Source organism: Misgurnus anguillicaudatus, chromosome 4, assembly GCF_027580225.2.
Source record: "Misgurnus anguillicaudatus chromosome 4, ASM2758022v2, whole genome shotgun sequence".
Classification (NCBI taxonomy): domain Eukaryota; kingdom Metazoa; phylum Chordata; class Actinopteri; order Cypriniformes; family Cobitidae; genus Misgurnus; species Misgurnus anguillicaudatus.
In genome coordinates, this window is record NC_073340.2 from 25295952 (window position 1) to 25440130 (window position 144179).

The 144179-nt window shown below is 38.8% G+C and overlaps 2 protein-coding genes across 45 annotated transcripts in view; both read right to left on the bottom strand.

Annotated features, from left to right (window-relative positions):
* Positions 1-2926: 2926 nt before the first annotated feature.
* tcf7l2 (transcription factor 7 like 2) lies at positions 2927-91388 on the bottom strand. Of its 41 annotated transcripts, none has more exons than XR_008636850.2 (16): positions 90630-91383; positions 90414-90480; positions 90134-90258; positions 66292-66393; positions 60163-60222; positions 26646-26778; positions 23349-23451; positions 20498-20584; positions 13716-13856; positions 13436-13598; positions 12762-12870; positions 11840-11902; positions 11212-11262; positions 10164-10236; positions 9577-9649; positions 5109-5248 (listed from the first exon to the last, which is right to left on the bottom strand). XR_008636850.2 is itself a non-coding variant. In XM_055175392.2 (16 exons), the coding sequence occupies exons 1-15, from the start codon at positions 90816-90818 to the stop codon at positions 9034-9036; spliced, it is 1509 nt and encodes a 502-aa protein (XP_055031367.1). In that variant the 5' UTR covers positions 90819-91374; the 3' UTR covers positions 5125-5248; positions 9016-9033. The 41 variants fall into 41 exon arrangements, 39 of the variants coding, with proteins under 39 accessions (XP_055031349.1, XP_055031351.1, XP_055031352.1 ...); XM_055175392.2 differs by lacking the exon at positions 9577-9649 and adding an exon at positions 9016-9076 and having other exon boundaries at positions 5125-5248; positions 90630-91374; XM_055175396.2 differs by lacking the exon at positions 9577-9649 and adding an exon at positions 9016-9040 and having other exon boundaries at positions 5137-5248; positions 90630-91379.
* A 42371-nt stretch (positions 91389-133759) lies between these two features.
* The window catches only part of vti1a (vesicle transport through interaction with t-SNAREs 1A), a 164111-nt gene continuing 153691 nt past the window's right edge, over positions 133760-144179 (bottom strand). For all 4 annotated transcript variants that reach the window (XM_055176519.2, XM_055176520.2, XM_055176517.2 and 1 more), the window contains one exon: positions 133760-134660. Coding sequence is in view for 2 of the 4 variants with exons in the window: in XM_055176517.2 (XP_055032492.1) it covers positions 134567-134660 (94 nt within the window). In the remaining 2 variants the exon portion in view is untranslated. The remainder of the gene's footprint in view (positions 134661-144179) is intronic.

Genomic DNA, 144179 nt, shown 5'->3' on the forward strand with positions numbered 1-144179 from the left:
AATGCTGGGTACACACCAAAAGATACTCAAGCAGATTTTGGGCCGATTATTGGGTCCTTCCACAACCCTAGCTATATCCCGATTATCTTGATGGTTCTACAGATTATTTTATCAGATTTTCCCTTGGTGTGAGGTGTGTAAAGAGTGTCCAAACCTGATTGGAAGAACGTCGCCCAATTGCAAATCGTAAATATTATATGATCAGAAATCCCAGAGGACAAACGCACACTCTTGAGATTATCACGTGAAACAAAACAATATCAAATCAGAAAGCGAGATGATGGAAGACAGAAGCAGTCATGGCACATCACAAAGTGAAGTTGATGCAAAGTTAACTTGTACAGACCATGTTCCCGGGTCATTCTACAGAAAAGGTGGAATTCGGGTGATGAAAATGTGCTTAAATTAACTTCTTTCAACATACCCAAAACTTCTTTAATAGCATTAATTAACTTGTCAAATCTATGAATCCGCAAACTGGGAGCTTAATCTATGTTTAACTTTTTAATAAATTTTAATAAAGAATCCATGATGTTGTATCTTCAATACCTGACAAAATGAGAATATAATAATAGATAATGAATATGATAAAACCTATAAACTTAAACATTTTTCCATCTTGTTTTGTTTTTTATGCTTTTATGTTGGTCAGTTAAAGAAATAGTGCTTAGGAAGTACTCATTAGAGAAGTAACACCAATGATGGTAACACCAATGAAAATTTACAGGAAAAAAACTAACATTTTAACAAAATGGCTGCCATTAGCCATGTACTATTTAATCAGAGATGTAACAATCACATACTTATTCAGTATAATGTATTTTTATGTAAAGATCTTAACACTCCCAGCTATAAAAAAAAAAGAGTAACACTAATGACATCCAAAAAATCTTATCTCAAAATTCTTAGATATATCATGATATTTTAGACAAATAAAGTAAGACATCTCACAAACCTTTTGCCTTCCTCCACTGCACTTCTTCCACTGACCTCTTGACCCAGGAAAAACTTCAAAGAGCTGATGCATTGTTTCAAAATAAAAGTGCTTTGGGTAGGGTAACACCAATGACATACATTTGGGGGACAAATCTTTATTAGATTATTAATATTAATAGTGTATTTTTACCATTTCAGTGTTGTAGTTAATTCATGGTTAACGGTAAATGTAAATTAGATTTGTTTTATAAAAAACATGGTTTTAAGTAATAAGTACATAGTTCAACTTCCACGTATGATCAAAAAGACAGGGCAATTTTCAGGACCAGACATTTAAAAATAAGTTTAAAAAAAGGAAAAAAAGAAAATTAAATAAATAAACTCTCATCATTTTAAGGACAGTCTATGTTTATTAAATATATATAATTATGGGATTATTGGGTCAAATTAAATGATTAAGGGGTTTGCAAAAGCAAGAGACAAGCATTTCCACCTTTTTTGTAGAATGACCCTCCCGCTTCACCCAAACCCTTTTTTTTCCTGAAATTTTCTTTGAAAATCATTCCAAACACCACCATTGAAATTTATTGCTGCATATCGTCCGCCATGCTTTTTCTGAAGTCTCGCGAGATTTTGCGAGATTTCCTGCACAGTCAAGACTCTGGTTGAAAATCTGTTTGTGTGTGGTGTGCTGTCTTTGACACATTATGGCACACCTCACACTATGGGCAAAACGGTTAAATCTTGGATTTTTTTATACTCATGTTTGTGGTCTATCGTATTTTGATAATATTATAAGATGTAAAAAATCTTTTGATGTGTACCCAGCATAGCTGTAAAACTACTAAACCATCTTTTGTCCTGTCATGAAGCATTGAACATGTACACAATAAGAAAGAATGTGTACACATTATGTGTAATTTTTTGTTGATTGTGTTGAAGTTGTGTTAATAACAAGAAAAAATGTGTTGTTCCAATAATAACGGAGATGTGTGTATTCTGGGACAACGCATTTAGTGTGTTGTCCTTAAACTAACACTGATTGTGTTGTTTTTAAAGAACACATATTATGAAAATCTGACTTTTTCCATGTTTAATTGCTATAATTGGGTCCCCAGTAATTCAGTTTTGGTAAACACGTGAAAGCATGTGAAAAAATAGGTAATTGAAATTTGGTTCCCATTGTGATGTCAAAAGGGGATAATACCACCCCTTAATCTGCACTATCCAACCACGACACTGCAATTTAGTGCAGAGATCAGCTCATTTGCATTTTAAAAGACATACCCAAGACGGCACATTTTTGCTCACATCTACAAAGTGTCAATTTTAACATGTTATAATAAATTATCTATGGGGTATTTGGAGCTAAAACTTCACTTACGTACGCTGGGGACACCAAAAATGTATTTGACACCTTTAAAAAGTCTTGTGAAATGTCCGCTTTAACACATCCGTTTTAAGAGCCTACGTGCAAGAACACAGAAAAAATACATTAATTTAGAGATGTGTTTAAATGATTGAAACACATAATAGAAGAAAAAGTCAAATTTTCCATTTCCAAAAGCAGTTGTGTCAGTTTAGAATCCAGAAACATAAAAATAGCCAAATTACTCGCCCTTGTAGGTAGCCAGATGCTGCCAAGGAAGATTCTGGAGTATTCCGCCCTAAGTGAAACCAGCTGAAGACAGCGATGTGTAAGATTTATGTTGCCCAACATAAACCAGTTTGATTTGACACGGTTTCATTATCATCAATCATTATTACCACCGACATTAACTCCTCAAAAACAGATACAAACTGTTTCTTTAGATTACACCCTTTGAGACACCAGGACGTGCCCTGGATATATATGGTGCCACGTTTTGTTTCACACAGAACCACAGGTGGGAGGCTTCTAAATCTGAACATTTACATACAACCACATATTATGCAAGTGAAAATTCAGTCTGCTCGTGTATGAATGGCAGAAAAAACAGAGATGGCAAGCTCACATACTAACTTGTTTTTATTAATACAGAACTGCATGCTACAGAGACTGTACAGCATTAACATTTATTCATTACAAAAACATGGTTTTTGGGAACCATTTCAAATAAATGGAAAAGAAAACGGAAAATAAAAAAACGGAAAAAAAATCAAACGAAAATAAAAAGATAAGAGCATAAAATATAACAGGAACATCACAGCCGTTAAGGAAACATTCAAACTATTCATCATTAGCATCTTAATAAACCAGAGAAGAAATCGACGGGTTACAGTTGCGTCATGTCAACTACAATGGCACCGAATGAATGATTCTCTTGCGGGTTTTTTACAGCTTCTTGCAACATCAACATGCCTATTTTTTCTATCTACCTATATGTAGTTGTGTACTTAAAAGTGGCAGTTTGTGTTTTTTTGCATTATTTAATAGTTTTTTACGAACCTCCTAATATACATAATTTGGCCCTTGAGGGTTTATACAGTATGACGTCCGTCTTTTATTAAGTTTAAATTTTATTATTTGACAATCTGCTACCAAACACGTTTGTTATAGCAACATTTAAACTACATACATAGCAATCTATGTAACGTCACAGCAAATTATGGTTGAAAATGAACGAAAAGAAAAACAAACATTTGACAACGAAAGAACCTACAGCGTCAGAAGAGGTGGCGAGGAAATTATCACAAATTTTGGCACGGGAAATCTGTACACGATTCTACAGTCTGGCAAAGATGAGACTGTACAATAGAAAAGAAGGACTTCAGACTGTACTACTGAAGACATGGAACCCACTGTGCCCGTTTCAAGTTTCCTTTTCACCTATTGTAAAATGGCTTATAGATATGTTTCTAGAAATTAAGTTGTGCATACCTCTGTTCATATTTTTTTGAGTTTTTGCTTTTTTAAAGTTTTTTTTCTGAGAATCTACACTGTAATTTCGGTTTAGGTGGAATCCTGGTTTTCAGCAAAATAAAGAATAAAGAAATTCATGTCAAAACAATAAAACATTTTAACTTCAAAACCTCCTTGTAAAAATGGATCATTTATATATTTATATATATATATAAGTTGCTTACGTTAAGAAAAAGAATATTTATACAATGTATTAAGAAAACAAAAACGTTTCAAAAAGGGACAACATACAAGATACGACAAGCAATCTCTAAAGCAATAAATACTACTGGTCCTAGCGTTGTGACAGTTTGTACTGAATATGCCAAACCCAACCCCAAAACATCCCTCCAATTGAGTCCACCCACCCCGACCCCGGGTCGACCACCCTCCCATGGTAAACAACGACAAAAAAGATAAAACAGACAACGCAATGGAACAATGCATATTAACACAATATCCCCCCCTCCCCATATTTCTGTACATTTGAACAAGAACAAGTAACATCACAATTAAAGTTGTTCCTCAGTCGGAGAGGTGTCTCCACGGTCCTTGTGCCCTCTGAGTTTTGGACAGCTGTAAAATGATTGGTTCACAAGCTCGTATTTAATACAAATAATGAAGAAGAACCAACTCTTTGAGAAAAGGGCTCACTGATTCCTCACCTACTTTGTATATATGTCTATAACGATTATGTACTTTTGTGTCGTACAGCTGAAAACAAACAAACCAACAAAAAATTTCAATTCATAAAAAATTTGGCAGATTCACAAAGCTATACTCTACAACTTAGTGTATTTTATTATCAATATTTAATCATAATAATTTCATCGTTTTAGATAATGACAGGTCAAATATTGACCAATGAACTTCGATAAAACTAATTTTCAAAGCCATTTCACACAGAAAAACAGAATTAACACGAAACAGAAAAAAACGACTTAAGACACGACAGAAAGACGGAGAAAGTTGTTTAAAAAAACAAAACAAAACTAGTCTATCGACTTGGTTACGAGCGAAAGGGGTTGTGACGAAGAGCTGGGTAGCAAAGAGTGGGAATGCAACGCCGATGTGGGCCTAGAGGAGGCGGAGCCTGTGGGTCGAGACGACGACATGTCCGAGGGATCCAAAGAGCCGTTGTGTGCCGGCCCGGATGTTTTGCCCACCCCAGAGTTGTCCAACAGAGATAATGGTGGGGGCGGAGCCATGGAGAGGTGTTGGTGTTGAGAGTGCGAGATCAAGGGGGGTGGTTTCATAGTCAGTGATAGAGGTTGCATTTGTTCAGTTTGTGGCTTGGACTCTTTTGAGGGCAGGGGTGGAGAAATCATGGAGGGAGAGGATGGGGGAGACTCTAGTAAGCTTCCGTCCGAAGAGGGAGGACTGGCACAGCTGCCTTCACCTTGAATGTAGCGAATGCACTTCTTTTTTCTCCTAAAAAGGGTAAAAAGAGTCGTTTAGCCTCTGAGACACAACAGTTTGCGCAACAGAGCTCCAACATCCATTTAAATGCACAAATAAACTACTCCCGTTATGAAGTTTTCGGGTACCACTTTTAGAATGTGCTTAAAATGGATGCTAGAGCTTTATGAGAAAAACCATTGGACAGATAAGAATGTCACACATAATCATCACACATGCAGAGGACAGTACATTGGAAACGCGTGAAGGAAAAGAGGAAAATGAGATGACGGAAAGAACCGAAATGAGAGGAAGAAGGTGACAAGGTGGACGACCACTGGAGGAAGTCTATCTAACCCCTAAGGACGCATTCAAAGAGGTGAGGCCTACAAATCTCCCTTTGTTTATCTTCAGCGGAATAGCCGAACTCCGAACAAAGAACTCCACCCAGGTTTTTGCAAACCGCGAGGGGATCCATCCGGTTTAGACATCAGCTTGAATTACTACACTCCTCTTTCTGCTTCTTTTTCCTGTCTTTTTCTTTGCCTTCCTCGAGGGGAAGTTCAGATGGTGGGGTAAGAGGTTACAGAACAAGCGCTACTCTCAGCTTGCCCCTAAGACATGTGTGTGAATGCTCTGCACAGAGGTCGCGGTGCCATGTTTGCATTTCTGCTCGGGTCAGGACCCTCCCTCGTCTGCTACGCCTACGGCCAGCCATTCCAGCCAGCCACGACGGCAAAATCTCACCAGCGCCAAAGCCGGCGCGCCGTGAGGTAGGGGTAGAGAGAGGGAGAGACCGATAGGGTGAGAGAACAAGAGAGGAGGAGAGAGAGAGGAAAACCTCAGTGTACCTTACCCTACCTGACCTGATCGACCTCCCCACAAACTCCCCCCTTCCCAAAAACTCTCTCTATCCTGCCTAAAGGGCAAGTTCAGAAATGCAGCCGAAGCTCGAACAACAAAAATGCAGAGGATGTAATAAAAAGATTTTTTATCAAAGACAGGGGGAGCTATAGAGTTGTGGGACATAAACTTGGTTAATTAAGCAGTAACTTTGGTTACTACTAAAGGTTTCATTTTAAAACAAAATCCAGGTAAGGATTGTTTCTTAAGTTATACCCCTGCCTGGTCGTATGCCGTGTAGGCTTCAAACGAAAGTGCGGGTGAAGGAGAAGACATTGAGCGACACAGTCAAGGAAGCAGGTACAGACTATGATGAAAGAAAAATGACCAGATTCAAAAACGAAACAAGGGGCATTTTAAAGGGCTGGATTTACTTCTTATATTATTGAGTCCCTAAGATATTGTTGTCGGTTTTGCTAAATGCTTAAATGTAAGGTAAGCGTAACCCACTCTTTGTGCAACTTAAGAAATGCCGATGAATAGATGGCAAGGCCAGGAAATGTGTATACTTGATTTTTCTGATACTGGTGGTATAGCTACAAAATGATCTGCTTGCATTTAAAAGTGATTGAGGAATTCGTTCACTGTGCCAACTGGTGCTAACTGCCTGTCAAACAGCGGCAAATAAGCTAATATCCATTTTTTAACAGCCATATTGATTCTTAGTATCTTCCCGTGTTTCTTATCGATTCTTAGGTCTCGGAGGGAATTATCTTTCAGGAAACATAGCTGAGTGGAGTCTTTTAACCTCCCAGCTCTCTAAATCAAGGTGCAATTACCAGCATTTCTCTCACTTTGCACAGGCTGTTACTGTGAGTGAGAAGAGGTGCTGATGATTGGTAAAAATTTGGGCTACACACATCCAGTCAAAGACCAAATAAACACTAGTTGAATGGGAATAAAATGGGTTTGGCGAGTACAAATTTATGGGCTATTTTGATGATAATTTCATTTGTGAATATAAAAGCAAGGTGTCAACTGAGCACTCAAAACATTTTTAAGGGATAGCTCACCCAAAAATAAAAAATAAATGTCATAATTTACTCACTCTCATGTTGTAACAAACCTGTTTAAAATTCTTTGTTCTGATGAACACAAAGGAGATATTGTGAGAAACAAACTGATCACAGGCCCCATTGACTTCCATAGTGTGAATAAAGAATAATATGGTCAATGGTGCCAATGATCTGTTTAGTTACAAACTTTCCATCAAATTAACTTAATTTGTGTTCATTAGAACAAAGAAATGTATACAGGTTCGGCTAAATCTTTTCGGGTGAACTATCCCTTTAACAGTCTTATTGTTGGACGTAAGGTAAGGACACGTTCCTGCTCTTGAGCTCACTAAACTAAAAATGCAACAACTTTTGAGTTAAACAATGCCAATTATAAAAGAGAAAAAAAAATACATTTTTAAATTATTATCATTGCGTCAGAACAATACCATCATCACAATTGTTATTTTGTTTTTGTTGTCTGTTTTATTTTGTTGTTTAGGTGTATATATATATATATATATATATATATATATATATATATATTATATAATTGAAACACTTAAAAGTGCAATGTGTTACTTTTAGAAGGATCTTTTGACAGAAATGCAATATAATATACGTAACCATATTATTAGTGGTGTATACCAGTGGTTTTCAAACTGGGGGCCGCGAGATGATGCCAGGGAGGCCCCAGTTTTATGACATTTTATGAAATACATTAATTTATCATGAATTCTGTGTAATTAAACCTAAAAAAACAAGGCTACTAACCAAAAGCACTACTTTTTGTATAATTTTATGTTTTTTTTATTAAAATGTTGAGTTTTAGAACAGTTTTTTGTCAAAAATTTTCTTTGGGGGGCCGTGAAGGAATGCAACGTACACAAGGGGGGCCGCACGCTGAAAAAGGGAACCACTGGTGTATACAAACCTTACACAATGAACTGCATTGTTTTTATTACCTTAGAATGAGCCGTTTTTATCTACATACACCGTTGGTCCTTTTACATGAAAGTCGCCGGCACATTTCTACAGTAACCCTAAACGGACAACCTGCTCTACAGAGCGCATTTCGTCCCTACGCTGTCTCATGCTGGGTTCAGACCAGCCGCGTTAGAGGTATCAAGCGCGAGTGATTTCGATGTTAACTCAATGTGAAGATGCATTGACGCGTGTCTGGCGGTAGACACGATTCCGCCTCTTCGCACGTCTAGTTCGCACGAATGGCGCGAATTGAGCTTTGCCGCGGCAAACGCGCAAGTTGAAAAATTTGAACTTTGCCAGAAAAACTCGCCGCATTAAGCTTGCTCTAGAAGTGACGTGATTACAGAAAGCGAGCGGAGTCGCAGAAGCCCCTTTCGCGTGAATGTCTCAATGACTGGAATTTCACGTGCGAATGAAGCGAGTACACTATAAATGTTCAAGCGGCAAACTAGACGCGATTTTGACGTCTCAAACGCGGCTGGTGTGAACCCACGTTCAGACGACGACATGTTTGTCCTGTGGGAGCTACCGTAGCTTCTCACTGCATTTCGAAATTGAGGTTGTTTACAATTTGTGATCTCACCACTAGATTACACAACTAGAAGACTTTTCTCGATTCACCCGCCACTGGCTAATATGGCTTAACTTTGTACCCAGCACCCATTAACATGCTGGATTCACATAGACTTTAAGATGGGACTAGAATAAGGGTGCGACTTTCAGGAAATCAGGATTTCTACACTAGCAAAGATAATGAAAAAGGTAGGTAAATATAGTGGGGCAGATAGAAATGGAGCAAGTGTAAAGAGACAATATCAACAGAGAGCAGCACGACATCTGATGTCCATGATGAAGTAAGGTTGAAGACAAGCATGACACAGAAAAGGGTATTACTTAGCAGAAACAAATACCTACCATCAACATATTCCCAATTCAAAGACTGCTTGTATTAGAACAGAAAGACAAGAGGTTGGGACTGAATAAAGGGTTATAAGAGAGAAGTGGAGAAGGAAGGAAGGAGAAGGGGAAGAAAAAAGAGAGGGCGGATGAGACGACATTAACCCAACCTTGCCCTCGACAAATCAAGTGGCCACATTACACAATTCTTTCAGAAGGGAAGAAGCAGCAAAGTAAAAAGCAAGAAAAAGACTGTTCCTTGGGCAGAAAAACGTTAATAATTAAATATACTTACTAAGCGCTGTAATTTTAAACAAATACTCCATAAAATATTTCAATGCTTTATATTAAAGTGTATTTTTGAATTTGCAGTGCCTTTTTACATTTTCTGCCCCAGGATTTTTGCAACAAGATGCATTTCTCAGGTCATAAGGCGACAGATCAAATTTTGTAAACATATAAACTGAAAAAGTCTTCAAGGATTGGAGGAAAACAGTGCATGTCGAGAGAGAAAATACGATTTTTATATTCATCATCGTCATTTTTACGCTCTCCCCAAAACTGGGGCTGGGAATATACCTGCAGGGTTTGCACCATAAACCCAGCTGGTCAAGCCCGAACAAGGCACGACACTTCTTAGGGGTATTTGCATCTGTTATCCATAGAGGAACATAAAAACACAACAAAAAAGAAAAAAAGCACGTCATTGGACACAAACAGGCATGGAGCTAGAGCAAAGGATTCAGCCGTGGACATTGGTACCTTGCCTCTCCCAAAAACTTACCGTGACCAGCCCATCTCAACCCTCCAGGCCACACCCCTGCCCATATCGAGAGGGAGCATAACCCCGCCTCTTACTCGTTATCTCTGCCTCTTTCAATTATCCTCAATATATATTCTTGAATGAACGATTGCATTGACTGCACACTTGGGTATCATTTCTCCATGCACACTCACACTCACACAAAAAAAAATCTTAAATTGGTCTGGTAAAGAAAATCCCCAATCCCCTAGATTTGCAGATAAGCATTTGATTGGCAGAGGAAGGCGTGGTGTGGAGAGGTAGCAAGGTTGAGAGAGCCAAAGAAACAGGAAGAAGGTACCAATGAGAGGATTCCCCAGCTGTCATCTGCTCTAGCACACCTGCCGGCACACCAGATACACACCTGCATGGCCCACACCAGTTATTCTGCTGGTCGAGCCCGAAGCGTGCGCGACACTTCTTTGGGGCGCTCAGATCTGATGCGACGAAGAGAGGAAGAGGAAGCCAGCAAATTTAGAAAAGAGAGCGAAAAGAAAGATCAATTGAATCCAATGAAACTGAAGGGCTCTATAAAGTCTATTACTATCATTTGATTAAAAAACGTCAAAATAATGGCAATCGTTTGTGCAGTATGCCTTTACAATAACGACTGCCATATTTGTTAGTAAAACAAACATTTGAAATCAAAACCAAACAGATGAATAGAAAAGCACATAATGCATGCCTTTAATAACCGAGGCTTGTAATGATAAATGCTTGATTGTTAAAAGTAAAGCGAGATGAAGCAGATATGGGTACATTATCTGCTATTCTAGGCTACAGGAGGGGATAAGGACAGGTTGTTGAGGTAGCAGTATCTGGGAGGAGCTACAGCAAGGAGGCGGAGCATTCATTCAAGCCAGGCTCACATTCATCCACCTCTCAACAAGCATCCACCTTAGTCAGTATTCACATGAACGCGCACAGCAGGTGGGATGGGTGTTGAGGTGGGTGAAGGTGGGCCAGAAGCGAAGAAGACCAAGCTGTGAGCAGACAGTCTCATGCTGGGGGCGAGCAGGTACAGGGGCAGTAGATTAAGGAGGTTTACCCTGATACCAAAATAGTCTCTGGTTATTCTTAGCATGAAGTCTTTATTATAAATAGACTGCAGCTGCATGCTTGCTGTTGATATTTGTACACATCAGGGGATGACTTTTAAAACAGAAGCATCTTTTGATGAAACTGTAATGTATAATGAAAAATGGAGCAAAGGAAACTGAAAAGGAGCTGGAATATAAAGCGAAATGAAGCAATTTATTCTTGAATTGAATTACTTAAAGATGTAAAAAAGCAAGTAAACACGTTCATTATATAATTATGTATTTGATATACTGCACAAACACATAAATAAATACATAAAGAAGGGGAATAAAAGCAAGTTAGTAATTTAAGACTCAAAATGACATTAGCACCTGTAATCGGTGGAAGTGAAAGGCAAGGGTTTGGAAAATATTCTCTGTGTTCTGGAAAAAAAAGAACAAGATACAAAAGCCTTCATAAGGGTTTCCATAATGGAGAGAAACCGCCAAAACAATCTGCATTCGTCCTGGACAATATCTCACAATGTATAATCATAAAACAATCAAATCAATGTAACAAGCAAACCTCCTTAATTTTCAAATTACTACATTCAAACACATGAAAAGCATGCAGCAGGCACAGCCCAAAGTTACGGCCACTTTGGAGACAAATCAAGCACAGACGCACACTTCTTGCAGTGAGTCACAAGGGTGATTAACCCGCACTCACAAAACATACATATCACAGTCCTATAAATGCTGGAGGGGGGCTGGGTTGCTGGTGGGAGGGGGGGTCATGCATATTCAATGTTATTAATGCTCAACATGGGGCATGGGGAGGGCAGGGGGATAACAAGCAGTCTGTCGTGTAAATATTGCATTGGCTAGCATAGCTATATACAAAATGAGGCAGGCACAAAAAAAAGATGAGAAAAAAGACTGGACTTTCATCTTTGAGATGTCACATGTGTGACAGATGATGGGTCTGCTCTAATATGAGATATAATTGCAGCTCACTTACCAGTGCCCTCTCCCGCCTGCTTTTCCCTTTTTCTCTTCTTCTTTTTCCCCTGATGGTTATCCGCCAAAAAGAGAGAAACAGACAGGAACCTTAGTTATTATATTGCAGAAGAGGCCGATACATGAAAAAACCTCAACATTTTCACTGATTTATTTATTGGCGCTGGAGCCTGAAGGTTTCGATTGTCACAGCCGAACTTATTTTTCTCTTCGTCCTGTTTCGTTCCATCGGTTTATTTCTGCATTTTCTCTTCGCGGCTTTTGTTTCTTTTCATTGCAAAATGATTGGAAGCTCTCGAGGTTGCTTTGAGTGGGTTTGTTTACTTGAGGGGAAAAGCGAGTTGTCCTTCTCGAAAACGCTGCGTTCTTATAGCTACGGCATTCTCGATTGTGGTGAGTTCGAGGTTGAAACGTTAAGGGGTTTCCTTTCTGCGGTGCAGAACTGGATAAAAAACCTCTTCGCCCCCGTGTCTGCACCGGCGGTCAGGCTGCAAGGAGAGCTGACAGGCTGGGCGGCGGAGCGGTTTGTCAAAACCCTCTGCTCGGGCGAAACGGTAAACGGCACGCTCGTATCCCATTTCTGGCGGAGGAGAGAGATGTCCTCTTTCATCAAAGCTGCAAGACGTTTAGGCCCTGTGGTTATTTAATTACCCTGATCTGAGCTCGCCTTTCTCTTTTTAGGTGAACCGGTGGAATACTAATGAAAGAAGTGGAAGTTCCCAACAGATCTGACTACGCTGAAGCCGTTCAAAGAAGATCTAAGCTATGCAACCCTGCAGAAAATGGTTTTAGGAATTTGGGGGCACTGGTCAGCTGGTAAGGTTTCTGAGATCCATCAGAGCCACACATTTCATCCAGAGGTACATGTGTAACCCTTGGGGAAGGAATTAAAAAACGTTACTTATTGAAAACTTAAAAACTTACATAGTTATCTCGTGCCGACCAGCCGGGGTAGAGCTGCATGTGAAGCTGTCGTTCTTTCCTGGCAAGCTCGTAGTATTTGGCCTGTTCCTCTCGGGACAGAGCGTGCCACTGCGCACACAAACACAAGCATACACATGAAAACAGCGGCCATTACTGAAGAACAAGCCACTGATATTTTAGGCTCTAAGAGCGGTCAAACCGCCATGTTTAAGTTTCCCCTTCCCCTCGCTGTTTTACTACAGAACATTTTTGCAAAATTACAATTATACAAAAATAGAAAAGTGAATAAGCAGTGTTTGTCCACCGCTGACAACACTGCAATCTGTGGTTTCAGACGTTTAGACGGGCTACTGATGCTATGCATCATGCTGTGGCCTTGCAGTGTGTGTGTCTATACAGTGAGTGCCAAATCTTAAAATATGCATTTAAAGACATCTAATAATATCAAGAAGTGTAGTAATCATCTCATCTCATTACGAAAACCAACATGTCTATTAGAAGTTCTCACTAATATAGCATCAAAGGTTTGTGTGTATACACATTTATTTGTAAAGTCTACTTTTTAACACAAATAGTGAGACTTCTGAAAATCTCCTTACAGTTTTTAAAGGCCCATAAATCTGACAAATCATCATTTTTTGTTTCCACAAAAGTTACAACGAGAATTACTCACCCGTCGGCCCAGGATCTGATTTATAGCCGCGCTCTCTTTCAGTGTGCATTCTGCTACGACTTTAGCTCTCATCTCCTTCATATATAACATAAATGCATTTAGAGGTTTCTTTATGTGGGGCTGTTTCTTCTTCTCTTCCTCCTTTTTCGCATCTTGATGTTTCCTGCCAACAAGAAAAGGAAACCGATGTTAGCTAAACAGGTACACGTCTTGCTTTATCTGGTCACTAAGACATCCATCTTACATTCACAAATGGATTTTTAAGTAAAGCCAGACTTACGAGCTATTGAGGGATCCGATGTCACTGTGAGAGGACTCCTGCTTGACGTTGGGCGTGACGATGGCCGGGTGAGGGATCCCTGTGGTGTGCAAACTGTGGTGGGGTGGCACCATGTGTGGAGGAAACCTGGAGGACAGAAGACTGTGTAAATCGTCAGAGTGGACACGGTGAAATGATGGATGGAAACACACATATAAAAGCAGAACAATGAATTTGAGCTACAGACTTTTAAAGTACAGTATCATCACAGTGGCTATATGCATAAAGCAATAGCAAGCTAATACAAAACTGTCAAAAAGCTGTCAGTGGGACAGTAGTACCCTTTTGAAAGGTCCTTATAAGTACATTAAGGTATAGATATGTATACATTTATGCACCTCTGAGGTACTAATATGAACTCATTAGATGAATAGGAGGATGTTTTGAAAGGGCACCGCCCCATTGACAGCTAGGGGCCATATTTTGACAATTTTTCTGACAGTGAAGAACACAGAAAAAACTGTACATGACAAATCTAGGGAAAACATACAGGGGTTATCAAAGGCATTCCCAATTTTACTTGCATAATGTGACATTTACAAATAAAATATTCACTAGTAATCTTTTTTTTGTGTAGATGTGCATAGATGATTTGTACACTTAAACCAGAAATATTTAGTCAATTTAGTTCTATTTAGATTTTATGCTGTCTTTAAAGGGATTTTTCACCCAGAAATTCTGTCATAATTTTTTCACCCTCATGTTGATACAAACCTGTAAACATTTGTTTGTTCTGATGAACACGAATGAAGATATTTTGAGAAATATTGTAACCAAACCGATCATGAACCCCATTAACTCATTCGCCAATCGCCGCCAGCATTTTTTTTGTTTGTTTTTGTCAGCAATTTTCAACAAAATGCATTCCAGAAAAAAATGTCTTATAAAAATAAATAAACATACAAATATATCAAATGAAAGAACAGACCCTCTGCTTTCAAACAAACACAAACAAAACTAGAAAAAAGTTTTATCCTATCTATATATTTTTTCTCTGCTTATAAACTCTTACCTATGGGTATTTTTTTCTTTAATTTTTTTTAGCAAAACGCTGAAATAATAGCATTTTGTGAAGGAATTTTGTTAGGGATCAGATTCAGAACGATTATCAAAACATGCACAGAGTTCAAAATTAGAAAAAATGTATCTTCAGTTTTTTTTATAAATTGGATAATCTAGTGCATCTAGTGGATACACGCGGTATTACAGATTAACATAAAACCTCATCAGGAACACTTTTTTATGCAAATGTTTTGTCTTAGTTGACGAGATAACTCATCAATAATTGACATAAAAAATAATTGAGTAAAAAAATAATTGAGTAAAATAAGTATTTTCAGTTTTTTATTATAAATAGGGTAATCTAGTGCATCTAGTGGATACACGCGGTATTACAGATTAACATAAAACCTCATCAGGAACACTTTTTTATGCAAATGTTTTGTCTTAATTGACGAGATAACTCATCAATAATTGACGTAAAAAAATAATTGAGTAAAAAAAGTATCTTCAGTTTTTTTTATAAATTGGGTAATCTAGTGCATCTAGTGGATACACGCGGTATTACAGATTAACATAAAACCTCAACAGGAACACTTTTTTATGCAAATGTTTTGTCTTAATTGTTATAATGGCGGGGAAAGAGTTAACTTCTTTAGTAGAAAAAATACTATAGAAGTGAATGGATTCCTCAAAATATCTTCCTTCATGTTCATAAGAACAAAGAAACGTATACATGTCTGCAACAACATGAGGTTGAGTAAATGATGACAGAATTTACATTTTTAGGTGTACTACCCCTTTAATAACATTATTTCACATTTAAAATAGTATTTTTGAACGTGGTGGTCATTCTTTAACCATGAATTTTAGGGTGGTCATTTTCTTCTCTATTTTCCTTATTATTCTACCAAATACACTAAAACCCCCCACCCGACTGATAATCATCTGCCGGTTTAGTATCAAAATCGTATGAAAGCAATATAAATTCCTGAGAGTACAAATGAATAATTCTGTGCCTGTGTGTTGGTTGTACACAAATGTAAAAGAAAGACAGGAGAATGATGAAAAAAGAGAAAGGAATAATTCTTTTTTCAAACAGCTCATTATCCGCATGAGTGTGGCTATATGGCTCGGAGCCAGAATATAATGATGAGCGTAAACTCGCAAGGAACAACTAGTTTCTCTTGGAGGCTCTCTCTGGGGACTGTGTTTCCCCCCAATCTCTCTTCTCCACTATTCTCTCTTCCCTTCATCCCTGACACATTTGTGTTTGTGCCATGTCATCCGGGCCGCCCGCCTGCCTCTACTGTGGGGGGAACGGTGTTGAGGCTGCAGTGGCGTAATCATTATCCCCCACCTTTCTCTCCCTGTCTTTCTGTCCTTGCATACTTGTTAAAATTTCGCCCATTTTCTCCTTCTTACTGTCCCATCGGTGCCGCCCCACCCGTGCTGCTGTTGCCATGGCGAGGCCCAGATTATGGTTTAAACATGACGGCCGTCTCTTTGAAGCGCGGGGAATCATTGAGCTCATCAGCGCGCAGCGGAGCCCGCCACCAATTTAGCCCCGCTGAGGAACAGGCACACGAGAGAGAGATAGGTGTACCGAGAAGGGCCCCTGCAGGGTCCAATGTCTCAATCTTCCACGCCATCCTAGTGTCAGCGAGCGGCATTTAATTGGCAATCGGAGCGATGGTCTTGGAGCCTGTTTAATGTATAATGACCCCGCCGGTGTGCTCTGTGTCTTTCTCTTCCAGAAGAAAAGAAGGGATGGAGCGGAGGTAGGTTTGGAGAAACATATCAAAGGGCAGTCACGGGGCAAGGGGTCCTACACTTCCTCCCCCTGTCACCCGGGACGGGTGCTACACCTGTACGGCTCCAACCCCATTATCAAAATAATGTAGCTCATTTGTCGGACCCAAGTCTGCGCTGCACGTGCTCTGAGATGTATTTTTAAGAGGCTCAGGTGCTACCTCGGTGAAAAGTAGATCTTCTTTACATGAAGCCCTTTGTTGTAACTGCATAATAAATGTGGACAGATAGTGCCATCAGAACCGTAACTGTGCTGGGTTTGTGCTCGGCTGTGCTATAACTGTGTTTCCATTCTCCGATTTTGTGTCTTTTAGGGTTATAATGGTTAATTGTCTAATAAATCATGATGGTCATGACAATAAATTGCCTATTTAGGGCTTTGACAGCTATGGTGAATAATTGTCTGTTTTATTGCTTTGACATTTAATTCTCATAATTTTTTATTTTTTGTGCTTATTTAAATTAAATCTTCTAGCAGTAAATATTAATACACAAAACATACATTTAAAAGTAATTATTTAATAAATATATCTTTCAAAAACTGAAAATTGGCGTTACACTGTCAGTTAAGGAGCACCATCTGATACAGTCTCATTTATACACGTGCTGCAGCTCCCCCTTGTGTTTTTTAAAGATATGTGCAATCATTGCGGTGATCTGAAATCATTGCGATGAGGTCAAACAATCGCGATGAGTTGATTATTTAATCATTGTGACAGCCCTAGTGTCATCACTACATTATTCTACCCGCAAACCAAGTTAATTTAAATAGACAGTTTCATCGAGCGCACGTGTGGTGAGGCGATAAGCGTCTGGTCCGAACTTCACTTCCGGTTTCTGTTTGTTTAAAGGTCTGACTAGTTAACTCTTTAATATCTTGTCGAAAATGTTTTGGGTTCCTATGTAATCTACATCTTGTTTATTTTGCTTGTTATATAAATAAACTACTTTAAAAGGACTTTGTTGTTATTTATCCTTTGCAGAGTTTACCGGAAGTTACGTGATGACCACGAAAGCCGCATGCTTATGTTGTTACTGCTGAAACCGTCTATATAGTATTTTACCTATTTGTCTACACAAATGTAGGGGTCATCATCCACTGACTGTGCAAAATAGATCTTGGTATGACTTCCCTCCCCTTCCTCTTTTTACGGAAAAGGCATAAACACAATTAAGGAAACCTTTTCCTTGTCCTCATTATTTTTCACGAGAGGTCGGTGACAGCGGAGTGAACGGCCGGCGAGAGCCCACTGCTGGTTTTGACACAAACATGCTAAAGCACCTTCCCTCCGCAGAGACACAAGACCACCACTTATTAATCTATGCTAATTCAATTACGGATTATCAGAACGCATTAGCTCTTCCCCAGCACATCACCAATCCCCCTAGCCCCCATTCAGAAGATTCAATTAGCCTGCACTGGAAATAGGATGATCACAATATAAAGGCCTCATTAGAGCACAATCAGCTGTCACTTAAGTGAAAGTCCAGTGCCGGAGCGGGAGGGGCTGCAGACCTGCACAGGCGCCTGACAGCGGAGCAGGCAGAATGTGCTTATTTAAGGCCTTGGCAGCGGACAAATGACTTCTCTATGCACACACGGTAAAGGCTGTTGGTGTCAAATGTGTAAAGCTTTGGGTTCAAAGCCAGCTGTTGAGAGTTTAAAAAAGCCCTGTGGTCATACTGTATGCAGAGCAGCTGTGAATATACTCTGATCTTCATCGCGAAAAGTAAACATTATGTAAGAGAGCTGCCATGTTTGGCCAGTACATATAAAAATGTGATGGATACAGATGGAGCAGAACAAATTTGTGAATATTGTTCATAAAACAAATCTTGTACTAGCTACTGTAGCAATTTACATAAGAATGATACATTTACATGGACATACTTGGGCCATATTAAACAAATGGGAGCATCGCAAATGTGTGCAAAACAATGCATAAATCACATTCAACGCTAAAAAATATAAAAAAAAATTAAAAAATGTTTTGTTAAAAAATGCTTGGTTCTTATTTATGAAACATGAGCTCATCACTCTTAAAACAATTCCAGCGTAAATAAAATGTGATCAAAGTTTAGCAGAATGCTTCGACAACTAATTTAACTGCTTTACGTCCTGCTTATTTTTCATTAATGGAGTTCAAAGCATGATGAACACAAAAATGTTAAAGAGCATTTCTGTGAGTTTAATGCTGAAGCTTGATGAGTGTCTGCAAGGCTTTTTTCCCTAAATGTCCTTAAACCCACACCATGTTTCTTGAAGGGATAGTTTGGCCAAAAATGATATTATGATTTACCCATGATTTACTCTCCCCCGAGCTGTCCGAGATGCATATGTCCATCCTTTTTCAGAAGGACAAATTTTCAGTTATTTTAGAAAATGTTTTAGATCTTTCAGTTGTAAAGATCTAAAATCAAATGTAAAGTTACGGGGTCCACGTCCCTCAACTCCAAAAAAATGTTCATCCCATCATTCAAAAAAGAAATCCAAACGGCTCCACGATGATAATCAAATGCCCTCTGATGGCAATCAAAGCCGCCCTGTTGTAGAAATATCCAAATTTAAAACTCTATAAACGAACACAACCAGCTTCCGGTAACGCCGCCATCCCAGACTCCTCCGCATTCAGGAGAGAGTATCAGAGTAGTGTACACACTTTTCGTGACAAATTTGGAGGGCGGGGGAACAGAGCAGCAGCACAGAACCCTCCGTAAACTGCGTACGCTCTCATCTTGAATGCGGACGCGGCCAAGATGGCGCCGCCACCGAAAGCCAGCCATTTTCGTTTATAAAGTTTTAAATTTGGATATTTCTACAATAACACCGCAAGGATTAGCCTCAGAAGGCCTTTGAAGGATGAATGCACATTTTTTGGACCTGAAGGACGTGGATCCCGCCACTCCACATCTGATTAACCGAAAGATCCAAAACATTTTCCAAAATAACCGAAAATGTGCTCGTCCGAAAAATAATGGACATATGCATCTTGGACTGCTTGGGAGTGAGTAAATTCTGGGTTTAATATCATTTTTGGTGGAACCATCCCTCTAAGGTCCTCAAACCAAATCTGTCTGGCTCACATTTATCCATCAATGTCGTCTGTTTGTAGCTCACCAGGCCTCCAGAGCTGCGTTTCCAATCACTGTGCAATTAAACAAGAGTTTGTCCCTGTCTGGAGATGCAGGCTGGGATTAAGCTGTTCTCCATTTCTCAAAACTATAAACCAGACGTTGTCTGGCTAGCCTCACCACCACCATCATCATCACCACTTACATTATCATTGAGATTATGAGACTAACATGGCTTGGGAAGGTGGAGGGGCCAAGTGAATACAGAAGAAGATGACCACCCAATTTTAAAGCTACTATTGCTTCTCTCTTTTACTTTTAAATATGATGTAAAATCATCAAAGTGCAAATAGATTTGTCATGTACAGCAAACACCTCCCATTTCTCACATAACAGATGATAAATGGTCACATGGGAGCAATCGCAGTGGCTGTTAAAGCAAACATGCCCACATATCCCCCAATCCCCCTAACACACACAGCCATTAAAGTGCTCCCCTGGGTATGTTTGTGACACTTGAATCGGACCCAAATGGCCACACAAATCTCTCGCTCAAAGTCCAACGACAGTCTCCTGAATCCGTTCCACTTAAGAAAGATTTATTTCCTTCTCTATGTGCTATGGTGGCAAAACCATGGCTAAGACATTCCCAGTCTCAGTTATCCTTCAGCATTCAGCTGTGGTAAATGTTCCTCAGGGGCCTCATTATAAAATGATAACAATAATTAATATTTGAATACACAGCGGATCGCAGGGGACTGTCTTTTTGAACAGTGAGGCGAGAGCCGTCTTTCCTTAAGGGAAAAGTTTGACACGCCATTGCATTCTCGGCGAGTTTGCCATCCCAGGGCTCAACTCACCTTGACATGGACGCATTGACAGTGAGGGCAGTCGGGTAGGGGTGTCTGAAACCTCCCGTTGTGATTGGGTAAACTGGTTGACCTTGCCTAGGAAAAGAAGAAAGGAGAAGAGGTAAAGGAAAAGGACGAAAAAGCGTTCTCTACGCAGGCGGCTTTATTCTCATTTGATCAGAACAAAAATCTAGGGGATTGCAGAGCGCGGATCAAAGCCAAGCAAACTCTGAACAATTTGAATGCCACAAATCTGATAGGAATGGCTAATTAAATTTCATAACCCCGTGCTTGGTGTCGATGGAGACCCTGAGCTGAAACTAGGTGTTTTGTTGTGCTAATTAAAGACGAAGCACCGGCCCCTTTAATGGAGCCATCACGCTAATTGAGGTCTACACATCCAAAGACAAACAATAATGAATGTAAATTTATACCAAAATAAAGTGCGGGAAATCAAAGGGCTGCGGCTGTGCTTGGGGCCGCTCTCTTGGTATTTAGATCGCGGTGAGAAAACATTAAATTAACAGAGCTTAATTTGTAGCCTTTTGTCATATTAACAAGCGTTGACAAGAGTTACCAAGGGAGAGCCCCCGTGTGGAATTGTGGGTAAAATACTGGCAATCACAGTTCATTACTCTAATTGGACAATACAGAGACATGCAAAATAGCATTTGCCACAAAGAGGCAATTTAGAGTTTAGGGAATGAAGAAAGCCATGGGTGCATTGCTGTGGGCCCCAGCGGTGCATTTTCTGAATGTATAAAAATGTAAAGAGGTTAAGAGTTGTGCTTTGCTGTGTCCGAGACTTAAAATGCATCTGAGATACGTAAAGGCCCACAGCAAGATATACACTAGTGGACAGAGACCTGGTGAATGTAAAATTCATGAAGACACATTGTGACATTTGTGACCCTGGACCACAAAATATGTGTACATTTTGAAATTGAGATTTATACATAATCCAAAAGTAAAAAAATAAGATTTCCATTGATGTATGGTTTCAACAATATTTGGCCGAGATACAACGATTTAAAAATCTGGAATCTGAGGATGAAAAAAATTGAGAAAATCGCATTTAAGGTTTAAAGTCCAAATTAAGTATTTAGCAATGCATATTACTAATAAAAATGTTTGAATAGGGATACATAAAACCCAAAATTGAATAAAAAATTTCCAAAGTGTGGGGAGCAAAGAGAGCAAATTTCTATGCAAATGTATGGCCAATTTTTGATAATTTTGACCCATGCAATGTATTTTTCGCTTTTTTTCTACAAATATACCTGTGCGACTGATTTTGTGGTCCAATGTCACATTTAAAAAATGCACAATGAACAGATTTTTTAATGTTAAAATTGGAAACAGTTGGATCCACAGGTATAACCGTGGGTTCACACCTGTCGCATTTGAGGCATCAAATTCGTGTCTACCGCGTCTAGTTTACAGCTTGAACATTTTGAGTTTACTCGCTTCATTCGCGTGTGAAAGCCGCACGTGAAATTGTAGTAATTAAGACATTTATGCGGAAATTCGCTTCATGGGAGGGGCTTCTGCGACTCCACTCGCTTCCTGTAATCACGTCACTACTAAAGCAAGCTCCTGATTGGTTAACTCGGTGCGTTTTTCCGCCAAAGTTCAAATTTTTCAATTCACCTGTTTGCCGCGGCAACTCTCAATTCGCGTCATTTGTGCAAACCAGACGCGCGAATGAGGCGGAATCGTGTCTACCGCCCTAAACGCCTCATTCGCGACGCGAGACTTCCAAACGCATGTCAACGCGTCTTTACATTTACTTAACATTGAAATCACTCGCGCTTGACGCCTCTACCGTGGCTGGTCTGAACGCAGCATAAGACAACTTTGAAGCGCACACAAGACAAGATAACATGAATCATTATATTGTCCACGAACTTGTGGAGTCTGAGCCAGTTCGAACAGAGGGGCATACACTCTTAAATAAAGGGTCTAAGTGATTAATTGGCTGGATGGTTCCATTGGGAACCTTTAATACCCGAAGAACCTTTTAATTTCCCAAAAAGCTCTTGGTAGTGGAAAAATGTTATTCAGATTATTATAAGGTAAAAATAGTTCTTTTAGGGTGTTTTCACACATAATTTGTTTGAGCCCTCCAAACGCTCTCAGCTATATGTGAACAAACCAAGTGATCTCAGACCCCCCTAAAAGGACCCAAAAGCGAACCAAACTCAGACCACTTCTGGAGGTGGTCTGAGTACGGCTCGCTTCTGGGTTCGATTTCTTTTTGATATGTGAAATCAATGAGGTCCCGGTCCGTTTCGCGTGTGGTTTTGACATTGTATCAAAATAAACTGCTGCACAGAAAGCTGGGGTCTGAGTTCTTATGAAGTTGCGATGTGAACAAGAAAGGGTCTGAGATCACTTCAGTTCTGAAGAGGACCAAAAAAAGAACTGGGTCCTCTTTTGAGTCCACTACATTGTGAACACCAAATGGACTGAGGTCACATTCGGCTAGTCCCTTTTCTGGTTCACTTTAAGTGAACTGGGTTTGGTTCTTTTAAAATGAACTATATGTGAAAACACCCTTAAAAACCTTTGACTGAATGGTTCTTTGGAAAACGGAAATTGGAGTGTTTCAAATGCTTAAAAAACTAAACCTAAAAAAATGTAATTCTTCTTTTAATCTATCAATTTAATGTTTAAAATTGTAATTTTTTCCAACAATATAATTTCTAATTCAAAAAAGATAATACATTTCATTTCTAAGACTTCTGGACCTCACTTAATATCCAAAAATATCTTTATATAACATCACAACAATCATCCAAAGCACATAATGATGCAACTCACAAAGACAACAGAGAAGAAATAAAATTGGTCTGCTTACTGTGGTACTAACCATCCTAACGGATGGGGTATCTGGCCTACAGTGCCAGGTGACAGAGGGTAATAGGGAGATATATCTGAAGGATGTGGGGGCCTTGGAATTCCTGCAAGAAAGAAGGAAAAGAGAGATAGAGGTGAGAATTGTTTTTGCTCTTGTCCTGACACCGAAATTCCCAGATGGAGTTTAAGTGTTAAATTTATCCTTTGTGAGATACACATTTGAACAAAGTCAACATCATAGGCTGAGAGGGAGGATGTTGAGCTCACATGCACGGTTCTGAACCACACGTTCTGATCAAAGCTTGTGGAGGCAGCCGCGATGTTGTATTGCACACGGGGGAGAGCGGAAAATACAGAGCCCTGTCACATTAGTCAATCGAATAACAATGGGCGATAATTGAGGTTCACAAGTCAACAACACCAATGCCATGGCATGTGTTGAAAGAGGCAAAGACATTAACTGAAGCTGAAGTACAGACACAGTCACAATGATTTTGCAGTTCAACAGCCAATTATCTTTGTTATCAACATTGCACAAGCAAGTCAAAGGTCTACAAAATGTAAGAATAGGAGTTGTTTTGGTCCTAAATAATCAGCTATGAAAAGTGACAGCACATTTGTGTCCTGTTTGGCCCTGCCCATCATGAAACCTTATTGGTCCAAACCTCCAGCTGTACATTAAGCAGCACAAAATTCATAAATACAAATGTAGCTAACCACTTACGAAAAGGTATAACTCATTGATTGCACTTTCTCCTCATCTGGTTTATTTAGCCATTTTGTCAATTTCACATAATACTGTAAAATCTTCGTAAAATACACTCTAATGTTAAATGTCTTAAAGAAAGTGTAAATGAAGAGTTTGGTTCCAAAACGCGATAAACACTTTTTTTATTTTTTAAATGAGTTACTGCCAAAATCAGTATTATATTAGGTCAGTTTTTAACTGTAAATTCTTAATTTTACGCAAAATACAATATCCACCGTGTCATCTTTTCTCCCTTTTTTCCCAAAACGCGACAAACCCCACTCCTCATTTTCTACAGAACGCAATAAATCCGCTCCACAAATTACAGCGCACCATTCACGCAATGTAAACAAACAATGGTGGCGCGTTAAGTATAAAGAATCCTAGTTTTCCTCATCTTGTACTTCGTGATCAACAAACAAACAAAAACAAAATAATACTTTAATGGCATTGCTAAACCTGTGGTGGTTTTCTGTGACGAGAAAGAAACGTAAGCCATCAACATCTAATAATTTACGTGAGAAGCACTCGGGAGACAGAAAATGCCGGTTGCTTGTTTCCCTGATAGCATCAAGCTCTCTCGTGCTAACACATTAACCCAAGAGGATCTTATAAAAACTTTTATTCTACGCGAAGCCAACAAAAATGGAGCAGGACCAAAACATTTTACAGCTGATCGCGGTCAAAAAAGTTCAGAGACAACGTTTTAAGGATGACAGCAGCACTGACAGTGTTCTTAATATGACAAAGTGAGTGTTTTGGTTAATGCCATTAATGTTTATTTTTTTAATCAGTGTATACCACTAGTCAACTAAATAAATATAACATGGCAAAGATGAAGGCACGTTTATATATTGATTCAACAGATTTATAGCATTTTGAGAAAAAACTTGTCATGGATTTAATGCATTTTGTGGAAACAATAAGGGTGTCAACAATAATCGATTCGGCGATGCATCGCAATGCGCGCATGCACGATTCAGCATCGATGCAGCAAAGTGCCATAATCGATTATGTCACTGTTTATTTTCTGGCCTCGATTTGATAATAAAGTTGTGAAGTTTCAATTGTTTCCGGGGGCATAACAACAACAATCAAAATGGCTGAGGCGGAGAGAGATTACCACGATTGACGGGTAAATAAAAACGCACCCTTTTCAATGGAAAGCTGGCATATGGGCACATTTCGGATTTTACAAAGTTAATGGGAAACTAGACAAGACTTAATCTGTGTGTAAAATTCTCATCTCAGGTATATAATTGTCATTGTCTTAAAGCTGCTAAGCTTCCGTATTTGTTGAGAATTGCACTTGATTTTACGTCTTAAAAAAAGTTCAGTAATAAGTGGTTACTGTGTGTTGGCATGAATAATTTTATTGCTGGGTGCCCGTTACAATTGTGTGAGTGACTGCTTGTATTGTCTCATCATGACTGATGAAGAATTTGCCTTGTTGTGTACAGTAGAATTCACAGAATCACAGAATTAAATTGAATCGTTACCTGGTGAATCGTAATTGAATCGAATTGTGATGGAAGTGCCAATGCACACCCCTAGGAAACAATAATTCATTTTTTATAATAAATCTTTGAAAATCAAATTATGGATTTGAATATTTTATGTTTTCATAACCTAAAGATACTATGTGAAAGTTTGTAACAAAAAAATAGTGGTTTTCATCTTGTCACCTTCTTGGTATAGAAAACACGTTTTTACCGAAATTTGTCAAAATGGATTTATTGCGTTTTGGAACCAAATTCTTCAAATATTTCTGCTCAATACTGCTGTGCAGAATGAAAAAAACATGCTGCCACCACAACACACTGCCAATGCGTACAGCGCTCTTAATATGATTTGTTAATTAATTAAACTCTAAACTCAATTAAGCGACCCCATTAGGCAGCACATTAAACAGTCTCTGAGTCCTTAAATAGGCCCTTAGCGCTGAAGTCTGTTATGAGAGAAGCAAATGCCCCTTCAAAATTCAACGTTCGATTTGTGGAAAGCTTTGAAGAGCAGCTTTGTGGACGTGTAGCGATGCTGAGAAGAAAAAGCTTGTGATAATACTAAGCATGCCACTAAAATGACATTTACATTATACCAGTACAGAATTGATTTTGTTTCGAAATGAACCAACTGATGAAAAGTCAATTTGAGTTTCCTGCTAAACGTCGGCGAGCTGGCCCCTCGTACGATTTTTATTTATAAAGAGCTAGACCCTATTATTGTTTAATTCATAAAGGGGTGGAAATTGAGTTTCTGTTGCTTAGGAATAATGTGTATCCTGCAGTTAAGTAATAAAAGGTGAGGTTTCCTTTCCCCCAGGCATCTCTTCCAAAAGTCAAGTGTCTTCATGGGCTTAACCGACCCGGGTCAACAACTCCATCTCGACATACACACAACGGGAGAAGCACAACCTTGGCCAAGTGCCTGAGATAAGTTAAAAACACTCTGATGCATCCTGCCAGATAGCTTTGATGCAGTAATCTAACCAGGCCTTGAATTTCATTCTGCCTAATTCATGAATGTAAAGCAAGCTGCGCATACACGTACCTGTTTTGGGGTCCACGTCTCCCTGTAGATGTGGAGGGGGGTTCCCGGGTGTGAAGTGCTCATTGCTGTAGGTAATCAGAGGCGTGAGAGGGTGCACATGGTGAGGGTGCTGTACCACGGGGACCTTATTAGACTGATAAGAAAGAGAGAGGGAAGGGGTTGGAGGAAGAGAGGAAAAAAGGTGTTAATGTATGTCTGGCATAAGCTTTATTTCAATTACGCATTCATCTCAATTCTATATAACATCCCACCATAATATTATTATCAAGACCATCAAAAACCACACAAGCGAATTCTCTGAATACTGTGGTTTGTAATTAAAAACAGCTTTGGAGAGGTGCAATGCCACAGGATATTCATTAAAATGGTTACTGGATACACAAAAGGACCTTGTGCTGGTTTGCTCCCCTAACCCAAAGCTGCACCCAAAGCATTGCTTTCACAATTAGAGAAACCACAAATTAAACAAAATGACACAAACAGACCATGCCCACAATGCCTGGCTTCTTCATACCCTCACCCTCCCCTTTTTTTGGATTACCCACATCTCACGCTCCCAACCCTTCCTCCCTCTGCTCTTCCTTCGGGGTCTGGTTTTGGAAAGGGTTTGCATTATAAAAGATAGAAGAGGTGGGGGGAAGAAAATCCATTTCTGTATTTTGGTCAAATTGGTTTTAGCTATGTAATCTGCTCTTTGTGCTCTAAAGTGGCACAGGCCTTATTTTCAATTACCCAAGATTACAGCTGAGCAGAGGGGTGCTGATGCATAGCCTGGCATTAGTGTATTCCCAGTACACGCGACCTAACCAGATTACAGCCGTGCTGAAGATTTGACAGGGCTTGCCACACACTGAACAGGATTTGCTTCTATTTTTTTTAATCCACAGGATTCCCAACCCCGTAGATGGAGCATAAATCGCAAGCGGACTGAACCGAATGACAGAAAGGCATTCATTTAAAATGACACCTCGAGTTGTTTGGATGCATGCGAGTTTACCCCACTCGGAGTAAAGCATGGCATCCGCATGTCTGAAGCATGTTAGGGGGGCACTGTCTCCATTTAGGACGTCCCATAAAAAACAGCTTGAGCAAGGTGAACTCAAACAATAGTTGTAAAGGCCAATGCATGGTTCAGGGTTTCCCTCAGCACTTTGCATTTCGGGCGGCCCGCCTAAGCTGGGAAACCCTACCACCTTAACTAGGTCGTCCAAAAAAAAAGACCAAAATGAGAGAAAACGTGGTCAGTCACTGTCTGGAGGATAACTAGCCAGTTGATAAAACATCTCGAAGAATAGCGCTGACGCGCTTCACACCGCGAGCGTGCATGCGCGCCACACGGCCAAAATGACATAAAGACGTGGTCCCTCACTGTCTGGAGGATAGCCAGTTGATAAAACGCGTGTTTAACTGTAAGTGGACTTATGTTTTGGGTTTATTTAAGCCTGTTATTGTATTAGTCTATAGTTCTTGCAAATTTAAAGTAAGTTAGCTGGTGATTTTGTTGTTAGAGCAACCTAGCTAGGTTGTTGCACGTGCCTGTTGATTCGCTCTTGCTCACGTTATTTATGTGCATTATTTACATGCTACAGTAGTTACACTCCTTTAAGATAATGTAATTAATAGTGGGAAATAATCAGTTTTTACAATCTTCGCGCTATCTATCATCGTTCGCCAGACGTTCTAAAAAATCTGCTTTAGTTTGTGTTTATTAACCCTTTAGTTTCACTTCATCACGCAACTATTACCGTTAAAGGGTATCTGTTAAAAACATTTAATTCATTAATAATCTAGTATGTGTTCATTTTCTGTCATAGTTTCTTCAAAATTAAGTTTTATTTGAGTGTTTTTAATAATTATATTTTCATCGCGCGTACACCCGGACCCGCCCAACTCTACCACCTTAACAAACTAATTTTCTGCGGGAAACCCTGTGGTTTATAAAAGCAGAGGTGATCCATATTTGCAAGGGCTAAGCTATATGAGCTTTTGGCTACACCGAGGTTGACTGAAGGCCCGGTCGGAGAGGTTTGAGGGCCCCAAGACCAAGAGAGAGAGAGAGTAGGGGCACATTCCCAATGAAAGATTAATGAACTGAACCGAGCTGCTTGGGGAAAGAAAGGGGCTCTGGGGACGTATTCGGGGCCCCTGAGAGCACAACACACTGCAAAGACAGAAAGAAAAATGATGTGAGGCCACAGAGAAAGAATAACTTTAAGTTAAAAAATAGGAAGGCAAAGGAAAGAGAAAACTTATAAAAATGCATTTACAAGAAAACTTTGTCATCAGAAAAACAGAGGGCGATGATGACAGCTGCCAAACACAGCTGACTCTTTTGCCATTAAGGGAACAGTGAGCCCCTCCAACACCCCTCCGCACCGCATGCTACCCCCATAACCTCCCTCTCAGTAATGATGTGAAAGAATGTTGTCAATTCTCTCTGCGCTGAAAGGCTTTAGTAGCCATTTAAATGAGTTCTTTTGTCCAGGACCCCTCCATTGAGAGACGGCTCCAAATGGCTGTCCACTGCAGCCACATGCACCCAGAGACAAGCCAAGTGATTTACATCACAGTCACCGGACCCACAGACTTCCATTCACAGCATCACAAATAATAGGCAGTCATCACGTTTATATGGACTTCGGGGGAGCTCAGCACGGTACCGCGGTACAGTAGCGGTTCTGCCAGCGCTCAACTAAAACAGGTGGATTTAAAGAACTAGGAATGCGAATAACCAAACATATGCTGTTTAGATAAAAACATCTATTAAATGAATAAATAACCTGTGTTTATGCCCTACCCAGTGCCATTGTGTATAAGACACCTTTGTTTCTGGGTGCAAAAATAACCCGGTACTACGGTTAATCACTTCTATCACCATACAAAAACACATTCTTCAAATCATTTCCTTTCTGAGTGGCATTCAAGTCCATTAAGTCTTCCATCTTAAGAAAAGCTATACAATAAATCAGGCTCTATTGACCTTGCTGCTATTGTACAATGGCCTTAGTCTCTTCCTCCAGACACTGCTAATTGTCTTCAGCGACCCAGAGGGGTGAGGACCACCTACATGCACCCGCGCAGCCACGGACAACCGCATGCCGCCGGGCGCTAACAATCGCAGAATAAGCGTTCTTTAAAACCTTACTTCACTGAGATTGGAGACTGACACATGGAGGTCCAGAGAGACACACAATAAACCCACACAAGGAACATAAAGAAAATATGTGGGCGTCTTTTCTGTCCTATTATCTGTAAAGAAAGTGGGCTACTTCCTGTTCAGACGTTCACCGATGCCTCCCACCACAACCACCACGACTGGACAAAGACGAAGGGCTAAAGACAAATCCACGAAACAATTTTCTAAGAAAATGTGGCAATTTGAAATAATAACTCAGTTTACATATACTTTTAAGAAAATGTAAAGAAAGTATATTATACTGAGTGAGTCTATGGACAGGCATACCATCTTCTGTCCTCTGTCTGACCATTGAGATTGCTTGGGGTCGTGACCCCTAATGGCGGTCTTACAAAAGCCTGGCCTGTTGTAATGGAGAGACCCTGCAGAGGTCTGTTTGTCTTGGGAGAGCGTGTCACAATTGCTTGGATGCAGTGTCCATCAAATCCTGTCTGTCAATCTTTCTTGAACATAGATGCACACACAGGTTTACCTTACCATCTACATGGGGACACATCAGATACCTTCAATAGTACTCAGTGAATATTAAAGATATCAAGGTTATATTTTCACAGAATGGTCTATACATTATGTAGGATAATTTTATGCAGGATGCCATTTGTGCTTTTTCCAACGTAGCAGAAAGCTATACTTGGTTATTCAGTGGAAGGCACAAGAATAAAGAGAGAAACTGTAATACACAGTGTTGGACGAGACCCCACAGCAGCAGGAAAAAGCTGTTGGCGCTGCACTTCCGCTTGGTGGCACCTTGCAGAGCAATTTAAAGACAAAATGTGAAGGTGGCGACCTTGTGGCCCCCCGAGGGCCTGAGCGCTTCTCTCCGCTTTACGGCATGATATGATGAGTTGTCACTGGAGCTTGTGGGCTCTAATGAGCTGTAGTGGGGCTGGGGGGAGACGCAGGGGGTGTGACATCCTCGTGATGGATAGAGGGGCTCTCAGGCCTGCGAAATTCCAGAGCAAGCAAAAAAAGCTGCCAAGGACTTGAACTCCAAAAGTGTGCGTGCCAATGGCTCGCATCCAAGCGCAGTGGACACAATGCGGAAAACATCGACACACTTGTGTGCACGCCTCGGATGCATCGGAATGTTTAAATGAGCAAGAATAGATGCGGGCGAATCAACGATGCACTTGAAAAGCTAGAAACGGGACAGAAAACTTCAAAGGAATGTGAAACTATGATGATGTCACCGTCTTAATAACAACCCTAGATGCACAAAATATATCCCGAACTTTGATTCTCCTTCAAGTTTGAAAAAATAAATAGCATGCATTCACTGCACTGGAATATATGAAAAGTCAAAACATTGATTCAAATGGATTAAAATATTCCCGTGTTTATTATTTCATAAATGCAAGGTTCTCGCACCTGATCCATACTTCCTTTACTTTCATACATGCATACATTAAGATTTTCATTTTAATACACAGTTAATTTTAAGCAGATTAAATATAAGCATAACAAAGAAAATGCATACTGACTATTTACATTTTCATGTCATTTTAAGAGTTTACAACTTTAATCCTTATTAAGGCCTCAGATCCCAATTTTAAAGATGACTGATATCTATTTAGGTTTTCCACAACTGTGTAAAAAACAATCAATACATTGCAGTTGCATTTTATTGCATGCATAAAATATAAAAATTTAAATATAAAACAGAAGCTGGAATTTATCACTAACAATCGTTATAGTATATTCACGTACTGTATACATAATGACTTCACTTCCCTTTCAAACACTCATCAAAAAATCATCGACACTTACTTGGAAAAGACTCTTCTAAGGCACACCTTCACATAACTGTACCTCTTATGAGACAAACGCACATTAAAACACATCTGAGACAGTACATCTATCCAAAAGAGCATTTATCACCTCACACAAAATCCTGCCACTGAATAAACTACTAAAGACAACTAAAGAAACAGTCCAACGCTGAGCACTTACCCAGGCATTAAGACTGAATTGCCAGCAGCCAACCTGCTGTAGGAAAGACAACCCAGAGGCCAAAGCACCAGCCTTCCCTCCACCTTCCTCCAGCCCCAGTGAAAGGCCTTCTCTCGGGTACATGAGCACCGACGCGGCCCTCCCCTGTTCTGCCTCCACCTTTCACTCCGGATAAGAGTTTATCCTTTTTTTCCTCCTCTCCTGGTTTCTTTTCAACCTTTGCTTCTTTCCCAAAACCGCTATTGTGTTTGAGCGAGTGCATGTGTGTGTCCCGCACCAGAAGTTTATGCGTGCGCCATTGTTCCCGGGCTGTTTTTTGTTTGAAGCGGGTCTCTGCGTCTCAGGACGTCCGGCTGGGCCTGTTCTCCGCAGATGGATAATCATGCATTTCTCCTCGATGACTAGCTGGTCCGACTCAAATTGTTGCTTTTTAAAAGGATGAAGATAAATCTCAGTTGATAAGCTATCAGAGCTGCGGAAACATCTACCCACGAGCAAAGAACGTGAAAAAGCTAGAAAAAAGCCTTATTACTGATCTATCATCGCATGTGAATCTGTCTGTCCATGTTTGTGTGTGTGTGTATGTGTGTGTGGGGGTTCTGCAGCGCCCGCAGGATGCCCAAAGACGAACTAGCAGCTTGAAAAGCCTTGGCTACAACAAGGTAAAGCGAAGTGAAGGAGACAGAGAGGGAGAGATAGAGAGAGAGACAAAAAAGAACAAGAGAAAACAACATCCACAAAGGGAGGGCAAGATCTGCACATTGAGGCAAGCAGTCACTTAGCTATGTGATTCCGACAGTCCCCTCTCTAAGCTCACCGGACGGGGGAGGACGGAGGAAAAAAGGAACGAGAGGTATTTGTTTGACATTGACGTGACATCAATGTGGGGTCTCGTTTCTATTGTTTTATTCTTATCTTTTCTTAAAAAGAATAAAGGACATCCTTAACAAAACTCTTCTGGCCTCGCCCGGACAAAAACACAGCAACACAGGCCTCTGGTGCATATAGCTTACAATCTGTTGATTTTCCTTTTTTGTATATTTTCCCTTTAAATTTACTTTGTTGTCTTGAAATCATTTTTTTAAACAAGTACTGATTGTTTACATTTTTTAAAGAACATAAAGAAATTAAGGGAAATAAAATGAAACTGAAGGACATTAAAGGATGTAATTTTTTTACTTTTTACATCATTCTGCAAACATTTTTATATTATAAATGTTGTTTGTAAGTGAACGTAATTATTACAAATTGTATAATTTTTTAATGCACTGTCAATAATTAAAAAGCAACTGTTTTTGTATTATTTTAAATGAATTATTTTAAATGCAGTTATTTACTACAAATATTTTTTATTTAATGCAAAGCTGTCAATTTTATTTTTTGGCATTTGCTAATTTTGACATTTACCACAAAACACTTTTTTTTAGAAAAGTAAGATACTTCCTAAACATTTTGAGACATGTTATTTCAGCGCTAAAATTTTCCCTTCCTCTTTCCTCGCTGTGTTCCGGCTGCCATCCTTCGGCCCTAAATGCCAAAACAAACCCTGGGAATGTTCTGTACAAGATTTGCACAAAAGCCGGTCTGACAAGTAAAAGAGCCCCAGCAACGTGGCAGCTAATTGCCTTCCCTCCCTCTATTCAGGCGGGCCGCCACGCTCCCACGACCCCCCTACTCTTACACGTGCGATTTCTTAAGTAAACCAGCCGTCCGGCCGCTGCTGACCGACAGCCCGCAATCACCTGCTATAATGACAACAGCCTGAACTCAGACACAACCATATTGTTAAGCTAAAATTTACAATTATTTCTACTGCCTTCGAACAAGTGAAAAAAGATGGGAAAAAGAAAATTTTATAGTAGAGGTCAATGCAGGGGAATTTAAATATATTAAAATTGTATTAGTATAATGACCATAAAAATTATTTAAGAGCATATATATATTTAGAGAATAAAAACTAATTTCACTTATTTACTGGGACAAATAATTATTACAAAAATATTTAACTGCTGCAAATTTTTAAACTGAATTTATTTCCAAAAGTAATGAAAAAATATATATCTATATATATAATGGATTATAATAATAATAAGTTTGACATATATTTAACAGATCAATTATATAGGAATGATAAAAAGATTTAGACAGAATGAGATATAAATTCTGAAAATAATGTATTAATAATACATTCATAATAGACATAATTAATTTTTTAAATGATAAATGTTTTCATAAAATTATATCTACTAAAAACAAATGTACAAATAAAATTAATATTTTGATTTTGTTTTAATGTCTTTAAATTAATTTATTGTCAAGGTCTTAAAATATTATTATTATTATTATTATTATTTCACTGTTAAATATTCTTTTAATATTATACATTCTTAAAATATTTTAATACAAATTTTAAATTGTTATTTTGATATATATATAAAAAACATAAATAATTCTTTGCTTTACAAAAACCTAAGAAAGACTGTCAAACAATATCATAAACTCAACACCCTTTCATTATCAAATCTTGTCAACCTGTCAGTTAACAACTTAAGTGATATAAATTGCAAAATGTCAGACACTTACACACAAACAAGACAAAATCCAAAGTAGCTGCCAAAAAACCCAAACAAGCCTCAACAGATACAAATCAAAATAAGAGGAATAATACAACATGAAGTGTGAAATCTTACCATTTAAATAGGCTCTATATGGAATTAGGTCCTGATGCTGCTCTGTTCCTGCTTAAAACAAGCATGCTGGCACTCGCCGTAGCACTTTGACTACAACAAGATGCACATCACTGTGTCGTCCACTAATCCACTGGAGGGCAGCACCACATCTACTGCAGCCCTCCAGCCCTGATTGTCTGAGCCGATACCACGAAATACCAAAATACGCCGGGTGCGCTCTCTCTCCCCAACCCACAGCCCGGATGCTGGCCACCATCAGCAAGGTCCTAGGAGCATCCCTGCCGCCCGAACCCGGACTGGCTGCTCTCCTTCAGCCATTCACCAAATTAAAAAAGCCCCTCTCTCTGTGCGTGTCTCTCTCTCCTTCCCTGCTCATCTTCATATCCTCTTTATTAAGCTCTTTTGAGTACATCTCTTTCTTTGATAAGTTGAAAGAACAACAAAAAGAGAGGGAGAAAAGAGCGAGAGGCATTTCGTTCCCTTCTTCGCTTTCCGCGGCTTGGCAAACATAAAGGTACTCGAGGGTCTGTAAGAGTTGCCCTAACTTGGCTAAACTCAAGCAGCAGGGTGTCTCTCATCGTGTCAGTAATCCCCATTGCCACGCTCCATTCACAGCGTCGGCGAAAATAAAACAGAAAAATAAAAAAGTGCAGGAGGAGACAAGGAGCGAGTAATCCGATCCGAACGGAGAGAGCCGTGGCAAGCTGCGGCCACTACACCACCCAACCCCGCAGTCTTGACCGTAGAGCCGGGTGAAAAACAAGCGACCGGAGATGGATGAAAGCGTAAGAAAAATTAAAAGATGGCTCTGACATTTATAAATGAAAGAGGTACTTGGCAAGACACCGAGCTTTTCAACTTGCAAGAGATTTCAATCATCTTTTCAAAAGCTGCACTAAAAAAGTGCCAAAGCAAAACCGCAAACAATCCTTGAATAGTGACCGCCTAACAAAACTAAATAAAACAAGCTACGCTGCTTTTCTGGAAGTCGAGCAATAGCAAAAATTAAGCACGGCCAAATGATGGCTTGAAGTGAGGAGGCTCACTCTTAAAGCCATGATCCGACCATACACCAAACCACCGCTGTGAGCCTTTAAACCATAGCAGGAAAAAATCACTATTGATCTTCAAATGGCGATAATTGAAAAGATCAAAAAAGATTAAACAAAATCAAGAATGTGCTGACTTACCATCTTAGTTCCTTCTTCCGTTGCAACTTTTTGTTAAAAAAAAGAAAAAGGAAAATATTTGCTCAAAGATACAGCATCGGAGAGGTGTCAAATTTGTGTGGCACCCTCTTGATCGTATTACTTCCACAGTCTTGGCTTCCAATGCGTCTGAACTTTTTTCCTTTTCTCTTTTATTTTGTTTGTGGTACCTAGCCCCCTTTTTCTGCTTAAGACTTAAAAAGCTTTCAGCTCTGTAAACCAGCACAAATTATCTTGCCACCTTGCGCAGCTCTGATGCTTTGGCCGCTAACTTTGGAAAGCCCTTTACCACTGCATCAAAATTAGCATTGTCAAAGCAGTTAATGAATATTAATATTGTATTTGTCATTGGAGCTGGCCCGTTGCTGAACTCCAAGTCATCCATCAGGGACGAGATTAAGCACACAATTATTTCTGACTGACAGGGACCAAATCTGTGAGATTTTTCCCCCAACAATTTAAAGAAAAAGGAGCAATATCATCTTAAGGTGCCTCCCAGGGACAAGAGACTCAATTAATATGCTTTTAATGAAACAAGATTTTATTCTGCATGTGCAGAAAAAAATTATTTATACTTTTGTAGATTTTTTAAAGAAACCACTTCACAAATTTCTAACGCAGCTGTCTAATTTTGATTCATGCCTTCCTTTTTTTCCCCATTTATAATTTTTTTTTTACACATTTATATATTTTCTTCATGCAATTTTAATACACCTAGGAAAAAACCTGCAATAAACACAACCAGCATAATCAATTTACAACTGAAATTTGAGATCATCATTATTATAATTGAACAGCATGTTCTAGCGCTTTCCGTGGTGCTTTGGAACCGCAGAGCCGGTACCCAAGACCACACAGACAGCTCAGAAAACCTTCATTTATCACAGTTAAATCACAGCACCACATTGCCAATAAAACAGCCAACATCAAACACTAAAAGAACCAACAAATATTTAAACAGGAATTTTAGCAAAAGAGAGAAATACTTTTAAATATAATTTTCATTAAAATCATCCTTACAATCATTTATTTAAAATAAATTAAATAAGTAAAATTCAATTTAATGCAGATAAGTTCTTATTGTATAATCCGTAATAAATATCCTTGTATTAAAATAAAGAAAAACTTACATTTTAAATGCACTGTATTTTTGTAAAACAAGGATTTAACATTACAATCTGTAAAATTAAAGCAAATCTCTTTACCAGTTTTTTTTTGTGTGTCGTTCTGTGCATTTTTTATAGAAGACAATAAAAAAACAACAATTTAATCCAGAACAATGTATCCATCACATTCTTTTCTCCCTTTTTATTTAAAAAACAAAATAAAACGGATTTTAATGGGGACTGTAAAATGACAGATGCATGCACACAAATGCTGTTGGGTTGGTGTTTCAGTGTGGGCTCGGGTCAAGCTGTGGGCTCACGATGGTGCGGCCGGCGACCGCTGACCATTCGTCAGCCCCCTAATACCATTAGCAATCCTTAGATGAACATTTTAAATTGAGCTTTTGTTCTGGGTTGCTGCTCCGACCCTTCTAGCCAAGGGTGGTCCACGCATCAATGTTTCTCCGACAAAAAATAAAATAAGAAAAGCCGCTTAATGCTTTTTTGCCATTTTTTTTTACATTTAAAAGCCGCCGCCGTTGTAATCCGTGCATTATTTTATTTTTTTCGTTGTCTTTATTTTATATTTTTATTTATATTTTTAATATATGTTTGATACGTTTATAACTGGGTATCAGTTAATTTTAGGTTATTTACATTTACATTCATATTACAGGGTTTGTTCAATCTCACACCTTAAAATGTTAAACTCTAATTAAAAAAATAAATGTACTTTTATATTATATTCATATATATATATATATATATACATTTATATTTAATATAATTTAATAACATAAAATGTATACATATATGTATTTAAAAAAGCAGTGGTCCATAAACTAAATTCACTGACTTCATGTTTAGTCTAAATTAAAAAAATATATATATTAAAAACAAAAACATTAATTATTAAGAATCCCCTCCCCAAAAAAATAACACTTAGGATCACAAACATCTATTTATAAAAGCTCAGCACAACATCCACAACGATCCACAATATCCAACATCCAGATACATAAAACAGTGTGCAGAGATTAAAAAATGCAGCACTTGAAAATGCGATGTTTGCATGAATCAATGTCAAGTAGAGAAGAACGGGCAGAGATGAAAAGACACCGTGTCTTAATGCGCATCTAGAGAGCGGCGGAAGAAGGTGCATGCGTGTGTGTGTGTGTGTGAAGGAGAAAGAGCAACGGCGAGATGCGGAGAGGGAGCCGCTGTGAGCCCGAGAGTGTCGACCCAGCACGATCACATCAGCGCCGGTATCAAATTAACTCTCAGACTTTGAAACTTATTGATCTGCTATTAAGACACTGGTGAACTTGATGAAGCGAGTGCTGTAGGTGATGCGGTGGCTTCAAAGTCTCGTGCAAGCCACATAAAGCAACCTGCTTTGATCAAAGCCAGAGAGGCAGCTTCAGAGGAACCCCCGGTTCCACTAGTAGCCGATCCGCTTATACGGACCCCTGGTCCAGTGTCTCCTCAACCCTCGGCCTTACCAGAACAACCACCACTACATACCCTAACCTGCTGAATTAAAGCAAAATGCACAGCGCTTTTCTGAACCCACAACAGCCTCTCATGACTTACAGGTGAACGTACACAGCTTGGCTTTGAATGCAATAATTATTACTAAATTACAAAAGACACTGCTGTCTACTGCTTAAAATGTTTAAGCAGTGTTTACAATTTGCAAAATTATAAACTAAAAAGGGACGGTATTAAGAATGTTAAAAAAACACACCCCGGTATCATAGTGTAATAAAATATGCACCCTTTGGCAAATCTTCACATCTAACTTGCGCTCCGAAGATCATCCACGTCTCTTTTCGTGCCACTGGGTGGAGATAGCAGTTAATATTACCATTTCACTTGATAACCATTAGCCAACATTGACATGAATATAATGCAGGGAAAAGATGTTACTAATTTTTTTTGTGGACAAAAATAAACAAATTTAAATTCTTTTTTTTTGCACCTCACTAAATTGATTTCAATAAGCTCTTTTATAAACATAACGGGTATAAAAAGCTCAGGTTTGTGCACAAGTTTTCTTTCGGCCCTGAGGGTTTGCCTAAAATAAACATTAAATATTAACAAGTAAATTAATCACTGGAAAGACGGTGTTTGTACTCTGGCTCCAAATCTTAAGAGGACCGTGTCTTGGCTGGGACTGCTAACACTAAGCTGTGCCTGTAATTAAAAGCCTAAACACAAAACAAACAGGAGCTATTTAAACGTTTGCTACGTGTTTCTCTTTCCATCTCTGCATTAATTTATTTAGTTAAGAGAAAAAAATCAAAGAGGAGGAGTTAAGCACTTCAGCAGAAGATGACATTGGGTTTACACAGCACGGCGGTGGGACATGACAGCTCGCACGAAGCAGAAGTAGTATTCTGACAATTGGTTTGATGGTTGATTTATTTAAACAAAATTTCTTTTTTATGTCTTCAGTAAATATATGCATGCATGTTTTATCAAGCACAGAACAAGAAAGGCAGATTCAATTTAATGAAATTGTTTTATATTTCAGATTTCATTTAGGGCTGTCACGGTTATGAAATTTGGCTGACAGTTAATTGTCTAATAAATTGTGGCGATTAATTGCCTGTTTTATTTCTTTGACATTTAATTCTCATACTTTTTTTGTTTGTTTATGAAATAATTTTCACACATTGTTGTGATTATATAAATTAAATATTTTGCAATGTTTACCCGGCAGTAAATATTAATACACATAACACATATTTTAAAATAATCTGATAATGTCTCATTTATACAGGCGCTGCAGCTCCCCCTTGTGTTTTTTAGAGAGATGTGCAATCATTGCGGTGATCTGAAATCATAGCGATGAGGCGATTATTTAATCATTGTGACAGCCCTAATTTCATTTTAATTTAACACGTAAAAGAACACATTTTGTGTGTGTGTGTGTGTGTGTGTGTGTGTTTATATAGGTATGCGTTGAAAGAGAAACATTATCTGTATTTAAATCTACTGTTTTGCTGCCGTGAACCAATGCCATATAGCCCTCAAAAAAAATTAAACAATTCAGAATTCAGAAAGCAAAAATGCCTACGGCGCACATATCATTTTTAACCCACTTGCAATATCTAACTAAAAGTTATCACTTCCATTGTGACAAAAAGAAAAAATACATAAGGGGTGATTATGATGGGGGGAAAGAGAAGCAGCAGACGAAGGAGAAAAAGAGAAGAAAAAAGGAAAAAAAGAGTCCTGTGCCACAAGCATATATAAGAGAACTTTCACCAATTAGTGAGGAGAAACAGGAGAGGGAGCTGCCGCAGAGATGGTGCTCAAAGAGCCAGGCCTTGCGGCGAAGCTGTCATGTCGGCAGGATTGATCAACAGGCCTGCTATTTCTAATGGCATGTTGTCATGAGGCTGCAGCCATGGGGAGCCACCTGCCTCTCTCCTTGTAGACAGCAAAATATATGTGTGTGTGTGATAGAGAAATAGTGTGTATGTGAGGAGAGGGGGTTTGTGTCTGTTGTGGGAGTGGGTGGGGGGGTTTCCGACACCGTACTTTTACTTCAACTAACAATTTGAGAAAAAAACTATTCCTACTTGCTACTCTTTCGACACCCTCCCCACCCATCAGCTGTTGACGTGACAGGTGCAATGCTCTTTTCTTTAAGCCCAGACCTCCAACACAAAGCACTAGCTACGGTAATATGGCGCACGGGTGTTCGCAATACATTTTGCGCAAATTAAAATGGAGGGGGGGGTTAATGGCAAAACGTTTACGTAGAAGTTCACATCAGTTAGCTAAAAAAAAATAGCTAGCTAATACGTAAATCTGATTATATTTTGTACGTAATGCTTTCGGAAAATTTTGCGAGGGGGGGGGTTGCGCGTCTGTGTAAAAAAACAAGCAGCTGTCCTTCATTTCGACTCTCCGCTGGCACAGAACTGCTGTCTTGCTAACGATGAAAAGTCAAATAAAAGTTACAGAACTTTCGAGTTCAAGGTAGCGCTAGCCATTTTGAGTGTATGTCACGTACAGGTAACCTTTTATCGGATCCGCCTCTGGTCTCATCAGTCGATGAAATTCTCTGCCCGCGGCGGTGGCTTAGCCGAGGGACACCGACCAATAGAAAAATATTTCATTGTGTTAGCATTTCAAATGCCGAGTGAAGCGCGGGGGGCGAGGAGGGCCGAGAAAAGCACTAACCGATCATTGCCAGCGGAATTAATTGGCTATTCCGAGAATAATGTCGCTTACTGTGGGTCCTTGGAGGGCTGTATGCTAGCAGAGACTACGATTTTTTTTGTGTGTGTTCGGTGGCTTCAAAAAAGGACCGCTTGGGGGTACTGGCCGCATTAGGGTTTTAGCTCATTCCCCTAAAGGGCGGGAATAAAATAATCAGAACCACTGAACCGAACTCAGCTAATCCGCACCCTAATTAAAAACACAGAACCCCATTACATCTAGCCATATTGCCAATTGACGAATAACAGTGTTCGAAAGCTAACTACTTTCGTAATTTCTTATAGATAAAATATAACAAATAAAATGGTTGAGAGCACGCTGGTTAAAGTAACGAACAATGGTTTCCATTCGGCTTTTGGCCAGCGTTCGATAAATGGCTAAAGATGGAGCCACCATGGTGGCGCTTCAATCCCTTTATTCAAGGGGATTTGAATTTAAGCTCTTTTTCACATCGGCCAAGCATATGCATTGACCCTAACTGATATCAGTTCATCTCTTAGACATATCTTTATCTAACCTTTATAAAGCTCTGTGCCTTTTCAAACTCAAAACAGCATTAAGAATAAGTATTGTCCGGAGCGCGAGGGTTTCCCTGGGAGACAATTCCTTGGAATTGTTGGGGCTGGTTTGGGACAGGAGCCTATACTGCTTATGCACACCAGTATAGGGAGTATGGGGAGATAAACAAACTCCAAATAAAACCAAAAAAAAACCCATCCCAAATGTTCTGTAGGCCTATCTTTCCACATTGAGCACACTAGGCTGCGGCTGGTGTCGATTTCATCCCATTCGAAGATGTATAGGCGAAGGCAGCAGGCCTCTATTATACGAATTTACTTTGCTCATTGTGAATTCCGTCAACGAAGTCAATCTTATTAACTTCCGCGCTGGTTCACACATGACATTTTCTTCAATTTTCTCGCCGACATCAAAAACATCAATTAGCAGCTCGAAAATAGGAAGGAACGAATGACAGACTACGATAACATGGACTTATTTGAAGCTAAGAGTAAATCTATTCTCCGGTTTCTGAATGTGTTCATTACCGTTTTCAAAGAAGACCTCCAAATAGCAAAGAAATTAAATTTATCTCCAAAAAATGTCCAGATTTTTTTTCTAATCCCGTGTCTGTTTTCCGCCCCCAGTGGGCGACACAAAAGCGTAATGGTGTTGCATTTTTCGGTCTCATTATAAGAGATCACAATGCAGAACATATGGCTCCAACGTTAACACTTTGCTGAGAAAATTAAAACATTTAAATTAAAATATTGCACAAATATATGAATAAGACAAACAGCATACAGTATATTTTCATGCTCTTTGTCATACAAATTGATCAGTTTCCTGTTATATCTCAAAATCCAAGACATATGATCTTGCACATTAATAAATTGAGCTTACTTTCTCTCTGTAAATAAAAGGCATGTAACTCAATAAACTTCTGATGGCAACCTTTAAGTAAAAGGTTATTTTTTGCTGAACCATTTGCTCCAAACATTACAACGCTGCTTCCCCATGCTTAAGTTACATCTCCACGGGAGTGAACACAAGCAACTTCAGTGGCCCTGGAGAAACACTCCGATGGAGAGCAGCATGTGAGAAGAGTAGCGGGATCACGTTCCTCCGGCCCATTGATTTCTGATCTTTTGACATTATTTAGCTGCTTCCTATTTTCTCGGCTGTCTGTTTTTTTCACGTCATGAAAGACAGCGATGTCCAAACAAGCCACGGTCGGGATATCTACTATCTGTCAAAGGATTGGGCTCTTCCCGGCACTGGAACAGTGGAGAGCACTGACATAGTACCGAGAATTGCTGAGATGAAAATATCACTCTATATAATGGGGCCTAATCAGATTTCGGAGGCCATTTGCCTTCTAGCAAGCGTAGATGCGTGTCGCGGTGTAAACTATACAGATCCCGTGCTCCTTGTCCCTTCTCTGAGCAAAGGTTACATTTATCAAATGACCAAAGAAGACAGATTAGTGTCCAAAAGTATAGCTTTCAAAGAAAATGGTGAAAGGGCTGAAAGAAACAACTATGGGCAAGAAAAAGTACAAGTGATATCTTTTTAATATATCTATTGTTTGTTTTACACATTAACAATGTCCCCAGAAAAAAGTATCTCATTAGATAGGAATACATCTCAATGTCATAAATATGCATTTAAAAGAGTTTCTAAATTCTAGATGGACTTAAATACTTCTTATTAAAATCTTACAAGATCAAATGATCTGAGCTGTGCTACTCATGTTAATTGCATCATAGTTAGTAGGTTAACAATTGTATCTCTCATTTGTATCTGTTTTGTATCTGAGAACTCAATAAAGTCTCCTAAGCTATTAACATTTTCCTCTGGGTTTCCATTATTAAACATTAGACAACCAACGCGCGCTCTTATAAATTGAATTGCTATGGAAATCCGCTTTGTTTTCATACAAGAATTATTCTTATGCCTTTAACATTAACTGGACCTTTGTGCAAAACACACACATTCACAAAAACAAACCTTACATTAAAAATCTTCAAATGTCATTAACCCATTAAATAATTAATTTTAATAACAAGCGCTGGAGAAACGTTTCAATTTGGTCAAACCACGAAAGTAGGCTTTAGAAATTATAGGCCGACATCTAAATAATCAAAACAGTGACAGTAATGTCCTCCATTCTTCTGACACTAATGGACTTTCAATGAGGTTAAAAATAAAATGTTTTTTTGGATCAAGTGTCCATGAAATGTCTTTCATTGCAACCCCGAATGAGATTTGTGTAAGGTCCTTCAGGAAAATGACCTTTGGTTAAATCCAGCCTAAACCGACATGGTGCAAGACGTCGTGTAAATACTCCAACTTACTATGTTGTAACAAAAATACTAAAGCATTTTGAGCATTTTTGTCACAGGAACAGTCATGTGCGAAAGCATTTTTTGTAAAAGCAAAAGGAGTATGTCACGAATAAGTATAAGAGCAATCATCCGTTCTCTCATGAAGTAAACATTTACTCACAGTACAAGCAGTGCATTCAAAAACAACATCCTGACCGTACATCCTACTCTCATTTAGTCATCTATTAGCAATTTACTCATCTCTTCACCAATTTAACCTTAAACAATCAGCGATTCTTCCTTACACTTTTCTAATAGCAACATTTTTAGTTAATTTTCACACAGCAGTGTCACGTTAAAATTACACTTTGCATCTACCTTTCCAATTACTTTTAGAGTTTGGGAATCGCAAATTTGCTTTCATGTCCTATGTTGGCAGATAAGTCTGCGCTCCTGGCCATGAAAGCAGCTTTTTAATGAGCTGTACTGAGGTTAATTGGTTCGCTAAGATCCCCGAGTCATGTGTCTCAATATGAAATTAAGCTATTTCCTGGAGTTTCTCTGACTTATTTAATTAAAAACACTTCAGCCCAATTTTCATTTCCCACACTATACAGAGACTGGTGCAATACATTTGGATTGGGAACTCTTGCGATGGGACGTTTTTTTCCCCGTGTTTGAATAAGCATTTATTCGTCGAGGACAATTAACCCGGAGTATGCAGCAAATACGATTAGCATATTAGGCTATAGGAGGATATCGCTGCAACTGTGGCACTTGACGTTACTCTGCGTGCTGTCGTTTTTAACAAAACATTTTTTTATCAAATTCTCTCAATCCATATTGTAACGCACACCAAATAAATGCTCTATTCAGTGAACAGTACAGTGACGCGACGTCAGTAATATGACACCAAATTACAATATGACCCCAAAGGTTACAGGTAACATGCTGCTGGATTACTGTGAGAAAAATAATTCAAATGCATGTGAATGTGTCATATATAATATGTAATAATAATAATATTTATAATAATAATAAAAATTAAGTAAAAAATAATAAATAATAATCAATATAAATATTAAAAATAATAATTAATATTGTCAATATTAGTTAAAAAATAAATAATAAAAATAACAATAATAATAATTATATTTATAATATAATAATAATTAAGTAAAATAATAATAAAAAATAATCAATATCAATATTAAAATAGTAATTAATAATAATAAAAATAACAATAATAATTATTAATAATTCATTATATTAATTATAAATTATACACACACACACACATTTTTTTTTTTTTTTGAATTTGTTGTACCAGAAATCCATCAAATTCTAGTTACGTTAGCAGAAATATTTACTTATTATTAGTAAAGACTTAAGGTGAATCTGGCCATATAAGAGTCCTTGTAATCAACAATAGGTTGAAATTGTTAAGATGCCTCTTGCTGATACGGTTCAATTCTCCTGACAGAGTAATTACGGGGCTGCTCAATAGCCGGCCATTTCACTAAAAACTAATTCAATCCATCTTCATTTCCTCAGCTCCGCCCCTTCGATTGATTGATAGTCATCATTAGACGATGACAAAACACTGACTTGAGCGTGCAGAAGGAAATGTGATAATTCCTGAACCGCTGAAGGATGCGATCACGCACATACACGGTCACCTGTCTAGCTCATATATTACAGCGGGATTCTGGACCGGTAGGTGGAGCAGAGCGGGAGTTACGGGTCACCGGCTGGAGCGAACTGGGAGAGCTCGGTCATAAACACACACTGCTTGTCTTACACAGTGACCCCCCTCACACCAGACGCTAACGTTCTCCTACAGATCCTTTTATAGCTGCGTAGATCATTTAAAACCGTTCATACACACACACGCGCCGAGCAGCCGCTTTCAAACACTAACCACAAACCACTGATTAACAGAGTTGTCTGCTTCACTATATTTTAAGTCTATGGCTATATTCTGACCCAGTCGGGCTATATATCTTAATTATGTGTTCTGTTTTTTCCCTCCAGAGGGAAGGCGAAGGCCCCGGCACTGCTTTATGGGTCTTCCTTAAATGAAAGCCTTGCAAACGTATGGTTTGCATCCAAGATTACACACCTCGCTTTATAACACACTTGAAGAAATCTTCCTTAAAGCCAAAGTGTGCAATTTCTGCACCGCCAATGACGAAATATTGCAAAAATAATGACTGTTTTCAAAAACACACTCAACACTCTCACACTTAAGCTTTAAGAAAATGTTCAATGACCCGGCCAATCAAAGGCCGCTTCTCTTTATCTCAAACTCGCAGAAGTGAATGTGCATTTCTAGGGCAGATGGAGTTATTGTTGGCAAATCTTGATAACAGACGGTGGACACTCGGCGGTGACGCGCTGCCGGCGGGGTGCTGCGGTTGGGTGGCACAGTCGATCGAACAGCTAAAGAAACATGGTGGTCTCACAGTGATTATCTCAGTCTCCTCTCCTCTGGCACCCGGTTTCGGGGTCAGCGGTGCTACTGAAACACGGCTGGCCTTGCCATTTCAATGATTGAATTTGGTCTGGATCTCTCAATCAATTGTGTGCAGTGACCCCCGAGAGACCCCACGAGAATGCCCGGCCGCACCTTGCGACCGGAGCACGTCTGTACGCAACAAACACATTCACGGATACACATGCAGACACACTACTGAGTGCGCTCACTAGTGAGCCAATGACCCCAGACGGACGCTCACAGCGTGGACAGACACTTCACAAAGAATGAATTGATAGCACGCTGTTTATTTGTTTTATAGTCCAGTTTAAGAAAGCATGCTAGGTTGAACAGGACACAGCTGGTTATTGGGATCTGCTGTGTTTTACCGTACTGTACAGCATCACCACTATGACCAAAACACCTGAATAATCATCTAAATAAAATTATGCTATGTACCCTGCACTAATCTTAATTGATAATAAGCTTCATTTACATTAAAAGGAGGCATGTTGTTAAAAAAGGATTAAATTGACTTTAATATGGTTCACATTTAGTGCATGGTTAAACTAGATTGCGGGTGGTTACTGATAAGATGCAGGCACAGGGCATGCAAGTGCCAAAAACTGTTAGTGAACCCACCCATCTCTCTCTCACAGTAGCATCACAAACTAAAAGACCTTAGAGACTATAATCGTAAGTTTTAAAGTATTTTAAGCACAAGCACATCACCAGCCTCTACCTTAAATGTCCCTGGCAGGTGATGTTCAACCCCAAAGAGCAGAACCAGGTTCACAGGCGGGTCATTTCTACTAGGTTCAAACACCAGGAGAGCCAGTCTACGTAAAAGCGAACGTGGATCATTTTCAGAGCCGTGAGCTCTTGCTTGGCTGGCTGATTGTCTACGAAAAACATCACACTCGTCTCTCCACATACACATGCATGGCAAGATGGCGGAACGCTGTGGCAAATGCAGCGTGCCGGCCTCCAGACCCTGCAGTTTGTTTAGTAACACTTCAGTTTATGACGCCCGAAGGGTGCAATTAAGTCCAATTACAGTCTGTGGTTTTTATTAAGAGCTACAAGCTGGCCAGGCTGCGGGGCCAGTGAACGACACACACACACAGAAGATGAGTTCAGCACTGCTAAATCAAACCAATTCAGACACATTAAAAGGAATAAATTATGGCTCACTGTGTAAGTACAATAAAAGTAATAGGAGAAGATTGCTACATATTGTTCAATAACTAAAAACATTGACAAATGTGAAATAAATGGTAGAGGGGGTTACAGAAAACCTCTGATGGTACTGTATACTGTATCACTAGTGTCATGCAAAGACCTGATATTTAAAGTTAACTTATTTTTCAATTAAGTATCTTTTTAAAACCAGCGAGAAAGTGTGTCATATAGGCTAGGGGTTTTCAAATTGTGGGTCGAGCCCCACTTATGTGGGATAAGGTGGGTCGCACAAATTCATTGTTAAAAAAAACTACTCAATTATAAAATAGAAAAAATGTGTTTCCTCATATTTTTATTTAAAAATACGTTGGTGGGTTCCCTGATAGATTATATCTATTTAAGTGGGTCGCAAAATAAAAATGTTTGGCATATGTTTGATATAGGCAATACACAGGAGAAACAACTAAATTAAATTCTTTAATATATTTATCATACTAAACATCTAAAACTATTTATATTTCGTCTGGTCTAAAAAGACTCACACCCCTAAAATAAAACAGATTATTCACTAAATTATTACGATATTATTGAGATACCAAGACGCCCTGTTATGTGACAGCCCTTCTTGATATCTCAGCCCTTAAAAAATTGACCAAAGGTCAAAGGGTCAGATGACCTCACACACCCTGGCAGTGTCATCGGGCTAAGCCTGAGATCCACGTACAAAGGGATGGTATGAAAGAAAGGAAAGTGAATGGAAAAGTCGAGGTCACCGCACACGGGGCTTTACTTGTGCGATTTGGGATAAGTACTATGAACTCACCCTCCGGGCGAGATACCGCAGGGCACAAGACCATTTCAGCACTGAATACGTAAACCCGATCGATATCTAGACCCAGATCTCTATAAACCTGTTAAAATAAACTGAAGGAAACACCCTAAAATATCAATAGCGTGGCCCGGTCTCTTGATGAAAATAGCAGATGTCACAAAGCGTTCTGGGGTTTTGGTCACGTGACCTCGTGCCGGGGATACTTGGGCGCACGACAAGTGCGCTACAGCTGTGACGGAACAAACAAACAAGCGCATCCTTCTGCATTCATCAACGCATCAAAAACCAGCCCCGTATCAATCCGTCGTTCACAGGGAGCGGTAAGAGAGCGAGGCATTTTCCTCTTTGTGTTCCTGTTATTGGGCTGTTAGCTGATCGCTATCATCCTTCTCTTCTGTGCGCTGCGCTTGGACACGTTTCAAAAAGACGGGCGTCTTTTTTCCCATTCTGTAAGGAAATCGTCTCCTTAATGGCTTTCAAAACAGGAAGCACAACAATAAAAGTGAAAAGTGAGAATGTAGACATCTTTTCCCTTTTGCAGCGCAACGGCGTGCATTGCACTCAATGGCATACACACACACTCACACAGACACATTGACACACTGACCTTCAGATATTCTTCACCCTGTCTAGTGTCATGTAATGGGTTTTTGTTACAAAAGATAAATAAGTTCAAAAAGAGACAGAAAAAAATGTAGTCTTTATTTATTGTTTTATGTGATGAATAGTTTATTTTGTTAATTGATCAAAAAAATCTTGCAACTTTGTCGGAGATTTAAACTGAAGTGAATCACAGCTGTGATATCTACTCCGCAACCATCATCATTTAACCTTCCCTGCTTTTTCACACATGCACATTACTGAAGATCCCTGACCCAAACCTCTGCACGTCTCCAGAAATTCAAACCCGTCCGGGACCTTCAACGTGCCACAGGAAGCTCTTTCAGTTCACAAGCACCAAAAGCTCAGAAAGACAGCTACACGCACTTCCTCACAGTTGGATAAAACAAATCATAACAGCGCAACTACGCTTCACCAAAGTGCTTCGTTTTTTTCTGTACACCCTCAAACGTATTGTCTTGTCTCTGGGTACCTGGAACCTTTCTATCATTTCAGTCTAAAAACAGTGTCGGCATCACCCCCCCCCCTTCCCGACCAAATTGATTTCCCCCAGCCGAGGCCTTTCCCTGCACGGACCGTCCACAACAGTGTCATCTTTACCGTCAGTCCTCTTTTAACTGCCTTTTTACTCTAGTGACGGAACGTACAAACGATGAAGGCGGAGGGGAAGAAAGAAACACAAAAACTGATACATGAGCTCCAAAGTTTCGTCTATTGATTTTTTTTTTTGATGCGCAGCCGAAAAAGAGGAGTTCAAAGCGGAGGAGATCTTTTTTGATCACCACTAGAATAGCCGCGTTGGTAGTCGTCATGGAAGCAGCAGTGCTAGATGGAAAGTGCCGGCACGGATTCCTTTGTTCTGGCCGAAGCCCTGTGGCAAGCCCCCTGACCCTGTGCGGTCAGCGTGGTCTGTAGCGAAAGGCAACATTAACGCATGCTGAGGGGTAATCATGCAGAAATTCAGAGCTGTCCGTTCAGATGGCGCCCTGCCGCACACAAAGAGAATACGTTTGGCTACTGTACTGCGGTTAACTGGAGACAACTGCTTACGGTCATGTAAGGAGCTATTTATGCACTGAGGGGAAGAAAGTTGGGAATTCGAGATAGAGAAATGGCTCAAATTCGCTCAAATTCGGAATTGGCTTCATTTTATCAATAAATACAAACAACAAATAATTGCTTTATTGTCTGGTTATTGTCTGTTAACTGTCCTTAACTCTTTCCCCGCCAGCGTTTTTTTTTTTAAGTTGCAAGCCAGCATTTTTTATGATTTTCATAAAAGTTGAATGCCTTCCAGAAAATGTTCTTCTTTAAAAATATACAATATATCAAATGAAAAAAACCTGTTTCATCCTACCTTCATGCGTTCTCATTTTATCACCTCTCAGGTTTCTTCAAAAATAATTTTTTTTGGCATTTTTTGTGAAGGACTTGATAGAGAACAGAGAACAGAGAAACATACACAGAGTTTGCCCTAAAGGAATACTTTCGGGTTTTATAAGTTGGGTAAGAGCGCCACCTGGTGAATAATAGCGGAAATACGGATTGCCGGAAAAACTTGTCATTGGCAGGGAAGCGTTTTCTCTTAACTGACGAGTTAAAGGGAACATTTCACAAGACTTTTTTAAGATGTAATATAAATCTTTGCTGTCCCCAGAGTACATATGTAAAGTTCTAGCTTAGAATACTATATAGATAATTTATAATAGCATGTTAAAATTGCCACTTTGTAGGTGTGAGCAAAAATGTGCCACTTTTGGGTGTGTCCTTATAAATGCAAATGATCTGATCTTTGCACCAAATGCGAGTCCCGTGGTTGGATAGTGCAGATTAAGGGGCGGTATTATCACTTTCTGACATCACACGGGGAGCCGAATTTCAATGACCTATTTTTTCACATGCTTGCAGAGAATGGTTTACCAAAACTAAGTTACTGGGTTGATCTTTTTCACCTTTTCTAGGTTGAAGAAGCACTGGGAACCCAATTATAGCACTTAAGTGAAACGTCTAATTTTCATGATATGTCCTCTTTAAATCGTCAATGATGGGAAAAGAGTTAAGCACCTGCATTTGCCCGCACCCTCATGTTTCAAAATTTTGCAATTAAAGTGAATATTGTTCATGTAGCTCAACTGGTAGAGATTTGTGTTAGCAGTGCAAAAGTCATGGGTTTGATCCCCAGGACACACATCATGATAAAATGTATAGATTGTAATACACCCAAGACGAAGATGACAAAAATGTCAGTCATCTCTGTAGGCCAGTCTGCTAAATGTGACCAAATCTGATTGGTCTACAGCACTGGACCATAATGTACACTAAATATACTCCATACAGAAATGTGAACTTTCTAAGTTGGACCTGGTGCTGAGCATTTTCTACTAGATCCTGGTTTGGCCCAGGTTCTCTGTGATACGCAGCTATGTCCACTGGGGGCTACAATTAGACCATCAAACCCATTCCAACTGGGAATTGGCACACATCTCCCGAGTCGCTCTTCCAAAGAGACGGCCAACTTGTAAAACAAGGGGAGGTAGCCTTTGATGTGCCGTACATGGCAGAAGTCTCTCTTTTTGCTGCTATTAATGGTGAGAAGATATGACAATTAAAGGCGGCGGCAGGCAGGAGGACAGACACTGAGGTTGTTCATCTGTACATCCTGGACTTGAATCAAGAATACTGACTGGTGAGAGAGGAAGAAAGCTGTAGCTACCAGATGAATTAGGATTACATAGTGTGAACTGTAAATCTGAACAAGCAGATTTGTTTAAAGGAACACTCAGATTTAATTGGTTAATAATACACGCAGACCAATACAACTATAACACAACCATAATATTTTGAAAAAAGTTTCATTTCCAAGCATTGGTGTTGCAATGATATAACATTTTAGTGCTCGGTGTACCTACAGAAATGTGGCTGTGTCATGTCATGACATGTGAGATGGAGCACAATTCCACTTCCTGGACCAGTGGTGTACTACAGCGAGCTTTTTTTTGGCAAGATTTTCAAATTTCATCATTTACCCGGGAGCTCTGGCAATAGTAAGTAAAGCTGAAACTGTTTTGGATATATGAAGACAAGGATCTTATACAGCTGGTTTGAATGAGAAGGGGTCCGCTAACATTATATTAGCCATGTGGTATTGGTTTGCCTCTTTCTGGACACAAACCATACCATGGCTGACGGAAAACATGTATTTCAGTGCTTCAATACAAACTGTTTACAGTGTGCTCAGCAAGATGTCCAGTGCAATTTACGACAATTACATAAAATGTCACAAGATTTATACAGTGGTCCTAAAGCTTGTTCTGGATAACAGAGAGATTATTTCTCGGCTTCATGCATGGGACCATAAATAATACAGTATGCAGGGTCATGGTGAGACAGTAACCTTTTCAATGAACTTGAACCACTAGAGTATATAGGGAAATAGTTGACTAGTCAGTGGTTAGTGAGGTTTATTAGTTAATTTTTTCTGCCAAAAAATCTGCATTTCTTGTATGTATATATATACATGAGGTAATGTCGAACTGGTTTTAAATGCAAGATGTCTTATGTAAACTCTTCCTAAGAGACACGTTTGACTGCGGTCAGGTGACCCAGAAAGCAGCCTAATTATAAAGGGCTTTCTCAACACGCATTAGTCGACGAGTCGCCCACTTAATAGAGTACAAATATGTAGTTTTGTACATCCCTAGTGTATACAAACCCACTCACAGGTCATATATCGTCTGTCTGACGCTATGATTAAGGAATTCCGCTCTGAGGTCTTATAAAACAACGTAGTCGGATCTTATGTGCCTTCTCAACACAGGGTGGAGACAACACAAGAAAAGTTCCAATTTAGGACACAAAGAAGGGAAAATAAAAAAGGGGATAAAAAGGAGAAGCAGGAACAAGCACGGATTGCGGTGACATCCCGGATTTTCCTTGTTCCCATCAGGAGTAAAGGAGAAAGAAAAAATCAGTTGTGTGAGGAAAAATGTCTTGTTATGGAGGAACGGAGCATGTCGCAGATAAGAGCAGGCCGGTGTTCAAAGGGACACAGGCCAGTGAAGCGCACGCTTCTTTTCTCCACACCGCCGCACTGTCCTTAATGAGCCTCCCAATAAAGCTTCGTCTCCATGTCTCCTGTCCGCGGACGGCACGCCTGTCTCGCTTCAATCATGACCTGACATTTTATTCAAATCAGTATACTGGGGCCTGCAACACTGATCTCAGATAGATGTTATGTATACTAATAAACAAATAAAAGCACAAGTATATATATATATATATATATATATATATATATATATAAATATAAACATATACATTTGTGTGTGTGTGTGTGTTCCGTTATGGCTCAGTGGTAGAGCATTGCATTTACAGCACAAAAGGTTGCGGGTTCAAACCCAGGGAACAAAAAGATGGCTTAAAATGTAAAGCTGGTAATGCATCGCTTTGGATAAAAACATCTACAAAATGCATAAAATATGTATATATCTAAATATATTTTGCCATTTCTTGCGTTTAATTTTTTTGTTTTGCAAGAAGGTCCATAATACAGTGATTCTTAAACTTGGGGTGTGCCAGGCCCCAGTTTTATAAAAGACATTCATTTATGTACAATTAATGTGTAATTATACCTCAGAAAAATAAGGCTACTAACCAACAGCATTGCATTGTGTCATTTAATGTTTTTTGTAATTCAAATTTAAGTTTGAGAAGTTTAATGTCATGCTTTTTTTGGGGAGGGGGCGCAAAAGGATGCACCCTAAATAAGGGGGGTGCATGCCGAAAAGTTTTAGAACCACTGTCATAATATCTGGAGAAGTTATCAGTAAGTATTCTTATTGATCTCAATAGCACTTCCTAGGCAAGTGGATAACCCCTTTGAAGTACGATTTGAAATCTGTAAATGTCATTTGACTATTGACAACACTGAGCTGTGAAAAAATGTTTGTAAGTTTTTAAAAGGCATCCAAAATTATCAACAAAAAAACTGGCAAAAAATCTCTCATAATATAACAAAATATCTGAGATTCATACATTAGCTGCTAAATACTTTTTTTCAGAATAAATGGCTACTTTTGAATCTCTAAAAAAGTTTACATTTGCTACCCTGATGGTGTAGTTCTTGTATCCTCCAGTAGGCGGTAACAAGCCTAACCGTAACCCCTTGCCATTGTTTATAGTTTAGCAAGTTTATTGACAGAGGTGTATACTACTTAAGTATTTTAGTTACATTTTCCAAGCATCTGTGCTTTACAGAGTGTTTGTCTTGGAAAAAAATTGACTTGTTCACTAAAAAATGTTCACTACATTCTAAAGCATAGAATCATACTGTGTGTATTTCTTTTATATTGCATATTAAAATTAATTTAATACCTAATTACATAAAAATTGTGTACTTTTACTTTTCTCGAGTAAAAGTACGAAAGTACGAAAAAATACTACATGTTTAATGTACTTAAATATTAAATAGAAACCAAAAACTTGAAATGATGAAATGTGTTAGAGTAAAAATTATGATTATATGCTTTGAAATGTATGTTTTCCAATGAAAAACACGAATAAAATACGAATACTTGAACATTTACTTTTATGTAAAGAGTAAAAATACTTACGTACTATACAACTCTGTTTATTGACAAAGACAGTATAGACAAAGCAAAGCAAAGCAAAGAAAGGGGGAATGGGATAGTAACAGAATGGACTTAAACTTGTACCACCCACTTAGCACCAAGGTTCAACAGGTCAGGTCACATGTGCAAAAACTGCTACACCACAAGTTTAGCTCAGGTTAAAAATGTATGAAGCTTAACTTTACCTTTCAGCTGCTAATATGATATAAATGTATTACTTAATATAAAATGTCCTCCCATTTCTGTTTTATTTTCCTGTTTTAGTATCTTATGGTCAGTATAGTGACAGATTCTCCTGTTCATGTCAGGACTGCCCAGTTAGCTGCCCGTCATAAATTAAGACTACGTATCTCCACAGGAAGACATTCCACTCATATCTAAAAGTACACTAAATAAATGATAAAGAGGGCATGTGCACACCTGCAACTGCATGCGAGAATAAGACCAATTTAACTCACTGAATCATTCAACTAAAAACAAGGCAGAACTAAAAAGACACAATAAAAGCAAAGACATTTGAGGAAAACTATCATCTTTATCTTTTTAAAGCCATAATGGAGACAGAAAACTTGTCTCTCACCGCACTTACTGTGCAGAGACATCAAAAAACAAAGAAACAAATAAACAGCAGAAGAAAAAAGCTGAGATGAGCAAAATCAAATAAATTGGAAGTTAATCTCAAAACAAAGCACATCTGAAAACAATCAAGAACAAGAGGACAACGCAAAAACTGCTCCAGAAATAAAATCCCTGTTGCTTTTTCATTGAGGGCTATGAAAGTAAATGCGATTCAGATGAGCTTTAGTGCTCCCAGGATGGGGGTTTCAGAGGCCAATACACAGGCACACCTAAAGAGGGAAGGTGTTAAACTTTAACTGTCACTGCATATTCAGCCACAACAATAAATTGTTCTTTGCAAATGTCAGTCTCACCCCTCCCCAGCACTTTTCTTTCTTTCTCTCCCCCTTTGACACAGCTCACAGCACATACACACAAAACATGTGTGCCTGGTGCTCTCATGAATCTCTCCACATCGTGTGGCCAAAACCGTCTGGCCTGTAAAGCAGTCAAAGATTGCGTCTGAAGCACAGGGGATTTCGTCCAACCTAAACAATGGATTAGGAAAGGAACGTTCTGCAGGACACTGCTATTTTCGAGTCGCTACCTTTATGCGCTCGACAGCCAAGTTCCACACAGAGAAATTCCCAAACACAAATTCACATAAATGCAAATTTGACGAAACAGACTATTAATTTTACCGCATGAATATATTTGGGCTTTATGACGGAACGCGGTGAGCGAAAGCTTTAGTGAAACAACCTAGGCCGTGTCCAAAAAAAGCTCCGCATTCTACGGGCCACCCGAGGGACTGGGGCTAAATCACTTCAACTTCCTCTGTACAGTTCACCTAAAACTTCCTGGAAACTGAAGCATGCTCAACTGAAAATAAAGAGATAATTTCTTAAAGCAACAGTAATTACAAAAAATCGATGAAATGAGATTTGGAAAAAACAGTGTAGGCAACATGAATATAAGCATTTTATCGATTGAGATTATAGTTGACTACAAGTAATAAACCTGTGTGAAAATATGATTAATAAAGTACATATCTAATGTCGCTTTTCCATTGCATAGTACCCCACTGTTTGGTTTGGGTCAGGTCGGGTCAGCTCACCTCACTTTGGCTTCGTTAGTTTTTTCATTGAGTTAAGTAAGACTTTGTTGTGGGAGGGATTATAGGCGTGTCATTATATGCGAGAGCGTCATTGTACATTCCCATAAATTAATTTATTTCTCAGTCCGTCACAAAGTTAAAATATACCACCACATATAGATGTTTGCACATTGCGTTTATCACTACCATCGTGTTTTTGTACAAACACCCGTGGCGCTGATCAACGAGCTCCGCTGAGCATCATTTAAGCATATATGCGGATGTGCGAGTCACAAATGTGCCGCCACAAACTGCAAGTCTGGAAAAAAACAGTTATGGTGTTCCTGATTCACAACCTGTGGATGTTTTTCTTCGCTAAAAGGGAGTTTGGGAACTTACAGCAAAGCACAGATGACAACAGGTTTACTCGAGACAGCGCAAGCTAGCATGAAGGTAAAGCTAATATTTTACTTTATAGCGGGAACGGCTGGTAGTGACGATTCTCTCAGGCCAATAAGCGATCTACAGTGTATTCGCGTCACGTTTTGGTATCAGCTTAGGTCGCTTGGAGTGGCGGAAAGGTCGCTGGAGTGGCGGAAAGGCTTTTGTGCTACAGTGTTATACACTGTATATTATAACAGGAATCCTGCTACTGACAAAAAGCATAACGACGAGGTGGTACTAAAAAAAGTATTGGGTATTAGGTACTGCACCCAGTGAAAAAGCTCCCAAAAGTAAGCTGACCCGGCCCAAACCAAACCGTGGGGTACTATGCAATGGAAAAGCACCATATCTAAAGTACCTCAGCTGTCATTTGAGGCTATACTCTTTCAAAAAGGACATCTTTGCACATAAAGAGTTCATATTAGTACCTCAAAGGTACTATTGGTACCAAAAAGCGCTTATTAGTACATCAAAGATACATATTAGCATCTCAAAGGCACATATTTGTACCAAGTGTATACATATTAGTATGTAATGGTACATATTAGGACCGTACTGCCCTAGTGACAGCTGAGGTATATAATCTGACAATTTTTTCAAACAGTGTACTGTATGACACATGGTTGGAGGGGAGAGGTTAAATAAACAAGACTGGTGACATCACCTAAAAAGAAACGCTGATTCAGGGCAAGTTTTCATTTTGATGAAAATCAAGCAATGAGTAACAACACAGAATCATTCACAATAAAACCAGGAGCATGACTTTTTAACTTGTGCTATCTTCCCCCTTATCTCTCCTCTATCCTCCTCATATCTCTCTCTCTTTCTACTTTCCCAAGCTACTCTATAACAGTCCTGTGAAAGGAGGTCACATATCAACTTACCAAGAGTCCCTTCTCTGACCATATGACCCCTTCAGCAGCCCACAGGGCCCCATGTCATTCCATCTCTCTCTCTCTCTCTCTCTCTCTCTCTCTCTCTCTCTCTCTCTCTCTCTCTCTCTCTCAATGTCCCCTTCATTCAGTTCTTCTACACCACCATCCAAAAGCGACCCCTCCCCGTCTGCCCATATCCCGACACTAATTGGTAAATCTCTTGAGCCATAGCGCACCCAACAATAAGACACCTGGAGTTCTGTCAAAACACGTTTCCCTGTGAAATAGCCTGAAGTGCTAATACAGTACGAGTCCTGGCTAACTCCAGCTCACTACCATGCAGGAAGATCACGTGTGTGTGATGGGGTATTAAAAAAAATCTAGCATAACATACTTTTGAGGGGACGTATTAATGAAACATCTGATCAAAGTTGCTGTCTGGCTGAACTAGAAGCCCACAGGAAGTGCTTGTGGAAGTTTTGGCCCTGACAAAAATCCCAAACATTCTTGCAGTTCTTGTTCGGGAAACCCTCCCCTTCTCTCTTTCTCTCTCCCTCTCTCTCTCTCTCAGACGAACCGTGACGGGACAGCTACGTAAACTCCGAGTGCTAACATGGCAACGTAATGCTGTTTGTGTGAAATCATGTGCAGCAAAGCTTGAAAACCTAACCTGACATAACTGGAAATATGGAACCTGCGCATTCGCATTTGCCTGCCAGTCAGCTGAAACTCTACACATAGACGCAAGACACGCATACAAACTGACATTATGTAGAGATGTTGACAAACATATGGACTCAAACAATCTGTTTACCCAAATAAGTTGCGTGTCTTTTAATCACTGTTAAATCACATACAAACACATACAAAGGAACTCTTCGTGAACCCTGTCAAACAAGTTCTGTCAGAAACTCTTACGAAACCAAAATACAGTTCTGCCCCTACAATTAGCATTCGATGACAACAGACAAAGATTTGTAGTTTGGAGAATTGTATTATCTGCCGGACAATTCAATTTGCCATTTCAAAGAGTTGACAGACAGTTGTGTCAAGATGGTAAACCTTGTCCCACAAAATTTGCATGTTCCTATTAACCTTGTAGACAAGGCTAAAATTGTAAATGTCAGGTCTAAGCTAGTCTTTCTGCAGGTTTAGTACTAAGGTTAAGGAGTGTGTTGTCCAATAAAACCCAGACATTTTGCTAAATAAGGGTTACCACCTAGATGTGACCTACTTGACCCTGAGGCACTGACAAATTGAGTATTCCCCCACGACAGGCCCATCCCCGTCACAGCTTCTATGGATCTAAACCCGAGGTGATAGGCTAAACAATCTGTACCCCTACTGAGCCTTGCACCACCAGTGAGTTTTGGCAGACCAAGGCTACCCATTATGCCCCCCTTCCGAATTCCACACACTGTTTGTGTCCGTCGAGGAGTGCAGGGGCGCAATTGAGACACTCAGCGTCAGTGGCCCCATGTTGCGTCACTCCGTGCCACACCAAGCTGAAGATTTACGTTCCTCCTCTCTCAGCCTCGCGGCCCTTGCAAGAGGACAATTAGAGCAGATAGACGGCCCCGTCTCATCCGAAAATCCTTAACCTCGACCAACGCAAACCGTGTTACACACACATGCAGGCACACAAAAACACAAACCTCTCCACCTCCTAACTTCTCGCTGGCATACGTTCAACCCCAGATGCTACAAATGAAAAGCATCCTCTTCATGCCAGCTGCTTCAGAGAAAAGGAAGAGAAATCAGAGAGAAATAATCGTCACTATTCCGGAAGATGCGAAAATGATTAACAACGCTGAAACGGGGCCTGCGAGCAGACAAAGATGAAGCTCGAGAGGCATATCGGGCTGCCAGGAACCCAGAGATGCTGAATTTTACACCGTTGGAGTGGCGGTAAGGCTTTTGTGCTACACATGCAAACACTGTATATTATAACAGGAATCCTGCAACTGACAAAAAGCATAACGTCAAAGGCCAGCAACAGTCAATTACAGCTTAATCTAAACGCACACAAGACAAGTCATATGCGTGTATACAGATGAAAAGCAGATCAAACCTCAATTTTGGGAAAAAATCATTACCAGAACACAGCAGCAACCAAACAGAATCAAAAACAGCAGAACAATGCACTGTTATCAATAACAAAATTACTTCTGATATCTTGATATTAACTTTTTTATTGTTTTTATACCAGATTAAATCCAGATTAAACTAGTAGCTATACTTTGGAGCACAGTATACTCTTGATCAACCAATGCAATCTCATGGCAATTCGTATGACTTTTACGAGGTGGCTAATATGTTTGTACACATTTGTATGTTTTTGCACAATTTGCTTTCGCCCCTGTGACGTTGGGGTTAAGGTAGGGGTTTCATTAGTATATTTGTATGATTTACTTCGTACAAATTCATTAACCAACTCGTAAAATACATACGAATTCTCGTGAGATCAGGCTGGACCAACTGTCACGTCCTAAAACACAGCTACCAGCTTTAGACAGATTTTCCAGCATAGTATCAATTTATTCATTGAAATACTTAATAAGCCAGCTGCAAGAAATTTTGGAGTATTCTCACCAACTGTAATTGGTGAAGAGTCAGATCTGTCTGTCCGGGGAATTCCCAGCAGAAGGGCCCCTGCAAGGCAAAGACGGACGTCCCGTGTCACAAATTGAGAACATAACACACTTAACCAGGGCATGAAGACAATGAAGGCATGACTTTTAATACCACAAAAATGTCTAGCTATGCGTCACCCCTCTTCTTCCCTGTCACATATTTATTGAGTCTGCTTCCTCTATGTTTACAGTCTTAGGCCGCTGCAAGGCACAAGCCCATACAGGTCTAGCATAAAACACACAAAGCACAAGAGTTTGTTTGCTGTGATTTGATGTTTTGATACTGTTAGAAAGTTTGACAATGTGAACTGAATGACATCTAAATTCATTGAATAAATCCATACTTAAAATGAATAATAATTTGGTTATTTCAATGAGAAAGTTTAGCTATAAGCAGAAATGTATATTTACTATTATCTTATATTACCTATAATCTATATATCTTTAATAACGTTGCATTTATTGTTCTGTAAATTTTAAGTTACCTCATGCAAAAGTGATGTTAATTTGAACACAAACACACATACAGGTCATCAGTGGCCAAGGTTACATAACACATTAAGGCCAATGGGCTTTTGACCTTGACACCAGGTCACTCGTAAAAGTTTGTTGACAAAGTTTGTTTGAGAAAGTGTATTCCAGGAATGACTTTGGTGGCTGATAATGGACTACATACAAGACCACACGCTGAGAAATTGGCCAAAGGTTTAGGACCAGGTTACATGTGGGGCTGTGACACAACAACCCCCGGTTTCTAAACGTCCTGTTAGGGGCAACACAACTGCAGTGTTTTCCAGTTAAACTCAAGGCCTTTAGATTTACTTTCTTATACTCGAAACAGCATTAAAAAATAAAATAAAATGAAGGACCTACGGATTATAACGAAGTGCAAAACGTGAATTCCAATGAAGAAATATTTGTAAAAAAAAAGAGAGGAAAAAGGGTCCAGTGTCTTGCGGGCTGTTACACTGGGGTTCTCATTAACACTGAGGGGGCTGGGGTTTCCCAGCATGCCTCTGGTCTTCCCAGCCATTGTCAAGCCAGTCCAGGTGCACAACCATTCAGAGCGAAAAAAGGGCAGCAAATTACCCAGCAAAAACTACAGGACCCGTGCTAGCCCCAAACAACTAAAGTGTGCCTCCCATACACAGTTGGGGTCTGGGAAAACTTTACTACATACTGTACGTGCGATTTATTGGTTTGGTTTATTTCTCGTGTACGTTAATTTCGAAGTTTAGAAGCAACAGATATTTTTAAAGTTCACCTTGTAGGCAAACTTAAGTTGTCGCTCTGTCAAAACGTTACACATCACTTCCTAAATACTAATTACCATACAGAAACTGTTCAGGACGTCTCCAGCTATTTTTCAACGCTCCACCCATTCTATTCCTTCTCCTTTTGCTGGACACTGTTCCCGCGTTTTCCTGCTGCCGGTTCCTCACACAAAACACACATACGCGCACTGATGTGGGGCCGTGTGGGGAAATGGTTAACACTCCAGCCGCCCCCTGCTGCCTATGAAAGCCCAGAAAACAATGGAGACATTGTCCAGCCTCAACAAGACTCCGAGCGCGAGGACAATGTGTGTGTGTGTGTGTGTGTGTGTGTGTGTGTGTGTGTGTGTGTGTGTGTGTGTGTGTATTAGACAGCATGTAGCGTTGCGCATGTGGATGCCGGTGTGTGAACGTATCCTTATGCTGATATTTTTGAAAACATCATTACAATATTCACAATTCTTCTTATTAGTTTCCAAACACTAATTAAATATGATTTAACTGATTTGATTAGAAAATTAGAAAAAATATAGCATCAACTTTAATCCTACATGTAATTTTGTAACTAAAATCGTTAAATGCTTTTTTCATTTGATAGTCGCATTGAATAAAAGTATCTGTTAAATGAATAATGTAAAAAAGATCTTTATTGCACAATGCACATGCACGCACGTCGCACACATTATCAATGATCTGCCCAAAATGATGGCACTGGTTTTTGCTTTTGTTAAAGCTGACTGCCAAACTCTAGTATGCAGTTTGTATTGCCTTGCAACCCTTATTAGCACAAAAAGAAGTGTCTAGTGTGTTCATAAGTGAGCAAATTTGGCTAGAATGAAATAAAGAGAACCACGCTTTATGTCATATCATGTCAAAATTTAATATAGCCTATGCTTAACTAATAGGGAATTCCATAGTAAAAAGGGGAAACCGGAAACCTCCGGAAGACCAATGGACAGCTGTGTATACGTGCAGAAAGAGAATGGGAATAGGAAATTGAGTCCGTAACGAATAGTCAATGTGTCACAGATGTGTGAAAAAAACTCTTATTGTCTTGTTGCTTCCAACAACTTACTGCATGTCTACGTGAAGAGGAGCTCGCATTACTGTCCACGGGGTGGGACTCCGAATACACGCCACACGTTTACAGTGTCTGAATTGTCATGTCTATAATACAGTTTATAAAAAGTAGAGACATTACAAATGTCAGGACAGACCGCTTTCAGTAGTGGTTTTGGGTGATGTGCTCTTTATGAGTTGCGAACAGGTAATAAATGCATGCTCACTGTGTGAGGCTAAAAGGCTTTGGAAAGCCTGCGTGGCTCTTGAGTACTTCAAACATCCTGGCACTGCCTTCTATGGGCGTGGACTGAAATGAGCGGGTCACTTCCTGTAGTCTATTTATAGAGTGGTCTGGATCAGCACCTCGACGGCCACATGTGACTGTCTGAAAGATACACGCGAACCAATTCTATGGCTATGTTTATTGGTTGGGATTGTTAACTGTTGTTAACCTAGATTCTCTGGTTGTCCTGTTTAAACAACTGCTTATAGGAACGGCTAAAATACTGAATAACTAATGAATAACTAAACCCAAGCCCGTTGTCTATTCTTATGACAGCCGTAAATTACACCTGTTGCAATAGTGACAGTAAATGGCAAAGATCGCTACTCCAATAATTGGAAAAGTCATAGTGATGTTATTTAAATGGGACATTTCACAAGACTTTATTAAGATGTCAAATAAATCTTTGGTGTCCCCAGATATGTGAAGTTTTAGAAAATTTATTATAGCATGTTAAAATTGCCACTTTGTAAGTGTGAGCAAAAATGTGCCGTTTTGGGTGTGTCTTTTTAAATGCAAATGAGCTGATCTCTGCACTAAATGACAGTGCTGTGGTTGGATAGCGCAGATTAAGGGGCGGTATTATCCCCTTCTGACATCACAAGGGGAGCCAAATTCTAACGACCTATTTTTTCATATGCTTGCAGAGAATGGTTTACCAAATCTAAGTAACTGGGGTGATCCTTTTCAAATTTTCTAGGTTGATAAAAGCACTGGGGACCCAATAATAGCACTTAAACATGGAAAAAGTCAAATTTTCCCTTAACAAAGAAGTCAAATCGAGGTGCGAGTTAACTATCTATCTAAATAAACAAAAACAGCTTTGAATGTTTTTTAGGTACAAAGCACAAAATTAGATTAAACCTCAAAAATGGATCTAAAAGCTGCAAAATGACAGGCCAAATGACTTATTTGTAAAAATCAACCAAGTGAATCAGTTTGGTTACACTACATAATGTACATGCAACCTATGATTAAGTAAAATATGGACCAACCCAACTGTTGTTAAAATTTACTAAGAAAATGTCCATATTTCACCCAACATGGCTTGAAACAACCCAGCATGGTTTAATTTGGAAGGGTTTGGTCTATATTGTACCCAACCATGGGTTAAAACAACATTGCAAATAGGACTAACATTGTATACTGCTGTTTGAACGAAGCCAACGTGAACACCTTATTTTATTATCTATCAACTTTTTCCTCTAGACTTGTTTGCTGTGTCTCTTGTTGCTTCGCGTCTTTTTTCTCTCACTTCATTCAACCTCTTTGTCGCGCTGCCCTTTTACGATATCGCCTCTGCTCTCCTGCTGTCCACCTGTGCGTTTGTACCTCCCTATCCTTGGTGATTGCTGGGTCACTTGAACTTCGTTCCTTATCTCACACCCATCTGCGCTTTCTTATCAGTCTAAGACAGACAGGCGTCTTTAGAACCACGGGTCAAGGTGTGCAGGTGTCTTCTAATTTGACGGGGAAGAGAAACAACTGTTTACGGTAACAATTTATTGATAAGGCTTTCACGTACGTCCGACTTGAGGGAAAAAATTGAGCTCAGGGCATTCCACCGTTCAAAATTTTTGACAATACCGACGTCTCCGAACAGATTCACCAACAGCATGATGCAAACCAAAGAAAAAAATCGAATCAAACACATGTCAGCAGAAGAAAGTGTGTAAATAGGCGTGAAGAACTATGTAGAAACAATGCCAAATACGCATCAGTCTGATCCTGTTAAAGTCTGTGCGAATTAAATGAATAGACGTAATTGTTTAAAAACTACAAAATGTTACATACAGCCATATTCATCCTCTTCTCTTGCTGCAAGTTTTTAGGGCTGTTTTATAAGGCCATAGAGGAAAATGTTGTGCCCTGATAAGCTTTTACAGCCCCATGAGTCAGAGGTATAAAACTCAAGTGCAGTATTTACCTGAGCCTGTTCTTAACAACCTCCTACACATTTAATGGTTTAGAGAAGGAGGACAATAATTGTCTTTCTTTCTCTCATCTCTTAAAATAAGCACAAGATAGCTAACTAAACACCACGTTTACGTGCAAAAATACTATTTAAACTACGGCTATTTAATGGAACTGTTTAGTAAGTTCTTGAATTGTTTTGTACCAAACATAAACAAACCCCATTAATTCATAAAGGAAAAGTTCAGCTAACAATAAAATAAAATTCCTTCTTGTTTAATTCGGGACACATTAGCGACATTGTTTTGTCAATATTTAAGACTACAATCCTACACAAAATGCGTTAAAGTTTAACAAAATCCACAAATGTTTTTGCTATTATATGCTTCTCTTCTCTGGAAATATAAACACAAATGATCCACAGACGTACCACATTTAAAACAGTAGGTGAGGCTAATATACGTAATCAGGCCCGTATCTCTACTGGTTTGTCTCTACGAATAAATTTGAGCCCTTATTCTCTCAGATTCCTAAACTTGACCTTGAAGGCATTCTGTTGATTTGAGTAACTATAGAAACTCGATAAAAGCCCCAAACTCATGTGCCACAATGGACGGACCAAAATCAAATCAGCTATATTGTCCGAGGCAGGGAATCAATAACGCAGTGCTTTAACATGGAAACATTATTTCAGTCCAGCCACGCAAGTAACCTTGAAGCTTTCTTCATTACGTTTTAAAATGATTGACAAATATAGAGGTAAATAAGTGAAAATAACAGCACTTCCACATTCTGTGTATAAACCCACTATACTGTTATATCTGAACACCCGCACCACGCTTAACGTGCCTGTTAAATTCTTTCTGTTTTTGTAGCTTAAACAATAAAGCATTGCGCCAGCACATATTAATACAAATGTATATCTTAAATGCACTGTAGACTGTCCGAAAAAAAATTGTCAAAAATAGTCCCAAGCTATCACTAGAGCAGAACCCTTTAAAAAGTCCTGTTTGGTACAAATATGTATACATTTCATACTATTATATACTTTGAAGTACTAATATAAAGTCTTTAGGTGCAAAGGCGTGGTTTTTGAAAGGGTACTGCCCCAGTGACAGACAATTTTTTTACAGTATAAGCCGCTATGGAATAAAATGTCTGCCACATGAATAAATATAAAATGTAATGTTAATGTAAATGATGCATTTCCACCATTACAACATGGCCACCTCTGCCACTGTACGATGTAAGAAAGAAAGTGACATCCAAACAGGAGTCTCAGTTGCTCTCAACTAGTTTCAAGCTATCCTAAAATCTCATCTTCAAATTGCAATAAAGAATATATTGCAATATTATATAACAAACAGCCATTAACATTAACATCTGCATATGTCATTCCAACACAATCTACTCTGCAGTTTCCTACTATTTTTAATGGCCTGCACATCCAATAAACAGCAACGGCTTAGGAGAGAAGTGTTAGGATACAAACAATGCAGAATGCGCTGTAAAACAAAAAGCTTTGTAAATGCAATGACCCATGGGTGCTACTTACAACGATGTGTGCTGGAGAAGGCGACCTGGCATCTTTAAGTGCTTGTCTACTCTGAAGACTTCCTGCTTGAACATCTAGCAGTGGCCATTTCATCTGTAGGTACTGATGGCAGAAAGGAAAAATGGAGAAAAACAAAAGGAAAACATGTTAACAATGCAGAAAACAAAGGGAAACACAACATAAATATCTAAAAAATGACTGTGTGACATTGGAAGTGAAGGCAAACGAAAAGGAAATCATGCCCAGAGTTGAATGATGCATGAGGTGGAACTTCTTGGAAATTAAAACAAGTGAGGATAAGATTCATTAATTTAATTTAAGTCTTTTAGGTCTGTTTTAAGAGCATTTTTAAACAGGAATCTCAAATGCACTTGAGAATATTTTAAGTCATATATTTCTGTATTACCGTGCCTTAACGTTTTAGGAATTCCAGGTAGACTTTGGCATTTTTCCAGTATACATAATAAGGGTGTGGCTTTGAGTCAGCATGGCGACTGTCCTGATGAATGATTGACCAGAGGTGTACACAAGCAAAACACCATTTACAAACTCTGTCATAGAGACCTATATTTCTTAAAGCCAATATATGGAAATAATCACCATGAAAAGCTTTTTCAAACTCTTTATTTAATCTGTAAAATTACATAATTTGTTCATTTTTAAGATGCTTCCATAAGATAGGCATGGATCCCTAAATGTATTCACAGTTTATACTCAGTCCAGGACGTCTCCATGACATCCCTCTTCTTCTGCCTCTAATATATCTATTCACACAACCAGCACTGTTGATGGACAAAGTCCCAGGGGTCACATGTCTGTTATCACCCATGGACTGCAGGATCTGCTTAGCAGACCCTTTCCGTATGTCCACCCTCTGAGTCTGCTGACCTCTTTCTCTTCCTCTACAGATCCCATGCTGGGACCCATTACAAACCTGCTGTTACTGTCCCAACATTACTTTACCTAACGTCCTATGCCCATTAGCCCACAGCTAGTAAACTTGACCCTTGAACTTTTAACCTGCTTCCAGATATCAAACTAGCTGATTGTAAGCGTCTGACCTGGTCTCGGGGTTTCACGTCTACTTAAATCATGTCTGTCTTATCGGGATACGTGTGAGGATTGCACGCTATACAACTAAAGTGTGGCCATCACATCAGCTGAATTACACAGGTCAAAGGTTAACTCGCCCCAATTGCTGTCATTATGGGAAACCTGAAGATTGAGTGTGAGCTTTGGAAACCGCTGCTCTGTTGACTGACACTAAGTAAATTCAAATAGCATTCAAACCACCTATGCTTCTATACAGGATGAATTCAGTAGATTTGCATGCAGGCTTGGTCGATATCATAACATTAAAGGAAGTAATTTAAGGTGAATGAGGACAATAGAAGAAAGAGCAAGAATGAAAGACTGTGAAAGAAAGAATGAAAGTAGGGTAGACACACAACTTTGGGCAATGTTGGATGCGGTCTCAAATTCATAACATGAAAAATGAATTTCGGATACACTTATAGTGAACGTTTTAAGACTTGATGCATACTGAGCTAAACTTTATCAGATCCTTAAAGGAAACTTCTGAGTGAGTCGGCCTTGTAACATGAGGTCAGTACATCAACCATTAGGCACAGATTCGAGCCAAAAAAACCCTAATGTGCCACAAATCTTTTCTTTTTATACCCATCTATGGCCAGAACCGACCAATCAAAGTCCACATTTCAGTTTACAGTCTCAATCCATCCAATCATCCTTCACAACTTTACTTTCGTACAGCCAGTCGCTGGAGTTTGTTCAACATTGCTGGGCATCTTTTAAGATTTTACACTTGCTATAAGCACTTCTTTCCCAAAGACAAAAAACTTTTCATGAGAATGTTGACACATCACGGCTGGACAGGACACAATGTGAGACTGAAGAATTTATTGGTGGCAGATGTAATCACGAAGAAGCTATTCAACGTACTCAACAAATCCCAAGACGTGTTACTTCAAGTATTTTGTGTGTTTAAGGTTAGGAAATTGTGTGTAATCTTCCTAAATAACTAAGTCCTACTTGGACATGTGTGCACTTGTGGGAAACGGTTTATGCGTTGACAGTAGTGGGCTAAGGGCCAATTGACGTCCTGTGCTCCAGCGCTGTAGCGTTTTGTTCTGGAGGTGAAAGGTGACACCTTGGCCGGTGTGGGTGCTGAGTGCACAAACTCTGACAGGCGTATCCACTTCAGACTGCTATTGCAAATGTTCCTTTGGCCTAATCCCTCCAGCAGGTTTTACAAGCATGCCAAGGAAAGCTGAGCTTAGACTAGTGCCAAAATCCCAGCAGCCTTTCCCTTCAGCCCAACCCCCTTCGTCTCACCGGCGGTCACGTCATTTGGATCTGAAAAGTCCATGACCTCTGACCTCCCCCTGCTTGTGCTCCTCCTTCGAAAAACTCTTCAGCTAGGAGGCCCCCTCAACGTAACTCAAGTGCTATTCTGATGTGACAAATTGCTCCCGAGCTCCGGAGAACCCTCTGTACCCTCCCCCAACTCGCAGACGTACCCGGAGCGCACACTGTGTCCAGGGGCCTCAACAGCAGGGGCTCCACTCTGCCCCCCAAACCCTTCAACCCTCCGAGCCCTTCCTCGTCATCTCCTGCCTTGCCTCAGCACAGCAACAATAGGAATGAATGACTCAATTGTCTCTGATGAAGTGAAAGACAAGGGAGTCCTCTAAATCCTCCCAGAGGGATGAACTCTTCCTCTGTCCTTCTACTGCCTTCCGGGAGAATCAGAGACAGAGAGAACAACAGTGCCAAAAAATAACATAAACCACAAGGTGCTCAATTAGGTTTCCTGGTAAAATATTTCAACCTAAACGGGATCATAACTTTTCAACTTGACCTCCAGCAAAAAACACTGCATCATGCTTAATGGAAAGAACATCTTGCATAAGGAAAAACTAGACGTTCTCGTATCACATCATTACGCCTGCAGCCAAAGTCATGTGCGGCTGTCACTGTGCTATGAAAGCACTCGTAAGTAAATCAGAGCAAACAAATCTGAATGTGATAACCAAATTAAAGCCAGGTAAATTACTTGTCAATGTTGCTTTTGGATTAAGAGCACAGGCTTATCCTAAATCAGACAAATCAATCCCTTTTACAAAAGTGGCTAGAAATGTGGATATATTTCCGTCATGGGATGAACCGATCCATCAGGAAGCATTCCAGCCTCGTAAACAATGCGCACTGGGAAAACTCAAGAGGAAAGGAGGGGATTTGGTGTGTGAGAGTACAGCATCTGTGGGGTCAACATACAATGCTACAAATACACAACACATGCATCTAGACACATGTTACCCTAACAATCACCCTAACCATGTACATACGGTACATACTCTAGGGGTATAAGGTTTGGTTAAATGATGCATAATTAAAAATAAAATAACTTTATTTAGGATTTAGACACTTACTGCACATAACAAATCTAATGATTAATAATAATAGAGATAATTAATAAAAGACAAATCAAAGACTTGGTCTGGCACACTCTTGTAAGCCCAATAACCTCAATAACCCCCACCATTCTTTATTCTTTAAAATGTGTAAATTAAATGCAAATAAATAGCATTTCTTAGAAGCCAAAGTGTTTTTTTTAAGTGCATGTTACCGAGTTCAGATGGGGTCCACACAGATAGTTTGCATTAGACTTGCAATAAACAACACTCCCATAGAACAAGCAACAAAAAAAGCCCTTTGTTTTGTTCACAGGTGCTGAGGCACAGGCATGCGTAGATACATGCAGACCCACACTTAATACACTCACTCTCTCAAGAGGAGACATTTTTTGGGGAAAGGACATAATAATGATCCAGACAGACTCTTTGAAATTCACTGATCCAAAGAGAGGGGATCTGCCCATCTGCGAGACCCATATCTCTAGAGAGGTAGAGAGAGAGAGTGAGAAAAAGAGAGAAAGCATGTGTTTGGGTTTGTGTGTGTGTATGTGTGTGTGTGTCTTTGTATGTTTGCTAGATACATTCAAATAGCCTTCATTTGGGATGGATGGAAGCATGCTGGGGGTGGGGGCAAGGGGTGGAGGGGCATGGAGGAGGAGTAGCTCAACAGTAGATGAAACTGAAAGTTAGTCTACACGAAGGCTCTTCACACTTGCTCAGTTCTTCTAATACACATTTTATGAGTAAATAAAGGAAAAAAGAGAAAAGAACACCCCACCAGCTCAGATAGCCTGAGGCATTCTGCAACCAGGAAAATAAAGCTGGAATGTGGGCAGGCCTGGGGTTTGTGTGCCCCGGGGCGGGAGAGGGTCCGCGGGGCCTGTATTTACTCCAAAGCTGGAACCGCTGGGGGTTCTCAGCGCTCTGACAGCACAGAGCCAAAGACCCTCAGCCTGATCTCCTCCATCCACTCACCTCTCACCCTGTCCTGTTTTTCGCTCCCTACTCATCTTATAAACTCCCCCTGATGCTTTTCTAAAAAATTATCCTCCAAACCGTCTGCAAAGTGGGATACTGAAATTCTGCTGTAAAAATAAACACTTTCTATCCTATCCTACTCAAACATGAACACTTTACCATGCAAGCTAGCTTTTATGCATTGTCTCATTTAGAATGTGACGGTGCAATTTATAACACAGTTTTAGCGTTGCAAAAAAGTTGCACCCGACTCAATCTAATCCTATGTTGTGTCTTAAACACAGTACTGGGCATGTGTGGTTGTGTTCAAGCTCTGTTTTAGTAGCAGGTGTTGGCTCATGTATTACCCAAACAGCAGCTGATTCACCGAAAACATTCAGACCATGTCAGGCTTAAACTTTAATCTACAAGTAGACCTCAGAAGGAAAGCTATGACGGACGTCTGCCAAGCCTGACTAGTTCTTTATGGCTTAAAACAAACAAACTATGTTTGATGGTGACGTTGCAGAGAATTGCAAAGCTACTCTATCCATGTCCATGGAAAAATAAAGGCGCTACAAAATGTTCTTCACAGTTATGCCATTGAAGAACCATTTTTGGTTCTTTAAAGCACCATTCAGTCAAAATGAAACATTTCTTTCTTACCTTTTCATAGTCTAAAGAACCTTTATCAACTACAAATAACCTTTTGTGAAACAGAAAGATGGAACCTGTAACACCTTTATTTTTGAGGAGTGCATGGCTTAGTTATATCAATATATTGAATTACACATATATTGATATATAAATTACTAGTTCATCTTTGCACTATGGTTGAATGGGTTACAAAAGGTTTGTATTCTTAAAAAGATATGAGCTTAGGAATGTCTAAAATCTTTGCTATGCCCTACATCTACTTTTTTTCCTTCCCTCTCTCTCTCTCTCTCGATTATGGGCCCCATAAGAGTGCTCTATAAATAGGCCCGCAGGCTTTAGTCTTCGTGGCTGGTGTCTCCTCCAGCAGGGCCTATAATGAGACATATTGGTGTTCCTGAAGCTCACTTGGTAGTGCGTTGCATTAACAACGAAAAGGCCATGGGTTCGATCCCAGGGAACACATCCTAATAACAATGTATAGCTTGAATGCACTTTAAGTCGCTTTGGATAAAAGCATATGTAAATGTACAGGAAAGCAATTAAGGCCTAACAACACACCCACCTAATCTGTACAGTTACACAGCCTGTAGTGTTTCTACACTATGATTGGTCTCATTCCCACCTTGTGGAATCTAAATCTCTGACCTACTTACCAGCTGCGCGATCTTCAACCCGGGTGCAGGGCTTAGCACTAGGTGTGCCTGTTCATAGGCCCTGCAAAGTTAACACTGGGTTGGCATGGAGTTTGGACTTTGGAGCTCATGCTGAAACACACACACAGTCGGCCACAGCTTCCTTTACTGTACGGTTGGGGGTCATCCCTGGTTACCATGAGGGGGTAATTACCATAGTAGTGCACACCATCAAGTTCAAAATAAACACTGCGTTCACCTCCTGAAGCAACAACAACCTTCAAAAGGATTTTAACACACACAAAAAACCTTGAAGCTCTACAAACTCCATGTTCATAAGATTTGGCCCCAAGTGTATACAACACCATTATCTTCCTTAAAATTCAGAACAGTTACAGGACAAGATGCATCTAAGCAGGACGCCCTTCACATTTCACCCAACAAAATAAACCCTAACCTTAATACCCAGGGCATGAAGAAGATCAAAAGTGTCCAATGTAGAACTAAACAGGCCAGTCCTTATCCATTGTGGTGAATTCAATCTTTCAAATGCAAATTAAAAAGTATTTATTTATCCATTTAACTAACAATTGACTGATGTTACTGGCATCTTAGGTGCTTAGACAGCATTAAATGCTACTGACTTGGCCATGAGCTCACGAGTACCTTCGGGGACAAAGCCGTTCGTTTCTCTCAAATAAATAAATAAAGGCCTGGTTAATAACGCTCATTAAAATGGAGTAGGCAAAGATGACAATAAGACCCAGGGAAGGTCACACGGTGGGCGCTGTGGGCAAAGCACTGTGGGTGACGGAGCGAGCCCTCTTTTCCGCAATGTCTGCACCCCACGAAGAGCACCCTTCACCTCCAAATAAACTGTAGTAATGACCTAGCTCTCTATAAACCCCGTACACACACACATAACCCATCATCCACCTCTCTGTTAATTACCACATACATCCTTCCACAAACGCCAGCAACAGACACTATCACACACAGCAATTACTGATAAATCTTTAATGCATTCTTTAACAAACTCTCAGTGGCTTCGGCAAACTCCAGACCTCTGTTTCTGAACCCTTAACGGTGTGCATTTAAACAAGATTAAGCAAAAATACACTTAAAAATCGGCTGTGCTCTATTTAACATACCCACGCCAGGGGTATCCAAACTCGGTCCTGGAGGGCTGGTGTCCTACACCAGGGTTCCTCAAATCTTACCCTGGAGGGCCGGAGCACTACAGAGTTTAGATCCAACCCTAATCAAACTTACCCATCTGTGAAGACCTTGATTAGCTTGCTCAGGTGTGTTTGATCAGGGTTGTGGCTAAACTCTGCAGTGCTCCGGCCCTCCAGGGTAAGATTTGGGGAACCCTGCCCTACAGAGTTTAGCTATAACTTCCCTTAACACACCTGCCTGAAAGTTTTTTAGTATGCCTAGTAAAACCTTGATTAGCTGGATCAGGTGTGTTTAATTAGGGTTGGAACAAAACTCTGCAGAGACACTGGCCCTCCAGGAGCAGGATTGGACACCCACGGTTCAGGCAAATGCATGATCCCCTCCAACGCAATATCATGGCAATTCATACGGCTAATCCGTAAAGTTGGGGTAAGGGGCAGGGTTAGGGTTTCATTAATGACTTTTATAATAATTGTTCACAGCATGCTAAGACGTTTGTATAGAGGATAACAAATACTAACATGTGCAGATGCACTAGCAGGGTGTGCATGAAAATAATCCTATTGTGCTATATAAATATTATTAATAAGGGACTTAACAAACATAAATGTTTGAATTTCTACATTTATTTGATACGTCATGTGTTTCAAATAATGTGCTGAAAACCTACCCAAAACAAATGATATCATCTGATAACTAACTCTGACAGTCCTGTCTCTGTATCTGATTCAGCCAGACAGGTTTCCTCTCTCCAATCTATTCGTTTACTTGACGCAACTCACTGCAACGTAATATTGATGATGTTTTGGCTACCTTTCACATTCATTGCTGTACATGTGTCGTTGCAGTTTTGGGGTGGGTTTTGTTTTTCCAAGATATTTTCTATAAAGGTTAACATGCACAGAAAAAACAGCATCGGCTACAAACTGTGTGTTTTTGTCAGCTGAGGGAAGCGGTACGGGAAAAAAATCCCTCAGCCAAGCCATCAAGTTGAACATTGAACTTCACAGTAGTAGCTGCCTTTCTATGCCTCTTCGTTTGATGTTACCTCCAAAGCAAGGGATCAAAGGCTTGGAGTGTGGCGTGGGGAAGTCCCAGGCTCTTAGCCTGGCAGCCCGTGATATATGCAAAAGTCTATGCCAAAAAGAGAGGAGAGGGTGGGAATGTAAGCTACAGACAGCAAGCTTGTATGGAATGTGACTAAATAGTGTGCTTCCTTTAATGAACACTGAGGTGATGCAATCGCCCCTTTCTGGGTATTTTACAGTGAAGTGTTAAAAACAGTGAGGGCGTGTCAAAATCTTACAATAGCAAGGATGTAAAGTGTTTATGATACACCGCAGACAGTCCAACTCCATGACCTCCATCGCACCTGCCCTTCCATATTGCGACTACATGTATGCCAGTTATATCGCATGTATTTTATATGCTTGCAAAAAACAAAGAAATGCCCCTTAAAAAACACCAGAGGGTTAATTTAGGCCCTTAACTATTTCTGACACGGTTACATATAGAAGGTTCAGCAAGAATTTAAAATCAACAAACCTATGCTTGACAATCACAAACAAAAACACACAGATCTGCACAAGCATAGTCCACATGTGCACACAAATACACACCCTTTCCCCAGGGCTATAGGATTAAGAGGTCTGTCTGGCTGACAGTGAGCCTTTCCTTTCCACGTAAGCTGTCAATTCCCTCTCTCTTGCGCTCGGCCCCTCGGCCCTGCTCTGCCAGCCAGGGAGGACACACCTGAACTTGACATCGATCCGCCTGAGCTTTTCCCAACACCACACACAAACAATCTCTACTGTTCTCACATACACACACGTGACAATAATTGCACCTGAATGTATGGAATTGAAAGAGACAGAAACCCTGTAAAGTAGGGCATGAAAAGGAGCAGTGATTCATGTCTGATTCACAAATGAATCACTTTAATCATTTGGTTAAACCGACTTGCAAAGTATGTGTAAATTACTTGAATATACAATGAACATTCATTGTACACAATCCATCAGGGTTTGGAAGAAAAACATGTATTTAAAAGTATTGTTATGATATTGATATCAGTTTACTGAAGAAAAAAATGATTAGCTAAAAACAAATCAATCAGATGAGACATTATGTGGAATAGACTGGCGACAAATTTGTTTCGGACTTTGAGATCTCGGCTGGCTCACTCACCATGTCACACATCATTTTTACTGCTCTGCATTCCAGACCTTTTAACTCATTTCCCATCATCTGTGTTTCGAAACAATATATGTGATCCTTACATAAGACACACACAGTTAGCGGTGGTAGCGTTTATCTGGGAGTGCGTGGCCCCTGGTCAGGAAGGCCATGCCAATGTGTCTGCTCCAGTACCAGATTCTTTAAGAGTCATGGCCTTGAGAGGGTGGAGAAAAAAACATGTGGATAATAGGCCATTTGTTAACCGAATGAAGGAGAGATAGAACAAGTGAAGTAAAGTGGGAATGATAGGGGAGGAATATTAAAGACAAGCAGATCCCATTTCAGGTCAGTCAGGGGCTGCCACTGTACTTGATGTCGCCCTTCTGCATTATTATTCATGTAAGTATACATCAGGCGGGCCCTTGTATGGCCCTTTTATGTAAAAAAAATGGACACAATAGCGCTTGTTAATAAATTTCAATTCGAAATTCGATTCTTACTGGCACTTGGGTACTCACGACCAGGTCATGCAAGCATTTGGATGTGAAGACACGTACATCTAGATTTGCGCCGCAATGAAAATACACAAGCTTCCTCCAACAGGGCCTGGATGGCTAAAGCCAGGGTTCGAATTGAGCTGCTGTGATGGACGGCTAATGAGGGCAAAAATCCATTCCGAATAACAACAAAATACCACTGACAATGCCAATCGCAGGTTCGCCTCACTCCCAAGACGAGACAGAGAAAGAAAGCTGAGAAAGACGGGAAGAGAATAAGAACAAGGGAGCGAAAGCAAGAGAGAGAGAGAGAGAAAACTCACAGTGATGACACGCAAGTGCAAAGAGCGATTAAGGATTTACTTTCAAAAGGGCCTCCATTGATCTTTTTTGATAGACCTGCAATAAATCAAACCAGACTGACTCACATGAGAATGAAGCCTAATCCTTTAGTCAGATCCAGAAGAACTCAAACCAAACCAGCTGTTAATTTAGGCTTTACAAGATAAAGCAGGCCAAAGCCAACCTGATGTACCCTAGGGCAAGGGCTTACATCATCTCTGTAAAGCAATCAACTTATTGCCAGTTTGGAGAGGTAATAAGGGTGCATGCTGGGAGAAGAGAAGGAGAGAGAATGTAAGAAAAGGTCTAAAAGGCAAAAATACAGAGGCTGTGTAAGAATAACAGAGTAAGAATGAAGGGAGGCAAATGAGAGGTCCAGAAAACAGATCAAGGGTTGTTACACGCTAAAATATGTAGCTCTACTATAGATATGACAAAATATGAGAGGGAGGCACTGTAGGCTCTATTTTTTGCTTGGGCACCCTGTAATTTGTCTGTAAGTTTGGATCTATGCCCATGGTCAGTGCCACCTCGGTCATGCCCGGTCAACCACACTGAGCCAGCGCCATAGCCAGCCATGCTAATTAAACCAGTTATTTTTGTTCGTGTGAGTATTTTTCTTCACCAAAGAAGCGCCATCCAGTCTTGTTGGTTACTTTCCTAATGTCTTTTTTGGGCTCACATCCTGTTTGTGTATAAGTATAGATTATAGAGGCAGAGACATGGAGATATACGTAGATATAGAACGGGAAACGGGGTGGGGGTTAGTTGTTGTTTTTGAGACACCAACTTATTACGGCAGCAACAGGGATGCATCACTCAAACACACCCAGACATGCATTCACTCATTAGGTAACATGTTCTTGCCTTTAATGTTCTGTTTACTATGCACAACAAGATCAAGTCTGAAATCCAATTCCAGGCCGGACCAGGGCCTTTCAATGTAGTACTGAGAGCGCCTTGAAAAAAGCCAGGCTTGTAGTATCTGGAAAGCATCCAAGGGAAACTCAAGGGTCCATACAAAACCCCAGGTGAAATCAGAGTAAACGCAGGAGCCCGCATCCTCACCTCCCTCCGACACACTGCCTGCACACAGGGATCACTCAGACTTTGGGTGTCTGCTTTGCCCGACTAAATTGAAGTTAAAGAGCCAAGCTGGGTGGGAGGGGGTTTGACACACATGTGCACATCCATGTAAAGAGCTTGGCACTTTTGCAGTGCTCTGTTGCACAAAGTATCTATGCGGCCACCCCTCCTCTTAAGCGGGAGTAACACTCAGCCGTGTGTCTTCCACCACCCTCCTCCCCGTTCCACCGCGGGGTCACACTTTTAATTACACAGAAACAGTAATCCCATCAGACAGATGGCAAACAGGCCGTCTCCCAATGACTTTATGCCCAATTGAATCATTACTGATGTTATTTGCTAAATTATAGCAAAACACGACAACACGGGCGAGCAGGATTTGCACGAGAAGCTGGCGAAGGCAGATGCGCCCACCCGTCGAGCATCTGTGACGGGGATCAAGAAGGCGTGAAGACGAAGACTGCAAAGCCGGGTCTGTTTTAAATGAATAATATTCTAATAAGTGCAAGCAAACGCAGACCCTTATTATCCGGCACAGAATGCAAAAACAAGGAGTCTGCCGGACAACCCATTTCCAACCAACTTGGTTTGGTAAACCACATAACAAGCGCAATTGAAAAGTGAGTGTGTTCTTTTCTTAAAACAGCGAGAGGGTTTGGTTTATGGGCTTTACTCTGCACCGTCGTTTGTCTTTGGGGGAACATCCCAAGAATCCACTCTTTCCTAAAAAACCAAACAAGAAGCTCCGGTTCGCAACCTTACTGCCAGAGCTCATTCATCCTCTCTCTCCATTTCATTTTGTTTCTCTTTCCCTTTTCTTTTGCTCTACCCGTGGCTTCTGTCAACAATTAGCGGTCACCTCTTCCAGAGTCCCAGACCGCAGCACCTCGAGCCTTAAACTATGCAATCTCCCAATCAGACCCTGAACATACAAATTATAACATTGCTTAGGAAAGAGATGTATCTTGATGCCAATACCCAAACAATTCCCATAAACTGCTTTTTAAAAGACACAAAACTTACGAATCTAAACAGCCTTATGGCACTCCCCATATGTCAATAAAAATATTTGGAGTCTGTGTTCTTTGGCTTGCAGCAGGGCCTGATTGGTCACCTGTCGTGTTACTTGGTGTTAATGTATCTCTGATTGGTGCGTGTTCTGGCTGGGCCCCAGGGTGTCATGTTGCATGCTGGGTAGCTAGATTTTATGCCGCAGATGGGAGCAGCTCCTTAACCTAACGTTGGAACAGTAAATCTGCATTTAACCAATGGGGGACACGCCACACCATAACACAGCACGTACGTTTTCCATTTCATAAAACACGACAAGGCGAAAGCAGAATTACGTCTTTGTGCTCCCAGACTTTGGGTTTTAATTATCGTTTCTTGGGTACCATAAGGCATAGGGCATGGGGTCACAGCTTAAGACAACAACACGGCAACCAAATCCAATTATTTTAAGCCCAGCTCAAATTAGTCTATATAGACTAGCTGTTTAAAATACTTGTCCCCTACTTGGCCCTGATAAGACTGGCAGCTTCCCAACAAACTGGAGCAGTTGTGTCTGGAGGCATGTCCATTGCAGCGATCCAAAGAGCACACAAAAAACTTCCAAGCTGTTTTTTCCTTTATCCTTTCCTGACTATTGGTCAATAGAGCACTGCCTCCAGTTGTTCTTGCGTGAAGACGTGTGAGATACTCACATGGAACGCAAAAGACCCTGGGGCCTCATAAAAGAAAGCTGTTCTGCAAACAGGACTCCAAGATATAATTTACAAAATGTTCCAACCAACAAGGATTCCTAAGACATTCGGAGTAAGATTTCTCACAATATCTAGAAATGACCAGCATATACATTAAACAGGAAATTAAGTGGCTTTGAAAATAACCATAGGGTTGTCACATGTGCCAAAGCACTTCTTTTTCGTTCTTCGTTCTGTAACAAAATGAGAGTCAATGTAAAATTTGCACAGGCTTATGCAGTATCAGTAAGATCTGACCACAGAAAGAAACATGAGTGTCCCGCTCAAGTGTGCGGTCACACTCCCGGACCCTGGTCCCAAAGGCGAGTGTGTTGAGAGTACAAGTGCGTTAGGCTAAGGGCCACACAGCAGCTGTGAGAACGACACAAGGCCAGCTGCTTCCTCCACGGCTCCGATTTCCTGACCTCACAGCCCGAGAGGCACACAGTCAGGTGACCAGATCTTAAACCCGCCTCACCTCACACACATGGTCCTTAACCACAGAAAGCACAGGCTCTTGGGTAAAAAGGCACCGCATACCTTTCTGCTTTCAACCCTGCACAGCTCTCAGTGCTTTTGATGTGGAGGATTTCGTTCAATGTGGCGGGCGCTGTAAACCGATGCCCTTTTCCCCATAGCGTTCTGTGACCACAGTGTTTGCATACCACAAATCTTGCATAACTTTCTAGTGGTTTCTCACCAATTAAACTTTATATTATCTGTGTCTGAAACAGGGTATATTCATCCCATCTACTAAATCAATAGAGAGATCACCAATCAATATTCTGTTTAATGTTAGAATAATAGCAACGTTTTTGTCTGCTTTTCTTTTCTGAATATTAATAATTATTAGTATTATTAATAATTAATTAATTAAATCATAATTCTATTTAAAAAAAGTCCAAAGTTGCTCAATTGATTAGCATTAGCAGCACTACAGTAAATGTATACCTTGTAATGCCCTGTGTAAGCATATCTGGCAAAAGCATTAATATATATATATTTTTTACTGCAAGAAATGAATATGTTGGCACAATCACATTTCTATGCATTTAAGCATATGCCTTCAGATCAAAATGTTTTTAAAATCATGAGAAACATTTCAGTCAAGTAATGCTAAACTTTTGATTGACATGCCTCAAGAGAGGAACAACAGATTCCAGTGTTTACCCAACAGAAAAAGAAAGAGCATTCTCCAAACAGAGTGACTTTCTCTTTACAATCCTCAAGTGAAAGTCAACAGTGCTTTTTAAAGGGTTGGTCAATACTGTTATGCCCTTCAGAATCATAATTAGATGGGTGGTAATGGGCACGCGGAGGTGATGCTGGTCTCAGGCGAGCCGCCCGTTACAGCGGCCAAGCCTTGCGTGCCTTGAGTAAATAACAGCCTCCGTGCAGTAATTGTAATTTAATTGTAAACCGAGGCGAGTTCATGAAGAATGTCAAAGACAAACTGGGTCAGCACGGGCCCTACTTCAGCTCGACTGGCTTACAATCTGACCCTGAACCTGAGAAACCCACACAGGTGACGTCTGCAACAATGATGTATTTAGTTGGTGCGCTTATCCGGACTGAAGGAGGTGTGTTAGGCCACGTTCTTCGAGCGAGTCTACGGAGCGTAGCCTTCTTCCCGGCTCATTTGAACAGCAATCCTGCCCTTCTGCTCCCAGTGCATCTTTTTGTCATTTGAGAGCTCATGCCCCATTTGTATTATCCACTGAAATGACAGGAGGAAGAGAAGGGGGGTTATGGGAAAGAGGAGGGGTTCGAGCAACACACCCACAATCCCAGTCTCCGAACCAAACACACACATACACACACACACATCCACGTGCAATCTCCTTGACTAATGTGCCACAACACTCGTACATCACACACAAATTGGCCAAATGAATTAACCACGGCCCCTGGTTAGCGTTTCGAGCTTTAAATGGATTTTCCCTCTCCTGCTCTGGCCAATAATTGCATTTATCCATCTTGTTGAAGCACGGTTTACACACTTGCTAACATCATGCCAATCCAGGCTACATTTTCTGCTCCAATGGCAGGAGAGGAGGAGATTTGTCATTGGATCATAACAGGTAATTCAAACAACAATTAGCTCAATGACTCCGCCGTATGTCAATGTCTGACTCCCCGCAGGCTGGGTTTGATGGAACAAGAAGATCTTCTATCTCTCCCCAGAGCTCTGTCTTTTTCCTTAGTCTGTTTATCTCTCCATCAACCTGCTTACGGAGATGAATTGGGCTCAGCTGCTTAACTTTTTACCCATGCCGGTAGCCTTTAGCAAGCAACATCCCAAGTAAATGGGGCCTGCAACTATGAAGACTGACTCTGCGATTTTTAAGCACTCGCACACAAAGAGACCGACACAGCACTTGTGTTGAAGGTTCCTACAGGGGTCATCTCTGCTCTCACGAGTGTTTGAACAGTAGTGCATTAGAGACTCCAGGGCTCGTAGGACAATTGGGCTATGTAAACACTGTGGGACATCCTTCCCTGTGGACCTTGGGCTAAGGCGGCCCACTATTTAAACAGATCTGAATTCCTCCACATGCTTACCGCTGAACATCTGCTGTCTTTGTTATAAACCAATCTGAATCGTGAGATGCCACACAGTTTGGAACGTCATTACCGGGACGATTAATGCAATTAATGAACCAAGAGATGATTTTCATATTACATATATATTGCATTTACACAGATGGCAGGTGCTTTTATTCCAAAAGACTTTAATGGAAACATATTATATTGTTATTTGTGTTACCAATTGGGAGTCGAACCCAAGACCTTTGCTAGGCCAAGGAAATGCTCAATGTGCTCATTGTGCAAACGCTCAATCATTTTTCCTTGGTGACCAGAAATCTGTCATTCGATGCCACCTGCCAAAGCAAGCCATTTATCTTTATTGATATTTCAAAAATGCAAGGCACGACGGGCCCATAAAGATACAGGGGCCGTAAAGCTGCCGATAACAAAAAACTACCCGTTCTAAAGGGCACCCAGATGAACATCACGTCGCCACAGTCACTTGACTATTCCATACCAGCAATCCTTAAACTGATTGCTGGCCAACGAAAACAGCTCCAGGTCAGGATTAAACTCAGTTTCCTTATAAATCACTCCTACTCATCGCTAAATCTTTCGGTTCACCAGATAGCCAGCAGCGAGAGAACACAATTCACTAGGACTGGCGAGCAGTCATCATCTCTATTTAAGTCGGACGGCTGCTGAATTACACATCTTCTATTTCAGTGTTTAGATCTTAACACTGTGAAAGAGTATTCGTTGCAATCGGACACCACATCTGCCACCTCTGGCTAACGCTGATCATACCCACATAGCCCCGGAGGCTTTTGGCCAAAGATACACCTCCATTCAATTACACCCCTCTCTCACGAAGCAATTGACAATTCGCTCAGCGAGGGAAGTCAATTCTCTTCGTTTCCGAATCGACCGTACTGAGTGTTCACACTGTCCTTTAATGAGATGTAGCTGGCGACAGTTGATTCAGACTAATCCTTAACCCTGGAAACATCCAAACAAATACACCAACATAGTCTATGACAAAAACAGTTGAATGTCTCATGTATTCATGGGTTGCTCTTTTAGAGCTAATGAGACCTAAAAGTTCTCAGTTAAAATATTAACTTTGTCTCAAATGTTTCTCATAAATTCCTTAGAAGTATTATTGTTAACATACAATTCAAGTACAGAGCTAAGAAAGTTTTACATTTGTTTGTTTTAATTTAGATCATATTCAAATCTCTGACTTCAAAGGAAAACACCACCATTTTTCAATTTCTTACCTCAACTTAGATGAGTTAATACATACGTATCTTTTTTCAATGCGTGTACTTTTCATCTTTGTACAGCGTTTTTTGCATGTGTTAGCATTTAGCCTAGCCCCATTCATTCCTATGGCTCCAAACAAAAGTTTTATTTTGTGCCACCATACTCGTGTAATTACTCATGTAACAATCTTTAAATAAGGAAAATATGGAAGTGTTTGATGTTTTCTAAATTCATTCCTGTTTGGAGCCATACGAATGAATAAGGCTAGGCTAAATGCTAACACATTCACAATGCGCTGTACAAAGATTAAAAGTGCACGCATTGAAAAAAGATGAGGTGCGTTGAGGTAAGAACATAGTAAAATATTGAAAAACTGTGGTGTTTTCCTTTAATATCTGATTACGGACCCTATTGAGATCTCTTCTGAAACTCTGGATAAGACATAAGTAAGGGTAACTATGGTGGAAACCAAAAAAGGTCTAAGAAACATGAGACTTGAGCATCAATGAACAACTGAACTCCATTTAATTGCTGTCCAGCACAAATCACTCGAATATCAAGATCTCATTGGTGATTTGTTTCCTGTGGATGTAATTTGATGCACGTCCTTATTTCTCCTCAAATGCCTCAACGAGACAAACTGGCATACAACCATGTGACAAGCACAATGCTACTCAGCTAAAATGTTATCTATATTGTTTGACAGCCATTCAGTTAAATATGGCCAATGAAATTACAAACACAACCCAGTAAACACAAGACGCAAAAATGCCATGTCACAGCCATTATTTAGGGCATAGGGGGGTTATCTAAGAGACAAAAAAGGTTTATACCAAAATGACCTACAACAATACATGACAGACAAGGGTGTAAAGTTCATAAACCACCTATCTATTAAAACATGCTAACTAGTAGTATCACCCAGTTGTACCTCTAATCCTAATATAAAGTAAACCCGTGATTAGTGGATTTATTTCCCTCTGCCCTGGTGGAAGTAAAATCTTCACCTTTGTCCGGTTTTAAACACAGCACCTTGGATAGAAACAAAGCATGCAGTAAACTCATTAGTGAGCACACACATACACACTACAGGCCGTGCTCAGAGCTTTATCCCTTAGCAATTAAAAGTTTAATTAGAAGATTAAAAATACATGGGCTGAGTTTTATCACCCATTACTTTCTCAATTATGTGCTTTACACATACAAAACACTCCCGACGTATCTACAGGAATTAATGCAGATTATGGAAGTAAACAGGATTTCACCTTCTAGGCTTCTACAAGGGAATATCATACAATCTGAATATGCAATCGGAGGTAGAAGGCCGACACCGAATTAGCTCACGTTGTTATCAAAGTTAAACATTTCACAGAACGGAATAACAAATAACCAAAACAGTTACTTGACTTGATATATTTTTAGAAGCAGTTATAACATTATGACAAGTGCCTAATAAACTGACTTTTGTGCTAAAAATAGATTCTGATTTGTTTTAATGTTGCATCTGTGTGAATAAGTTGCTAAAATAAGACACAATGAAGATTTGTCAGGTTTTCTAATCGGAGCAGAATATTCAAGCAAATGGGTCCACCTGACACACTGGCGCTATGTTTTAAAGTCTGGTAATGATGTACACTAAAAATAATCAAGACCGCGAGCCTGTGAGACATCCACACACACACACGCTCTTGCAATGGAAACTCAAGCACTCCTATCATTAAGCATACAAAAGTTGATGGCAGATCTAGAGAGCGTATGTGTGTGTGCACTTTGGCCCAACCCGTGCACGTTCCAATCCAAACAAAAGCCCAGTGCAACCAAATTCCACCAGCGTCACCCAAGCCTCTGCGCTGGAGAATTTCCAGCCGACATTTTGATGACGAGGCGCGAATCAAGGAGCGATGATAACTTACCAGCGTTTTGCGACGTATTAAGAGTAAAAACGAAATAGAAAAGCCACACACATGGCCTGTCAATCACGAACGGCTATAAACTTGTCACCTCCTCTTTGTCTTTTTGAAAGCCCCGCTGTGTTTTTTCTTTTACTCTTTCTTGTCCTTAGTAGATAAATGTGAGGCCTGGGGGCTCTATTGTTTGGACATCTAACCAGGAACTGTCGCCGGTCTCATTGCCCCCATATTAGGAGCAATTATGCGCTCTATTCAGACCGTCTTTGTGCGTCTCCCCCACTGCTACGCGGCGGACAAATCATGCCCGCTTTTCCCGCTTTTCCTAATCCCCTGCTCCGATACAGCCTGCTGTACAAGGCAACTCCTACAAAAATAAAATTCCTTTAGAGACGCTGATATGCCAAAAATATGTCATTGCTGTTTATTTTGTTAAAGAATGGTAACATGAATAATTGCTTACGGTATATATGCATATGCACATAAATGTAAATATGTATGTACATGTAAAAAGATAAATAAATAAATTATACATATAAACATACATATAAATGTATACATATATTTTTGTATATATATTTTATTTTTATTAATATCTAGCCGATTTCTCACTCAGTGTGTCTATTAGAATGGGGAAATTATTTAAAAATGAATGTGAATGTCAGAACAAGTACTTATGGATTTCTCCAGGCACTTGTTTAAATCAATCAATTTTACCGAGTACACTTAATAGTCTACGACACCGAAAAACCTTCACACACTTCATCAGCGTCATATATGAATTTGCACATAACTCTTCTACAGCTGCACTGGCCTGTATACGATGCATGTGCACATAGAGAAAGAGTAATTTCATTTCCATGTTTCAGGAAACCCTCAGCATGCAGGCCAAAGCCAGGACTATATTTAACAGATGACAAAAGTTGCATTCCAGATGTACAGTGCGATCTTTGTGTTGATCTTTGTGCATGGAAATAAATGATGAAGAGGAGAGAGAGGTGAGGGGTGGGGTCAACAACACACAGCTGCTAAGCCAATGCAGCACCCAGAGACAGACAATTTACAATTTACACTATTTATCCATCTTCTCTATTTATCAGCTAGATGACAGCACTGGCTACAAACGTATTGAAAATATATTAAGATAAAACCAGAATTATAAATAATGACTGCGGCAAATTATTTTGCATTTATAACAATACACGTGCAACTGAAGCACAAATTGTGTTAACGCAAGCTTTAAACACCAGTGGGACACGTCTTAAGCAAGAGACAGAAAAAACCCAAATGCCAGGTTAGTCTCATGCGTGCTCACATCGAGCAGCCTGCCAAAATCATCAACGCCAGACAATCGAGTACAAAAAACAACATCTCTGTAAATATTTACAGGGCAAATCTTTTCCATTCATTTACCAAGCACTAACAAAACCTTACTGTACGGTTTCTTTCACTAACCCCCCCTCCCACCCCCACATCTGCGATTCATTGACTTTACAATTTACCACATGTCGAGATGGGAGAGGTCGGGACTCTATCTGAATCACGACACAAATATGCGAGTGATTTATTGTTTTAAAAACCATGGGCCGATTTAGTGCAACTCCGCTCTTCCTGAGCATTACTTCTATTGGCAGACCATGAACAATTACAGTTTGGACTAATTAAGCCCAGAAAATGTGCTGCGCGCCACTAATGTCTCACAGGCCCTGCTTTCAGTTTAATGGTGCCAAACTTTGCTCCCCAACTTAACTCTCACAAATCCAAAACAGATTGCACTTTTTTATGGGTGTTTATCAAGCCCCTGCAAAACAGAGTCTTGTATCGGTATGGGATGGAAGGAAGGAGAAGAAAAGGCAGATAGGGGAACAAAAAAAGTCTTCCCTCCACTATTCTTTATAAACAAAAGTGATTTGCAAAACAAAAGGATGGCAACCTTTTAAATAAACTGGGAGTGTATTTTGTGGTGAGCGACACACTAGCCGAGCGCGTAGCTTTGTGAGCCCCCCGTGGATAGCAATTAGGGGCCATTAACATGTAAAGCCAATTTGATAAGGTATGAATCTTTCCCCGTAAATCCGTATTAAACTATCTTTTGCACCTCACACGACAGGCTATTCAATGGGGAAGCGGCACACGCATAATCCATACGATAAACCTTTGTTATCGACGTCTTAGTGCTAAAAAGATTCAACCATGGTTTTATTAAAATATGTACACCCAAGACTACACAAGGGAGAGGTGCACCTTTAACATAAATCAATTATGTTTAATAAATGATGTTTTTAAACGTAACATTATGATATGCATAAACATCCGTACTCAATATTTCACGAAACCGCCACACATTTTAAAAATCCAGTGGAGAGCATGCTGGGTGTTGTGAGATTTCTTTTTACATTTTGTTCCTTTTTTAAACTACGCATAATTATACGTTGAAACCCGAACCCCCTGCCAAAAGTCTGCAAGGCTAAGGAATTATGGGGCCAGGGGTGGCGTCAAATATCTTAACATTCATAAGTCAGAAAGAGGCAGTAAATAAACCCAGCGGATTTACGGGCATAAAGCCCCCTGCCAGAACACAGCCGCCCAGATCTCTGCTCTACCTCGCGGTCCACCTCTCCGCAGACCTGTTGAGGTGTGATTTTAGCCTACAGCCACCAAGGTTAACCCAGCACCTTACTAACCACAACATACACACGGAGCGTGTACGCAGCTGTATGTCTGCCACGCAAACCCTGCTCTCAATAAAAGGGGGAGAGTGGCTATTGTCTGCGGTTTGTTTAAAAAAAAGAGAGAAGAAAAAAGGCAAAGGCATTTAAGATGTAACTTCATGTCAAATTGCTAAACGCTTCCAAATCATCGTGAGGATTTTCAGAGTGAGGAAGCTGGAAAAACAAACTGCCCATTATTGAAGCTTTCAGAGGTCAGACAAATTAAAGACATTCCCACTTTTACTTTCTCACACACGCATAAAAGCTGTGGGAAACATTTCATCACTATTGCATGAGTGAGCCATAGGGAAGATTAGAAGCCTATGAAAATAAAATAATATTATTAGCATTTAAAAAATTGTTCTCCGACAGCTGCCATTACATCTCCAGAAGCAAATTTATCATGGTCAAAATGAAATAAATTCATCTGATATTTGAAAACATATAATATATCATCTGCTTGTTGACTAAAAAATATGAAAAAAAAGGATGGAGATAAGATAATAAACCTTTGCAACAAAATGCATTTCATACCACACCGTCGGCAGCTAACCTCAACAAGCCCATGCATTAGTTAAACGCAGCGACAGCTGATCGATGGTCAGGTGAATTATTTATTCTCTACTTAAGTAATGCGTTTATGAATACACCGGCTTTCAACTTCAAAGCAGCGTAGGTCGGACGCCCAGGCTGCTCGTAGGTAGCAGACCTCAATGCAAAGAAACGAAGGGGTGAGGGGCTATGGCGCGATGTCAAAGACTGAGATCTGTAGGCCCGGTTACAGTGAAAGATCAAACATTACACCATACGGCTATAAAACAATTCACTATTTCTATCAATATAATATTTAGGTTGGAGGGCAGGAACAGACCTGGACTGACTTACACATTGGGAACTAGAAGAGGATCAAACAATGATCCTACGTCCATGGGAGATCGCTAAATATATTCTCAGTAGCCAAATGAATAAGCCAGCGCTTTAGTCAGGTCTTCATCTCAGCAGGTAGAAGAACTATTAGACTATGAGCTTTGGTAACAGCGTCCCTAGAAACACAAAAGCCTTCCTCGCGACTGCTTCTCTGCCATCCAATAAAACAATATTTACATCATGCTCCTTGTAATAAATGCATTTTTGCTGTTTATATGTGAATGTACTCAGTCTGTGCTTGGCTTTTACAGTTTTATATAATAGCCTAGAGCAGTTCTGAGAAAAAAGATAAAGCTTTATAAGACTTAAGATAGAAAACATCAATATCAGTAAGTGAAAAACAGATTCAGCAAAGAAAAATCTTTACGGTAGTAAGCAACGGCAACACAAACATCTAGTGATCTTTCTGTGAGATTTTTTTCAAATAATAGAAACAGCACAACTGCCCTTAAAAAAACTAAATGTACTGTAAAATCCCAAATTTAAAAGCACTTTATTTTATTTATATATTGACCTAATTTCAGGTTATACCACATAAATCACACGTTTATGTTTCAGATTAAACCTGGAGCTGATTATGAAAATCAAAAAGCTTACTGAATAATTTGCCTTTATCTATGTTAGTTGTGCATGTCTCAAAGCAATGCCATTTAAAAATAAATATAAATATACAATCTGTGTATAAAATAATACAGCATCATTGCTTCTGGTACTGGGAAAAGTGCTGGACAAATTGCTAATATGTACAGCTGATCTTAACAGCTGTATTAAATTATAATAGTATGCATGCAAATTACACCTGCTTCCTATATATCCTAGTATTGCACCCTACTAACTAATAATTCATCACAGCACGACAAATAAGTTAAAACATAAAATGGATTACATTTAATGTGCATGCAATGTAAATATTTACACATTTAAAATAAAATACTTTAAACAATACTGCATGATATTTTACTATAATCACATCAAGGGTGCTTTGAACAATACTGTGATTTCATACTGACAGTCAAAAATTTACTGACAGAACTTCACTAATTACCATAATAAACATTTCCCATGATGCTCTTCGGTATTAACGTTTTTTGTGTGCCGCATTCTCTTTTTAACATGAGACTCTGATTTCACGTTAAGTTTACATAAATTAATCATCCTGTATTGTGTCATGTTTTTTGTGACCAAAGGCCAAATTTATTAACAACTGAACGCCTTTCTCTGTTACAATAATAATACAATAAAAATAATAATGATGATAATAATAATAATAATAATAATAATAATAATAATAGTAATAACAATATAATAATAATAATAATAATAATAATAATACATTGTTTTAAATTTCAGGTAAAATTTGTTGAAATATTTAAAATATATATAAAAAATATAGTCTTAAGCAAAAAGGCTAACCCACAGGCTAATCCAAGCATATACAGAAAATTAAACAAGTAATATTTTAGAAATACAGTGAATAAAACACGCAATAACTGCAGGTAATGCAATTAAAATGACAGAAATAAATAATAATAACCATAAAGTAGAAAGTTGCTATAGGTGTGTATGTTTAAAAGCACATTAGGACAACTGTGCAGGCAGCTCGCGCGGGTCCCTGTTCACGCGCACACAGTGCTCAAACAGGGCAACAGTGTATGCGCGCGAGCGGCATGCCACCATACAGTACGCCTGAACTGTGGCAGAAGTTCACAAGGCGACTCGCTTAGCACCAAAACAATTCCTAAACATGGGAGCCGTGTCATGCATGCGCTTTCAGAATAACGTTTAAAACACTTACTGTGCGCGCGGTCGGTGAGAGAGATCCGTTCGGGAGGTACGGGCTCGTGAGGTCGGGAATCATAATAAATGGATAGCCCGGGTACGGTGGGCTCTTGAACAGCCCTCCATCTTGCCTTTTCGCAGCTAACATGGCGGGGGGAAAAGAGCAAAACTTTTATAAGTAACACTCGTGAAAACTTTGCGTGTATGTTTATCAGCAATGGGAGCTAAGGAAAATGTCGTCGGCCAATGCATAAAGTCTAAAAGACAAGATTATTTAGAGAAAACAAGAAACTCACCATCCTCTAAACTTTCTCTTGTTTTGTCCCTGAAACTTTCAGATCTAGGCGGAGGCCGTCTTTCCGCCTTGAAATGCAACGAAACACAGGGATTGCATTGAATAATCACAGTGGGTCAATCGTCAGCGTGTTTGTAAAGCACATTTGTCCGCGTTTAACAAACAAAAGTGCGTGTAAACTCGTGCACAAGTCGATCCGCGGTTATTTGTCACTTACCTCGGAGTCCGACGAGCTGTTTTGATTCGTTTCCGACTCGTTTACAAGAGAAGACTTGACATCTGCTAAATCCCTTTCTGCAGAGGAGTTCTCCGAAATTTTTTCCTCCTGCTCGCCTTCGTCTTTGAAGGAAATCATTTCATCGTTCGCACCCAGATCGTCCCCTCCACCGCCGTTCAGCTGCGGCATTTTTCCCGACGAGCGCTAATTTTGCGGGGGGCCAAAAACACCAAAAGTTTTGAAACCCTTGATCTTGGTGCGATCCCCGAATCCGGAGTTTAAGTTTAGGGACTTGCACTGGCGTTGGGCTGGATGAGTGCTCAAAACTCAAAAAGAAGAGGGCAATCTTGGCAGAAACAGAAGCCGGAGACGGAGCTGAGGCGCTCGGATTGAGGGAGTTGAAGTTGGTCGGAGTGGTTTTCAGTTCAAAGGCGGCGCTGATTGACAGATAGAGAGGGATGGAAATAGAGAGAGTCTGGATTCGGGATTATTGACAGGGAGAAACACGCGAGGAAAAAACTAATGAGATTCAAACAGGGAGGGACTTGAAGTGACGTTTTCATAAATAGAGAGGGGCAGGAAAAAGTATTGGAGGGGGAAAGGGCTTGAGAGAAAGAGAAAGAGAGAGAGAGGGAAAAGGAAAAGAGCTTTTGCTGAAGAGCAGGACAGTTAAAGCGAGTCGCCCCTGTTTGCTTTTGTACTGGAATGAATGGGAAAAACTCCGCGATAGTCTGCGGGTGAAATAGCACACCTCATAGGCTACGCTTCCTTATTTTTCTCCAGTTTCAGTCGTGTGCTAAAAAAAACCTGCACTTGCTTACCTGCACTTAAACCTAAAATAAACTCTGACGTGTTTATATGAACATTACCTAAAACATTTTATTATATATGTGTATTACATACATTACATGCCCCAATCAACCTGAATATATTTTTATTTAAATTATTGTTCTAATAAGATTATATTTTATATATATATAATAATAATAATTATTATTTATATATATATATATATATATATATATATAATGTTTATATAATGTATATTTAATATAATTAAATAATAATTGGGTTTGAGACAGAGCGCGTGCAGAGGGGTAATTGAGGCCGGATAACCTGTATTCATTATGAATAAAGAAGCAGGGGGAGGGGTTGAGGTCTTATCTTTGTCTTTACTGGAAAAAAAAATGCGAGGACAAACTTTGTGACGCTTGTTTGTTTCCAAATGCATTCCGATTGGTTGAATACCATCAAGGAATATAAATATAAAGAGATTGTGGCATAAATGTAAATAGGGTATCCGAGTTTTTTTCTTTTTGCTAACATTTTACTTAAATGTTATTAGGTTTAAAATATATTTATTCAAATGAGCCTTTTTCTTACATGCATATCAGAACGCGTCACACAGGTAACAAGGGCTGAATAAATAATGTAACCTATAGGTTCTCGTTTATTTTCTTATTTCACTGATGGTAACAAAGCGATTTTTGTCCACCTTGTAATTTAGCCCTTGTAATGAAGACTGAAATGTTCATATTATGCCTGTACAACGTGCATATAATGCATATATAATTAGGCTATGTATAAATATGCATATATTCTCTAAGCATTACACTCTAACGAATAGGCAGTATTTAATTGAACAAAAAATGCAATTATACATAACATATTATTATAGAGACACCAAATATAGGAACTTGCAATACCATATATTTTTGGACATCTAAATATAAATATTTGTACATATGTAGAATTTATACAAATAACATTGCATTAAATAATATTATATACCAGCATATGCATACATGCAACACATTTTCACATTCTTTTAAGTTATTTTTAAATATAAAATCTATGATAGATATCCATCCTCAGTTTTGAGTCAATATAATTGAACAGTATTTTAAATGTGTTGTTAGCAGCTGAAAGATGTCCCGTCGCTTTTTGACTTCAGAAGTCTGGAACCTGCAGACACCAGACCAAAGCAGCTGAGCTCCTAGCTCGCATCTCCCTGGATTGTCTCAGTAGGTTACTGAGAGTTCACTTACATTGGATGCGTTTTATCAGCCTTGCTAAGCCAAACCTTGCTCTATTTAGTCCCCTGCTGGATCTAAACCTGTGACCAATCCACGGGTTAAAGCTCAGTTCAGATTGACCCATTCTCTCTGTGCCAATATTTTATCATGCTTAAGTAAACAGAAAAAAAGAGTAACGTGTTTCTGTTAATGGCAATAAAGATTTGTGCATTGCATTGATTTCATAATATATTCCAAGCAGCTGATAAACTAACAAGTTTTCTATGTCTGATCTGCATTAAAAGGATTTAAGTTAAGTCTGTGTGCAAACAGTTAATTACCCACAATGCCTGTGCGTACCTGTGCCGGATGAAATGCTCTGTTCCTAATTAGCATATTGTTAATGCTCTCCCCAGTTGTTTTCGTAGTAACAATATGTGCATTTAAAAGCTAGCGTAATAGTGAATACAACATGATTTATGCCAGATCCTCTTTAGGCTATAGCTGAATAAAACAATATAAAGTTTTCTAGTTTATACAAGTGGAACTTGCCATTTAACCTTTTCGCATTTAGTCAATTGCAAATTTTCCCATTGTGAGAGAGGATCTGCACGTCATTTTAGTATTTATTTTTCTGTATTAGTTCAGATGAATTGTATCCTGTGAATAACGCTGTGGTTAACCACAATTACGAGATTCTAATGGATCTTCATGTTTTGCACACACAGACCAACAATAGGGAAATTATTTTCTTTACCACATTATGCAAAGTTCAATTTATTATTGTACATATGTATATACTAATTGAATTATCCATTCAGAGCCATTCTGAAAAGATTACAAAGAACAGTCGGTACTGATTCATGCTGATCATTTGTATGTTAGTAAATGAGTTTTGATGGAATGGAAATGTTAATAGATTTTTAAAGTCCAAATCTGTAGTAAATAATCAAATAATTCAATGTTAAGGTTCATATTGCTCTCTGTTATTTTTCAACTGGGTTTGACTTAGTGATTCATCATGTAATTGCTTCTGTGAATCAAACTTGGATGGGTTAAACTCAAACCTTCTCACCACCAAATCAGAGTTCACCCCTACGAACCTGTTTTTAGGAAAAGCAAACACTGATTCATAAAAAAAAAAATGTGGTCACGACCAGTCTACGTTTTTATCTCTTTGGACATTAGCTGCATTTAAACATTCCTGTCTCGCCGCTGAAGCCTGTCAAATAGCTCATAGTGGGAAATGTGTTTGAGAAAGGAGGAATCCTGCCTCTTTTTTCCAAAACAAACAGTCGACTTTTCATACATGGATGTGATAGTTATTTATCAAGGTGAGTTAGGTTTGGAGCGCTTCAAATACGTATCCACCTCAACTGATGCATCTCTTAAACCCTGTGGTCACATCGAATATCGGAGCCAAGACATACGGAGAGAAAACTCACTGACATCACACCAAACCTACATTACACAGAGGATGAACCCATGACCCCAAAGTTATCTCCGGAGCACAGCCTATGCATCAAACGTTAGCTAAACATGCAGACGGTCCATTCCCACCCACAGATTTTATAAGGCCTGTATACAGTTCAGACGCTATATAAATGATACAAATGTCAATAACAGCAAAGACAAAGACCTAATAGGAGTATACAGTAACGTCAGTTTCACATTGATTAATTCAATGTTTTTAGTAGGTACCTTCCTGACTTTAAAAGAGCACAGTTAAAAATAAAATAATGTCTTTGTGTTCACCTCTTAATCTTTTTGTGCTCTTAGATAAACAAGGATTGATATGCAGGTATTGGTAGGTGTTGTTATTTTAACTCTGTTTTATGGAGTCCACCCGTAATGTGCAGTATTTGTTTAGCAGAAGCCCTCTCATTTTTTAGGTTCAAGGACGTGTCCAAAAAACTTCCTGGGCAAGATACAGGAAACAGCAGGCAGTTTCCCAGGCAGATAGAGCAGGAAAAGTTTTCAGCGCAGGGGTGACAGTTAACATAGATCATGGTGCAGTCTGCGTATGAACTCTGGAATATGAATGTCTGTGAATAAGAGGGGACGGACACATTTACAAAAAAAAACATGAATTTGCACTTGGACGGAAGCGCTGTGCATTGTTAATATGCATTGCATAAACAATAACAAAGGTAGTAAACTAAATGCATTACAATATATTGCAATCAATATAGCAGAATGATTTATTTAGTATATTGGGATATTTTCCTGCAGAGGGCTTATGCTAGTCCCAGACTAAAATGCATGTTTGAGCTGCTTTAATTTCAAAACACTTTGTATTGATGTATCTTAACATATCAGTGTCATTGTTCTGTCTCAAGATGCACTATTGCTTTTTGTAAAATAAAAAAAAAACTCCTTAAATGTTCTAATATAACTAAGGCCTAGTCCTGAATTAATCTAAACCCTGTCCTGGAAACGGCCCCATCAGTGTTGGGGGTAACGCATTACAAGTAACGTGCATTACGTAGTAATATTACTTTTCTGAAGTAACAAGTAAAGTACCCATACTTTTTAAATGTACACATTAATATTTGAGTTTCCTTTTTAAAAAAGTATTGCAAGTTAGTTATTTTGTTATATAAGTTTGTTAAAAAATATGTACTGAATTAAACTGAACGTAGTCACATTATGCACTCTATGCGTACCAACCCAGTCACACGAAATGACGTACCTATTAGGGCTGGGTATCGATTCAGATGTTCCGGATCGATTCGATTTCTATTCACAAGCTATCAAATCGATTCGATTCCGATTCTTGGTTTTATTTTCGATTCCGATTCTCGATTATATTTTCATACTCGATTCAACTCAATAAATATAGATTTAACACAAATACTATATTTATAAAAAAGAACAGTGAACATAAGTTTACAAGGGTAATCAATAAAAAGAAATTAAGAGCCACAAACCTGTATATTAAACTCTTGTATTTTACTTGAGTACATGTGGGTACATTAAAACAGAACCCATCTCTAATTTTCAAATGCATACAATTATGTTAAATACAATACAATTTTAATGCAAGATGAAAAATGTATGCTGAAAAAAGTCAGAACAGTCGAGTGGAGAAGAATAGTAATTAGATTAACATTAATCTTATGTTCAATGTTTGCGGAAATACATATGGAAAAAAATCGATTCGTGGCCTTTGCGAATCGATTTTGAATCGACCAGGGGAAAAAAAAACGATTTATCGGAAAATCGATTTCCGTGTTTTTCCGTGATCGTATCACGAATTTCTGTTTATGTGTCATTGTCACGTATTGGTTACTCAACTGTTTTGTCCTATTTTCTTACCATTTTCGCTTCGGTTTAGGGTTAGATTTACATAAAATGACATTCCTACCCCCAACCCAGCTCTAACCCTAACGGCAGGTGACAATGGTTTAAAAATATTAAATATTATTAAAAATTAAATTAGAAAAAATTGTATAAACCAATACTTCAAGTGACATCCTAATGCAAACACCAAATCTAACCCTAAACCGAAGCGAAAATGGTATGAAAATAGGAAATAGCAGTTGAGTAACCAATAGGCCTACGTGCATGACACATAAACAGAAATTCGTGATACGATCACAAAAAAAACTGGAAATTCGTGACAGTATCACGAAAAGGAATTAAAAAATTACTATAGATACATAATTTTGTGAGACTGGTAGATGCGTACATGCCTGTGTGGGAACAGTTTGAGTCAGAAACTGAGATGGCAGCCCAAAGCTCGACATTTTTGTGTTGAAATATGCAATTTCTGAATGCAGATCTTTTCAGTCATAAAAAACACCTGCAATGCCTGAAAGAGATCAAGCCTCAGGCAAGAAAAAGTAAGCATTACTTTCCATGAAAAGTAACTAAGTAACACAATTAGTAACTTTTTTTGGGAGTAACTTAATATTGTAATGCATTACTTTTAAAAGTAACTTTCCCCAACGCTGTGCCCATTATGTTTTAATGCAAATAAACCAAAAGGAGAATTTTATGATAGTTGTGGATAAATATATCAAGACTACTATACAATGAATGTTTTTGTAGCTCAACAGGTAAAACATTGCATTAACAGTGCAAAAGGTTTTGATCCTAAAAAACACACACTGTAAATGCACTGTAAGTTTGGATAAATAAGGCAGCTTTGGATGAAGGCATTTGGCAAATGCACAATATAAAAGTAATGTGGATATCAGATAATGTGATTAGTTTTGTGATACTTTTTTTACGGATTTACATCTTTGACTTTTGCGGACTGCACACGTAGCAAAGTTTATAAAAATGCCAAGACCTACTTTTCTAAAACTCTACCTGAAAAAAAAATGTAAGCAAAAGTCTCAGTTTAGACACTAATGTCTTTGACAAAGGCCTGAGATATTAAATATATTTCACTTGTTTTTTGTTCCTATGGGAAAAGTGCCTTGTTCACAAATGAGATATTCTCTTAAGCTATAGATGAGATACCACCAAGTTTGGTTTTCATACCAGCGCCTAATTATAGGACAATAAATGCAAGAAAATCAATCTAGCTAACATTTGCCTTCACTTTACTTGCAACAGCTCCAAGCAAACACCAATCAAAGCTCATCTCATGGGTGACAGAGAGCTTTTTCTCTTTGTTTATAAAACTATTGCTAGAGGTTGTTTCAAACGCATTTTAATATCAATGTGCAGGTGAATACAGAATCTTATCCATGTGAAAGATTAGCTTTTATCTTTTCATATCGTACTTATTAGTCATTCAATCTTGTGTCAATGTGAACACTAGTAAAGACCTGACTCTTTTCCTTTTTCAATTGAGTGGTTTGTTATTCCTTCATGCCATTGCCTTACATCTGATGTCAAGTGCTAGTAAGTGTATATGAAGATTTAATATTAAAAAGAATTTCCTGCCGGGAGCATCATTCACTCATTAGGGATCTTAATAACTATTGTTTCTGCATTCAGCCTTTACATCAGATTGACTCATTACACTTCCAGAAGGCACTTCATGATCCGAACAAAAGAGGGTCAAAGTGCAAAGCGGTTGTTTTTAATACTTTAACAAACAGGCAAACACATATTCATGTGAATGAAACCACTCCAGAGTTAAGCTTGGCTGGCAGACAGGAAAACCGAGGTGTGCGCTCGCTTTAAAGCAACATTAGCAGAGCGAGCTTTTAATGGTCAACGAGAAAACTAATTTTGTCCCCACACCGGGAAACGAATCCCATATCCTATTTTTGCGCATCTCCAATGCATCACAGAGATCACATCATAGTATATTTGATCAATATTAATAAGGATAGGAAAACTCTACTGGTTATTAAGAGACTCCCCGGCTTTGATTTAGACCATTACTAACGCCTCTGCATCTTTAGATTAAAAAACCGACCTCTTTTATTTAATAACATTAAATCCTGGCATGTATCTTCTAAAAGCTTTAATAAGACAAAGATAAGATTTGCATCCCCATACAAGTGTCTTTTTCAATTGATTATGAAGCCGCCATTGATGTGTGAGAAATTGATGTTTTCCTCTGTTCTTAAGGGGCTCTAATAGAAAGGGTGGGATTTGAGGAGGAGACTTTGTTACTTTGATCTTCAATCAGTAAAAATTCCCACTTCTTCTTTGTCAGACTATATTTGGTAAATAACGGTGACAATCCATGTGCTTTAATAAGATGAAATGACGAGAAAGAAAAGGCACGGGAGGGGGAGAGAGAGAGAGAGAGAGAGAGAGAGAGAGAGAGAGAGAGAGAGAGAGAGAGAGAGAGATAGAGAGAGCAAGACTGGTTCTCTCATTTGTGTTTTTGTCATTTTGTAAGGTGTTGGTGAGACAGGTCACAGCGCTGAGATAATGTGTCCAGCTGAATGTACTAACAAACGCTCTCAAATACATTTCGCAACTTTTTGACACATCTTTACAAATTTACAAAAAACTATTCCTAACTTGCCATAAAACTGATTCAGTTTAGCCTCTTTGTCTGTTTTTGGTTGCATAATGCTGAAAATTGCACATATGTGCTGTCACACTAGGCATTTAAAAATAAATACAATTGTAAAAATTGCTGTAAAATCACTAAGGTACACTCAAAAAAATAAAAAGTTGGATTTACTTAAAAAAACTTCGTCTTTGTTAAGTAATGTCAACAAATAAAATGTAAGTTGTATTTACTAAAAAAGTTTGTGTAAAATTGACAATTTAAATGTTGCATGGACTAAAGAAATCCTAGTCACTATTATGAAACATTTAATTGATGAAAACAAAATTAAAAATAATGATTTAATAACTCCATAACAACGAATCAATCAATCAGAGTGCAGCTGCTCAAGACAACCTTTATTTCATTACAGTTTATCAAACATATCACAAACATATTTGAAATGCAATGTAACATTTCAAACCGTTTGTTGGTTTGTTTTGTTCTAAAATATATCAGAACAAGTTAATTAACTTATACTTGGTCACTTATTACTCAGGTATCTAATCGTGCTACACTTTTGCAAGAGGGTATACAATTCTGCCAGAACATCAATTTACCCATAATACACTGCAGCATCATCAGCCAATGAGATGCAAGTCTGTATTGGTTTTATTAATCTGTTACTTTTACGCAACAATGTTATATTGGCTGAACAAATAATTTTGAAATAAAGCTGACAAGACACAGTCTTTTGTTGAAATTACTAAATTAAATTAATCATATGCCGTTACTTGTGTTTGTTAAGTAAAGTGAACAAGAAATTATTTAGTAAAACTGACTCCAACCAAGTTCATTTTTTTTGAGTGTAAAGTTATAGGTTGTTTTTATATGTATTGTATGCTTTTTTTACTCACTGGCCCAATGGAAGGTATTTACATAAATAATTTTTACTTAGATTTGACTGAAAGTGTTAATTTTGGAGCATTCAGGGTTTTTAAAATAAACTAAGCTCAAAACATCTCAGACCAAAGTAGCTGAATGTTAACGGGAAACAAATCTGGTTTGGGGTTTGTTTGTTAGGTGTGACTCAAATGTCACATTCCTGTATCAAAACACATGCTACAGTTACCCAACAATAAACACTAATTCAGTGACCAACCACACTCCTTAACATCAAACCCCTGTGAAGTATGCATGCTATAGTGTACCTTCTTCAATGGCTAAAGCATCCTGCTCAGGTGACCGGAGTCCTGCCTACTTGAGATGAAGACACAGTATCCAGGATAACAAAGACTGGCCATGCTGGGTAAACAGGACTCACAAACAGAGATGGGAAGCACAAAGACAATGAGAAAAGAGGGGGAAAGTCTAATGAAACACTGTCTTAACAAAATGACCTCATGGCAACAACTGAATAATAAGTTATATCTTGATGCGTATTACTTTTTATTTTTCTAAACACAAATGGAGATTTGGCAACGACTCACCTTAACACTTAACAAACATGTCAGCAAGAAAGTATGTGCTGCTCACCAATCATTTTTTTCTTACTTTCTCAAATAATAATTTTGGGTGAACTATTCAATCAGATAAGTTCTGAAAATAAAGCATTGTGACATTTTTATCAACACTCAATACTTGAAAGTGTAATTAAACTGAAGAACTCTATTATCCTTGTGAAATGATAAAAGTCAAACAGCCTGCCCAAACCAGATGAAATGATGTATAGTTGTGTCAGGCACGTTACGAATGTAACAGCTCTCAATCATGGTGTTGATGCTCACCACATGAGCTTTCCCACAGTTCCCATGAGCGCTGTGTCATTACAGCTCCAAATACTACAGCAATGAGAAGAGTGTGGGATTCACAGATGAACGATACAGACACATGCAAACGCTATGAAATGATCATTTCAAGATGGGGAGACAAAAGGAAAAAACAACGGAGGCAAAACTGCTCCAAAGCTTAGTGAGCAGAGGCAGCATTGTAAAGAGATCTACAGACAGATGCCCGTTTTTAAAGCATTGCTATTTTGATTATGCTTATGCTAGTTATGCTATTGTTTAGGGTAATGAATCTGGCCAACATTCACATCTAACGTGGATGTTTTTTTAAAAGACAAAGCAATCTCAGAATGCACTGGAGATATCTAAAATGGCAGATGAAGTGTGAAAAATGTGGAAAATGAAAAATAAGAACATTTTCAAACTTTATATTGATAAACAACAAAAACTAAATGAACTATTTCATGCCAAAATTGTAAATGTGTAAATACTACACTGCAAGAATGGTTAAAAAAAGGTCTGTCACTAGGTAGGTATCTAAAGTAAACCTTTGCACTTAAAAATTTCATATTAGTATTTCAGAGGTACTGTACATATTGGTAAGAGTGCACAGTAGTACGTCAAATGTACATATACACTGAAAAAAAAACCCATTATGGGTATACAACACAATGAAATGTTGTACCTTTTGGGGTAAAATATTATACCCTAAGGACCTATTTAAATTCAAGGACATTTCAAAGACTTTCCAGGTCCAATACCCTCAAATTCAAGAACTAAATGTGGGGATACATTTCCAGTGAAAGCAAGGTTACATCGTGTTAACTTTTAAGATACATTGTTACTGTTCCCTTTTGAGGGAACTCGCGCTGCGTCCCTGTGGTGACACTTTGGGGACGCCTTCAAGTGTAAGTGCGTCTGAATTTGTATCTATTTCAACCAATAGTAAGGCTTAACGACAAAGACAGGGTGACGCGGGAGCCAGGAAGTATATCAATATCTGAAATATTGCCAAAGATGGCGTAACAGGGACGCAGGAAGTATGGCAAGGGAGATGCAGCGTCTCGTTCCCTTTTCAGGGAACAACAGTTACATACGTAACCCGAGACGTTTTCATGTGTCAAACACAAATATGCAAAAAAAGCATTTTGGTATCAACATTCGCATACAGAAGATATAAGCATTTAAAGTGAACAGTTTAGCACGTGTGCTTAAAAAGTCTAGAATTTTTATGATATTATCCTACACTACACAGGTATTAATATGGATTTTTTCCAGAAAACTTCTTGCATAAAATAGATTCAAGAACTTTCAATTACTTATATCTATGTATGTATATTTTCAAAAACTTCCCAAGGCCTTGAATTTTTCCCCCATATTCACAAACTTTCAAGGATTTCCAGGACCCGTGCGAACCCTGCCTTTTGTACGAGTTAAATTTTAGGGGTACAAAACAGTTAACTGTACCTTTAAAGGTACACAATAGATCCTTAAAGTACAGTAATGTACCCAAAAAATGTACAACATTGTATTATGTTTAGTAACTATACCATAGACTGTAAAAAAAGATGGACAACGCCTGTTAGCTCTCTTCCATTGGTGAAAAGTGAAGCCGCCAGTGTCCTGATATGGCGCTGACATCTTGGGTCTTGAGTCTGCGCAGTAGCGATTTCGGGACCAGTCCTGCGCAGTAAAGCCGCAAAATCAAGACCCCGCCCTCGCTCACGCGGAATGCGCATATCACACAATATCACAGCTGTCAATCATGACGTGACACCACCGTTTTTATATCATTAAATAACTAACTAAACACAAACTTATTTTTTTTTAAGACAAACATTTGAATTTACATCCGTGTGATAAAAACTACAGTAAATGACAGAAACCAGCTTTGGAAAAAAGATAATTTAAGGGTAATAAATTTTTTTTGTTGGTCTCAAGTCCCATTGAATAACATGGGGAGGCGGGCTGACCTATACTGGGACCAGTCACTGGGGGGCGATCGAAACGTTTTGGCTTCACTTTTCAGGGCTTGTGCGGCACGCATGAACTATACCTGTAAATGTAAAAAAAAAATGGAACCTGAATTTTTGCGCTAAAGGTAAGCTTTCAGTGGTGGCCGGTGACTTATTTTTCGAGGGCGCACATACAATGCAAAGCTTGTCACAACATGTATGTAGCCCATCATGTGTGTGTGGTTTGTCATTTCAAAATATGTGTTCGGCGCATCACATGAACATATGTGCATCACGTGTCTTGTAAGTGCCTGCTGCAGACACGTCTAAAGGGTTTAGGATAAAAGAGACGCTCGCGTTTGCCAGATACTCTAATAATCTCATTCCAAATCAGAGTTTACTGTTACCATTTTTTGAAAAGTTGACCACCAGCATTTTTTGTGATTTTCACAAAAGTTTCACAAAATGCCAATATATCAAATAAAAGAACAGACTCTCTGCTTTCAAACAAACAAAACAGGAAAAAAACGTTTTATCCTATCTATATTTTTTTGTCTGCTTATAAACTCTTAAATATGGGTATTTTTCTTTAAAAAAAAAAAAATTCAGTAAAAAGCTGAAATAATTGCATTTTTGTGAAGGTTATGTGAAGGTTATGTGAATTTTGTTAGAGATCAGATTCAAAACGATTATCAAAACATACACAAAGTTTAAAATGAGTAAATAACGTTTTGGCTTCAGATTTTTCATAAATTGGGTAAGTGGAAAATCGCGGTATTGCAGATTAACATAAAAATTCATCAGGAACACAAATGTTTTCTCTTAATTGACTAGATAACTCGTCAATGGTGGGGAAAGAGTTGAGTGTCTTGCGAGTATTTTGTGAACGTGTGCTTCTCTTTTATCATAAACGGTTTTGATGCGTGTGCAGCAGGCACTTATTTTGACAAGACACGTGATGCGCATGGTTAACATTACGCAACAAACACATATTTTGAAAACACGAGCAACACACATGACACTCCGAACACAAATTTTAACTTTGGGCTCCTCGAAAAAGCAGTCATGAGCCACCACTGTAAGCTATTACAGTGTGCACAAATGGTCTTATTTCATGTGTTTATGGTTGTATATAGTGTGAAGAAGATATTTCAGGATCGTTTTCATTTTAAAATGCCTTTTTAAAACATTTTAAAATGCTCTATTGTAAACACCGCCATACCACCCCAGCAACAGACTGTGTACCAAAAGATTTAGATACTGTATCTCCACCCTAATGGTACGTATTATGAACTATTTAAAGGGTACTGCCCCAGTCACAGCTTGGGACCATTTTTTTCCCCACATTTTTTATGACAGTGTATATTTATGCCTATTAGATAACGTATGGCATCACTTCTAAAGAAACTTTAAAGTACCTTTATATATAAGAGTATACTCTATAGGTTTCATTCTATAGCTCATTTAGTTGAGCATTGTGTTAGCGAACCAAAAGGTCATTGGGAACACACATAGGCTACTGATAAAATGTATAGTTTGTAATGCACTGTCGCTATGGATAAAAGCGTCAGGAAGCCTCGTAAATGCAAATGAGGAATATTAGCTAAAGATTTTGCCAAACAGAAAAAAGCCAAAGTGGACGTATGGAGAGTGGCGGACAGAAAAATGGAGGGAAACATCAAGACATAAGGAGCACTGGCCAGGTAGCTGAATAGAAAGAGGGAAAAGAGAGGAGGCGCAGCAGGGAGCAGCAGGAGCTGTGGGCTGGCTCCAGGCATTGAGAGGGCATGCAGGGATTCACTCACAGATCAACAATAGTACACTCAATAAACCCCCGTGGACGGGGGAAAGTGATCCACCTAGACACATGTGTGCCCGAATTTACAAATGTTTACATCCTTTAAGGAAAAGAGGAGAGGCTGTCGATCCTGCTCGATATGTGCAATGAGCTCCTGAAGTAAACAAAATGTGGACAGGCGTTTATGGCCTGCATTCTCTACCCATAATTCTCCCTCAATGCATTTCTTTCTTATTTATAAAAATAACCCTGAGAGGAAATGTGAAAGTCTGGTACATGAGGTGCACTCATTCAATACAGAGGCCTGTCTCAGTATCTTAAAAACACTAACAATGAAATAGAAGTTAGTTTTATGGATTAACCATCTGAAGTGAGAGAAACCAGTTGTCGATTTGACTCATGCTGAGGAAATCTCAGCTTTTTAGCATGTAATCATATTTTTGAAAATAGCACTGAAATATGGTTGCTTAAACAAAATACTTGATTTTACACATAATTTTACATTATCATGGATGGATATTATTTGCCCTAGCGGCCACTATGGTAAGATGTTGTGGGTGGTTGCTATGCACACCCTATAAATAAACCTGGGTTATAAATAAATCTATGCTGGGTTGTTAGCTCAACCATGAGTTGAAACAACCCAGCATAGGTTTATTTAATAATCCAATATGTGTTCTGTTCAATATTCACCCAGCATTGGGTTAAAAATAACCCAGCAGAATTTAAAGTGCAGTTACTAAGACTAATACCAAGTTTGTAGTGTTAAAGGAACAGTATGTAGGATTGTGGCCAAAACTGGTACTGCAATCACAAAACTTGTGTCTAAAACTGGTACTGCAATCACACAACTGGTTGCCAATACACAAAATGACAACATAAACATCAGTTGAGGGCTGCAACTCCACTTTTTAAATGACAATATTCTGGCCAGAGCACTGTTATCAGTGATATAAGTATTTGAAATGAAAATAATTTCTTAATATCTAGTGACATATCAGGGCCATTTTATGATTAATTGATATACATTTCTTACATACTGTTCCTTTAAATTATGGTAAACTGATTACCAACAGGGTGCGATTTGCCGGGGGGGATGCGTGGGATTTCCCCCTTTCTGGTCAATGTATCCCTGCCTCTGCTTAATTATTTTTATCCCCGGTGGGGATAAGTTTATCCCCCTCTCAAAGTGATCAGTGCTACTACACTAGTGGCGAGACGGATCACAAAACTTATCACGGATCGTTTGATTAAAGTCAATTTTGTTTTAAAATGCACTACTTTGGCTGGCTCTGATATAGCTGCCGCGCAGCATCTCTGTATTCACTACTCTGCAGACTTGCTCAATGTCCCGCCCGCGGCGCTATCTGATTGGTTACAGACCCGGTTACACCTCACGAGTAATAGCCTATCAACACTTGCGAGATGGTTATGGAGCTGTGTGTCGAAACGATGAAATGCAGCATATTCAGCCGCATATTAATAAAGCGGGAATAAACATCACACTCTGATTATCTGTTTATGATGACAAGCGGAGTTAGTGTCCCAGTCACACCACTGAGAATGGCTGAAGTTACACATGATAAATCCGATGAGGCGTTTAGCGAGGCGCGGGCGCGTCCAGTTTGCGCAAATGAGGCTAACCCCTCGTTCAGACAGCCAGCGACATTATCGCTGTGTGTCGCTTGTCTCTTTCAATGAGGCGTTTCTAAATCTGCTTGTGATAAACAAATGAGTACCATCCACGCCAATAACTGACGAGAGAAGGATGACGTGAACTCCACTGCTTTGTTCTTATTGGTAGTCGCTCCCGAAAGTCGCTCGACATTTGCATAAAGTTAAACTTTTCTTAACTTTCTCGCGTTGCTGGACACGCCCATACGGTCGCCAACGGTCACTGTCGCTCGTGTCGCCGGAAGTCGCCAGGTTTCCATTGAAATGAATGAGATCGCGTCGCTCTGCTACTGCTTGTCGTTGGCTGTCTGAACGAGGGGTAAGACTAACACATAATGCATCTGACTTTTCTATCATTTCACTGTAGCTCAGCATCGCGGTGTAAAGTTAATGTTATTACTTTAAAAGCAGCATTAAAACTGTTTCTACTGTAATGGTTTAACTTTGCAATCAATACATTGTTCATATTTATGTTTAAGTTGACACTACGTTGTGCCATATAGTTTTGCCATTCAAGATTTAATTCTTGCGTGTTTTTTCGTTGTGCATGATCACACTTCATATGTGTGGGGAAATATAAGCTATTAGAGTAAAAATATTGCGTTAGGCTGCTTCATGAATTAATAAGAAAAAAGATTTTACAATTCCTGCAAATGCAGGACTGAGTTCATGTTCTCATGATTTATTTTATGAATAAAAATGTTTTGAAATGTGTTGTGGACAGAGACGCATTATGTCAAGATTATAAAAAATCTTCAATAAGCTCATAATTTGTGCTAAAATAGTATAAATGTTTAGTTTTAAAACCATTTTGAAAAGCTGGTTATATTTTTATGTTTCTGCGCAAGTTCAGCAGACAGTGAGGTTCGGGTTTGTTCCGGTCGGGGCTCGTGGGCGGAGGGCGCATTTCTGAATATTAGAAATATTGTAATTAGAAATATATATTAAAAAGAATAATATTATAATGGAATTTTGTTAGGTCGGCCAATGATTTCCAAATTTCTCATATTGCTCTTCATAACCACTGAAAACAGTCAAAAAAGTTAAAACTAGTGGTGGGTACAAAATGACTCATGACGAAATATGGTGGGTACCCACCGTCGCCGAAATCGACGCCTATGAAAACATCCCCCCCTCTGTTTTTTTCACAAATCGCACCCTGATTACCAAGATAAAGGACAAAGAGAAGCTTTAATTTCTTTGCATGAAAATAGCTACGTAATGTTGGACACAAAATGTAAATTCCTTCATTTAAGACATTTGTACCCGAAAGAATCTTCTAGCAGAAGCAACAGACCACAAGCTTGCGTTCGAACCTCTAGAGATGTGAGCAGAAGACAGACAGCTTTCACAAGGCTGAGGTGAGGACAAGAGACTCGTGTACTGGTAACCGGCTCAGTGAAGCCAAAGCCCAGCTAGCAGCTGGTGCTTTATACTAACTCGCCCCAAAAAGCACATAAAAGAGTCTCTCTCTCTTCCCCCGGCTCAAAACCGCATCTTTAAAAAAGCTCCACTTTAGAAAAAACAACTCCAAGCTTTTCCTTACACCTCATACCATAGAGGTGCTTGACCATCTCTATGTTTGGACTCCTAAATGAGGAGTCACCCGCTTCTATTTTTAAGCGGGTCACATTTAGACACTTTTAAAGTCAAAAACTAAAATTCTTAAATTAAGATGCTTTTTCTTTATGAGCAAAACGACTCAAGAAAATAAGTCTAGTTTTTAGACCAAAAATATCAAATTTAAGTGATTTTGTTCATAAAACAAGGAAAAAAATCTGCCTATGGAGCAAGCAAATTTTTCCTGAATTTTTCTTGAATTAAGTGTTTTATTATAGCATTTTCTTGGGTCATTTTGGGTCATTTTGCTCATCAAGAAAAGGCATCTTAATTTAAGAATTTTTAGATATTTTTACTGAAAACAAGACAAAAATACTATTAAATTTTTGTCTTGAAAATAATTTTTTGCAGTGTAAGCTAAATAAAAAAACAATTTTGATATTCAAATGTCTCTTGAATTTCTATGGCTTCATGCACAAAAAAGATGCAAAATATAACAGCACACTCCAAAAAATGTTATTTTCTCTGACATATCGACGATCAGCCTTTGTCAAAGTGAAACTTTGACGCTATAAAGAGTATCATACAAAATCATGCGACTACCAACCAATAATTTACACATAAATGTGGTCAACAGAAAATGAACCTGCGGTATGTTAAATGTAATTTAGAATGTATTTTGTTTATTTATTACATTGCACAGTTTTGTTTTGTTCATGCTTTATAACCAAGAGGAGGTGTAAGCAACCTATCCACGCTGGCATCTACAAAATCTGGTTAAAGAGCACCTATGGTCCGTTTAAGGATTTTACATTTCCTTTGGTGTGTAGGTGTTGTACTAGTACATGTTAACGATATGCAAAATAAACCCAAAGTAAATGATGATGCAAGTTATTGTCTCCAACGTAAATCTCTTTTCTTGGACTACAACAAACACACGGTTTGTAGGCAACAGTTTACTTCCCGGGATTGGTGATGTAGTAAAGACCGACATTATCATAATTCCTCCCGCTTCGACCTCACAGCCTGTAAGTTAACTCCTGTTAGCAACCGAATCTTTCAAACATGGTAAGGAGCGTCACATTTCCGGCTGTGTCAGAGGTATTCAGGCCAATCAAAACGTGCAGATTAGCTGGCCAATTAGGGACACAGAGCTTTTCAAATCTGTGCGTTTCAGGAAGAGAGTGAAATCTGGAGCTACAAAAATTTACGGTTTGTTGAAAATAATGTTTTTTTAACCATAAACCACGCAAACACATTGCATTATACCAATTACACAAAATAACGTTGTTTTTAGCAATGAAATAGGCACTCTTTAATATAATATATTGTATGCCTAATTGATTTGTTTAAATGCTCATTAATTGCAGTCGAACAAAAGAAATTGGAAGCTTTTATTGGTTGTTTTTTAGTTACATTATTCCCTTCTCTTGCTTGTCAGAATAGACCTGTGATAAATGTTTGGGCTGCAATCCACAAACCGAAAACCGGTACACTAAACTACATCACATATGTGACGACGTTGCATGTGCCGGATGAGCCTTGGTGATTTGAAAATCGTACATTATTATAGCAGCCACCGGAAGACTTGAGTTCATCAGCAGCATTGACATTTTATAAAGGAGGTTAAACGGTCTCAGTCATTATGTGGTTGTATAATTCCAGATGGACTGGCGTTCATTAACAGTCCGGGGTAACTACTGCCGACAACTGTGAAACCTGTGTCAAAAAGTCTGTTTTCTGACCAGGCCTCATTTGCATATTTGAATAATACATACCGCTAATAAGCACATTAAATGGAATAGATCCACACGTCATTTGAAGGAAGAGATCAGACCTTCCCAGTTAATTATGAAGATGTCAAATGTCAGGCAGTGAACCGCCACCACTGGGGTCGCCCCCTTTAGTTTCACGATTATATGCACAAACTACAGATAAAGTATCATCATACAGGTTATTAGAGCCGAGAAAGCCTTTCTATGACTTTTATTACAATTCAAAGCCACTGAAACAAAAGAAATGGGGAGCGTAACTCTCACTATGTTTAGTTACGAGGGCATATTGTACCATAGACTGTTACTGTTTATATAAAGTTAGTCTAATTAAAATGACTGTGTAGACTGAACCTAATCCCGTGATTCCCAACAATGTTTAAGAGGAAGACTTCGATTTGGTTGAATCAGATTTTGCTGTTTAAAATTTTAAATTGTGACCCAGTTTGTGAAAATCCAGCTGAAGTCATTTTTGTGATTTACTGTTTTCTGCATAAAATCATCCTACACAATATAAAGAACATTCTGTGAAAATATAACCTTGATACCTTTAAAGTGCATCTATTTCATTGCTAAAACCAACATTATTTTGTGTATTTAGTATAATACAATGTATTTGCGTGGTTTATGGTTAAAAAAAATCATTATTTTCCACATACCCTACATTTTTGTAGCTCCAGATTTGCCTATCTTCCTGAAACGCACTGATTTTGTACAAAACTCAGCGATTTAAAAAGCTCTGTGTCCCTGATTGGCCAGCTAATTTGTATGTTGTGATTGGCCTGAATACCTCTGACATCAGCAGGAAATGTAACGCTCCTTACCTTATTTGTAAGATTCACTCACAATGCAATGCTAACAGAAGTTAACTTATAGGCTGTGAGTCCGAAGCGGGAGGAATTATCATACATCACCAATCCCAGGAAGTAAACTGTTTCCTACAATCTATGTGTTTGTTGTAGTCCAAGAAAAGAGATTTACGTTGGAGACGATAACTCGCGTCATCGTTTATTTTGGGGTTTGTACCTTTTGTATATCGTTATGTACTAATACACACTTACACACCAGTGTTGTTTTCGCCAACGATGACGATAACGAAATTATTTCATTGATGCACCTTTTTTATGACAATAACACGATGATGACTAGCTAAAAATGGCTCTAAGGTGACTAAAACATGACGAGATGCTTTCGAGTTTTCGTTGACGAGACGAGACGGAACGGAAATGATTATAAGTCTAACGTTCACAATGCATGTCATTTCTGCCTATTTTGCATAAAATCTGTCTGTTTTTAGCTAAAAAGAAAAAAAGAAAGAAAAACTGAATGTATATTGGGAGACAACGGTAAATATGGCCACAAAGTAGGTGGGAAGAATACCACCAACCTCAAGCGGCACCTGAAGGCTCATATATTTTTAAAGGTAACTAACAAGTCACGCTGTTAACATACATGGAATTTTACTCGACAATCGGCTTGTGGCACATTTCATGGTAAGTTTAAGGTTTTACATGTATCTACTTGTCAAACCTAAGCCCATTTCCAATACTTTTTAACCTAAATTAATTTGATTAAAGAATACTTTTTTACTAAAATTGACTTAAACTTGACTAAAACCTTTTTGCGTTTTCGTCGACTAAAACTTGACTAAAACCTTTTTGCGTTTTCGTCAACTAAAACTTGACTAAAACCTTTTTGCGTTTTTATCGACTAAAACTTGACTAAAACCTTTTTGACTGAAACCTTTTTGCGTTTTCGTCGACTAAAACTTGACTAAAACCTTTTTGCGTTCTCGTCGACTAAAACTTGACTAAAACCTTTTTGCGTTTTCGTCGACTAAAACTTGACTAAAACCTTTTTGCGTTTTCGTCGACTAAAACTTGACTAAAACCTTTTTGTGTTTTCGTCGACTAAAACCTTTTTTCGTTTTCATCGACTAAAACTTGACTAAAACCTTTTTGTGTTTTCATCGACTAAAACTTGACGAAAACCTTTTTGTGTTTTCGTCAACTAAAACTTGACTAAAACCTTTTTGCGTTTTGGTCGACTAAAACCTTTTTGCGTTTTCATCGACTAAAACTTGACTAAAACCTTTTTGTGTTTTTGTTGACTAAAACTTGACTAAAACCTTTTTGTGTTTTCGTCAACTAAAACTTGACTAAAACCTTTTTGTGTTTTCGTTGACTAAAACTTGACTAAAACCTTTTTGCGTTTTCATCGACTAAAACTTGACTAAAACCTTTTTGTTTTCGTCGACTAAAACTTGACTAAAACCTTTTTGTGTTTTCGTCAACTAAAACTTGACTAAAACCTTTTTGTGTTTTCGTTGACTAAAACTTGACTAAAACCTTTTTGCGTTTTCATCGACTAAAACTTGACTAAAACCTTTTTGCGTTTTCGTTGACTAAAACTTGACTAAAACCTTTTTGCGTTTTCGTTGACTAAAACTTGACTAAAACCTTTTTGCGTTTTCATCGACTAAAACTTGACTAAAACCTTTTTGTGTTTTCATCGAACTTGACTAAAACCTTTTTGCGTTTTCATCGACTAAAACTTGACTAAAACCTTTTTGCATTTTCGTTGACTAAAACTTGACTAAAACCTTTTTGCGTTTTCATCGACTAAAACTTGACTAAAATCTTTTTGCGTTTTCATGGACTAAAACTTGATTAAAACCTTTTTGTTTTCGTCGACTAAAACTTGACTAAAACCTTTTTTGTGTTTTCATTGACTAAAACTTGACTAAACCTTTTTGTGTTTTCGTCGTCTAAAACTTGACTCAAACCTTTTTGCGTTTTCGTCGACTAAAACTTGACTAAAATCTTTTTGCGTTTTCATGGACTAAAACTTGACTAAAACCTTTTTGTGTTTTAGTCGACTAAAACTTGACTAAAACTTTTTTGTGTTTTCGTTGACTAAAACTTGACTAAAACCTTTTTGTGTTTTCGTCGACTAAAACTTGACTAAAACCTTTTTGTGTTTTTGTCGACTAAAACTTGACTAAAACTTTTTTGTGTTTTCGTTGACTAAAACTTGGCTGAAACCTTTTTGTGTTTTCGTCGACTAAAACTTGACTAAAACCTTTTTGTCGACTAAAACTTTTTTGTGTTTTCGTTGACTAAAACTTGACTGAAACCTTTTTGTGTTTTCGTCGACTAAAACTTGACTAAAACCTTTTTGTGTTTTCGTCAACTAAAACTTTGACTAAAACCTTTTTGCATTTTCGTCGACTAAAACTTGACTAAAAATTTTTGCAAATTTCGTCGACTAAAACTTGACTAAACTATCAAGTTTATAAGTGACTCAAATGTGACTAAAACTAAAAAGCATTTTCGTCCAAAAGACCAAGACTAAGACTAAAACTAAAGGGGCTGCCAAAAACAACACTCACACACCAAAAGAAATTTAAAATTGTGAATCGGATAATTGGTGCTTTTCAATATTGATGAAGTTATGTCAAAGATTGAAATCAATAATGCTCCTCGTGTCATCATTTTATTTTGAGACTTTAGCCTGGATTTCCAGGTCACATATGGATACAATTATTGGTGATTAATCTCATGATCTTTTTAGTTACTTTGTACAGAAAGAAATTCAAATATCTCAACAAATGTCTGTTTTTCTGTTTATTTGATAAACATAGTGTAAGCAACACAGAGGCAAAAGGTTCGAGCCCCAGGGAACATACATACTGATTAAAAATGTATAGATTTAATTGGATAAAAGCATCTGGGATGCACACACACGTACGCACACACACGCACATGCTCCCATTCATCCGTGTACAGTGAAGCGTTCATTTAATAACTCATTAAATGAAGCAAAAGCATGTTAGATTTCCACCTTTCAAGTTCAGAGGCCATTTAACAAGCCATGTGTCGGTGTGTTTGTATTCAGGCCGGCCTGCTTAAGCCATTACTGTGCCATTAATACCAAGAAGAGCTCAAGAGTCAGTGAGCGGAAAAGAAATAGAGGAGAGAGAGACGCCAGTCAAACAGGTGAACTCTCTCTGTGTTTCTGTCACTCACATTCCTCTGAAGTTCATTTATAGAAGGGCAGGATGCCTCACTAGTTCCTAACAGGTAAAAGAAGCCCTAATATCAGCTCCTCAGAGAGAGCAGCACAACCTGATGTGTTCTTTCAACTGTACTAAACTGAGTCCGGCTCACAGAAGTGTGGCCTGGACTGCCCTGATTAACAGAAAAAGAGAGAGTCAGAAAGAGAAAAGAAAGGAAGGAGGAATACAAAAAATGGAGCACTGACCGGCTGATGCATTGGAGATTCAGCACAAAGAGACGGTTGAGGGGACGCCAGACCCTCGCTCATTCGGTTGCTGTGGGCTACGGCTTCTATCAGGAGGGCAAGGAACGAGTCAGGAGTCTTCGTCTATGCGGTTCTGAGCACATTCAATATTTCATCCTGTACTGCAGGCCAGAAAAGCTCAAGGCCAAAGTGGTCCAGCATTCAGAATCCACACCATAAACTTAACTACTTAATCAGAACAATTTAACTTTAAACGAAAACATCTTATTTTACTATGTTCTTACCTCAACATAGACGGATTAATACATCCCTATCTTTTTTCAATGCGTGCACTTCATCTTTGTACAGCACGTCGTGAATGTGTTAACATTTAGCCTAGCCCCATTTATTCCTATGGCTCCAAACAGGGAGGAATTTAGAAGCCACCAAACACTTCCATGTTTTCCCTATTTAAAGACTGGTACATGAGTAGTTACAGGAGTAAGTATGGTTGCACAAAATAAAACTTTTGTTTGGAGCCATAGGAATGAATGGGGCTAGGCTAAATGCTAACACATTCAAGAAACGCTGTACAAAGATTAAAAGTGCATGCATTGAAAAAGTTGAGGTAAAATCATTGTTAACTATGAAAAATATAACAATATTGTTTTCCTTTAACTCACTCCTAAAACAAAAAATTCTCAAACTGGTTCTTTGCATATTTTACCTTCATTTGCACACTTCTGACAGTCCTGTACACTGTCAGAAAAAATGGTCCCTAGCTTTCACTTGGGCGATGGCCTCTTAAAGGGCTCATAGCGTGAAAATCTGACTTTTTCCATGTTTAAGTGCTACAATTCGGTCCCCAGTGCTTCTATCAACCTAGAAAATGTAATAAAGATCAACCCAGTAATTTTGTTTGAGTAAGCCATTTTCTGCAAGCATGTGGAATATTAGGTAGTTCAGATTTTGCCTGTTTTGTGAGTTAGGTAGCAAGGCGAATTACAATAATACCGCACACTTTATCTGCACTATCCAACCACAGCACTGCCATTTAGTGCAGAGAGAAAGAGAGAAAGGAAAAAGTACTTAAAAGCACAATTGAGTTTCAATTACAACAAACCGCCATCATTGTGATCAGTGTTTGCATTTCATCAGCTCATTTGTATTTTAAACGACATACCAAAAAACGGCACACTTTTGCTCAGGCCTACAAAGTGGCAGTTTTTACATGCTATAATAAATTATCTGTGGGGTATTTTGAGCTAAAACTTCACATAAGCACTCAAACACAAAAGATTTATTTTACATCTTAAAAAAATCTCATAATATGACCCCTTTAAGTACACCTTTGAACCTAAAAAAGTTCATATTGATACCTCATAATGTTACCACAGAGTGGTACATGGTACATATTAGGACATTTTTACAGGGTACTGTCACAGTGACAGCTTGGGACCATTTTTTCTGACAGTGTGTTGTCCCTAAATACACACATACTATAATCTAATGACTATTACTATTGGCTAGGCCATGCATTTCAGGGAAACTTAATATGTCCAAGAGTGCTATAAATGACCCATAGGGGAATACTGTAAGGAAATCAAATACTTACAGATACTTCCCATAATGCATTTCTCGAACAGAATTTGGGAAGTATTTAGACACAGCGAGTGTGTATTTGATAGCACGCACACTATCGTAATCTGCACAGTGGAATGCATGCAGACGTGACTGATCTCACGGAAAGTTGTGTTATAGTCATGAAAAATGTGATTAATTTATTCTTGTTCATGGCACAAAATTCAGCTTCTTTTCATGTCACTCGCACAAATTTCTATACCGAAAATAGTTTTTCGTGTCAGTGGCACGACTTTCTTTTTCATTTCATTTTATGTATTGTTTCTATTTTCTTCCCATTGTCGATTGGGGTTGGGGTTAAAATCACTTTCTGTTACATTTTTAGAGATTCTAACCCAAACCCCAACTCTAACCCCAACTCCAGGCGAGAATATTTGTAAAAGCGGAAGAAAAACATGTAGAAACCAATACATACTGTAAAAGTACATACTAACCCAAACCCACACAACCCCAAGCAATGATTTAGAAATTGGAAAAAAAAATAGAAAAAAATACAAAATGAAACGAAAAAGAAAGTCGTGCCATAGACACAAAAAAGACAAGCTGAATTTTGTGCCATGTTCGTGAATACATTAATCAAATTTTTCGTGACTGGAACATGACTTCCCAGTTGAAAAAGTAGTACACTTCCATAGTGTACTTAAAGTGCTTTATTTTCTTACACTAATTTTGTGTTCTTAACATATTCAAAAATTCATCTTTAGTACTTCTTAAGATGTTCTTAAGATCATCTAAGTGTACTTTAATGTGCTATTTTGAGACACCATGAAAATGAACTAAAATGCACTTTTAACTATCTCTGTATTAAAAACAATTTTATAAAACGGCTCGTTCTGGTTCTTCATTCTGATTGGTTAAAACGCGTTCTAAGCCGTGATAAAATACCCCGGTAAACCCACGGTTCAGACCGCATCACAAGTATCACTGCGCCACTGTTGCTGCATACTGATTTATGAAAATAAACACCACAGTCTTTAATCATTTTTTAATTTTTCTACCTTTGCACAATTATGGCGATATCCAGATAAATGTCAATAAATAAAACATTTCGTCAATAAAGAGAAAACGTTCTCTAAGGTTTTTTTTGTCTTATTGATATTTCCGCTATTATCCACAAGATGGCAATCTTACCCAACTTAAACACTGAGGCAGTCACTCGACACAACAGCGTTGTGGTGGATTTAGCGTGACGTGTGTTTTGATCAGGCTCTGAATCTGATCTCTTACAAAGTTCTTCACAAAAATGGAATTATCTCCGCATTTAGCTGAAAATTTGAGAGGTGATAACTGATAAGACAACAAATGAAGGTAGGATGAAACGTTTTTTGATGTTGTTGGAAAGCGGATGGACTGTTCTTTCATTTGATATTTTATTTTTATTATGTTTATTTAAAGAAGAAAATTTTTTTGTAAGACATTCAACTAAAACTGTGTGGCAACTTAAAAAAACGCTGACGGGGAAAAAGTTAAGCATGCTTCCAAGCATATTTGATCATCACTTCAACAGTTGCACGATATAAATGTTAATGTATAAATTAGATGAATGTTGATTTATAAAATAAACACCACAGTCTTTAATCATATTTTCATTGTGTCTTTGCTGCGTCTCTGTTGTTTGTGAACTGCGCTCTGTTGCAGCCACACTTGATTCTGAGGAACTACTTTGTTTGGCGGAAGAGTAATATTTATACTAATAAAATTACAACTTATTTGTGTTTTATTTTATAAAACCCCGCTAACGTTATGCATATGAAGTAACCGTTTTATAAACGCAATAAACCCCTCGAAGCGTTGGGTTACCAGTGCATTTTATAACAGCTAAGGGGGTTTAGGCACTCCGCTTCGCGTCGTGCCTAACAACGCCCCTTAGCTGTTATAAAATGCACTGGTAACCCACTGCTTCTTGGGGTTTATTGCTTTAATTTAGTTAACACTTGAACTCAACTTTCATACAAAGATGGGTTCAAGTTTACTACAAGTGGTACCTAAATACATTTTAGCACATTTTAGTGAAGTACACTTAGATGATCTTAAGAACATCTTAAGAATTACTAAAGATGAATTTAGTCACAAAAATAAAGCACTTTAAGTACACCATGGAAGTGTACTACTTTTTCACCTGGGTTTCCGTTAGATCATGTTGTAAATTGAGCTCTTTTTTGGTACCTGATTTATTGTAAAATCAAGAAAAATATTTAATAAAGAAATGTGCAAGGGACAGGGCGTGTTTATGAAGGATGTTAAGTCAATGTTGTGTAAAGTAATATTATTTGTAAAGCAGACTTGAGCTGAATTCGAATAACATTTGTGACCCAGTCTGTGAAAACCCAGCTTATATAATGTAAATAACATATTGTGAAAATATAACCTTGATATATTGGCTGAGTAAGGTCATGTCAAAGACTAAAATGAATCTGAAATCACTGAATCTAATCTCATAATTAGACTTTAAATAAAACTTTACAGGGTGACATTTGTTTAAATATTTTAAACTCACAAATGTTCAATCCTGCCATAAGAAAGCAGGCAAGATTTCATTAATCAGCCTGGAAAACTGAATTTAGTGTCACGTGTGCATCTCAAAATTCAGTTTATTCTCATTTACCTCATCAGAGAGCAAACTATTTGCATTAATTTTCATCCCTTTGAGTGTTCATCGCTTTTTTTACTGGTGCGAGTGTGTACATTTGTGTGAAAGTGTGAGTTTGCGGACATGCCCTGGCTTTGTTTTTATTTTTGAAAATGCCTTTGATGTGCTCGTTTATTTATTTATTTGTGCTGTGCGGCCGTTTCGCCGGTTAAAGCTACAGTAGATGTGCTGTGCGCAGCGCACTGTCTCGTCCATCACGAGTGAATCTTCTGACTGCTCAGCCTCTGACCTCCTCTCCTCAGCATCCTCTTACTGTTGCCACAGAAACACTTTTAAAGTCACATCGTGCACAGGCAGATTTCATCAGGCTTTGCGTGTACCTGGACAGAGGTGGGAATTTACAGTATGTATAGTATGATGACAAAAATAATCTTTGAAGGGATTGTTCACCCAAAAATTAAAAATTCTGTCATCATTTACTCACACTCATGTTGTTACAACCCGCATACATTACTTTGTTCTGATGAACACAAATGAAGATATTTTGAGAATAGTGTGTTCATGGACCCCATTTACTTCCATAGTATTCTTTTTTCCTACTATCGAAGTGAATGGCGTCCATAACTTATTTGGTTACAAACATTTCTCAAAATATCTTCATTTCTGTTCATCAGAAAAATAAATGTTTACAGGTTTGTAACAACATGAGACTGTGTAAATGATGACAGAATTTTCATTTTTGGGTGAACTATCCCTTTAAAGGCGGGGTGTGTGATTTTTGAAAAACACTTTAGAAAAGGGAGTCGGGGGACTACCAAACACACTTTAGCCAATCAGCAGTAAGGGGCATGCCTACTAACCGACATCGTTGCCTGGGATGCGTATGTGTGGGGCGGGTCTAGAAGTTCCAGATTCTATTGGGGTAGGGGCGTGTTTGTTTAAGTGATTTCAAATATCAACATTGGCTTTCAGAGATCATGCACCGTGCCTTTAAGTACAACAAGGAATTTTTTACAGTGTTGAAAACTACACTGCCAAAAATGACTTTCTTACTTAATATTTTTGTCTTGTTTTCAGTAAAAATATCTCAAAAATCTTAAGATGTAGCATATTTTCTTGATGAGCAAAATGACCTAGGAAAATAAGTCTAGTTTTTAGACAAAAATATAAAATAAAAGCAAAAAACAAGCAAAAAAAATCGGCCAATGGAATAAGAACAATTTTCTTGAATTAAGTGTTTATGAATAAAGTAAACTTATTTCAATAAAACTTCTTATTCCATTGGCAGATTTTTTTGCTTGTTTTAAGCACTTATTTACTTAAAGTTTATTTTTTTGGTCTAAAAACTAGACTTATTTTCTTAGGTCATTTTGGTAATCAAGAAAATACATCTTGATTTAAGAATTTTTTGATATTTTTACTGAAAACAAAACAAATATACTGAGTAAGAAAGTCATTTTTTTTCAGTGTATGGAATTTTGGGTTCAAGTTACTAACTAACTAGTTATGAACTGAATAGGAAAGAGGAAAAATAGGCCACAGAATGTAGTAAAGATCCACTTCACGGTTGCACCCATGAGCACAAAGAGAAAGACTTTAATCATAAAGATCCTCAATAAGTGCAGACCTTATTTAAACTATATACAGGGACGTTTTTATTCTTAGAATTGAATTCAGTTTCAAGGCTAAACAGAGAATTGGTAAAGCACAAATGCTTTTTTGTATTGGGAGCACAAATGTTAGTAAAAATACAAAAGAGCAGAAAAAAGAAAGTTGTGTGTTGTGTTTGTGGTAAAAGCTGCTCCTCAAATTGTTCTCTATTCTTCTGCCTTTCATCTCCTTTGCTTCTTCAGGACCGTCGTTGTCGGTCGACCGAGAATGTTTTTCTCGCATTAAAGAACACACGTCACTGAAAATGACCCTTATAATTCCGACTGCCGGCGAAACGCGTTTCTCAAGAGCCTTGTCCTTCAACCAGGCATGTGAAATTTATCGCAGTATTCAAAAGATGCTTGTAGGGAATAACTCACCATCCTTGTGCCAAGCTTTTTCAAGTGTTTATGTACCTGAGCAAAAAAACTATTTACGTCCTCCATTTTCACCTTGATACAATTTCAAACAATGCTTTGGGTTACTATTGTGCAGAACGCAACTTTCACATTGAGAATGCGAAGCTTTAAGCAGGAGAACAGAGAGCTAATAGCCATAAGAGGATGCATGTTTTACATGCGCACCTTTAGTTTGCCGGTTTGTTATCTTTTCAATTTGAAATTTGAAAGGTGTAAATACAGTGAAGGAAAGGTGTCAAGTGGTTTTATCTCACTCAAGCTCTTGTCTGTACAGCATAGGTCGTCTATCTAGGTCTCCTTGGCTCATTCCTGGCCACACCCAAACTCACAAGAGAATAAACTTGCATGACCATGCAACCAAGCAATGCTAATAAGGTGACATGTTTAGTAGATTCTTACAGGTAAGTTAGAGCGGAGAGATATTCATTACAAAAAATAAGTGTAAGCCAGAACAGCTCTTTTGGAGAGTTGCTGCCAACTGTTCATACTGAGCTTTGCACCATCAGTCATGCTTGTGAAAGTAAATTCAGGGCTTGTGTTAGAGGAGGTAATTGAGCATAACACTCTCAAAAATAAAACAACAATCACTCAGGCCTCTAAGACAGCTTTAAATGTGTTCTCATCTCATGGGTGACCCTGGACCACAAAGCCAGTCTTATAGCACGGGTATATTTGTAGCAAAAGCCAAAAATACATTGTATAGGTCTTCCTTTTATGCCAAAATTCATTAGGGTATTATGTAAAGATCATGTTTCCATGAAGATATTTTGTAAATTCCCTACTGTAAATATATGAAAACGTTTATTTTTGTGAGTGGATGCAGTTGCTAATGGCTTCATTTGGACAACTCCAAAGGCGATTTTCTCAATGTAAAATTTTTTGCACACTCAGACTTCAGATTTTCTCGTCCAAATATTGTCCTATCTTAACAAACCACACATCAATAGAAAGTTTATTGATCAGCTTTTAGATAACATATACATTTAAATAAAAAATAAAATACCCTTATGACTGCTTTTGTGATCCAAGGTCAAAGAAACACATTTTAGACTCTGGATTGTTTAAAACGCTTTGTTAAGCACAGACTGTTAGACTTAACTGTAATTTCTACAGTTCCTTACCACAAAATGCCCAGTAAAATACCATCATTTTCTTTTCCAGTTCATTACTGTAATATGCATTGCATTATGGGTATTAACATTTAATTTACAGTGATTTGCTGTATGTTTTGAATTTGCGGTAGACTGCTGTAAAACAACAGCAGTAGTGCTACTGTAGTTGAATAAAATAGTGTTATAAAAGCATATAACATGGAAAAATAAAATATATCTATGAAATGAAATGCATTTTATTTGTTATGCTTTTAGCAGTGAAGCAAATTTCAAAATGTGAATTGTTTTTCAGCAGTGTAAATAATTTATTGAGAATTGTACAAACAAGAAAAGGATTATGGATAAATGCTTGACCGTCAGATTTGAATTTGACCTCAAGACTTCAAAACACTAGTGACGCCAAGATTTCGCTCCTCGGAGTGTTGGGAGAGTGACAGAAGAGGCTACTTGGGGAGTGTAGTGAGTAACTTTATATTAAGTGACTCTGTGGCACTGTGGTAGTGTTATGGACCGACGACATGGGTGACCCAGGTTTGATTCCCCTTCAAAGCATTATATTTTTTAAAATTAGGTTACAGTAAGGGTATTATACTGTAAAATGGAACTGCGGTAAAGGCATCATACTGTAAAAAACATGTACAGTTATGGTACTGTAATTGGGCATATATATAATAAAAAGTTTAACAGTGCACAGTTGACTTCCCTACCCTATCTCACGGCAAGTCATGTTATAGTCACAAAATATTTGATTAATTTATTTGTGTTATTGACACAAATTTCCACTGTTTTTCGTGACATGGAGCACGAATGTCTTTTTCGTGTCACTCAGCACGAATTTCTATAAATAATTTTTCGTGTCCGTGGCACGACTTTCTTTTGCGGGTCTTTTTATGTATTGTTTTCTCTCCTATTTTTAAATCATTGTTGCTTGGGGTTCGATTTGGGGTTTGGGTTAGGATGTAATTTTATGTATTGGTTTCTACATGTTTTTCTTCCAAATTTTAAACTATTGTCGCTTGGAGTTGGGATTAGAGTTGGGGTTTGGGTTAGAATGTCTAAAATGTAATAGAAAGGCATTTTAACCCCAAGCGACAATCGTAAAAAATAGTAAAAAAAAAAACAATGAGAAAACACATAAAATGACAAGAAAAATTTACTCTTTTTAAAGTTTCTGCTAATATGACAGTTAACAGCAAAGAGCGCTTACACTTCAATATTTGATTGACAAGACAGCTGACTCGGTGGTTGCCTAGCAATATGAAAAGCCACGTCGCACTGCTTTTTTTTAAAAAAAGGCAGTGCATCGCGGCTTGTGTTTCCAAGCGTTTAAAGCGCATTTGGTGTGATTAGCCCCATAGAAAGTCGTGCTGAGTGACACGAAAAAGACATTCGTGCTCCATGTCACGAAAAACAGCGGAAATTTGTGTATAACACGAATAAATGAATCAAATATTTTGTGACTATAACACGACTTGCCGTTGGACTTCCATAGTAGGAAAAACAAGTACTATAGATATGAATAAGTACCACAAACTGTGTGCTTTCCATCATTTATAAAATACATTGTTTTTTGTGTTCAACAGAATAAAGAAACTCATACAGGTTTAGACCAACATGAGGGTGAGTAAATGATGACATATTTTTTATTTTCTTTAAGGGTCAAATCCACTTTCCAAAGGATGATTTAATCTTGATTTGCTATATCTTTGCCCCAAAACAGTGGGAGGCACTTGAGAAAGTTTCTCCTCAGTGTTATACTCCCATGTTCTGGGCAGGTGTTTCAGATCATTTCTTTTTCTCTTCTCCAACCCCTTCTCCCCTAAGCCTTATGCTGATTTGAATTTCTGCCCTGGCCTTTGGGGATCCAGCGATTTGACCATATTTTATTTATTAATTTTTGTATAAGCTAATATGCAGCCACTGTGATCCATAGCAGAATTACAATTTTCTTTGTCAAGAAGGATTCTGGAATAAGTACTGCTGTTACAAAAAAGAGGAACAGAAAGGGGAAGAAAATAGGGAAAGGTAAAATAAAAAAATACACACGAGTTGTCTTTAAAAATAAATGAGAAAATCGGTAATCCCAGAGTCACTGCATGGAAAAAGGAAATCAATACTTCTTTCAATTCGCCTGGGCCATCCAGAATCCTTGAAACGAACAAAAGTTGTGAAATTTGTTGCCAATACCATACATTTTCCTCAGAACGGCCCGCCATATTTAAAAATAAACTAGCTGGTGAGACTGGGTAAGACTGCGTGTGTTTGTACATCGGGGTATAATGTTTTTATGGTTAGTACCACAACAGATTCTAATTGGCTAGCGAGTCAAGGGCAGGTTTTTGAAGCTTTTTAAAATGTCTCTTGTTTCTCAAGGACCCTCACTTTGGTCATCCTCTCTCTTTAGAGGCGAGCACGGAAGAGAAAAGGAACATCATACAGATTTTGTAACCTTTGAACCATCCATTCAATTGACCCTGTATGCCAACCTGCAGGGAACCCCACACATGAATCTGCCTCTATTTCCTGCCCTGGGAGAAAAAGCGCCAGACCAGCGCTGCCATTGGCTGCGTGCTCATGAATATTTAATCTATTCCCCCAGCTAAGGAGGAGGTATCGCCAAGGGGGACTGAAAGACAGACATGGGGGGAAGCCCACCACCATGCCCTTTTCAAGGCGTTGTGTCAAGACAATGAAATGCACATACACACTTAGTGTTTATGGAGCACCAACACACACTAAATGCGACGCCCCTCCTTCAGTGAGGGCCATCTACATACGGATGTGCTAAGTGATTCCCCCCCAGTTCATTAGTGTGCTCTTCAGTAGCCTGTCATAGAGGATGTGCTCCATCAAAGCTGATTGACTATGGTTTTCCAGCGAGATGTCGCAGGGTATCACCGCTCGCTCAGATCTCCTGCTATGAGGAACATGAATGGCAGGCTGCCGTTTGAAGACAGTGATTTTTCACTGATGCCTCCCAGTTGGAAATTTAGAATCTTGTCTGGTAAGACACCATATGCAAAGTCAGTCATGCCATGCAAACCAACAGTCAGTCCAGAACATCCATCACAAACCGGATCTCTTTCTTCATATTCTGCAAAACACTTTAATATGAATGAATACTGGTCATGCATGCGACCATCCATCCGTCTGTCCATCCATATCTATCTATATCAATCAATCAATACATCTATATCAATCCATATCCATCTTTCCATCCATCCATCCACCTACCTATCTATGACATTCTGTCTGTCTGTCAATCAATCCATATGAATCTGTATCGATCCATCTTTCTATCCATCCATCCATTTATCTATCTATATCCATCCATCCATCCATCCACCTACTTACCCATCTACATATCGGTCTGTCTGTCTGTCTGCCCATCCATCCATCCATTCGTCAATATATCTATACCCATCCATCTTTCCATCTATCTATATCTATCCTATCTACATATCTGTCTGTCTGTCCATTCATCTATCTATCTATCTATATCCACCCACCTATCTATCTACCTACATACTTACCTGTCTGTACGTCCATACATTCATCCATCCATCCATCCATTTGTCAATCTATACATGTCTATCTATATCAATCTATATCCATCCATCCATCCATCCATCCATCAATTTATATCCATCCATCCTTTGACTTATTTAGCTACCCACCTGTCTATATGTCTATGTATGTATCTATGTATGTATCTATGTATGTATGTATCTATGTATCTATCCATCCATGTATCCATCCATCCATCCATCCATCCATCTATACCCATCCATTAATTTATCTAAATCCATCTTTCCATCCATCCATTAATCTATCTATATCCATCTTTTCATCCATCCACCTACTTACCTATCTACATACCCGTCTGTCTGTCTGTCCGTCCATCCATCCATCAGTCTGTCAATCTTAATCAATCTATATCCATCCACCTATCTACCCACCTCTCTGTGAACCTATCCATCCATCCATCCATCCATCTATCTATCTATCTGTCTGTCTGTCTGTCTGTCTGTCTTCCATCTATCTATATCAATCTACATCCATCCATCCATCCATCCATCCATCGACCTATTTAGTTACCCACCTGTCTATCAATCTATCCATCAATCCATCCATCCATCTATCCATCCATCCATCCATCCATCTATCTATCTATTGCATCTGTCTGTCTGTCCATCCATCCACATCAATCTACATCCATCCATCCATCCATCCATCCATCGACCTATTTAGTTACCCACCTGTCTATCAATCTATCCATCAATCCATCCATCCATCTATCCATCCATCCATCCATCCATCCATCCATCCATCCATCCATCCATCCATCTATCTATCTATTGCATCTGTCTGTCTGTCCATCCATCCACCCATCCATTCGTTCATCAATCTATCCATATCAATCTATATCCGTCTCTCCATTCGTTAATCTATCTATACCCATCCATCTTTCCATCCATTTGTCAATCTATCTATATCCATCAATCTTTCCATCCATCCACCTATGAAGCCATCTACATACCTGTCTTTCCATCCATCCATCTGTCCATCCATCAATCTATCTGTCTGTCTGTCAATCTATCCATCCATATCACTCTATGTCCATCAATCCATCCATTTGTCAATCTTTCCATATCTATCTATATCAATCTATATCCATCCATTGACCTATTTAGCTACCCACTTGTCTGTCTACCTATATACCTATCTACACATCCATCTATATCAATCTATATCCATCCAACCATCGACCTATTTAGCTACCCACCTGTCTGTCTACATATCCGTCCATCCATCCATCCGTACGTCAATCTATATCCATCCATCCATTCGTCAATGCATCTATGTCTATCTATATAATTCTATATCCATCCATCCACGTATCTACCTTCCTACATTCCTATCTGTCTGTCTACCTATCCATCCATCCAACTGTCAATCCATCAATATATCTATATCAATCTATATGCATCTTTCCATCCATCCACCTACCTAACCATAACCATCTACGTAGCTATCTGTCTGTCCATTCATTTGTCAATCTATCCATATCAATTTATCTCCATTTTCACATCAATCCACCTACCTATCTGTCTCTCTCTCTCTCTCTCTCTCTCTCTCTCTCTCTGTCCATCCATCCATCTCACCCCGATCTTAAAGATTTAAACTGTAAGTGAGAGTATGTAATTGTTGCAGAAATGCAGGGTGGAGGCAGGTGAGTAATGTTGACATGGGATATATGGGTCAGGTCTGCTTCTTTCTTCAATGTGTAACTTTTGCCTCCACACACACGCACATACACACACACCTGACAATACAGCAATACAGAGTAGGAACAGAAAACAAAGGGAGATTGAGTAACCCAGGGCTCGTGGTTAAAATAAATAAAATGTACCACCTTTATACTCCATTCTTCTATGCCACACGGATCCCTCAAATGTCAGCCTTAAAAAAGAAAAACATGAGGTTCAACACAACACATCTAATGAAAGCAGATACACGCTGCAAGGGTGAAAGTAATACTGGTTTAATGACAGTGTTAAAACTAAGACAAGCTCACAGGATCTACAGCAAGCACAGTAAATAGTAATTAGCAATTAAACAAACAGAAGTTTTCATTCAAGCAGTCTGAGGATTCTGATCATTACTGGATATCTGGCCTCCAGCAAACACCCACATGTAAAGTCACACCCACTTATACACAATAGTCCACAGTGCAAACACAGTATCAGATCCGTGGCTCCAACTGATGAGTATTCAGTCACATAATGGGACACACCAGAAGACACATAATTGATGGATGTCATGTCACATCAACTGCATTCATTATTCTGAGGAAAATGAGGATATTGTTCGTCGCGCAACTCACTTGTACAATTGTGCATCCATATAGTTAATGAAAATAAAACAGAAAATCTATTATTCCAGTAAAAAGACACAGTTCTTCATGTGGTGCCTGAAATGTAAACACACACCATTGGAATTATCTACTAGATCAAATGTTACCCCTAGATGTGTCAACAAGTAAAAATAGATTCTGATGTACTTCAACAGATAAAACTGGCTTTAATACGCTCTTCAGGGAACATCTTAAACACTTTAGCTCATTGTTGCAGTCTATGTGGTTAAATTAAAAACAAGGTCTTAAAAGCTGGACTATATAGTGAATATAAGAACACCTAAAGGGTGTTGTACAGTAGGTAGATCGCAGCCTTGACTTTATTAACAGAATAGCATGGTATTGAGCTCCTTATTGCTTTCAGGTAAAGCTGCTCTGAAACAACGCAACGTTGTAAAAAAGCGCTATACACTCTAAAAATGTCTGGGTTACCCTTGACCCAGTGGGCAAATATTGAACAGAACATTAAAAATGACCCAATGTTGGGTTGTTGTTGTACAACCATGTGGTATTATAACCCAGCAGTTGGGATAAAACAACCAAGCATTGGGTCAATTTTAACTCAGCAGTGTGTTATGTCCAATATTCACCCATTATGGGCAAAAAATAACCCCGGCATTTTTAGAGTATAAATACATTTAAATGTAATTAGTAAGGAATAATTGACGACGGGCCATTGAATTATAAGAAAATAATGCACACCAAGGTGGTAATGTTACACCGCAGGTGTGCATTATTTTCAAATAATTCAAAGGACCGGAGTCAATTATTCCTCTTATACCACGGTTACCACAAACATTGCTCTGGTGGCTATTTTTAAGACATTTGAAAAGTTAGGTGTGCGGTTTACAAAAAATTATCAACACCCATTGAACATTTCTCAGCCAATCAGAATGCAGCATTCAACAGACCCGTGGTATAATTAAGAATATACCACTATAAAAACTATAAAAACTTAAATTATTATTATTTTTTACCAATTTAAGTCATTTTTTAAAAACTTTTTTATTTTATCCAGCGTATATGCCAATCTCATGTACCAAACATCTTTTCTAATATCTTTCTTCATTTGTAAAACCTATTCATTCACATATTGTACCGGTGAAGTAATTTGTGATAAATAGAAATAAAATGACAAAAATCACTTTAATCTATTTCATTTCGCTACAATGTAAAAAATAATTTGCTGCCTTAAAATTTTTTGTTGAATCAACTTAGATTTACAAGTCTTTTTTCAACTATATTTTATAAGTTATAACAACTCAACTCTAGTCAAGATAATTAATAGTAAGTTGAAATGACTTGAAAATCTGAGTTGATTCAACAAACAGTGTAGTGAATCATTTAGATTTGACCAATTCATCAACTGAAAAACTGATTTACTCGCTTTGACCTTGAGAGACTGTTTTAAGGGGACTTTTTTAAGATGTAAAATAAGTCTTTCCTGTCCCCAGAGTACATATAGAAGTTCAAGCTCAAAATACCCCACAGATAATTTAATATAACATGTTAAATTTGCCACTTTGTAGGTGTGAGCAAAAATGTGGCATGTCCTTAAAAATGCAAATAAGTTGATCTCTGCACTAAATGGCAGTCGTTGTAAAATAGTTCAGATTAAGGGGTGGGAATATCCCCTTCTGACATCACAGGGGGAGTCAAATTTCAATTACCTATTTTTTCACATCCTTGCAGAGAATGGTTTACCAAAACTAAGTTACTGGGTTGATCTTTTTCACATTTCTATGTTGATAGAAGCATTGGGGACCCAAAAATAGCACCTAACATGGAAAAGTCAGATTTGTCATGATATGTCCCCTTTAACTCCACTTGATAGTAAGTAAATACTTCTCAATGTTTATAAATGTATATAAAATGTATGACTTTTCAGGCGTGGGAACCCTGTAGCATATATATTCATGCCCAAACAGCCATCTAGCGAGACGTCAGTATATCATGAGCAGACGTCCATCTCTGCTGTAACCGTAGTGGGTCCTGCCTGCCTCTCAGTAGACTGTTCTCTGATAGCAGTTAATCAGAGTCTCTATCTCACTAAAGGCCCGCTAGCCGAAGTCACTTAGCAGGGTTAACGTCAGGCATAATGAAATATTAAAGTCTGTCTGTAAGTGCCACTATTGTTGCCCCTCGGAATAAGATATAACCTATTTCTGACAAGTTTTCATCCTTCTCGCATAGAAGACGCTACATGCAAACCAAATCGGCTACAGAGAACGGGGTAATGAATAATCTATTTCATATTCCAAAGGCACCCGCTGCTTATAAAGAGAGAGAGAGAGAGAGAGAGAGAGAGAGAGAGAGACAAAAAGAGAGATAAAAAAGAAGGGAAGATGGAGATAGAGAAAATACCCTCCGGATGATGCCGGCAGCCTGCCAAGGGTGTCACGTGACGCACCTAATGTTTAAATAATAAAAAGGCGATATAAACAACTCATTAGCCCCCCCGATGGTCGTTTAATGCAATTTCTTAATGAACATAATAGCCACAACTAATAACGAAAGAAAATAAAAACATCTAAACGGGTCCCAACTTATCGTCAGCGCTCAATTATTTCCTTGTCAAGTTGTTATGATTTAATGAGCCCCAGTGGGACTGACGGCTGTCAGTCAGTGCTGACTTTTTGACACCATTACAACTTCAAATAAAACCGCAGCCACGCTGCTTTTCCACCAGCCACACACTGCTGAGAGGATCTGACAGGCCCGAGTGGAGAAAAAAAAGAGAGAGAGACGGCACACACACACACATTCAGAAACTGAGCCAGCAAAACACACTAACACAAATCCAAGTCATTACACATACAGCCAACTGATGTCTCATATATACACACGCAGGTGCCGGGAAAACAACGTACTGTTTTCCGAAACGGATCCGCACGCACGTTCTTTCTCTCCGCTGTTTGATGCAAACTCAATCACAGAGGTCATTATCTGATGAGGTTTGTTAAACTGGCGGGATTCTGCTCTCCCTTGTCCTTCCTCAACTTAATGATAACTCTCAATAGGTTGGCCCCACATGGGACACGCGGAGACGCGCTATTTTGTTGGCCATTAATTTGATGCTTTGAAGCCGTAGCTGTGATACAGAGGCAGAGAAAACCCCCCACCAGGCTGCTTCCAAAATAAGACAATCCGCCCAGCCTGAAACAGAATATCAAATGCTCTCTCTGCCTGTCTGTCTGACGGTCCGTCTGTCCGTCAGGCATCTCGACCGGATGAGGTGTGTGTGCGCGTCACGTGAGCATCTGCTCCTAAGCCTACATGGGCTTCCTACATTTGAGGTCATCACATGACCGTTGCTCACGTGTTCGAAAACGTCACCGGCGTCTCTAAGATGCTAAATTCAAAAGCAGCTTAGCATGTATCTGAGGAGGCAATCCCATAATGCATTGCAAAGAGCTCAGCGATAAAAATCCAAATAAGCGAAATTGATGAGAAATGATTATAAAGTGCCGTTCACTCTATGGATGATAACAAAAAAAGGAAAAACAGACACTACGTGTACATGAAATTCTTCAAAGACAAAAGGAGTTGGGATAAACTGTCACTCATTTGAGTACACTGTCAGAAATAAAGGTACAAAAGTTGTCACTGGGGCAGTACCCTTTAAAAAAAGTCCTAATGTGTACAATTTAGATACAAATATGTATCTTTGAACTACCAATATGTACCTTTGAAGTGCTAATATGCACTCTTTGGGTACAAAGGTGTACCTTTTTGAAAGGGTACTGTCCCAGTGACAACTTTTGTACCTTTATTTCCCAGACTGTACAAGTCAGTAGCAGTTTCAAAGCATCCTGGACATGGTGAAAGACATTAGAAAGAGCCAAACGATCAGAAATCCAATCAGAGCCAGAGACCATTTGTCAAAGTGTTGAACAATAACAGGCCTTGTCCCAAATGGTGCACTTCATGTGGACTTTCGGTCTCGTGGCCTTAAATTGCGCGTGCTCACTCAGTCTACGAATCTGTAGGGTGTCCCGTCAGTTTTATGCTCCGAAGTGTGCCCATCAGCGCCCCCTTTGCACCCTTGATGCCGTCTTCGGCGAAGCCAGCGCTGCTGCAGGCTTCGCGCACTTTACTAACCCAGAAGTCCTTGCGAAAGAGCAATCCGACCAATCAGACGACGGAAAGGAGGAGTTCACACTGATGGGCAACTTTTTTTCCTATTTCAGGCATGACGCTCGGTCTGTCCCAAAATATGACTTCGGTGCGCCCTCTTGGACTCAAGGGTCCCTAAGGTCTGCACTACATGATGTCATCAAAGTGTGGACTCTGAAAAGGTCCACAAGTCCGGAGTGTGCCATTTGGGACAGGGCCACACACGCGTCCTCAACTATGACACACCCCTTACAGCAAAGGTCTCCAATCCGTGTTCTTAGAAATCCTTTTGCTCCAACCTACTCCAAACCACCTGTCTGTATGTTTCTAACAGTTTCAAAGACCTTGATTACCTGTTTCAGGTGTGTTTGATTAGCGTTAAAGCTAAACTCTGACGTACTGTGGACCTCATTGGAGATCAATGCCTTAAGCCCGGGATACACTGCACGATTTTTGGCTGTCCCAGACAAAAGATTGCCACTGTGATACAATCGATTTCTGTGATTTCGGTGATGTTGCACTAACGTGTGACGCAGCAATCGAAGCCTCCGATTCAATAGTTGTCATCATCGTCCAGTCTACATGCTTGTCTTACCCAAGTTTAAATTACCCATTTCGCACAGTGTAATAAGGTAATGATCTAAAGCCCAGGATACACTGCACGATTATTGGCTGTCCCAGACGAAAGATTGCCATCGTGAAACTGTCGTCGCGATTTCTGTGATCGTGGCTCTCCATCGGTGTCGTACATTGAGAGAGGTTCAAAGACGGCCGTTTTTCCGGTCTTGCGTCCAAAGATAGCCTAGGATAGTTTTCTGACAGTGTCAGAAATTCGGCATGATCACCGCACAGTGTGTTTGCTGCTACGACCTGTGCGCCGGTATTTGTTTACCACGAGTGCATGCTAGTGACGTTGAGCTACGTGTGACGCTGCCGCCGAAGCTTCCGTGTCATCATCGTACAGTCTACATGCCTCACGTACCCGAGTTTAAACAATACATGTCGCACAGTGTGATAAGGTAATGATCTTTTAAGAGGACAAAAATCGTGCAGTGTATCCTGGGCTTTATAGGAGTGCAAAAATCCTGCAGTGTATCCAGTTCACACAGGTCACATACCAGGATCAATCCCGTGAAAGATTGAGATTGCAATGGTAGGCGATGTGCTAGTTTATGAATAAATAAAAAAGCATGATTGTGGTTTCTATACTTTCTTCTTGCTGAAGAAAAAAATCCACTAAGTGCACAATTAAAATCACATAGCATGTACTGTATGTGTCATGTCTTTACAGGATCTCTATGGGATGTGTGTCAACGCATGCACAAATTCCAGTAAATCACTGGCAGTGTGAATAAACCAAATTCAAACAATCCCAGGACAAATCCTTCCGGAATTTTTGTGTTTAAAGGGTTTGTGGTTCATAAACTAACAGCTTGAAAAATCACAATATTGTTATTTAAACCCAGGAACCCAAACGGCTGGTTTGTAATTTAACCTATGCTGGGTTCAACCCAAAATTCTGAGTTGTTTTACCCATCGCTGGGTCAAATATAAACATTTCTGGGTCATGTTTGGGTTTGTCTCTTTTTGACCTGGGTTGAAAATATGTTGGTGTAGTTGTGGGGTGGACCATTAAATTTATAATGATTTTAAAAAGCGTAGTTATCATCCATAGTGTGAACAGTCTACTTAAAATTAATCAAAAATGCAGGAAATATTTAAATTTTTGAATGTTAACCCAATCAAAAATTAGCAATTTTACCGAACAGTTCTACCCAAAATGGTGTGCTATGCAATATGCAGGTGGGTGATTCTCGTAAAATTAGACTTATGAGGTGTCATGAAACAGTCTGATAAAAAAATTAAATGCAAAGGATAAGTATCAAAATAAGAAGCATACAGTTACAAACCTCTCTTCATGTAGTATTTTGCACATGATTTCAAATGACATCATACAAACCATTTTTTCCACATTTAAGGAGAACTTTTCATTACCGCAACGTGTCCATGACTGGATTTGAGTTCTTTGACATGGAAATATTTATAATTAAAAAATCTAAAAAATAAAAAGCTTCAGTGCATGTTATACTATAAACATTTACAGTAAAGAAACATGTGGTATTTGGTGATCATTGGTAAATGTAGAGACAATAATAAGGAATATAAATGTGTCCAAGACCAATTTTTCTCATCCTCCGCAACAATTTTCAATCATTGTTTAAGCCCTCAAGAAAGTAACAAAAAATTGTTGGAAGGGACATAATTGACTGTGACACTCAAGATGGCTACCAGCTAAGCAGTTCTTATTTTTTCTCTCTAGATAAAAGTTAAAATTAATTTTTTTTCGTCATAGTACCTAGACAACTTTTTAGTTCTCATTACAGAAACATAAGCTTGTAAATGCATATATTTATTCATACTGTGGTAATGATAATTTTTGATAACGATAATCTAAAAAAAATTAAATAATTTTATAGGAAATGTTTTTAAATCCTCTAAAAAAAATGGTTATAGTAAGTTCAGACCTTAATTTTATATGTGCAAAAAATTGGCTTTTAAAGGGCTTTTTAAAAATTCTGATGCTAGACACGGACTTCGTGAGAATCAACCAGGTATGACAAACAATATTTGTGTAACACATAGTCGCAAGCAGTTACAAACGAAGGTCAATTTGAGCTAGGCGCCTTACAAGGTAGCTGCCTATGTACTGTAGGATAGTATACTAGGATGCCCACTAGGTTTTGGCTCAGAGCTGGTCTGTTCAAAGATGCACAGATATGAAAAACACACATAAATTTGCACATAGTAACATGAGAAATAACTACATTATTAGTACACAGTCATCTTCACCAAAGTCTACACTAATACCCAAAGAGCAGGTGAAAGCCTAGAGCAAACTCTCAATTTCGCATATTTCCATACTGATGCTTGCCTATATTTGGTCCCCCTATAGGAATAATGAAGCCCATTTGCATTGTTACAGTAAAGACATGATATATTTTTAATGTCATACACCAACGGCTAAAATTAAGATCAATTGAAAGAAACGATACAGAAAAATACAGTATAATCAAATCTGAAACGAGACAAATAAATACAGAAAACATTTTATATTAGTACAGTTGACTACACACACTACCATGCTGTCAGATCTGATTAGTAAAGGTAAAAGTGGACACGGATGATACCTTGTTCAAAGCGATCGTGCTTGTTTAACTAAACACATGCGAGGTCTTTACTGACCTTAGAGGAACAGCGTGAGAAGCTACTAATCCTGGATGAAGGGGGACCGAGATGGGAGTGTGACCTTTGGGCTGTGTGATTTTGCACTGTGCGTTAAGCCGTACTGCAACGGGGTACGTCGCCCACATACACACACACCTGATAGATGGGATTTTACTAGTCTACATTGGTTTACCAACAAATCAAAACAATACATTAAAACAGAATGACATGAATTGATGTTCTTGATCTTGTTCTTCATCCATCTGTGCTTGTCATCCTTCCATCATGGTCCTGTAGTCCGCACGGGTCAGAGTCACGTGGAGATCCCACAAAGGGTTTTAAAAGTAATAGCCGCTGTATAAATACAAGGGCCGCTCCGCTCCGCTCGGAGAGAGAGAGAGAGCAGAGAGGAGAGGCCTCCTGTCACAACCCACCAGGAATGATTCATGTGAACAATTTGTCCTAATTACTCCAGCCCAACGCTTTTGTCACTATTAATCTTACACACCCTCTCGTACACACTCACACACGCTCGCACGGGGCCAGTCGGTTGAGATCAGTGCCCTCGCAAATTGAAATAGATGGCCAAGACGATGGTGAGGAGGATGATGGCCCCCAGGATGAAGACCAGGATTCGATTCTGAATGATCCTGAGGAACAAGAAGAGATTTTGTGTTAAGTCCTATTAAGGATGTTAATTGATCCAATAGTAAAAAACACATGCTTACAAATTGCACATGACATAGAAATAATAATATACTTGTTTCTCATGCACATAATGTTAGTAAATGTGACCCTGTCTGTGAAAACCAGGCTGAAATATCAATCCAATTCTGAGGTTCGGAGCGCCTGAAAGTCCGACTTCAGCCATCGACCTCACTCCAATTTCAATCTTTAAAGGGACACTCCACATTGTTTTTAAAAAATAGGCTCATTTTCCAGCTCCCCTAGAGTTAAACATTTAATTTTTACCGTTTTGGAATGCATTTAGCCGATGTCCGTGTGGCGGTACCACTTTTAGCATAGCTTAGCATAATCCATTGAATCTGATTAGACCATTAGCATCGCGCTCAAAAATAACCAAAGAGTTTTGATATTTTTCCCATTTAAAACTTGACTCTTCTGTAGTTACATCGTGTACTAAGACCGACTGAAAATTTAAAGCCGCGATCTTCCAGGTCGATATGGTTAGGAACTATACTCTCATTCTGGCGCAATAATCAAGAACTTTGCTGTCGTAACATGGCTGCAGCAGGCGCAATGATATTACGCAATGCCCGAAAATAGTCCTCTGCTATTAAAAGTTACCAAGGGGCCATATCTGACTTTTTATTTCTGTCGGTCTTAGTACATGATGTAACTACAGAAGAGTCAAGTTTAAAATAGGAAAAATATCAAAACTCCTTGGCCACTTCTAGCGTGATGCCAATGGTCCAACCAGATCCAATGGATTATGCTAAATTATGCTAAAAGTGGTACCACCAGACCCGGAAATTGGCTGAATGGATTCCAAAACTGTAAAAATCAAATGTTTAACTCTAGGGGAGATGGAAAATTAGCATATTTTCAAAAAAAAGTGGAGTGTCCCTTTAAAATCACTTAGTCTATATGAAAGATATTGAGGTTATAATTTCAAGAAATGTTCTTTACCTAGGATGATTTTATATAGAAAACAACAAAAAGAAGACAAAAAATGACTTGAGGTAGATTTTCGCAAGAATTTTGACTGAACCTAATAAAAACACATTCTACGTTTGTTTCAAAACACACACCGGTGTCCAAAACATGTTGTACCATGTAACAACTTCGCCTCTTTTGCCACAATCTGTCTGTAGACATGCTTGGAGCGATTCTTTATTCTCTATAAAGTGAAATTGTGGCTTGTGGCGTTCTTCCAGCTAATAAAATTCACATATTTACTGCTGGAATTCTCCATAAAACTCTTTTCCTATGACCAAGCAACAAAAAAAATCACAAGGAGAATCGCAGCTTGGCTTACACAAAACTGAAAGTGCTACAATTAATACATTACTGATCCTTATGTTGTTCTAAACCTGTATGAATTTGTTTTTCTGATGAACACAAAAGATATTTTAATAAATGATGGTAAGCACACAGCTGATGGTAACCATTGATTTCCATAGTAGGAAAAACAAATAAGATGGAATTCAATGGGTACCGTCAACTGTGTGCGTACCATCATTTATCAAAATCTTCTTCATTATTTATCACAATACTTCTATAATATTTGTTTTCCTACTTAGGAAATCAAACATTACAATCAGCTGTGTGTTTAGGTGTTCATCAAAAACCTCAGGTTAAGACCAACATGAGGGTCAATAAATGATTGATTTGGGTAAACTATCCCTTTAAATATATTGGCTACTCAAAATTTTGCTCTCGGCTAACAAAAAGAGATGCATAATACATTCAAAGTGCAGAAAGTGAAAGAAACTAACTTAAGCCAAAGTGTGTGTGCGTACAAGTGCAGTGAGGGTGAAAGCGGGTCTTGTAAGGGTGAGACCCCGGGACGATCTCTCGGGGTGGGCTTGTGCCCCCTACGTCATTCCTGACAAATGACAGAATTATCCCATGTGCTGACATGTGAAGAGAGCAAGACCACTGTCCACTCCTATAAGCAGGAGATGAATAACTCGCACTCGTCCATTCATCACCACTGCAGTCGAGCAGGACTCTGTACTGCCCCGTCCAACTCAAACACACCTATTATGGAAAGCAAAACAATACAAACCGGCACATGCATGCACCATTCAGCCCACAGCAATCGAGGACGAGACGTAAATGTTTGTTTGTTAAGATAAACCATCAAAGTGCTTTTAGGATCACATAAAGACTTCATCCACGATGCTGACGACAGGCTCGCTCTGATTGGACGGTGGGCCGGCATAATTCATAATTGGGAGTGCATGCTTGGCAGAGGACATTAATCAGAGCATGTTTAGCAAGGCCAGATCTCCCACATGTCTCTTTAAGTAACATGCATTATTTACACTGTACACACACACATACATACTCATAAACAAACTCTAAGAGAGAGGATGGACTGTTCATGATGTTTAGAGATGTGCTGGTGCCCGAAGGGACAGGAAATAGCCGTGGGAGAGGGACGAATCGGAATTCTTGGGTTTTTATAAAGAGTGTATGTTACGGGATTGTTTGGCTGATGTGGGCTGTGACAGGAATTCGCTATTGAGATCATATTACTATGTCAAGATCATACGACCTTTATGGATCTTCCTGTTAACCCATCAATAAGAGGAATAAGCTGAGTGACTTATAACTGGCAAAGATGTTTTGTGGTTCCATTGTTCATCAAAACAAATAAAACAGTTGATATATGGACACATAAGTTATGTAGAGGTGTGCGGGGCAAAAACGCGGGGTTAGTTGTAACCCGGACAAACAAAAATGTTTACATTGTTGCATAAGGTTGAGCGTTTTGTTTTGCCAGTATTTTATTCCCGCTGCCAAAAGACGGTCTCCCGCAAATTATTGGAGATGTATAATGTTTTTCCAGAGAGTTATTGATGAACGAGTGTTTTGGTGGCATGTAAGTAATTTTTTCATTATGTGTTTTTTTCGGTTTCTAAGTTGGGTGTGTAAGATACCAAATCCAATGCTATGTCATATTAATCAATGTCTTGTTGACTAAAACATAGCATCGTTTTGAAATATCTCTGCAGCTCTTAGCAACTTTTTTGGTGGGCTTGAAAATATTTTCACTCAGCGGGGTTAATTGTAACGCTGTGTTACAACTAACCCCTCAGCACTTACGCTAATGTTAGCGTAATTCTTGCCGTTGTGTTAAATAGGCTACACACGAATGATTGCTGGCTGCCAACAAAATAAATGTGCCTGTCTTATAAAAAAATTGTGTGTCAATTTGATTTTTGTTCATATCTTTAATATTAATTGAATAAGGTCACGTCAAAGATTGAAATCATAATGAAATTAATGGCTAAAATCAGTCTTTGATGCTCATTATCTCAGAATTTAATTTTGAAAATGTAGTATGATTATTACAGACTGGGTCACATATAAAAAATTAGTTTTTTTGTCATATTGTGCTGCTTTTTCTCACATATTTAGACATTTGTATTCATTTATAATTGAACTATTGTTAAAAAAGGCTGGATGAATGAATGCAGTGTGGATACCTGTCTATTATAGACAGATATATATAAACAATATCCACTTCAAGTTTATAGAAAAAATAGTATTGAAATATTTGCATGCAAACTTAATTTTTTAGCAAGTGTTACAACTAACCCCCTGCCTGTTACAATGAACCCCACCTATGGGGTAAGTTGTAACGTTTGCACTGCTGTCACATTTGGTGCAATTGTCCAAGAATGGTATTTACTAGAAGCAAACTTCAAATGTTCATTTGTAGCAGAGATGTGTGTGTTGATTGTGTAAAAATATAATTAATCAAACTCAAATATTTTTTAAATGATTGAGCCAAAAACAGAAAGCGTTAGGTTGTGCCCCGCTCTCCCCTACTTCATATAAAATAATACGTTTTAGATTACTAAACTGATTTTGGTGTTCTGCAGATTTTTGACTCCAAGTGTATGAGAAGTCAAAGAAGATGTGAATGTGAGTGGTTTGGGGGTCAGGCCGAGCTGTTAGTAGTAATGTAGATTAATCCGCCTTTGGTGAGGCTGTACTGACAGGCCCTTGAAGGTGGGAGGAGATGCCCCGGGCAGAGAGAAAGATGGAGTGGCCCAACACACAGATCAGCCATCTTTCCAACACTTTAAATGCCTGGTTCAACAACACCAGCCTTGCCACAGATGGCTTTTGAAAAAGATAATGAAAAATGTATAAATATTTTCTTACACAGGCTTGTTATAATTTGAGGAACATGTTTGGGGAATTAATTCATCATCCTTTGAAGGATGTTAATAACCATTCAGATCTGGGGCACCATTCACTTCCATAATATTCTTTTCCACTACAGAAGAATAGGTTCTGTGAAACACCACCGTTTTCAATATTTTTCTATGTTCTTACCTCAAATTAGATGAATTAATACATCCATATCTTGAATCAATGCGTGCACTTAAATGTATTAGCATTTAGCCTAGCCCCATTCATTCCCTAGAATCCAAACAGGGATGAATCAAGAAGCCACCAAACACTTTCATGTTTTCCCTATTTAAAGACTGTTACATGAGTAGTTACACGAGTAAGTATTATGGCACAAAATAAAATGTGGCAATTTTGTAAGCGGATAAAAAATAAGAAATTAATCCCTGTTTGGATCCTAAGGAATGAATGGGGCCAGGCAAAATGCCAAAACATTCACGACACGCTGTACAAAGATTAAACACGCTCTAAGCGAATCTGTGCGACGTCACTTTTTGTTGATGTTTGAACTGTTTTCAAACAAACAGAGCGTAGCTAACTCCTCCCCCTTCCTCTCCCTTCTGTGCTTTCATGAACGCGACCAATCCCCACCCCCAAATCCTTCTTGTCGTTTATTGGCTGGAACACTTTGGTATGTTTCGTGGTGCTAGGTTTGGCCACTGTGTTATTATTGCCATTTGTGGAGCTTGGACTGTCTACAGAGATCGCATTTTTTACAGTTTGATCAGCGGTCAGCTAGCAAGCAGATATTGAGGAGATCTTTGCTGTATGTAACAAAAAATGTTGTATGGTCTAAAACGTTTGCATTCGCTTAGAGCACCTTTAAGTGTACGCATTGAAAAAAGACAGGCATGAATCAATTTGTCTAAGTTAAGGCAAGAACACAGCAAAATATTTTCCTTTAAATGTTCTTTATGGAACCAAATAGATTGTCAGAGACTATTTTTGGGACTTTTTTTAAGAGTGTGACTCATAGTTTTAACATTTTTTGGCTTAAATACAAGTTTGTAAATTATAAGCGGAACCTGGGGCCGTTTTTGGAAAAAATTGAACTGCGTTTTTGTCTATGGAAACATAAAAAGGACCAAGACTGGCCACCTGTTCCAGTGCTTTATTGGTCATAAATGAGTATTAGATACATTTTTGACTAATGTATGGGTCTTCCACCTACTATTTTATATAAAGAAGAAGAGAAAAAGGCAGAAGACTGGTTGTATCTGCCGCTTGTCCTTTACGAAACCATGTCCAGACAAACCAGAGCAGGACCCATCACCCCACATCCATCCTCTCTGTCAAACACATGACAGCGCTGGAGGAAACCTGTTCATGTTGTCACAGCTCACGGCTCCGGGTAAACCTCATCTCTGCCTCTTTCTTTAACATGATCTTTCTTTTCTCCTCTCTCTCTCTCTCTCTCTCTCTCTCTCTTTCTTTAGCACACTACAACTATTCACTATAAAGCACACAGGCCGAGAAACGTGCAGGCCTTGCCAAAATAACTCAGCAGACAATATTAAACTGAGTCAATTGGGTTAAAAACATAAACCTAACCTCAAAAGCCCAAGAACGCCAAAGAGCGAAAGACTGCGAGCGTGTATAAGAAAAAGAGTTCAAGCTAGGAAAAGCCCATTTATCAGTGGAGGAGGTAGAGGAGACCATAGACAGATGAAAATAATGAGGAGTTTTCTGTCAGGAAAGATTTACAAAATCGTACCCACGTTATTAAAATTTAAAACCTTTTTCCTCTTCTTTCCCGGATTTTTCCTCTCCCACACTCAGTTGCCCTTATTAGTGGCACTAATGAGGGCAGTGGTACACCTCTACACAGGGGTGTGTGAGGGAAGCTTATCCCGCTCTAAGACCCCCCAACACCTCCTCAGGAACCACACACACACATGTACACTAATAAATACACACTAACATCCCCCAGCAACCTTTCCCAACAACAGAAATACACACATAAATAAATACAAATTGTCTACACACTCACCTAAAGGATTATTAGGAACACCTGTTTAATTTCTTATTAATGCAATGGTGTAATGGTGTGGGGGATGTTTTCTTGGTACACTTTAGGCCCATTAGTGCCAATTGGGCATCGTTTAAATGCCACGGCCTACCTGAGAATTGTTTCTGACCATGTCCATCCCTTTATGACCACCATGTACTCATCCTCTGATGGTTACTTTCAGCAGGATAATGCAGTATGTCACAAAGCTCGAATAATTTCAAAATGGTTTCTTGAACGTGACAATGAGTTCACTGTACTAAAATGGCCCAGATCTCAACCCAATAGAGCATCTTTGGGATGTTGTGGAACCGAAGCTTCGTGCCCTGGATGTGCATCCCACAAATCTCCATCAACTGCAAGACGCTATCCTATCAATATGGGCCAACATTTCTAAAGAATGCTTTCAATACCTTGTTAAATCAATGCCACGTAGAATTAAGGCAGTTCTGAAGGCAAAAGGGGGTCAAACACAGTTTTAGTATGGTGTTCCTAATAATCCTTTAGGTGAGTGTAGATAAGCATACAACATAACTAAACAAGTTAGTATATATTCACAAATACTGATAAAATGTATACCTTGAATGTTGTGCAAGTTGTTTTGGATAAAAGCGTCTGCCAAATGCATATGCAATGTAAATATAACTACACACATTTCACAATCCAGAAAGGCACACTCCCAAGCAACCACCTTTTTTAATGCACACAAAAGCAAACCACAAAGACTGACTGAGAATTCACAATACCCTTTTTCTACCCTTCATAATATCATTCAATTGAGGTTCCATTTTTACTTTTCTTTCTTTACGTCTTTTATTTTGCAAGACAATAAACTAAGAATCAATGGCAGTCTGAGACCTATCTTTCAAGCAGGTACTATACTGCACTGAGAGAGAGACAGAGAAAGAGAAAGGGAGGGAGAGAGAGAGAGAGAGACAGAGACAGAGAGAAGAAAGGGGCAAGTGAAAGTGGGAGGAGTGTCAGGAGGATCAATGTGTTCACTAATAGTCTGACTGATGGACATGATGCTCTCTGTGTGTATATGTATGTGTGGAGGGAGGGAGGGATGTGGAACTGATCCTGTGTTCAAGTGTGTGATCACACACTAACAAAGATAAATGTTTTAGCAGGGCTTCTCGGCTTCCTTACTGTACTGTATGTGTCAAAGCGGCCTTTAAAGCACCTTACCTGTCAATAGCTCAAAGCTTTAGATGTAATGAAGACAGGCAATAGTGCTCTTTTGTAGTTTCTTTTTGAGTGATGTAGCGAGCAGCATTAGCAGAAAACTGGTATGGAGCTATGAGCTAACAGTGACGGTAATGCGCTCATGGTCTACAGCTGATTTGTCAATGAACAGTGTCAGCCTGATCTCACAGAAAATCGTAACATTTTACAAGGTAACCATGTTGTATGGATTTGTATGAGGTGAATCGTACAAAAATGTATGATTATAGTGAAAAATAATAAAGTCCCTCCACTAAATCTGAGTATCAGTGACGCAAAAACAGACTAAATTCATGCGAAATTGCCCCCTCATAAAATAATTAAGAAATTGCCATTAGATGCACATTTTTATTTTTTGTTAATAAGTTGGTTTACATGCAGTCTTACACATTAAAAAGTGAAAAGCTGGGTCAACTTAAAAATTATTCTAATTTAAAAAAGTTTTAAATTTTCACTTTAAATTATTTTTCACTTAGACATTTAAGTTGATACAACTTTTTACAGTGTACTTATCTGTCTAAAAACCTGATCATTTATAAAATGTAAATGAGTAAAATGGTTTTCGATAACACTTAACAATAAGTTTGTATTTGTTAACAATTAGTTAATGCATTAGATAACACAAACTAACAATTACCAAAACTTCTACAGCATTTATTAAATTTACTAAAGTCACGTGACTGCAGTGACACGGATGACGTCTGGTGCGCCCCAGCTGTTATTTTTTGTGTGCCCGTCTGAGGGAGATGCACACAAGTTTGAAAAAAAAACTTTGCAAACATGTCTGAGGATAACACGCCATCCGCGTCACTGCAAGCTCTCGGACTAAATCTAAAACATTTTAAACTGTATTCTGAAGATATACGGAGGTCTTATGAGTCATTAATGACATTATTTTTATTTTTGGGTGAACTATCCCTTTAATCTTATGTCATGTTAATATTGGCATTTATTAATGCATTAATAAAATCAAGCGTTGTAACTGTTAACATTAATTAACGCAACATGAACTAACATGAATTAGTGTATTGACCTTAACTAACATTAACAAAACTTAATATATGTTGAAAAACTATATTGTTCATTGTTTGTCCATGTTAGTTAATGCATTTACTAATGTTTACTAATACAAACTTATTGTACAGTGTTACCCTGTATTCTTTTATAAACGACTAAAGCAGAATCCGTCGGCGCAGACCGATTTCTGCCCAATACCCAGATTTTGCGTAACAAGTTTTTTTTTGCAGTAGTGTCTCTGCATGCTAAAAATAAATGTATGAAACATAAAGTAGCGTATTAAAGTCTGCTTTCGACTTACTCAGTTGACGAAGAAACTGCTACATTAAAAAACTTTTACAGGTTCTAAAGATATAAAATAAGATACAAGATGATAGCTTTTAACAGATTTACCGCTTTTTGAATAACTAGGTGAAATATGAGATGGTGTCACTGCCTGCAAGAAACCTGACAAATCCCCAAATCCTGTCTAAACACCATATTCTGCATAGCCTGTTTATTGATCTGCATGTAAATGCATGTAAACAAGTTTCTTGTTTTTTGGTGACTACATAACTTTCATACTTCAGTCTGTGTTATTAAAAGGGGGGTTCAATGGTATTTCATGCATTCTGACTTATTAACACAGTTATAGAGTTGTTTCCTCATCCTAAACGTAGGCAAAGTGTCAAAAAAGCAGTTGGGCGTGTTACAGAGTATTTCTGTGCCGAATGCACTTCGCAAGGGTTCGTATATGTTTTGGAAAGTTTTTTTCGATTACGGGTCCAGCTGACGTTTCAGGGGTTTCTATACTTATCACTTATTTTTATGGGCACTTCCCCCAGAAAATCCCGCCCACCCGTCAATCAGCGGGAGAAGCTAGAACTTACAAACATCACATCATGCGACAGCTTTGTTTAATTTCAAAACTCAACAATGGCACGAAAGAAGAAGTGTGTTTTTGGATGTAAGGAGAAGAGAGCCAGCCTCATGAAAACAATGGATATAGTTTATTATCCGGGGTAGCAGCGGAGTTTTGCGTGTGTGT

Coding starts and splice junctions, on each gene's coding strand:
- tcf7l2 (XM_055175374.2), bottom strand. CDS start 90,818: ATGCCGCAGCTGAACGGCGGTGGAGGGGACGATCTGGGTGCGAACGAT. Junction 60,223..66,291: donor CTTCTCCAGCACACATCGTT/GTAAGTAGCACC, acceptor TTTGCCTTGCAG/GGGCCCTTCTGCTGGGAATT. Junction 13,857..20,497: donor GTCAATGCGTCCATGTCAAG/GTGAGTTGAGCC, acceptor CGATTTACACAG/TCTTCTGTCCTCCAGGTTTC.